Source organism: Heterocephalus glaber, unplaced genomic scaffold (genome assembly GCF_053883595.1).
Source record: "Heterocephalus glaber isolate CG9 unplaced genomic scaffold, H.glaber_assembly_v1.0 deba00000347, whole genome shotgun sequence".
NCBI lineage: Eukaryota > Metazoa > Chordata > Mammalia > Rodentia > Bathyergidae > Heterocephalus > Heterocephalus glaber.
The window spans coordinates 37328647-37472825 of record NW_028258143.1 but is presented as its reverse complement, the minus strand read 5'-3'; the positions used below and the strand labels follow the sequence as shown (position 1 = coordinate 37472825).

General features: G+C 37.2%; 1 protein-coding gene and 2 pseudogenes across 1 annotated transcript; 1 reads left to right on the top strand and 2 right to left on the bottom strand.

Annotated features, from left to right (window-relative positions):
- The first annotated feature begins 33380 nt into the window (after window positions 1-33380).
- On the top strand, window positions 33381-81465 carry Cytip (cytohesin 1 interacting protein). The gene is made up of 8 exons (XM_004835923.3): window positions 33381-35254; window positions 50742-50791; window positions 51678-51732; window positions 54513-54615; window positions 54857-54950; window positions 63335-63404; window positions 74307-74373; window positions 78148-81465. Exons 1-8 carry the CDS (start codon window positions 35081-35083, stop codon window positions 78612-78614), a joined length of 1080 nt encoding a protein of 359 aa, XP_004835980.1. The 5' UTR covers window positions 33381-35080; the 3' UTR covers window positions 78615-81465.
- Window positions 81466-81547: 82 nt separating this feature from the next.
- Window positions 81548-113665, bottom strand: LOC101717351 (splicing factor 45 pseudogene; annotated as a pseudogene).
- Window positions 113666-113689: 24 nt separating this feature from the next.
- On the bottom strand, window positions 113690-118645 carry LOC101713863 (eukaryotic translation initiation factor 4 gamma 1 pseudogene; annotated as a pseudogene).
- Window positions 118646-144179: the final 25534 nt, after the last annotated feature.

Here is a 144179-nt window from a genome sequence, read left to right as displayed (position 1 = left end):
TGGAGTCCCATTTATCAATTTTTTCATCATGTTTTTTGTATCCTAGGTAGTTCTTGCCTACAGTGAATTCATAAATATTTCCTCTTATAATTTCTTCTTAAAGTTTTATACTTTTAGGCTTTCTTATTTAGGTTCATAGATCCCTTCAAGTTATTTTCATGTATGGAAAAAAAGGGTTATGATTAATTTTTTTATATACAGATACCAGGTGTTCTAGTGCCATTTGCTGAAGACACTATCTCTTCCTCGGCTCTTGAATTGAGTTTCTATTCTATAAAATGCTAATGTTAAATAATCTTTCAAAACTCAGTGAACCATATATGTGTGGTTCTATTTCTAGATTCTCTGTTTTATTCCAATGAGCTATATGTCTTTCCTTACACCAACAGTGCCTTGATTACTGTAGCTTTAGAAGAAGTCTTAAAATTGGGTGCTAACGTCTTTCAACACTGTTTTTGTTTTTGTTTTTGGCTTTTCTGGGTCCTTTGTATTCCTACATAACTTTTAAATTTCAATATCCAGTTCTTGATTTATAGCAAGTATACACAGACCTGAATTTTTATATATACCTTGTGTTTTCTAATCCTGCTAAATTCAAATACAACTTCTAGGGGCTCCTAGAGATTTCTTAGTATTTTCTCTGTAGATGATCATTTCATCTACATATAAAGATTTTGCTTCTACCCTGCCAATCCTATCCTAGTTGTGTATTTTATTGCCAGAATATTTTGGTTGGGCCTAGGTTTCAAAGTTTAATGGACAGATAAAGAGTAAGCATATCTGCCCTTGTTCCCCACCCTAAGGAGAAAGCATTGTATCATCTCCTTTCATATAAGGCATTCTTGCTGGAAGTATGGAGTACATGTCTTTGATCTGTTGAGAAGGTTCTGTTCTACTTCTAGTCTCCTGATAGCTTTTACCATGAACAGCTGTAGAGTTTAGTCCAATACTTTTTCTCCAACTAGTGACAGGATCATATGGCTTTTTCCTTTCCTCTGTTAAAATGATGACTTTTGGGGGTGGATCTTCCAGTGCTGAACCAACACTGCAATCCCTATAACAAAACCACTTTCTACATCCTGCCAGATCTGACTTCTAATAGTTTGTTTTGTTAAACAAATTTCTATCTATGTTCATACTTTTTCTTCTATCATCTTTATCCAGTTTTAGGATTAGCACAATGTTGAGTTCCTAAAATGAGGGGAGAAGTGTTCCTTCTTTTTTCTGCTTTAATTGTTTGATATAATTTATCAGTTAAAATGTTTATGAGCCTGCTGTTGTCATATAGGTAGGTTTTCAAGCTAGGAATAGACTTTCTTTAATAGGTGCTTTTCAAATTTTGTATTTCCTCCAGAGTTAGTTTCATTAATTTGTCTTCTAAGTTACTTCTTAGAAGTTGTCAAATTTATTTCAAAAAAGATGTAATATGCTTTCTATATCCTTTGAAATTCTGTAAAATCTGTGGTAATGTCTTCTAGATCTTATTATTGTAATTTAAAAAAATGTATAACTGATATTGTGTAACAGGAAGAAAAGGTCTAAAAGAGCAGGGGAATTGGGAGGGGTAGGGGAAGGGAAAAAAGGGAAAGGAAAAAATATGAGAAGAGGAAAAAAACAGAAACAAGGTCTTTGCAAATAGGGAAGGGAGGGCAAGGGAAGGGGAAAAAATAAGAACCAAGAGACTCATGTAATGGTACAAGATCCCAATGATGAATGTAACTGTATTTTATACCTAAAATGTACCAATAAAGTTAATGGGGGGGGAAGAATAGTCAGTATAAAAATTATAAAGAGATACAGGAATGCAAAACAGAGCTGCTTTCTAAATAGATAACAATTTTCATCCGTTTTTTGTGGCACAGAGTAATGTATTGTTATGTGAATCCACTTCTTGGACAGAAAATGTCTAGCAAATCATTAAGTACAGTTTAGTCTTCCAGCTTCTTTCTTTTGTATCCTCAAAGTTACCGATTCTGAGATAACAGGGTAGTGGCACAGGTAGGTGGGTGAGAGAGGCCATCTCTTCCTGGAAGCTTTATCCTTGACAATCAGTCTGCTGTCTTTGCAGTGCATCACAGCTATTGTTCTAAATGATGCAACTCTACAGTGACTCCTTATTTGCTAGAAAAATTGTAGTCCCAAGAAACCAGGCTTCTGTTTTCTTAGAACAGTCTTTTCTGTGTTCACAACTGAAGCTGATTTTTAAACTAGGTTATGAGACCCAGAAGACAAAATTGAAATTGGCAAGCTAGACACGGTTGTGGTATATTTTACACACTGTCTACAACAAACAGATAATAATAGGGGAAAACTTATTTAAAATAAATAGCAGAAAGAAACACAATGGGGAATACAAAGAAAAAAGGGCAGGAAATGGTGAGAAGCCCAAGGATGTGATTTCAGATTGAAATGTGGAGAATTGGAATGTAGTTTAGAGCAAATAAATATTTTAGAACAATCAATGCTGTTGGTTTTTTCAAAGCAGTGTAGTATATTGAATGACTCCAAGTAGAGATCTGTGCGTGTTTTCCTTTGAATATATTGATGAAAGCCAGTCATTTTCTAAAACAAACCAGTTCATTGGCCAAATTTACTTTTTTTTTTTTTAAAAAATAGATGTCTCATAGCTTTCAAATTTATCTCTGGAATATTCTGATGAAGATATTTTCAAAGGACTGTGTCTTGGAATTCAATCTCTAACATTTTTTCTTCATTTTGTTTGGTGAACTTTCCATGCTATATTACAAATTGGGGAGAGATATGAGCAACAAAATTAGAGGTAATTTGTCTTTTTGCTGTTGCTTTTGTTTTCTATAGTATAAATATTTGGAAGTTTCCAGCTTTTCTCACACTCATTCAGTTGGAATTTTCAGTTGTCTTAAAGGAGTTTGAGGGTAAGGGTTTACTTCCAAACATCTTTCTTTTTTTTTCTTGCCTGTAGGCTCTCCTCCTTAGATAGGAGAATTTATATTCCTCATTGTTGGTTCTCTCCTGGATTTCTTGGTTCTTAGCAAACCCTCCCAGAGTCAGGCCCTTACATACTTGTTCTCATGTAATGGTTCCCTGGTCCACACACTCACATTTATCCTTTCAGTTTCTACCTATCTCTTCAAATTACTCTGGGGCTTCAATCTTATCTTTGTACTAGCTCAAGCACCATCACCTGATCCCATATTCCAACACCAAGTGACCACTTGTGTAGGCCTGGTGGAAAGAAATATTGTTCTCTTTATTTCTTTTTAGGAGATATCACTACATTTTATTTTAAATATGAGCATAATCATTTACGCCCAATACATAGTATTTAAAACAAAGTGTTTAAAATTGAGTCATCACTGAATTATGTTATGAGAAGAGAATTTTCTTTTCACTCAGTGTCTGTAAGAGTATATTCAGTTCTCCATCAGTTTAGGATGGGAGAAGTCAGTTGTTAGATCTCCAAAGCATGATGTCATTGAGTCCCAAGGCATTAATCATCATGGCATATGCATTATTTTGCTGCTTTACTGTACTGAGCCAAGGAGATGATATATATGAATTCACACTTCTCCACTCCCACCTTCTTTCTTTTTCTATCTCTACTTTCTCTCAGAAGGCAACTTTGGCTGACACCAAATACTGTATCTCAAGTGCCAAATTTTCCTGTGCACATGGTGTTATGCTTACTTACAGGAACATTTCATTGCTTGGGATGATCCTCTCCTGGTGGGCACATACCTATTGGTATTATAGCTGTGATTTTGGTTTCAGCTTTGCAATAAGAATTATAAAATGCCAATTTAAACTGGAATGTGGATAGATAGGCTTATCTGCATGTACAGTCACTAGGTCTGTTTAGAAGCGTGGCACTGTATCAGCCTAGTTCTTTTTTTGTTTTGTTTTTGCCATGTGACAAATGTTCCACTATTCCTCTTGGAATCCATGATGCCATTAACCATTGATGTCTATGTTGCCACCATGGCTTCTAGTTCTAGAATCTATCCATTCGTTGAGGAGAGAATGAAAGAGAGGGGGGGGGTATATGAGCCTTCAAAGCACTTAAAGTTTCCCAGAAATAGAGATGACAGTTAATGTTATGTGGTAGGAAAAATCTCCCAAGCTGTAACAGAACAGTGTACAAGAGGGACACTTGATTGGCCTTTGGAAAGTTTCCTAGAGAAGCACTCTAGAACCTGGAGGAGAAAGGTTTAGAGCTGTGGAGTGTGATGCCAAGAGACCCTCTTCCAGGGGATGAACTGGGATTCCAGAAGCACCAGGAAAACAGAGCAGGAAATCAATGAACCAAGTTTGGCCAGGCTCTGGCAAGCAATGGGGAAATGAACTTCAGTCTTATTTGCTCTTGATGATGGCATTGTTGACCTTTTGGGAGTGTCTTCTCAGTGTATTTAATGTATGTTAAAAAGAAAAATATAAGGAAGGTAATTTCTTTTAATGAACAAAAATCTTGCGTGTGCCTCACAGGATCCAAGGACTCTTTTGGGATCTAACTTCTCTGGAGGTTAGGTCCTGGGTGGGAAAGTGATTCAGCTGGGTAACAGCCTCACTAGAGAACTCTATGGGAATGAGGCTGATGTGATGCCGCTATTTCTCCACGACACTTCAGTGGATTCATCTCGGCTTGGAAACAGACTTCACTCACTCAGATGTCTTCAAACTTAGTATTTTAAAGGTTTCCACAGTTGTTCTTTAGTTTGATCAACTTGTAATGTAACATCCCAGGCCTCCACTTATTTCCTTCTTCCCTTTATTGTCCTAGTAGCATTCCAAATATATGTATTAATATTACTGCTGTTCCCGGTACTGCTATTGCTATTCAGGTCTTTTTTGGAATGACTATATGCTAGGCACAATCCTAGGCATCTTTCATATCTTCAGAGCAATCCTGAAAAAAAATATTTCATTTTGTAGTCAAAGTCACTGAGGCCCAGCACATTTAAGACCAGTGGCAGCCAACTGGCTGGAACTGTGAGTTGGATCCAATGGTGCTGGTAGTTATTGCAGCTTTCAAGACAATTAAAGGGTCTCTAGGTCAGGAGGCCCCATTGGAGAGAAAGAGTGTGAGTGGAGGAGAAAGAGACTCAGATTCCCGAGTCATCTATCAGCCAGGAGGCCTGACCATACCATTGTGCAGTAGAAGAGTAACTAGGTACAGACTTTCTGCTGTGTTTTGTTTTTGTTTTTTGTTTGTACTGCTGCTGGCTGTTGTTTACTATGGGCTTGGTAAAAATATAATCTAAAATACCATAGTTGAAACCACCCCTTTTTGGAGACAGGGAGAGAAGTACTTGGATCACTGGATTAAAATTACTAACATCAGCAATCCTTCTGTAACTCTACATGTATATTAACCTTTTCGTCTGGAAGTTTTATTAGGAAAAACACCCCTCTTTTAATGATCCAAATACTTTTTACTTATTGTTTCTCTTTGTTACAAAATTACAATTGCTTATACTAATGCTGCAGTTGTTTAGATCCTGAATAGGTAGAGCTCTCGCATAAGTACATTTCTATTGTGTAGGCACAATTGATTACTGAAAGCGAGTTAGAAACTCTCAATTTTGAGAGAAGCTGAGCCAGTCCCAGAACCCAGAAAGAAGCTCCCCTGCTGCCATCCCAAGCTCCTAGTAGGGCAGAGAAGGTGAGCCAGTCCCAGCACCCGGAAGGAAGCTCCCCCACTGCCATCCCAAGCTCCTAGGGCAGAGAAGCTGAGCCGGTCCCAGCACCCGGAAGGAAGCTACCCCACTGCCATCCCAAGGTCCTAGGGTATAGAAGATGAGCCACTTGGGTGCCAGAAGCACACCCCCCCCGCCCCCGGTGGAAATGACAAGACACATAAACAAGTCTCAAAAACAGACTTTTGGATCACCTACAGCAACCCCAAAGGGAAAAGAGATGGAACAATCTGATAATCAACCACCTGGAGTCTCTGAACTGGCAACAAAAGAGGATCTGGGAAAAATGTAATCAGAAATAATTACTCAGTTAACAGCAAAGATTTTGTTCATGGTGCAAGACATGATTAATAAATCTAGAGAGGACACAGATTAAAAAAATAGAGGATCTGAGGAACATGATGGAATCCCAACATAGGAAACAAATGGAATCCATAAAACAGATGAAAACAGATTTCCAGGAGATTAAAAACTCCATTGAAAGTCTGCGCAACAGAATGAACCAATGTGAGGATAGGATTTAAGATATAGAAGGAAAGATTGCAATTAGTGACCAGGAAAAGAAAAATTTCTTTAAAATTGTAAAGGTACACGAGAAATCAATCCAGCAGCTCCTAGATGGTGCAAAGAAGAATGGCATAAGACTGATTGGAGTCAATGAAGAAACAGGAGAGAGTGCAGATGACATAAAAGAACTGTTCACAGAAGTGATGGTAGAAAACTTCCCAAGCAGGGGAAAAGAACTTGACATACAGATAAGTGAGGCATATAGGACTCCAAATAGCCTTGATCAAAAAAAAATCTACACATAGGCATATAATAGCTAGGATTCCAGAAATCCAACAGAAGAATAAAATTCTACAAGCAGCGAGAGAAAAGAAACAAATCACATACAAATGAAAACCTATCAGAATCACAGCAGACTTCTCAATGCAAACCCTCAAGGCAAGAAGAGCTTGGAGTGATGTATTTCAAGCCCTAAAGGAAAACAGTCTCCAACCCACATTGATGTACCCTGCAAAATTATCTTTCAAAATTGATGGAGAAATAAGATACTTTCATGATAAAGAGCACCTCAGGAAATTCATGAATATCAAACCGGCACTCCAAAAAATTTTAGTCAGTACTCTAGGAAAAGACAATGAGGATCACAACCCCAGGAAACTGAGCAGAATGAATTGATGGGGTGTAACAAATTAAACGCAAAGGGGGAGAATCCAACAAAAAGAAAAAGTCAAGACAAGGCTTTTAAAACTTTTGACTTCATCTCCCTGGTGAGTGTATAATTCAATCTTGTTATTGTACTGATTAGTATTTTTCTGATTCTAGAGTTGCACACATTTCCTTGTGCTGTACTGGCTATTTATCATCTTCTTATGTCTACTTTTTAATAGGGTTGTCTATTAATGAGCTCTAAGAATTCTTTATATATTCTGCTCATAGGTTATATGCATTGTAAATATGGTCTGTTTAAGCACTACTTTTCATTTTAATGATGTCATTTAAAGTTCTAAATTTTGATGGAATCTCATTTATCAATTTTTTTCTTTTATACATCATGTCTTTTGTATCCTAGGTAGTTCTTGCCTAGCTGAATTCATAAACATTTTCCCTTATAATTTCTTCTTAAAGTTTTATACTTTTAGGCTTTCTTATTTAGGTTCATAGATTCCCTTCAAGTTATTTTCATGTATGGAAATAAAGGGTTGAGGTTAATTTTTTATATACAGATACCAGGTGTTCTAGTGCCATTTGTTGAAGACACTATCTCTTCCTCGGCTCTTGAATTGAGTTTCTATTCTATAAAATGCTAATGTTAAATAATCTTTCAAAACTCAGTGGACCATATATGTGTGGTTCTATTTCTAGATTCTCTGTTTTATTCCAATGATCTATATGTCTTTCCTTACACCAACACTGCCTTGATTACTGTAGCTTTAGAAGAAGTCTTAAAATTAGGTACTAAACGTCTTCCAACACTGTTTTTGTTTTGTTTTTTTAACTTTTCTAGGTCCTTTGTACTCCTACATAACTTTTAAATTTCAATATCCAATTCTTCATTTATAGCAAGTATACACAGACCTGAATTTTTATATATACCTTGTGTTTTCTAATCCTGCTAAATTCAAATACAACTTCTAGGGGCTCCTAGAGATTTCTTAGTATTTTCTCTGTAGATGATCATTTCATCTACATATAAAGATTTTGCTTCTACCTTGCCAATCCTATCCTAGTTGTGTCATTTTATTGCCAGACTATTTTGGTTGGGCCTAGGTTTCAAAGTTTAATGGACAGATAAAGAGTAAGCATATCTGCCCTTGTTCCCCACCCTAAGGAGAAAGCATTGTATCATCTCCTTTCATATAAGGCATTCTTGCTGGAAGTATGGAGTACATGTCTTTGATCTGTTGAGAAGGTTCTGTTCTACTTCTAGTCTCCTGATAGCTTTTACCATGAACAGCTGTAGAGTTTAGTCCAATACTTTTTCTCCAACTAGTGACAGGATCATATGGCTTTTTCCTTTCCTCTGTTAAAATGATGACTTTTGGGGGTGGATCTTCCAGTGCTGAACCAACACTGCAATCCCTATAACAAAACTACTTTCTACATCCTGCCAGATCTGACTTCTAATAGTTTGTTTTGTTAAACAAATTTCTATCTATGTTCATACTTTTTCTTCTATCATCTTTATCCAGTTTTAGGATTAGCACAATGTTGAGTTCCTAAAATGAGGGGAGAAGTGTTCCTTCTTTTTTCTGCTTTAATTGTTTGATATAATTTATCAGTTAAAATGTTTATGAGCCTGCTGTTGTCATATAGGTAGGTTTTCAAGCTAGGACTATACTTTCTTTAATAGGTGCTATTCAAATTTTATATTTCCTCCAGAGTTAGTTTCATTAATTTGTCTTCCAAGGTACTTCTTCGAAGTTGTCAAATTTATTTCAAAACAGATTTTTGAAATATGCTTTCTATATCCTTTTAAATTCTGTAAAATCGGGCCAGGGATTTAGCTCAGTGGTTTCGCTGCCTGCTGTGCAAGCGCAAGGACCCGAGTTCGATCCCCGGTACAAAAAAAAAAAAGAAAATTCTGTAAAATCTGTGGCAATGTCTTCTAGATCTTGATATTGTAATTTAAAAAATGTATAATTGATATTGTGTAACAGAAAGTAAAAGTCTAAAGGAACAGGGGAAGTGGGAGGAGTAGGGGAAAGGAAAAATGGGAAAAGAAAAAATATGAGAAAAGGAAAAAAATGGAAATAAAGTTTTTTCAGATAGGAAAGGGTGGAGGGGGGTGAAGTGAGGGCAGGGGAAGGGGAAAGAAAAATAAGAACCAAGATACATCATGCGATGGTACAAGATCCCAATGATGAATGTAACTGTATTTTATACATAAAATGTACCAATAAACTTAATGGGGAAAAAAAAAGAAACTCAATTCCTCCATTTCATCCCAGTTTCTAGATGCCCCCTTGAACTGAGAAGCATATATAGTCCATGCAGACGAGTAATAAAGAATGCAGAGGAAACAAATTTAAATCTTTTTTCTCTACCCTGGGTAAGAGGCTGTTTATACAAATGTGTGCTTTGGCAGATGGGTTAGAAATTGTAGAAATTCTTTGCTTAGAGGGAATGAAATTAGAGTAGGAGTCCTGTTGTTTTTGATCAAAGCATTGAAGAGCCACTTTCAGTGGGGAAGGAGATATGACCTTCCAGGCTGAGAATGGTGTGATCCGCCACAGGCTCTGGGTTTGGTAGGGCTTTATTTCTTGCTGTTTTGAAGTAGTGCCAACCTCAGTGGCCTTCCTGTTGAAGCAGTTCTTATGATGATGACTTATAATTAAAAAGTACTTCAAAGATATCACAAGTCATTGGCTCATTGTTATCTGAGAATGTTTTCCTTTTACAAAAGGAAGGGAAATAGTCTGGAGGCCCTTGGGCTGACTATTTTGTATCAAAAAAATCTTGTGTACAATTCGTTTGCTGGTGATTTGAATAAGATTCTAGAGGTGCTGTCACAAAATACTTGTAGCTGATTTTCCCCCTTCAAGAACTTTATATAGAGCTAATGAAGGGCTCTTTACACCCCTTTACAATGCAATCCAATGTATCATTGAGAATTTTATGCACACAATTTGTACAGCCTATTCTTCATAGTCATTACAGTTCACATACACATCTGTCCATACTACATACAGGTGGAATCAGTGAGATTTTGTTATTTAGTCATTGGTTTGTTTATTTAATCTTGCCCTAGTTTATATCAAGAGGGACTTAAAGGGGATGAATTAACAACATTCATCCAGTTGTTTCTTGAGCACATTGAACATTATTTCTCTATTCTTTAGAAAGATTTTACTTTTTAAAAAATCATTGTGGGGATACAGAGTCCTCCTGTTTGAGTAGCTAGTATTCATCTTTTAAGCCAGATGTTTGTATGAGGTGAAACACTTGCTTCAGAATGAGAAAAAAATCAAATCTAGCCACCCTTGATGAAGTGAAATAATACTTCATCTGTTTCTAAGATACTTGGGTAAGCTAAGCCAAACAGGAAATAACAATAGGAGCCCTGAGTCAGAGAGGAACTACTCATAACTCATTTGAGTTTATAAGCAGAAAGATGATGCCATTGCCCTGAAATCTATAGAAATTAGATAACTCACTGTCGGCTATCAAAAGACTATGGTCATATTCTAGTATAATATGATTGCTTGGGTCATTACACCCTGTCCATTTCCCAGAGACTACTCTAACTCTTTTTACTTTGAGATAGATAAGATCAGGTTTTTGCAAACTTTTTAGAACATGGGACCCTTTGAGGAAGATAAATTACCCTGCTCAGTCTTTTGAGTGACCAATCTCATCCTATAGAATTTGAATGGGAAAACAAAAGGAAAGATCAGTGCTCTTTGACATACTTGAGACAATGTCCAGTTTCTTTAAATTCAGGGAAAGGCTGAACATTAGATAAAAAATTCTTGCATGAATTTCCTTGGCCTATTTGTGGTTGGCCAGTCATATATAACATGCAGACAACTTGTCACACCCAGTGAAAACCATGAAGAAGAGGAAGAAGAATGGGGAAGTGGGATGGAAGGTATAAATTTAGTGGTCTTTTGGTATTTTGGAAAATGTAAGTCAATATGGCATTTGCAGAAGTTATCACAACCCTATCAAAGCCATTTTAGACCATTCTTTGCAATTGCACCTTAAATTCTGATTCCTTTTTATCCTTTGATCTAAAGTGGAGAAAAAAATGTCTTTCTTCCTAAAGCAAGTCTGTTCTTTCACTTCACACCTAGCATCCACAGGCCGTGTCAGTGCTCAGCAGATCAGGGGTTCTTAGATATTTTTGCTAGTATTTATTGAGTGCTTAATATTGTGTTAGCTACTTCTTTAGCACTTTCATTTTTACAAAAACCCTATGAGGTTAGCGCTATTTTAATATAGATGTGAAAACTAAGCCATAAAGAGATAATCGCAGCTATTCGCAATAGCTTGGTTACATACTGTCCTTATGGGGCACAATCAACATGCTAATGTGTACAGCAGCATGATTCATACTAGTTAACCCTGGAAACAGCCTGTATACCCATCAACAGATGATTGGATAAAGAAAATGTGGTATCTATACATAATGGAAAACTACCCAGCTATAAAGAAGGACAAATTTGAGGCATTTATAGGAAAATAGATACACCTGGAAAATATAATGTTGAGTGAAATAAATCAGACATACAAGCTTTAATACCATATAGTGTCTCTCATTTGAGTAAAGCAAAGTATAAACAAAGAGCATAATAAAGGATGGATAGAAGCAGACAAGGGGATGGATCTCTTGCAAGTGTGATGAGGTCCAAGAGAACATGAGAGGAGAGGGAGAGGGGAAGGGGAAATAAGTAGAATAAAGCTATACTATGTACAGGAACTTAATAACCTCAGTGAATGTAAACATATTTCATAATGAGATAAGATTAACAATATCAACAAGAACGAAAAATGAGGAAATGGAACTTAGAGGAGGAGAGAGGGAGACAGGAGGGAAGGGGAAGAGGGTTAAAAACAAAAGAACCAAGCTGTATTATGTACATGTACCCACTCCCCAAGATGATTATAAACTATATGTATTGCAAACATGTACTAACTTAAAAAAGAGAGAGAGAAGTGCAATCTTCCTCTGAATCTTTTCATCTCAGGCACATTCTTCTACTGCTTAGACCTTTATTTCACAGTTTTATATACAGTAAGTAGTAGGTGCTCAACGAATGTCCAGGAAATGAAATTGTTGAAATAGGCTTAAAAGAAGGCAGCTTTCTGCAGGGAGCAGACATAATGAGCAGGGGTGATGGTAGTTCATGCAGAAGTAGGATCCAAGATATAAAACTCCACTGAGGACATTTGCTAGGAGTTACTTGAAAAGGTGTTCATAAAATGATTCTCCTTGGGTAGTTAGTGGCTTCTTTGTCCAGGAGATCTTGAGAAGTGCCTTTTGATTGGGAAAGGAAGCGAGGGGGCAGTGGTGCCAGGCTGAGCTTCATGAACACAGGTACAATGAAACTGTATATCGTAAGGACCATCAGCCAGTGAATAAAGCCACACCCTTTCTAGTGAAGTTCCCCAAAGTGCTCAGCCACCAGGCGTATTTGACAGTCACTAAACTCGTATGAAGGTAGAACTCTGTGTAGAAACTTTGAGCCAAATGTGAGGGCTGGTCTTGTGTTGCTCTTAGATTTGATGCTGATAATTATTATAGGTGCCTATCAGAGCAGGGCATGAACAAGCAATAGCAGCAGCTGTGTTGCCCCTTAATATCCAGACTAGATCTGTAACACCGCTTGAGGTCTGATGTTGAAGAACAGGTTTTTTTTGACCAAACCTTACAAAGTAGTATGTGTGAAAGAAAAATGTGGAGAGAGAAGAGAAAGGAACATTCACAGAATTTATTTCAGAACTCACCCCTGCTTTGTCTTACTCCTCTGTCTTTGTGCTGTCCTTTGTACTTTACCCCATTTGATTTCCCAGTCAGCTGCCAACCTTCTCTGTTGTCTGGACATTACTGGGTTTGTTCTCTTCCAGTATTGTATCACTTGAATTGATACCTTAGAATTGGACCAGCCCAGTCCCTGGGGATCCTGCAGCTCCCCATCACATCCACACCTATGTGAGCACATAAAAATACTCATGATTTTCCCTCACGCGGATCTTAATTCAGGCACTAAGACTCCAAGGGCTCTGTTGTCCTTCTAGTTTGGCCCCCATAGTGATAAAATGAATAATCATTAAGGCTCTTAAAGATGTATTTACAAGTGCTCAGAGTCAGAGATACAATTGAAAAAGAGCCTAATAGGATCATATTTAAGTGTATTTTAAAAACATCTATCAGAAGGACAAGGCCAATGTCTTTTGCTAAAAGTTTTCTGACCATCTATAAAAGCTGTCTGTCATATTACCCACACTAGCTTCTTTACAAAAATAGGTATTGATAGTATTGATTAATTTCATTTTCCTTTTAGTATAGTTTATACCTATTTTAAAAATTTAACTATTCTAACCCATTACTTTTCCATACTTTTTTAAATACTAACTTCTCATTGCCTACCCATCACTGTTCATGCTTTTCTTGCTGATTATGACTTCATAGCAATCATTGAGGGTTGCCTGATACAGGAATAGGCTGCAACTGAAACATGAATTTCATGACATCATGGCAGCTTTTGGATTCTCAAGTCAGATTCCTCCATGGGACATTGATCTGAAAAGGATGGTAAGACCTTCAGTTCTCTAGCTGAGTTCAAGGTGTATATTTAGCACAGCTTTCTGATTATTATTCTTGAAAAGCTGCGGTATCTTGGTACTTGCTGACTTTCTATTCACAATGGCTTCTCTAGTGTGGAATAAAGAACAAAATAGATTTTTCAATGTAGCAAGGGTTTTGTGACTTAATTTTTTGACTTCAAAGACTGAATATTGTTTGTTAGAGGTTGACTATGAAATGAAATGAGACAAAAAACCCAAAATACTTGCGTTCATTGCTGCCATTGTTCATCACAGATCATACTCTTTGTCCCTGGGACGGTAGAGTCCTCCAGTCCCTCTCCTCTTTCCCCTTAAAGCCTAGGAGCCACAACGCCCTATTGCTTATCTGTCTGCAATGCTTTTTGCTTTCATTTTTTCCTTTTCTTCCTCATAGACACTGGTCTAGTTCAAGTTTTTAATCACCTGTTTCTACAACTATGATATAAGTCAAACTATTTTTTAGCTTTCTCAATTATCTCATAAATCTATTGCCAAGACTATTTCCCTACAATTAGTTAGCTTTTAGCCTCTGCTAAAAGAAATTGCTAATTCCCTTTAGACAGTTGAACAGAATTCAAAGTATTTACCATAATAAATAAGGATCCTCATTCCTCAGTTCCATAAGATGACTGGTTGTTATCTCTCAAGCCATCCACATTCTGGGCACACTACCCTTGTTACTGATCTGTTCTCTCTCTCTCTCTCTCTCTCTCTCTCTCTCTCTCTCTCTCTCTTCTCCTCTTCTCTTCTTTTCCTCGAATTCATTTTGGTCACCATTTCTTGAAACTTGCCTTTCACCTTCAAAGGCAGCCCCTTTCTGCACCTGAAGAAGTTAATTTCTCTGTTGCATTCTTTGAGTCAGTTTGCATCATTCTCTGCCTTGTGCTCTACTGAGGAACATTTGAGCTCTTTCACTACCCAGGTGTCTCAGCACCCAGGCTTTGCCCACTGAAGCACCACTTTCCCCACAATTAGAGCTAGGCATACAGCAGGCCTTCCCTAAAGGTAGTTATTTGGTATTGAATTTTCAAAGATTCTCTCTGGGGAAATGTTAAATTTGATTCAGACCATTGACTTAAGTTTTTCTGTGTATAGATTATGTAATAGCAAATGTGATGAAAGTATGTGATTGGTTTGGTATCTGGTTATATTTTCTAAGTCAATCAAAATGTGATTTCATAAAAGATGTATGCAATTGTCACAGGACAATAATTCAGTTTCTTCAAAATTTGAATATAAGGATTTTTTTTGAGATGAGTTCTCACTTTGTTCTCTAGGCTGGCCCCAAACTCCTGAGTTTAAGTAATCCACTGTCTCAGCCTCCAAAGTAGCTGGGACTACAGGTTTGGGACATGGTATCTGGCTTGGAATTTAACTTCTTTTTATGTGAGAGCTTAATTACTCTAATTTTTATAGACACAACCCCCAAATGCCAAAGTTGTTTACTCAGTACTCTGGCATGGAAAAATCTTTAAATATGTTGGTATATACCATACATTTTATACCTCTATTTCCCTCATCTCTTTTTAGAAATGAGCCCTATCATGTGGTACATCTGTACAAAGTGAGACCAATAATGTTTCTTTCTTTTCCAATTATACTAACAAGATCCAACTGACGTGTAATCTGAGAATTAGGGTCACAGAAAATTGTATATTAAAGTCATGAAATTGGTATTTTTAAAGAAAGTTCCTTTTGGTGACTTGTCCCAAATCTTTCTCCCATTCTGTTAAAGGTTATAGTGTTAGGAATTGATTCTTTGTGCACCTTGTAACAACATTTCAGTTATCCTGTTTTCAGTTTTGAGTAGTTTGTCATTTTCCCATCAGTATCTTCAGGTATTATATACTTTTTTGGGGTAATGCTATTCATAATGGCCCTGCTATTTAGTCTTTACTGCACACTTAGCTATTATTTTGGGCACAGGTCTTCCTTTGAAGTCTGTGGGGCTTTGTGCACAGACGAAATGTGTGGCAGGAAGGGGGACGTTTCCCACCTTCCTCTCTGTTAGACTCTTTCATCATTGCCTGACAATGTTTTCCACTCCTCTGTAGATAAGAATCTTTTTGTAAATGTTCTATGTTTAACACCAAGATTTAGTGGTGTAAAGCAACATCAGCCATTTGCACCATATCCATCTAGATTAAAAGTGAGGCAAAGACAATTAAGAAACTGTGACAGGAATTGTGAGCCACAAACTGATGGCTTTTGATAGTGTCTTCTAGCATGTTCTTTTCTGCAAATGCCATGAGACAAGCGAAGGCAATTTCCTTTTGCCTCTTCCTGTTCCCATTTTTAAAGAGAATAGGTTATATTTTTCATTTTCCTACATTTTTATCCTTTCCTTCTTGGGACCTGTTATCTAAGTATTCAATGGTACTGCTCAATTCTTACATGAGTGACTACTGGATTTCCCCCAGACACGTTGTCTAACTTTGTAAAACTTTGTAAAACATAAATTCCCTTGTCCGTCCCTGCCACTGTTGAGTGGGCTTCCCTTTCAGGAGAGTGCCAACCTCAGTAGTCACATGGAGTCATAGCCGCTTTGCTCTTGTATGGATATCTGAGGAGTGCCAGGTTAGTTCCATTCTGTTCTTCGGTATGGGACAGCCTTCAAGTCCTCACACCAATGTGACCAGTCCAGAGCTGACCAGACTCTGAAGCTGAAGTCACACTGTCTTTATCATTTCCATGTCTGACTTGCCTTCCATATCTCTACAACTTACAGAAGACTAAAATTCGTGCTTTCAATAGTCTACAATTATTTTCCATACTTAAATTTCTATTACACAAAATAAACCCAGTGGAGGAAATTTACTTTACACCAACCAGCTCAGCAAAAATTCTTCCTGTTAAGAAATTTAAGGATATAGAAGTGATCCTCCTGTGACAGCTTTTAGTGAAAGAAATTCTGTCTCCTAACATGCACGTTTTCCTCTACATGGTATCAAACACTTGGAAACACAATGAATGCTTCCTAAATATTCAGTTACAAATTCCAATCACTACTAAATGAGACTAAAGGATTCTTCCCTACCAAGAATAATTTTGTTTTGCAATAAATTTATGTTTTCTATTTTATTTAGGATTCTTTTCTATGTGTTTTTGGGCAACTTTTTCTTGATGGAAAAGCATAATTTTTCTAGGCAATAAGCAATGAATAGCCCCAACTCCTCTTTTTCTTACAGACTACTGTTGAACAATAAAATAAGGTTTTGTCAGTGTCCATCTTAAATTTTACTATTTTATATTAAATTAACCTTATATTTCCCCAATTTTCTACCTCTCATATCAACAGCTCAGGCGGAAGAATAAATTTTAAGATTGTAAGATCCTTTCCATATGCATATAATTATTACTTGTCATGAAAAAGAACACGATAATTCATGGGTACATATTGAATATAATAGAGATTTTTACTGCACTGATATATTGATTTTATTTTCCAATGAAAGTCTAGTCACCATGATTAAGTCTAATATTTTGTATCTTTTCCTACCTCACCTCAAATAACAGAGCTCAAAAGTGTATTTTAGATTATTTAATTTCAAAGAATAATAATAAGAAAATCAGTATTTCAATTACTGCTGTTTTATCTTGGACATTTTCCATGCACCTGAAGAATGAAACCTGTTTTTTTTCTTGCTTTCCAATAATTACACTTTAGTCTTGATTTTTTTTTGTCGTATTAGATCTCTAGCAATTCAGTGAATGTTGTAAAATCAATCAGAGTCTTTTAAAAATTTGTTCTGCCAAGACTGTGAAATACATTCCTGCATAATTCATTTTTGAATTGATGGATGGATGACAGGCAGTAGGCAGCAGGATTGGGTACGAAACGATTCTGTGTCAGGCTGCAGAATCTTAGCAATCCGATCTTTAGCACATAAAAAAGAGTAGGAAAAGAGCAAAACCAGAAATATGTATGAGAATTTGCTCTTAAATCAGAAAATAGAAGCAAAGAATTATTTTTACTAGGAGAATAGAAAAATAGTGGAGTTCAAAGGCTGGAAATTTTGATGCCATTATGAATAAATGAACTGATTGTTCTGTTTTCTCGAAAATTCTGTTATCTTGTGCCATGTTGAAATTTTGGAGATTAGTTGAAAGACAATGAAAATGATTGAAAGGTCACAATTATGGATTTCTGAGGAGAGATGAAAAAAGGCAAATTTCTAACCTTCCAGTAGAGGATGGTGGGATCTGATGGGAAGAGCCGAAGGCTGGTACCTTGTCCTATGGCTACTTCCACTGGTAGATTGTGTTCCCCAGCAAGTTGCTGCACCTCTGTGTCAAACTGTCCATTTCAGTAAAATGAAGATATTTTGTCATTTCAGCATGATTTTTAAGATCCCCCTAGCTCAAATTTTATGATGGCTTTTCATCTTACAGGAATATAAAATGAGAAGATATGTTCAGAGGGTATACAGTTAGTTTTGTTAAAGGAAAAAATATACTAATTTTAAACCTAAGGATGGACCACTCATAGAATTTGTGGAATTTTATTCAATCTATAATGTTGGCATTTGGGTTCAATGCTTTACCTTCTTTTTCTTCCCTTTGCAAAATCTTTTGTGTCATGCTTATTCTTAGCCATGTTCAAATACCAACTTTACAAAAGGAAGAAAGAAGAAGGAAAATAGAAAAATTAATGCAAGTAAAATTTCTTCTGGGACGTCCATCAGTTTCCTCTCAGCTTGCCCTACTTTTCCTCAAACCCAGCCTGCATGCCAATTTGGCATGTTTCTTTACAAATCTTCTTATATTTTTTTGTAAAAAAAGTTAAAAAGGAGAAAGAGGAAAGAAAATGAATGACAATTATGAAAGTAAATAGAACTTTTAGACTACCAGTATTTAAAATTAAAGTAACAGAAGTATACTCCTCTCTGCACTGAGGGGCCCCTGGACACAAATAATTAACTATTGCTCACTTTGAAAATGCTAAATAGGGCCCCAGGGTTTGTTGAGCAAGAACTAGATGATTTTCACCTTCCTATGCAATTCTAAAGTTCTATAATACAATTCCTGCCCTTGGAGAAATCACATTGCAAGAGTTGGGAAAAGGAAAATTTAGACTAAATCAAGTTGATTTGTTGGAAAAGTGATGAGAACTTACTACTTTCTGTATCCCTCAATGCACCCTCTGTTCCATACAAAAGTACTGTTCCTCTCACTGGGTATGCAAGTAGAATTCATTGGTTTTAGTTTTCCAGTATCATGGGAAAGCAAACTATGTTCTGAAAGCTAAACCATAAAGTCAAGAATAGCAAATAGCAAGTAAGGGACACAGAGGATGAAAAATTTATAATGGTACTATGGAAAAATTCAAAGTATAATAAAGCCATCAGTTAATAGTAGTTGGAAAACATCAAAGTTAATTGGAGTATATACTATACTATAGTTATCCCTACATTTTAGAAAACATTGAAAATCACCTATTTAAAAAAATCTCCTTAAAAAGCTATCTAATAAACTGACTTTCCAGAGAAGAAAGGAAGTCCATAGGTTGGCAGTAAAATCACCTTGTAATCCTCATCTCCGGGGGTAAATCCTTGAGCCTGTTACTCAGAGCAAAGAGGGAAGGAAACATTCCCTATGTGGTTATTCATTTGTGTGTTATATATACACAATTTTTTTTGCCAGGTGTTATGGATGCAACAAAATATGGCACATAAATACACTTTGCTCTTGAGATAGCTATTATTTAGGTAGAGGAAATACATCAGCATGCGAAAGACTAGGGAATATTAACAATCTGCTTACCAGTGAGTGAGTGTTGTCCTAACCATTGATTATGTAGTTAAATATGGTATCATAGACAGGAGCGACAGATCGATACAATCTGGCGGCTCCTTCATTCAGCGTCAGTTTATGGCGAGAAGCCAGTGATATATTTTGATGTCTTTGTTCCACACTGCACACATGCACTGGGAAGCAGCTGCTGTGTCTTTCTTTTGGTCCTTGGCCGTGATCAGTGTGCTTCTGGAGGTCCTGGGAGAGTTTTCATCAGTCCTGGCCAGCAGCCCCTGAGTCTGTCCGTGCACATTTCTTATGCATCCTGCATTTGCAGTCTTCTCCAGTGTGGGGAAGGGTGGGGCTGAAATTCTCCCTGTCACAGAGCTTATCAGCTGAAGTTGTACCACCATCAGGAAATATATAAAATGCTTCCTTCTGTCTTCCTGTGAAATGGATGAGGGCATTTTTTTCTGATGCTGTTAATTTAAAACACAGGCATTTAAGTGATATTTTGAGCCCAAGAATAGTTAACATCATATCGTTTCGCTTTGTACTTGTTCTATTTGATCTAAACAAAATAAATTGATCAAGGACAATGGTTGTTTTATCTCCTGGTGCATCCCTCAGCATGCCCTGAATTTCTCTTCCAAGATTCAGTATCTTACCAAATGAACAAGTAAAACAGCTTGAAATAAAATTTGCAATTTTAATCATTTTTATCAGTTCCACCTGCCTCCATGTCACCTCATGATCCTCCATGTGACATTTCATCAAGCAAAGTATCTATTCCAAATATTTCATTAATTAATTTGTCATATGTTTCTCTAATTTTCACTAAACTATGCCATTGTTTAAGCCTGGGGGTCACAGATATAACATGAAGTTCCCGTCATGATGGATGAATGGCCATGCAAGTGACTGGGCTCAATGGCAACAGCCCAAGGCCGCATGCATGAGGCAGACCCTGAACCCTCCAGGGCTCTGGGAGTGGTGATCAGACTTCCTGGCTGCTGTCACAGGGAGTACTTCACAGAGGAGGGGGCATTCAAAGCGAGCCCTGAACAGTGGATGGAACTTCACTGACTAGGAACGGGAGGGTTATAGGAAGCTAGAACGGTTTAAGCAGAGATATTGCAAGATGATAGCCCCAGGTGAATTGTCAGAAGGAAGATTATTTCATCTTGAAGCAGTGACCCAACTTTTTGAGACTGAAAGTAAACCCAAATCACATGGTAGATGAGGTTGAATACAAGACAAAGAAGTTTAAACTTAATTCAACAGCTATAAAATCAATTCAATTAGTTGACTGGGGAGATGGCATATAGGGAGGCCGGTTTTATTCTGTTGTGTTTTGTTGTGGCCTGAACCTCGTGCCTGACCTAGGAAGATGTTGATAAACTTGGTAAGAAGGAGACAGATGTAGATGTTCCAGAGGATGAAGTGACAAAATATGAGGTTCTGTAACAGAGAAAGAGAAGTGTGAGATAGGTAGAATGGGAGGCTTTCTTGTTTTCACAGTTTAATGTGTTTGCATCCTGACATGCAGGGACTGCAGTGGAGACAAGCGTGCAAAATGTGGTTCTCATGCACATCTTCTCCAATTATCATTCCTAAAGTCAGGCTCATTCTTACTAACTTACCAACCGTGGGCTCATTTGATATGAAAACTTACCTTGAAAAGCAGTTAGTAAATCATAGGTGCGTATTTTAGGGGATGGCATCTTTCATCAAATAAATAATGTGAAATATATATTTTTACTATATTTGGGTTTTGCTTGAAAACAAAATCATTTCCTCTTCATTGCAATTAAGCCAAACGACTCAGAAAATATAACTTGGATTTAAATATTAAAAAAAGCATAAATATTACATGCCAACACCTACATTGCTCAAAGTAAAGAATCACTGGGAAAGTAAATCAATGCTCAGAGCTTTGGACAGGTTATGAAAGTATTCATCACATACTGACTGAGCAGCTTTGATAAAAAAAGTCACTCTTTTAAGTACTAGAGGGATACAAAATGAATGAGAAAGACCTGTGTTTTGGAATGGGGCAGGGGTGGAGCTCACAAGAAGAAAAGTCAGATATACATAATTTTAACAAGGCAAAATGTGATTAATCATAAGAGAAATCCCAGAGATGTGCTTTGAATTTCCTGGGGAGGAAACATTCTTAGCTTCTTGGGAACATCAGGCCATGTTTTGTGAAAGGTGTAGCATTTAAATTGGGCTCAAGTGACTGAGTACAGATAGAAGTGTGTAGATCCGGGTGAACACTGTGTTGTGATCAATGGTGAAAACCTAGAAAGAACCATGTGTGTACAGGAAGCATGGCAGTCCAAAGTAGCTGGAATGCAGGTTATAGCATTACCAATAAGGATTATAGGAAGCATTTGTTCAGCAATTTCTATGGGCTGAATACTATTGTGTCTTGGTGAATTAAAGCATTATTGGCCCCATTTTATAGCTAAGGGCACTGAAATGCAGATCATTTAAATAATTGGCTCCAGGGCCTAAGACCCCATGCTTAACCAGTTACTCCTTTCATAAACTGGACCTTGTAAAAGTATGCACATAAGGGCTGGGGATTTAGCTCAGTGGTGCCCCTGCCTGCCTTGCAAGCTCAAGGTCCCGAGTTCGATCCCAGGTACCAAAAAAAAGAAAGTTAAGAAAGGTCTAATAGATAATGTGAAACAGGAAGAAAAGGGGCAAAGGGGAAGTGGAAGTAGGAGGGGTAGGGGAAAGGAAAGAAGGGAATGGAATTAATATGAGAAAATGAAAAAAATGGAAACAGATTTTTTAAATAGCGAGGGGTGGAGGGGTTGAAGGGAGGGCAGGGGAATGGAGAAAAAAATAAGAACCAAGATAGATTACATAAAGGTACAAATTTCAAATGATGAATGTCACTATATTGTATAACTAAAATGTACCAATAAAATAAAAAAAAGTATGCACATAGGGATATGCAGCTGTGAAAGGATGCTGGACATAGGTTGGAGGAGGTGTTGTAGACAATGTGAAGAAATTTTAACTTTTTTCTTTAGCTGATGTGATGGCAGTCTCTGGATTTGGAACACTATATTAGTACCATTATGGGTTATATAATGGAAATAGACTACAATGGTCTTTAGTAATGTAGTAATGTAGAAAAGTTGCCTTTTGTGTGTCAAACTCTAGCATCATCTAGGAAACTTTCAAACTTCTAAATTTTTATAAGACTTTGCATTCTCCAAGATCTTTTCCATTTCCTACTTTACTTATTTCAATCATCATAATGACACAGCATATCCCACTTTATTGAGACTATGGGAAGACACACACATCTGGTGGACGGTAGAGGTAAGGGAGGGAACAAGATGTTTTGGAGCCCAGATAATTGGTACTTTTGCTCAGTCTTGGTTCTCCCTTCTTTTCCCTGGCTTTATCTCATCAATATCCTTTTTATGATCAAAGGTACGAAGAGGCATGAATGTGTGTTTTCTTGACACTGAAAAATCAATCTCTGATACAAAAGAGAGGAAGGATCCTTTTGATAGCAGAAATGGGCCACTCTCTGGCTGACACAGGCAGGACCAGGCCATCAGGTGTTTTCCTAGACAGGCAGTAGCTGCTGTGTTTTTCCATTGTGAGGAGGAAGCAGTCTTTTCTGTCTACCCCTACAAATTCACTGTCCAGACTACATGTCAAATTCCCCAGGCTTCTGTTGTTCAATCTAGGCTGTTTTAGATTAAAACATTCATCACAACCTCTCCCCTCCAGATTATTAATAGAATAGCATGTTTCCAATGCTTGGCCAAAGAGAATGTGAATTTACTACCTTTCTTTGCCACTTGTTTGTTTGTAAAATGTCAATACTTGTTATCTCAAAAACCTTCTGGTATGTTTTGAGGCAATATCTAGGTTCAAGAGGTGTGGGATAGTCATATATTCTTGGAGTGAATAGCATATTTCTCTCAATGGGCTTACATTCTCAGAATGGCTGATATATCCTAGGGCTGCCAAGAGAAATGATTACAAATTTAGCAGCTCAAAATAACTGAAATTTAATCTCTGAGTTCTAGAGGCTAGAAGTCTGAAATCAAGGTGGCAAAGGGCCATAGTCCTCTGACACCGTGTAAAATCTTTTTTTGCCTCTTCCTAGGTTATGGTGGTGACAGAGCTTACTATTACTTGGCTTTCAAATACAAAAAGTACAAGCCCAAAATATCCCTTTGTGGTCACATGGGGGTTCTTTTTTATAGTGACTTGTGTCCTACTGGGTTTAGGTCCACCTAAATGACCTCATCTTGACTTAATTACATCTGGAAAGACCTTGTTTCTTTGTTTCTTTCTTTTTTTGGTACCGGGGATCGAACTCTGGACCTTGTGCTTGCAAGGCAGGTGGCAGAACCACTGAGCTAAATCCTCAGCCCCAAGACCCTGTTTCTAAATAAGGCCAGTCTTTCAGGTACCAAGGGTTAGGATTTCAACTTATCTTTTTATGGGACATAGCAACTAATGAAACCAATTCATAGCACATATAACCAGTGATCAACATCCTTCTTTTCACTATGATTACTTACATACTTATCACTTTATCAAGATTATAAATATCTTAGAGGTATAAGTTGAGATGTTTCGGTACTTGCTACTTGGTTACAAGTTAATGCTTTGATCCTCTGGTAAATCTATACTATTTCGTAGAATAATTCTTTTAATTATAATCATACTGAAACTTTTTTTTCATTCTGTATCTTCTCTATTGAATTTTTATCTCCATCAGGGCAGAGGTCCTATCTGGCTCATTTTTATAGCCCCGCATAGTTGCACAATTGTGGAATGGCAGTACTTCAGAGTGGTTAACTTTGTCATCAGTGGATTCTAATTCTTGCTGTCTTAGGTATTGGCTGTGTACCATTAGGCAAGCATGTTAGCTTCAGTATCCTCATCTGGGAAAAATATACATAATATGTATTCTCATGGTTTGTACTAGATTTAGTACATTTAGCACATTGGCTAGCTGTTATAATTACTTTTAGAAAACACTTGTGGAATTAAGTCGGAGGAAACCACATGGCATAGTTCTGCCTTTCAACTCTCTATCCCTTTGGGCAAAACTGCTACATTTCCTGGACTGAGGTTTTTTTACCTGTAAATAAAGGAAGTTAGGTGCGATGACTGAATTCAAGTAGTAAAGTCTTCTTATGACTCTAAGAATTTCAAGAGGAGAAGAGAGAGAGAGGAAAAGAGAGAGAGAGTGAAAGAGAGAAAGATCAAGACAGTATAGTTTATTTTATTTTATTCTGTTTTCATTGTGGAATTCTAATAAAGAGTATAGATTTATGAAAGAGGAACATATTGTTATGGATTTCACTCCTGCGCTTAATACTTTAAAATATTTGACTTATTATTGTTGTATTAAGTATTTGACTTATTATTTTAATTAAATAACACTTGAGAACTATTTCTTGCTCCCTTTTGTAGGTCAGAATGTGTGCTTGGTTATGGACACTCAGGAGTCATTAATAGACTAGTCTTCTCTGTATTATATTTGAATTTCAAAGCAATTGAGGTTTTTGTATCTATTTAAAAATTGTCAGTATTCAGGAAGAAAATTAAATAGAGGATTCTGGTTTTCTAAGAAGTCATCTTATTGCTTCTCTGCAGTTTCTTGTGCCTCACACACAAACACACATACTTTTCTAGACTGTGAAAACAAAGATGGAAAAGGGAAGCACATCCCATCAGTTGCTTCCTGCCGGCCCTTCTCCACTGATTTACTCACTGTGTTCAAAGACAAATCTCTTACGGGTGGCAGGGTTAGTTCAGGCAGCAGATGGTGAGCAGATTGGAGGCAGGACTATTTGGGGAACCCTGAGGTGAAAGCTCTCCCTGGAGCTGGTCCATTTGGATGTGGCTTCACATCTTTATCCATTCAATTGGGTTGAATATGGAGCCTGTCTAGTTCACATTGAGCTGGGTTTTGAAGAGGGAGAGAGGGAAGAAGGGAGAGGGAGAGGGAGAGAGAGAGGGAGAGGGAGAGAGAGAGGGAGAGAGAGAGAATGAAAGAAATAGGTTTGGGGGAACAGTGCTATGGACAGAAGAAGTAGTGAGTGCAAGAGTGCTCAGAGGGAGCTGCTTTCTGCTGCAGGAACAGAAGGGAGAAGGCCAGAATGGCAGGATCTAACAGAACATGCAGGAGCTCCAAGGACAGACGACCGTTTGGATTTTATTCAGAGGTCAGGGAAAATTACCTAGACATCATGGGACCGTTTTGTTTTTCCAAGTATTGCACAAAATTCCAATCCTCAAACAGGTTTCTTGCTTTCTAAGAAGTTACTTTCTAAAAGCCCTGTTGTCTTTCCCAATGCTGCAGGGCTGACTACCCACAGCTATTGGGTAGAGCTGAGCCTGAGGGTGACGCAGTGTGTTACCGTAAGAGGAAGAAACAGTGTCACTTGTTTACTTTGAATTCTGATGAAAGATTTGGTTTTGAAATATAATAATTGTGTGTGTGTTGTCGAGGAGGATGGGGTAATAAATGAATTCATAAAGAACAGCCATTTAGAGGCAGTGGTTTCAACAGCACAAACTAATGTACTTTGCCCCCATTAAAATTAATTGTTCATGATTATGTTCCTCTCTTTTACTGTGTTGTTTTGTGGAGACTTCAGGAGACATTTCTGAGGAAGAATTTTACTTGGATGGAAAAAATCGATAGAGAAATATGAAAGGATTGTTCAAAAGGATAAAGAAGAAATACCATTAAATAAAATATAATCTTAGCCTGTCAACATTCAGTGGGTAAAAAGTAATTCTCAGTAGTAAGCATAAGAGAAGTATGAGGACTATAAGACCCTAAGATAGCATTAGCAACAAAATGTGATTGACTTTTAAAAATTCTCTGAGTTACTGATATTTTTAAGGTTGATAAATAAGACAGTAGATGAATGGAAACTTAGATAAAAGGCCCAAGCTATAATAGCATACACTTCAAAAGTCCTCTTCTCTCTCTCTCACTTTCCCTAATTCCGTCAGCAGAAGTAATCACTATTAACAGTTAGCATGTATCTAGCCCTTCTTATGTCTGTACATGTTCATGTACATATATGCATTAGTTAGCTGTCACATTGCTGGGACAAAATACCCCAAATCACAACTTAAAGGAGGAGGAGACTAATTTGAGTAATAGTTTCAGAAGTCTTGACCCATGGTTGGCTGGGTCCAAGACAGGCACATCATGGCAGAAGGGCATGGAGGAGCCAAGCTGCACAGGGAAGAGTGCCAGTGAGAGATACACACTCAAAAGGCTCTGCTGCAGTGATCTTCCATCTCCAACTGGGCCCCTCCTAACAGCACATGCAGCTGTTAAGATCAGTGGATTAATCACTGAGTAGTGTAGCACCTACATTATCGATTCATCGCTCAGGAGTCTCTTAATGTAGTCCAGTTGAACACTGTACATATGTGATACTTCCTCAAGAAAAAAATAAGTGGATTTAGACCATGCATACTTTTCCACCTGTTCCCCTATATTTTTGTCTTAAAGATCTCCATCTGAGTATGCATATTTCTTTTATTTTTGATTGGTATAAGGTATTCCACTAAATTAATTACCTTAAATTGGGCTGGAAGTATAGCTCAGAGGTGGAGAATTTGCCTGGCATACTGAAGGCCCTAGCATGAGTCTGATCCCCAGCAAGTCAAAAAAGTACCATAAGTTATCTTACCACATTCCAACTGACACATATTTCAGGCTTCATTTTCTTTTGAAATTACAACCAATTCCAGAAAGAATCATTCTTGTATTGCTTTTGTTACACATAGGAATACTTGTGAAGCTTCACTTCCTAAAAGTACAATTACTTAAAAGTAATTAGGTTACATGTTTTAAAGTTTGATACTTTGAAATTACCACACTAATAAGGCTGTATTGAATTATATTTTTTCCAAAAGTGTTCCAGTTCCATTTACTTTTCAATGCTGGTGATCACTAACTTTTTATTTTGTATTGTTTATTGGATGGGCAAAAATTAGTTTTTGACCATATAACAAAATATATTGATGATTCATAGTTCTTCAGCAAATTATTTTTCATAGCCTTTGCTCCTTTAAAAATATTTTTCTAAAAATGTAATTTTAAGCACTCATATATTACAGCCATTAAAAATTATTTCACAAATAATTTCTTGCTGTCACTCATCTTTCATCTCTTTGCATTATAGCCTTCACTGAAGAGAAATATTTAATTTTCCTGTAGTTAACGTGCTATGGGCTTTTATATATTTTTATAAAACCACTCCCAACACCATCTTATTGAAATATTCTATGTCTTCTGTTTTTTTACATATATTAAATTTTCACATTTATTTACTTAGGATATCTGGGATTTACTATGACATTGTGATAAAAGGCTGAGGTTTAATTTTAATTTTGATACTTCTTAAATGAGTCCCAACCTTATTTATTACAGTATCAACAACTTTCTCTAATGAGTGATAATAACTTGACAATATAAATTTTTACATATGCATGAGTATGTTTTGGGATTCTCTATTTATTTACAACATTAAATTTGGCCATATTCCATTTACTGACCCCTTTTCTTTGACATACAATTCTAAGTCAAAATATTTTTTGATATCCAAGTAAAACTGGTTTTCTTAAGACCCATCATCAACTTTATACTGTCATTATTATTTTCAAGTATTGCTCAGCTAGTTTTGTGTACTTTCTCTTTCAGATGAAAGAATGTATGTCAAATCTTGTAAGTGTAAAAATGAAATCTATAGGGATTTTGATTTGTAGTACAGTGAATCTTTTTGAACATTTGGAGAACTTTGTAAGATGGAGTATACTCATAAAAGAACATATCATGCTATACTAGTCAATTTTCTCATTGCTGAGATAGAATAACTGACATTCACAAGTTAAAGCAGGAGACACTTTATTTGGCTCATTGTTTCTGGGGATTCAGTTCATGGTTAGCTGGCTCCAAAACAGAAACATCATGGCCCAAAGGCATTGTGGAGCAAAGATATTTAGTCACTGCAGGTGGGAAACACATAGGCTAACAATGCCACAGAGGAAGAGATCCGAAGACCAGGCACAAACCCCAAGGTCACAATCTTCATAACCCACTGAGACATACCCAGAAGTGTGGAGCTCACATGCCCTGGATAGAGCCCAAAGCAATCAATTTGACACTATACTTAACCTCCACACCTGCCTTTCCCTTAGTATGGACTTTGACATTTTCTTCATAAAATCTTAAAAATGCTTTCTAGGTTCATTCTGGTTTTGTGTCTTTAGGACTATCTTGATAATATTTTTACACTCACTATTGTAAATCTATACCAATATATTATTGTGATAGTTAACTGTGTCAGCTTGATTAAGAAACACCCAACTAAATTGGATCAGCATAATTATGGGTGTTAGAAGATCCACCCTAGGGAGGATTGTCTCCAGAATGGTATACAAAGAAAATGAAGAAGGAAGTCTCCTTTCTGTTTCTTTGGGGGAGCTCCAGTCTTCACCTTCACCTTCACCTTCCAGCGCAGGCCCTTTGAACTCCAGCACAGACCCTTCAGCCTTCCATCATGGAACCCTCAGCCCCCTGCTGTGGACTCCCATGGGACACTACTCTGAGCTCTAGGCCTTAAGGGATCCTTCAGATCTCCAGTGTTCAGTCAGCCCTTTTGCACTCTTCCACACCTGACTCTGTGGGCAGCCATTGCAAACCAATCTTGTAAATTCTTATATATCCTTATGTCTTATATATCTGTACATCTTGTATATCTGAAATCTGCTTTCTAGTGTACACTGACTGATACAATTATTATCATTATTTATTAGTATATTGATGAATATAATGAGAATTATATCATGTATAGCATAAGAACTATTGCTGTGTAAGAAATGTATGTATGCATGTATGTTGCCTTTGACTCCTATAATTCAGAAAACCTAGTCTGTAGGTTGTTCTGAATAGTCTAGTAATGAAACCATACAATGAACAGATTTTTAGTTTTATGTTTTTAACGTACATATCCTCTACCTTTTTTTTGTAATATAGAGTACAACAGTGAAAAGAGATGATGATCAAGGTCATTATAGCCTTCTTTCTTATAGAAACAATTAAAATATTAAGGGTGATATTTGGATATCTCATAAGTACTCTTAATTATGCTATAAAATTTTCCCTTTATCCCAAGCTTATTTGGGATTTTTAAAGAGCAAAACTGAATCATCATAGCCTTGACATCTATTGTTTTGATTTCTCCCTTTATTCCAGAAATTGAGTGATTTCCACTAATATTTTACATCTTTGTTCCTATCCTTTTATTTATGGAATACAGTCTATTTGGTTAAGAGGTATTATTTTTTAACACATCGATGGACTCAATTTGATATTTTATGTAGGATATATCAGCATTAATATGTGAGACTGTGTCAATTCCTCTCTCCCTCTCTGTTTCTCTTTTTTTCACATTCTTTGTCTAACTTAGAGTCAAGTTAGTCTTATAAATCACTAGTTTTATGTCCTGGGACAATTTATAACTTGAAAATCTGGTGTAATATTGGTAAAAGAATTTGTATCTCAAAGGATGGGTCTTTACCTTCATAATATCTTCTACAATTACTAATATATTCACAATTTCTACCTCACAATATGCACACACACAACACACATTAACACACATTCTACTTATATTTTATTTTCTTGCCAAAATAGTTAAGGTCCTACTTTATGACTCAAATGGATTTGAATGGATTCATGTCAACAAACTGTCCACATATCTGGAACAGCCAACCTTGTTAATGTCTTTCTGTAAGGTGAGACTGAGAGAATTTATTTGTTTCAAGTTCTATGGCCATAAATATAAATTTATAAATATAAATATATATTAATCTTTATGTTTATACTTGATTGGACATATTCCTAAATATTTTAATAATCAAGTAACTAAAAAATAGCTGAAAATAGACAATAGCCTGCAAGCAAAAAGAGCACCCAGGATTATAAGTATCCAGTGAGATTTCTGTTACACCATGCCCTTGTTCAGAAAGGTGGCTCCATATCATATGAGACACAAATGCAGTTCAGCCCAAGTCAGTCAAAACTTATGTACCTTATCTTGATAAATTCTTGAAAACAGAATGTTATAAAGTTTTAGATAAATCCAGACTTTAATCAGTGGTTTACATATTGCTTCATGTTTATGCTTAAAGGAGGCTTTTACTATTAGAGTTTTATTTCTCAAAAAGAGAACCATGTATATGGAAATTGGGGGAACAATTGGTGTTCTAACCTCTTGTTGAGGGATTCAGTAGGTTATTGTTCTTCACACAGTATGTATAGACTTTCTTTCTCTCCTATGTAGTTTATTTCTATTACCTGACTAAATCATGTGATTTGGGAAAAGAAGACAATATAAAATAACTAAAAGTAGAGCTACTGTGATTGATGTCAGCCCCAGTCATTTTAGAATCCTCCTTTCTTGCCTTCTTTTTACCTCATCTTCTCCTTGTTCCCCAGGTAATTCAAAACCTTTCTTTCATTTTAAAAAGCACAGTTTCAAAATTATTTCGCAGACTGCCTCTTAAAGACTCAACCCAATCTGATACAATCACAGAGTATCATTTTATATATACCATGAGCATCATTATGTATATCCAGATATTGTCTGTGTAACACTATCTCCTACATTAGCTTAGGGAATCAAATAAAGGTAAAGTCTTCTCATCCAAACAAAGGCAAAATGCCAAGATAATACAAACAAGCGAACCAACCAAACACAATACTATGATATCCTGTGAAACCAAATAATATCTTCTACAAACAAGGACAAACAGGCAAGATAAAATAAACAAAAAAATCCCAATGATTGTCTTAATCTCATAAGGGCACAGAAAAAAATCTCATTTTGAAACCAATCTTAAACTTCTCCTGTTTCCACCCTAATGCATAGATGAGCTGGGATGACAGTAATTCAGAAGGCTCAGACATTGTCTCTGACAAAACTTTGCAAACACACCCTGATATACTATTGAAAGAGATTTCACATGTTTTCCACTCTTTATAGACTTCTAGAGGCATTCTTGCTGGATATATGGACATTTGATAATGAATAAGGCAGTTCATACAGAATTACAGTCATTTTCTTTGATGCTTCTTCTTCGGATTTCTTAGTACTTAAAACAAAGTTCAATAGCATTAACTTATTTTATACCATGTTATATACATGGTCTCTTCCTCCCTAAAAGCTTTTGGTTGGATATGAGAAAACTGAGGTTCTGAGAGAGTGTTAACCAGCTTGGGCTGCCATCACAAACTGCACAGCACAATACATACCATAGCATAAGAAATACCATGCATTAGGCTCCTTTAAACAACAGGAAGTAATTTTCTAACAGTTCTGGAAGCTGGCAAGTCCCAAATCCAGGGACTGAACAATTCAGCTTGTGATGAGAGCTCTTTTCATGCCTTGTTGATGGCCACTTTCTTGCTATGTTCTCACATAGTGGAGTGGGAGCTCTCTGGTCTATCTTACAGGAACACTAGCCCTATCAGATCACAGCTTTACCCATACAACTTCATCTCACCTTACTTACCTCCTTCTAGGCTTCATTTCCAACTAAAGTCATTTGGGGGTTGGAAATTTAACACATTGATTTTGGGGAACAAAATTCAGCCCACATCCTTTAAGGCAGCAGAGTCAGGATTGAATCAAAGTAGTAGTTTTACACCAGAATCTTCTTGTTATACCTTTATAGCTATGTAAGATTCTTTCAGATCATTAGACAGGTGGCTAAGTTTTCATGAAATCCTTCTTACCTTTCTTTCTTGCCTTTTCTAAATCTTCCCCACATTCTAACCCCACAGGGTTTATGTCATTTGTGCCAAAGAGTAACCCCTTCCACGGAGTAGCACTCCTACCTGTGCAAGAACAAAATGCCCCAAATAAGAGGAATGTTCAGTTCTTTTCTTTTAATTTTTTTTGGTACCGGGGATCAAACTCGAGTCTTTGTGCTTGCGCAGCAGGCGATGAAACCACTGAGCTAAATCCCCAACCCTGGAATGTTCACTTCTTTAGGAATGAAATATTAATTTTGAACCATGTGGAAGACATATTTTTAAAGAGATTTTGTCCTCATTTCTCAGATGACCCTTAGGGAAGATTATAGTATTTAAGATTATGAACTCATAGTTCATACATTTCCTATCAATATAGTCTTTCTTCTTTGATATTTCAGAATAATATTTAAAAATTCATTTCATTCAATATCTGCTCATTATACTTACAAACACTTAACTGAAATTTAAAGATAAAAGATGACTCTTTCTCTCAAGAAAATTAGAGGAAATCAGGCATTACTGGAGAACTAGACTTGTACACAATTAACTATAATCCATGTATAATATATTAGGTCTCAAAAATAATTGAAAATTATGATCTAACATTTCAAAAAATGAAGTCAGATAAGAGCTTTAGATTCTTTTTATTTTATTTTATTCTATGGAAAGTGAGGCACTCTTGAAATGTTTTAAATTGATAGAGTTTGATCTGATTCATTTTTAGAATTACCTCTAAAATAAAGAGAGGCTAAAAAGCAAGAGAGCCCTTGCTATTATAATTGTCCTAAGGTAAATTCTAAAGAAAAAGAGAAGTTGTTAATAGTAGAACCTTTGTAAGTTAAGGGTTTGATGTTTGGAAACCTCCTTCCAACTTAAATATTAATTAGTGTTTTATCATATTTTATCCCTTTTATCAGGATGCTACTTAAAATAGTTAATAAATATAGGCCCTGACAATCAGAACAGAAAACTGACCAATAAAAATTGACCAGTTCACAAATACTTTTTTTTTTTGGGGGGGGGTACTGGGGATCGAACTCGGGTCTTTGCACTTGCGCAGCAGGTGGTGAAACCACTGAGCTAAATCCCTGGCTATCATAAATACATATTTAACAGTTGTGATCATACTGATATGTATTGGATAAATGTCGGATCTGCCTTTGACTCTTATATTATACTCATGGACCCTATGATTTGAAAGATTCTGCTTACTAAGCAAATTTCAAAACTTAAATAATAAACAACACTTCAATTTCTTAATGATTGGTTTCTATGATACACAGCTTAAGATCAGTGTGACACATTGAGCTGATACAACTTTAGTACTAATTCATAAGACTTCATGTCAGGTGGCCTATGTGACCTCATATTGGCCTAACTTTACAAAGTTTCTAGAGGAGAGTGGACTGATATGGATTCTATTGGTTTAAACTGCACTCCTCATAGCCTTTTGATGTTTTCAAACAGTCCCCCTTCCCCTCTCTATTTTATATACACACATGTATGTACATGCATATTTAGCTTACATGAATATCTTTATAATTTATGTATCAAGTATTGCTGAAGTCTCTACCACTCCTGTTTGTCTTACACATTTGAGTTATCTTCTTGGCCCCTAAGGCATATGAGGTTGTCATCCATGATTTAGATCTTTCTATGTTTTTGTTTCTTTTCTTTTTTTTTTCGGCACTGTGGATCGAACGTGGGACCTTTCACTTGTGAGGCAGGCGGCTGAACCACTGAGCTAAATCCCGGTCTGTTTCTATGTTTTTGGAAGCATCATTTTGTCCATGTCATAACCCAATATCCAGTAGTATGAATACTGCTGTGAAAGGATTCTAAAAATTTCTGAATTGTTTCCATCGTTTGAAGCACTGTTAAAAAGGGAAGATTTTACTGTACGCATTTGATGAATTCTGAGTGAGGTGAAGTCAACTTGACTTCACATTGCATTTCAGCTTTATTACGTTTTTTAGATTCTAGTACTGACCTTTGAAATAATTTTGAAAAGAAAAATGGACTTATCACGCTATATACAACTTCTCCTTTAGACTTTTGCTTTGGTTCTTCCTTTTCCTTGCTTCCCCTGCTCCTCCCCTAAACCACTGCTCTCAAAAATACCTGCCCCTGACCTACGCTTAAAAAAAAAAAAGAAAAGAAAAGAAAAGAAGAAAAAAGCACCTGTGCTTTTGAGTACCCTGCAGTGGCATCCTGGCCCCAGCTGCATTTCAGGGACCCGTTGTCACATCCTTGAGCCACCTGGATGAGCCCTTGCTGCTACTGTCCTCCCAAGGAACCACTTCCCAAGGCTGGAGCAGAGTCCAGTCCCAGATATGGCCAACATTGTGTTGTAAGTGTTGTTTCTCCATTCCTGTTAATCCTTGCTGAGAGGAAGGATAATTTTAGTAGGAACAAAGAATAGAAGGGCCTCCAGAAGACTGGTATTGAATGACTGTAACCCAAGTGAGAGATAGATTGTCTTTTTGATCAACATTAATGAGCGAGGGTGTATGTACTTCAGGGAGAGCACACTACAAACACTTTACAAGAGGAGATCATGACCAGCACCTGTAATTCTTGCTTATAGTCACAAAATCTGAATGTCGGTACACCCTGGTGTTTGCCTTGCACTGTTAATGTTAAGTAAGAACATGGATGGGAAATGAATGGCAGTACTGGGGAAGTTGTTTTTTTTTTTTTTCTCCTTAAAAAAATGGCAGATGGTATTTTGAACATAAATAGCCATGAAGTATAAAAGTATATGAGTTCTGGCTGTTTGAGGGAAAAAAAATAAATTGATTTTTTTTGTTGTAAAAAATTAGTTTGAGGAGCTCTCAGAAATTTAAAGAAAAAAGCAGTGAGTGAAGAGAATGAACTGCAAGATAGTGTTTGTGTAACAAGTACGTCAAACCACAAAAGTCACATGGGCTCTTTCTGCTTTGCTACTTTTGATTGCTCGCCAGAGGGTGTACCTTTAGCTTCCCCCATCCTGCAAGGCCACTCAACCATGTGCCAGCTGGAGTAATCTTTATTCACAATGTCTTTACAAAGGCTTCTGCAACAGAGCAGCAATCGCAACTTGGTGGACTACTGCACCAGTCCTGCGTCTAGCTCGTACGCCTCACTCACAGGCAGTCTTGAGATGGATGACAACAGAAGGATTCGAATGCTGGCAGACACCGTGGCTACTTTGCCTCGGGGACGAAAGCAGGTATGTTGCTAGTTTGTTCTCTTGAGACCAGGGTAATATTTGCCTGACTTCATTCTGAAGATGTTGTTTTAGAGACTTTGGAATTAGTCACTGAGTATGAGGCGGGGGCTGAGACTAGTGGACCAGTCTAGAGATTTGAGACCAGAGTCAAGCAAACTTTTTTCTTTTTACCAAGGCAAAACTTAAAAGATTGTTTTTCTCATTTAAAGGGGTGCTCTGGTAAAATGAAAATGGTTGCACATAACATAGATGCAGATAGTTTATATAAGAATTACTGATCTTTTGTTCATTTTTCTCATGGATTCTTTTCCTCCCACCCACACTCTCTGCCTTTGATGGTCATTTTAGTTCATAGTCAAAAGAAAATACTTTTCTTTGAGGGAAAATTTTGTTGACACTGGCAAATATCTCTTGCTCCTGGGAATAAGACTTTTTTCTATGCCAGGTGGAACACTGACTAGCTGTGGGATCTTGAGCAAGTCGTTTGTCTTTCTAAGATTCAGTTTCCTTTTTTTGAAATGAAGATAATAATAGAAGTACCCTAATTGGGCTTGAATGTAGCTTAAGTATGGAAATGTACAGTGCCTAACACAGTGGCTGACACACAGTATGTGATCAGTAAAGGCTACATTATGCTATTTTTAAATTTTATTGCAGAGTATTTCTCTGGGGATGAGAAACAATTGAAAAGAGATCCATATCTTAACTGCAGTTGTTCTGATTTTATTTATTCTTCAATTTCTAATATGCAAAAAGTAGCCATACTACTTGTTTAGGTCTTGCTTACATACTTGTTGTATAACTTTAAGTGCAGATTTATCTTTAGATGCAGAATTCATTCAAAAAATATTTAGAATTACCTTAGAGCATGGCTTTTTGCCCTTAAATTTCAGATGTATATCAGGTGCTCCTCTGAATCCTTCTAATATTTTTTTTTGCTTAAATTCTTTTATTGGTACATTTTAGGTATACAATATGTTAACATTTCTCATTGGGTACTTGTACCTGTAATCTTGTTTCCTTTTTTAGAATAATTATCAATATTTTTGATATTTCTGACAGGTTTTTTTCCCCATTTAGTTTATTAGTACATTTTAGGTATACAATACAGTTACATTCATCATTGGGATCTTGTACCTTTACATGATGTATTTTGGTTCTTATTTTTTCCCCATTCCCTGTGCTCCCTTCCCTATCTACAAAGACTTTGTTTCCATTTTTTCCTTTTCTTATAATTTTTCCTTTCCCTTCTTTCCTTTCCCCTTCCCCTCCCACTTCCCCTACCCCTTTGGACCTTTTCTATTTCAAATTATCAATTATTCATCTTAATCATTTTAATCCTTATTTGCACTTTTAGTTTCTCACACCAGAGAAACTATTTGGTATTTACACGTGTGTCCTATTTATTTCACTTAAGAGTACAGCCTCAATATGCATCAATGTAGCTATAAATGTCTCTAGTTTCTCGTTCTTTATGGCTGAGTAGTACTCCATTTTATAAAAAAAAAACAAAAAACCTTCTTTATCCAGTTTCCGGTTGATGGGTAATTGGGCTGTTTCCAAGCTTTAGCTATTACTAACTGTGCCGCTATAAACACTGTTGCACATATGTCTCTGTGGTATGATTCTTTTAATTCTTTTGGGAAGATATCCAGCAGGAGAATAGCTGGGTCAAATGGGACCTCTAGTCCTAGTTCTTTGAGGTATCCCCATACTGATTTCCACAGGGGTTGCACCAGTCTGCACTCATACCAACAATGTAGAAGGGTTCCTTTCTCACCATACCCCCGCCAGCATGTTATTGGTTGATTTCTTGATAGCAGCCATTCTTTCAGGGGTGAGGTGGAATCTGTGTTATTTTCATCTGCATTTCCCAAATGGTCAGCGATGTTAAACATTTTTTCATATGTTTATTTGCTATTTCTACTTCTTTGAGAAATGTCTGTTCATTTCAGATGCCCATTTTTGAATTGGGTCTTTAAATTTGGCAAGTCTGATTTTTTTCAATTCTTTATATATTCTAGATAGTAGTCTTTTTTCTGAGGTACAGCTACTAAAATTTTTTTCCCACATTGTAGGTTTTCTCTTAGCTCTGTTGGTGGTTCTCTTGCAGTGCAGAAGCTTTTTAATAAGATGAGATCCCAGTTGTTGATTCTTTGTGCTAGTTCCCCTGCTACTGATGTTTTGTTCATAAAGTCTTTTCCTATGCCATTGTCTTCAAGAGTTCTACCTAACTTATCTCCCAACAAGTTTAGTGTTTCTGTTTTAATATTTAGATCTTTATTCCACCTTGATCTTAGTTTAGTGCATGGTGATAGATATGGGTCTAGTTTTAATCTTTGGCAGGTTGAAATCCAGTTTTTCCAACACCATTTATTAAATAGGCTATCTTTGCTCCACTGAGGGTGGTTGGCTCCTTTGTCAAAGATGAAGTGGCTGAGTATGTCTGGAGTTGTTTCTGCATCTTCTAATCTTGAATCCTTCTAATTTTAAGAATAGAGAGTTAAACTAATTTTTCAGTGATGGATAGGGCTGATTCTTTAGTATTTTTTCACAGTTAAAATAGGGCATAATCTGCTGCATTTTAGATTATTGATATTTCTGAATCCGAAGTACATTTATGATAGAAAGTTTAATATAATGACAAGCATTCCTAGCAATTTACAACCTGTCTGAAAACAAAGTAACATGGGAAATCTCAACATCTTTATTGTTTTCAGATATAGAACAGTCCATTTTACTTTCTATTCTTCATAAAGCTATTGGACTAAATATGGTTCATTTGGAAAGGCTGAGCTTTCATTGTTTTGGTAAATAGCTACTGGTCAAGAAATGTTTTAATTTTTGAATCAGGGTAGGAACTTTTCATCCTGTCCTCCACTCCTGAAACTTTACTCATTTTTTCTACTTCTCAGCTCAGGCATTTCAGTGTAACAGACAGTTTCAGAGCACCCGAAAGGGGATAGACACCATGCTTCTTTTAGAAGTTAAAATATTAGAAGAGCACGTTTCCCATGTAGAGAGAATTTATAATTCAGGAGGCACATTATACCACATAAAATGGCATAAATACTCTCCAAGTAACCTGGTCTTTGAATATAACTTTGAGGCTCTTCAGAATTCTAGAGTAAGGGAATAATTAATGCTGGCACTCAGTACCTGTTGCTCTGGGGGTATAACAACACAATAGTGTGTCAGGAAGACCCAATGCATTTGCAGGAGGAGAGAGGAGACCTCAGAGCTGGGTTGCTTTGCAGAACACTTGAACAACTTTCCGGAGCGAGAAGACAGTTGTTCTTTGGTATCTACAAGGGATCACTGCCAGGACCCTCCATGGAGAGCAAAAATCCATGGATGCCCAAGTCTATCATAAAATAGCATAGTGTTTCCATATAAACTGCACACATCCTCCTCTGTACTTTAAATCACCTCTAGCCTACATATAATAACTAATAGATGTGAATGCTATATAAATAGTAGTCCAATTTTATTGTTGGAATAATGACAAGAAAAAATCCTCTGCATGTTAGTATAGATTTCTTATTTTTTGCTTTTGATTATTTTCAATATGTGCTTGTTTGAAACTATGGATACAGAGAGCCGACTGTAATTTGACCAGCAAGCACAAAGAGCCATGGAATGTATATGAGCAGTAGAGAATTTCAGGAACCTTACTTGAGAAAAGTGGTAGATTGGTGAGGTAAGACTAGTGTTGAGGGAGAAATTTTGCAGTAGTTGGAGAAAGAGGAAATGAAACAATGAGGAAGAAACAGAAATCTTTGAAAGTCAATGGAAGATGGAGGAAGCATATCTGATTTTAAGCCTAAGTGAAGATGGCAGGAGTTAAAAAGTCAGTTACTAGGAGAGACTGATTATTGAAGAAAGACAATAAGAAGGGTTCAGACATATGAAATATGTGTTTGTGTGTACACACGCATGCACGCACATGTAACATATACATATATGCATGCATGTACACACATCTCTTACCAATGAATTTATGCATAGTTCTTATCTTTTTTAGTTCTTCTTTTCTCCTCTTCCTTCTCTCATATTAATTCAAATAATAGATTTTCCTTTTCTTTTTGGGAGGGTGTTTTCAAGTGATTTATTAAAACTTTTCAGACATTGATCAAGATGCCGTATGTATAGGTACCAATTCTCCAGAATGAATATATTTATTATGTGTAGCAAACACATACAAATATGAATATTATAATAAAAATGATATAATCAGCTGGACATGGTCTCAAATGTTTGTATTCAAAAAAAGGGTAAGAATCTCTGCAGCTTATGTCACCAGGTTAATGCAATCTTTACCTAAATCCAGACAACATGTTTACATGAAAAGGAAAATATAGGTCCATTATACATATGCATGCTGATTTTCAAATCCAGGATAAAACATTACCTAGCAAAATACAAGTGTGCTAGAAAAGTTTTTCATCTTTTCATGTAGCTGAGAAGTAGCATAGGTCCCTAGCCTGCATGATGCCCTAGGTTTATTTATTTATTTTTTGCTTTTTATAAAAGCAAAACTAAACACTTTGAACATGACACTTTTGATTCAATACAATCATCATCAATGAAACTTGATTGAAGTTTATCACTACATTTCAGAATGTTCCAAATGGACATTCACTTCCTATAACTGATTTTTAGAGAACATTCACTCTTTTGGCATAGATTGAATGGCAGGCAACAAGATCCCAGTGAGGCAATCCCTTGAGCAGGTGTGTCTCTGCCTACTGTTATTTTTAACACTTTGAGGATTGACGTCAACAATTCATACTTCTCGTTATTGCTGGCTTGGGTCTCTGCAAAGATATATTTGGTTAGTCTCTAGTTTCAGATTAATCTTCAGAATCAATGGGGTGTTTACCTTCAGAATTGTTTAAAAATAGATTTCAGGTGTGAATATTACTTCAATATCTGAATTTGTAGGAAGTGCTGGACATCCCAGAAGAACTTCTAGTTTTAAATATAGTTTTAGGGGAGAAAATTTCTACAATGCAAAACTGTAGGAAAGAGATAGAAGGAAATAAGGACAGTCTTTTTAAATGTGTTGAAGCCAAAGTGGTTCAAAGTAGTGGTTGTGTCTGACTGCCTACTCTCATAAGAGTGGTGGGTTGCTTTTGGAAAGTAGTTTTCACTGAATGCTGTAGTGAGAAGCAGAAACCCGACCCACAGGCATGAGCTCGACTGTGTACTACCTGTGCTACTAATCCGCTCTCTTTTCCTAATTTTCTTTCTGCTATGAAGTTATTACTGAATAGGCAGCTCCTGGAAGGCTGATTTCACATACAAGTTCAAATAAAAATTTGCGCTAAACTCTGTACCAGGTATAATTTTGAGTTCCATTTTGGCCTTCAGGGACTTTCATGGCACATTAGCACATCCATCAGGTTCCATAACTACCAAAGGTGTCATACTTGGGTCAAAGGATTTGATTGTGTCATGGTGCTTTTGGATAGAAAACTATTCACTACAAAGCAACTTGAAAAATATATGTGCTGCTGAAGCAAGCACAACTTGAAAAATATTCTTTAAACCATATAATGGCATGCTTAGGTCAATATCCAACAAGTTTTCTTGAAAAAGAGGTCCACAAACCTACGATTAGTGCTTCCCAGAAAGGGGCAACATTCTATGTAGGTTCTGCAAGTGCTTTTACAACTTACGCAATTGAGTTTGGCTTCATTATTCTGTTATGTTTTTGAACAATCTGGGGAGCCTTATTACCCGAGTGCTCCTGACTTAAAGTGAGGCAGGAGCTTCATGCATGGATCAGTTGGGGAGTGAAGGTGAGGCATGGGACTGGAAGGGCAGAGCACCTAATCTTGAGACGTTTGAAGCAAACCATAAAAAACAACCTCCCACCCTGTGAATCAGTATCTTCCCCTTACCCCACCTCTAGCTCTTTCTAGAAATGAGTACACAGAGTGGGGACAAGGACATAACAGTCTGTAACTGAGCAGCAGAAGAGGCTACAGTGTTGTCCTAGGAGTTTCTCTGAGGCTGGCTAGCTATCTGGTTGTGCTAAAAGCTTTGCTAACTTCTGCAAACTGACAGCTGAAATGTTTGGTTTTAGCTTCTCGCCAAGAGAGACTTGTGAATCACTGTATAGCAGGGGAAATTACATTTTGAATATTAATGCCCATTCTTTTAAGTAATCTGAGTAAAAACAGAAGAGCAGTCATAAGTTCAACCTCAGCTATCATTATATTTAGTGGCTAGTGAGGAGTTAAGGAGCTTTGTCTATTCAGCAGTTGTAACTGAATGTGTAGTTTGCAAGTCTGCCAAATTACTAAACCTAGATTTCTCATATTAGATAATGTGTAATAAAAGACAGCTGTTGCCAGCATATGCTGTGAACTGCACACCAGTTCCTCATTCATGATTTTTGGTGCCAGCACCAGAGCTCTGAGAAAAGGCTCTGGCTGGGAGGGTTGTCTGGGGAACACTCATTCTTTTGGTCTCACCTTCAAATAGGCGTACTCACCTTAGGGAAAACTTTTTCTAAAGTATAAGATCTTTGAGAAGCCCTCACATATACTTCTTGTCATTAGGCACCGTTGTCTTGTGGGTGAGCTAAGCTGAATCCTGAGAAGATTTCTGTCCCCTCAGTCTGACAGCCAGATTGAAAACAAGGAGTCTGTGCATCAGATATGGCCCATGTCAAATAACTTGATGGTGCCTAATTTATTTAAATTGCTTTTTTAGTTATATATTAGGTGGCTAAAATAACTTTTTGGCTAGTGCAGAATAGAAACTAATTTATAATTTGACCTAGTCTGATGTTTTTGTGTCACTGATAAACCAGTTGAGCCATGCCAAAGAACTGAACATCTACACTGTTTATCATGTTGTTAGCAAAGTATTTTCATCTTTAGTCAATTATCCAGGTAGAAAGGTTAGAAGGAGGAAGGTTGGAAAATTTTCTTTTCCATAGAGTAATCTGATCTGTTTTATGGACCTAAATACTTTAGATTTCAGGCTATTGGAAATGATTTATTCAGAGGATAGAGTGGAAGAAATCTTGAATCTCCTATCAATGTTGATTGTAGCTTTAGGAAAATGTCATTTAAATTGGAAAGGCTGGAAATTTTAATAATAACTCATTAAATTACACCAACATTCATTCATTTAGTAGTTACGTACTTATTATCTTACTTTTCTTAGTCTTTCTTTCTATATTTCTTGCTATTTTTGGATGTTTCCCGATTCTGTTTGTTTTCTTTCATTTTTATATGCTACTATATGTCTGAGATTTAAACATTTTTTCTTACATTTTTTGTGACTAATTTGAATTTTTCCTCTGAGTATTTAACTTATTGAAGAACAAAGTTAACCAATGTCTTAGCATTTTATTTTCCTCCAAACTTGAATGCTTGAACTTCAGTCTCCCATCACCATTCACTTGCTTCTGTTGTTTCCTAGCAGTTTATTTCTGGCTGTCTGCTTTGTAGTTTTTATGCCCCCACACTATTCTAGGCCTCGTGGTTGGCCCCGGGGTAGAACATAAAACAGACATTCCTCAAAAAGCCCAAAGCATACAGGTGACTATTTACAAAAGTAAAGTATTTGATCAAAGATGGCCTTAATATTAATATGCACATATATGTATACATATAGAACTCCATATTTATGAATATGTGAATAACATGATAAATGCTCATTATAAGAATAATACAGTGGACCCTTGACTTACAAGCTCAATTTGTTTGCAAGGGCTGGTTGTAACTCAAGTTGGTCAGTTGAAGGATTAGGCTCCTCTATACTGCCTTCACTGCCTCCTGTATACAGGCAGATCTCAGTGTCCTTAGAGAGACATTGGCCCAGGATTTCTCAACACCACACAGGAAAGAATGTTGTAATGTTCCTTCCAGAACTCTTTAAGGATTAAATTTGTATCTGAGACCATCGGAAAGCACAAATGGTCGCATTCGGGTCATACCTCAAGACTTTGGTCTTGAATTAAAACTAAAATTCTGGTTGTAACCCAAGTTGTTCATATGTCAGGCTGGTTGTACCTTAAAAATATAAACCCTACTCATCATTATGCATGATATAATTCAATATGGCTGAACTAAGTATCTTACAATTTGAATTAAGGGTGAAAGAAAAGTCAGATGAAGATGATGAAGAGGGACAAAAGCAAATGCGAGCACAATATAATGCTGACATTGAATATGCCTGAGAATACCAATTTTATTGCTCTCATTCACAAGAAGACAGCCTACTGACATAACTGAATGACCCTATTCCTTTTTTATACATATCAGGTGCAAAGGCAAATTGGAACAAATCCTAAAATAGCTGTAGACATTCCACAGTTAGTCCTTAAAAGCAAAAGTAGATGTTTTTAACAAGTCCATAGAATCTTTTTGGGTCTGTTCAGTCTTCAGGGTGCTATTAACGAAGTTAGACCAGCAATTGACAAAAGGGGGAAATATAATTACTTTACATCACACCTGTGAGAGGAGCTCTCCTCTCCAGTTACATTAACTTTAGTGAAGGTTGGCTGAATTCTTAACAATGGGACATCCCAGAAAATTTGTTAGAGTGCTGGCATTAGATACCTGGTAATTCAAATTCTGTGTAGGTTTCGGTGTAACTTCTCACATTTGCATTGATCTCTTTTGTGCATTTTTCTACTTACAGTTCTTATCCTCTAATTTTATTTTTATTTATCTGGACTATGTATTGCTCTCCTGTTATTATATATTTTGGTTACCTATGCAAACCATGGTAAAGTGGCAGATGAAAACCATAGGTTAGCTAGCAGCATAAGCTTATGTTTAGGACCCTTGGAACATTTGAGGAAGGGCTAATTAACATTTCTTAAACAAACAAAACAAAAAACAAACATCTACAATCCCCTAAATAATAAGGTGCTACCTTTGATGACTTCCTTTCTATTTACATTGTTAGATGGCATGCTGAATGTTTATGTTTATATGATTGTATCCAAAATGTGCATAGAGGTGAAGGTGGCTATTGTTTATACTATGTATACCATTCTGAGTGCCTTTCCTTTCTTTATTTAAAAATAATTGTATTGGTGCCTTTAAGGTATACAATATAGTGACATTCATCATTGGAAATTGGCACTTTTACATAATCCATCTTGGTTCTTATTTTTTCTGCTTTGCCTGTCCTCCCTTCAATCTCTTCATCCCTCCCTATCTACAGTTTGCTTCCATTTTTTCTTTTTCTCATATTAATTGCATTCCCTTCTTATTTTCCCCCACCCCTCCCATTTCCTCTTCCCCTTTTCTTTTCCCCTTTGTACCTTTTCTTCCAATTTCACATAATCTATTATACATTTTAGTCTGTATTTACACTTTCAATTTTTCACACTAGAGAAACCATTTGGCATTTACACATGTGTGCCATATTTATTTCACTTAAGAAGATGGCCTCAATGTGCAACCAAATGGTATAAATGTCTCTAGCTATAAATGTCTCTAGTTTCTCATTCTTTATGGCTGAGTAATACTCCATTTTACTAAAAAAACACATTTTCTTTATCCAATCACCAGTTGATGGGCAATTGGGTTGTTTCCAAGTTTTAGCTATCATGAATTGTACTGCTATGAACATGGGTGCGCATGTGTCACTGTGGTATGATTGTTTTGATTCTTTGGAGAAGATACCCAGCAGGGGAATAGCTGGGTAAAGTGGGACTTCCAGTCCTAGTTCTTTGAGGTATCTCCATACTGATTTCCATAGTGGTTGCACCAGTCTACATTCCCACCAGCAGTGGAGTAGGGTTCCTCTTTCTCCACAGCCCGGCCAGAATTTGTTATTGGTTGATTTCTCGATAGCAGCCATTCTTTCTGGAGTGAGGTGGAATCCCAGCGTTGTTTTCATTTGCATCTCTCAAACGACCAGTGATGTTGAACAGTTTTTCATGTTTCTTTGCTATTTCTACTTCTTTGTCTGAGAAATGTCTGTTCACTTCAGATGTCCATTTTTGGATTGGGTCTTAAAATTTGGGAGGTCTGATTTTTTTAAAGTTCTTTATATAGTCTAGACAGTAGAACTTTGTCTGAGGGACTGCTGGTGAAAATTTTTTCCCACATTGTGGGTTGTCTCTTCCCACTTTGGTGGTTTATCTTGCTGTGCAAAAGCCTTTTAATAAGAAGAGAACACACCTGTTGATTGTTTGTGCTAGTTCATCAGCAACTGAGGTTTTGTTCATGAATCTTTTCCTACACGAATGTCTTCAAGAGTTCTTCCTAACCTCTCTTCCAGCTGGTTCAGCGTTTCTGTTTTAATATTTAGATCTTTAATCCATTTTGATTTTAGTTTGGTGCATGGTGAAAGATATAGGTCTAGTTTTAATCTTTGGCAAATTGAATCCCAATTTTTCCAGCACTATTTATTAAAGAGGCTATCTTTCCTCCAGTGAGGGATTTGGGCTCCTTTGTCGAAGATGAGGTGGCTGAATGTGTCTGGAGTTGTTTCTGCATCTTATAAACTGTTCCACTGGTCCTCAGGTTTGTTTATTTGCCAGTACTATGTTGTTTTTATCACAGTAGCTTTGTAGTATAGTTTCAAATTGGGGATTGTGATACTCCCTACCTTGTCTTCTTTGCCTAGTATTGCTTTTGCTCTTCTAGGTCTCTTCTGTTCCAAATGAATTTTTGGATTGTTTTCTCCAGGTCTGTGAAGTATGCTACTGGGATTTCAATTGGGATTGCATTGAATCTATATAGCAGGTTTTGGAAGTATGGCCATATTCACTATGTTGATTCTTCCTACCCAGGAGCAAGGGATGTCTTTCCATTTTCTGATATTGTCTTCAATCTTTCTTTTCAAAGTGCTATAGTTTTCAGAGTAGAGGTCTTTGATTTCTTTTGTTAGGTTGATTCGAGGTGTTTCAATTTTTTTGATACTATTGTTAATGGAATTGATTGCCCCATTTCTCTCTCAGTGAGTCTGTTTTTTTTGTGTACAGAAAAGCTATTGATTTTTGCGTGTTGACTTTGTATCCAGCTGCTTTACTGAATTTGGTTACTAAGTCTAGAAGACTTTTGGTGGAGTTCTTGGGGTCTTCTATTTAGAGTATCATGTCATCTGCAAATAAAGACAATTTGGCTTCTTTGTTTCCTATCTTTATTCCTTTTATTTCTTTCTCTTTTCTAATTGCTGTGGCTAATGTTTCCAAAACTATATTGAACAAGAGTGGTAATAGTGGACTTCCTTGTCTTGTTTCTGCTTTTAGTGTGAAGGATTTCAGTTTTTGATCATTTGGTTTGATGTTGGCTGTTGGTTTTTCATAGATGACTTTTATCAGGTTGAGGTAGAGTCCATCTATTCCAATTTTTTGTAGGGTTTTTATCATAAATGCATGTTGGATTCTGTCAAATGCTATTTCTGCATCTGTTCGGATGATCATGTGGTTTTTGTCCTTGGCTTGATTAATTTGTGTATGTTGAACCATCCCCACATCCTTGGGATGAATCCTACTAGGTCATGGTGTATAATCTTCTTGATGATCTTCTGCATTCTATTCGCCAATATCTTATTAAAGATTTTTCCATCTAGGTTCATTAGTGAGATTGGCCTATAGTTCTCTTTTTTGATTAGGTCTTTCTGTGCTTTGGGGATCAAGGTAATGCTTGCTTCCAGGAATGAATTTGGGAGCTTTGCTTCCCTTTCAATTTCATTGAAGAGTTTAAACAGTAGTGGCAGCAGTTCCTCTCTAAATGTCTTGTAGAATTCAGCAGTGAAGCCATCAGGACCCAGGCTTTTCTTAATTGGTAAGTTTTAAATTACATTTTCAATTTCACTGATTGATATTGTGTTGTTTAGAATTTTTAGGTCATCTTCGTTCAACTTTGGTAATTTACACTTATCTAGGAATCTGTCCATTTCTTCTGTGTTTTCCATCTTATTGGTGTATAGGTTCTCAAAGTAGGCATTGATGATTCTCTGGATTTCTGCTGTGTCTGTTGTAATTTCACCCTTTTCATTCCTAATTGCATGGTTTTGGGCCTTTTCTTTCCTTTTCTGATAAGGTTGCCTAAGGGTTTGTCAATTTTGTTTATTCTTTTGAAGAACCAAATATTGGATTCATTGATGTTTTGTATCATTCTCTTAGTCTCTATTGCATTGATTTCTGGCCTGATCTTCATAATTTCCTCCCTTCTATGGTATTTGGGTTTCTGCTGCTCTTCTTTTTCTAGAAGCTTGAGGTTCAGCATCAGGTTCTGCAATTGAGCTGTTTTTTTTTTTCCTTATGTGAGTATTCACTGCTATGACTTTCCCTGGTAAGACTGCTTTCATTGTGTCCCATAGATTCCAATATGTTGTATTGGCATTGTCATTTAATTGTAGGAACTGTCTGATTTCTTCTTTAATTTCCTCTGAGACCCATTGATATTCAGAAGTGTGTTGTGCAGTTTCCATGTATTTATGAAATTCTTGCAGTTTCTTTTGCTATTGATCTCCAATTTCATTGCACTATGGACTGACAATATACAAGGGATATATTCAATTCCTTTGCACTTAGTTAAACATGTTTTTTGAGGGAGGATGTGGTCTATTTTGGACCCATGTGCAGGTGAAAGGAATATGTATTCTGATTTTGTGGGGTGGAAGACTCTGTAAACACCTGTTAAGTTCATTTGTTCAGGAGTTTGATTGAGTTCTAGTATTTTGTTGTTTATTTTTCGTCTAGTTGATGTATCTGTTTGTGACAGTAGGGTATTGACTGTCCCCCCCCACTATTGTATTAGTGCTTATACTATTTTTCATGTCCATTAGTATTCCTTTTACATAGTTGGGCGCACTAGTGTTGGGTGTATATATATTTATGATTGCTATCTTTTCCTGTTGGATTGTTACCTTTATAAGGATATAGTGTCCTTCTTTGACTCTCTTAATCAGTGTTGGTTTGAAATCCACTTGGTCTGCAAAGTGGATAGCTATTCCTGCTTTTTTTTGGGTTCCTGTCACAAGGACTATTGTTTACCACCCTTTAACTTTCAGTTTATGAGTTTCTTTTTGAATTAAATGTGTTTCTTGTATGCAGCATATTGTTGGATCTTGCTTCTTGACCCATTCTTCCAGACTATTTCTGTTGATTGGTGAATTGAGACCATTAACATTGATGGTTATAACTGATACGTATTGACTTATCCTTGTCATGACTTTTTCTTTTTGTTGGATTCTTTATGTTTAATTCCTTGTCATGCCTGATGTATTCATTCTGCTGGGCTTCCTGGGGTTGTGATCCTCATTGTCTGTTCCAAGGATGTTTTCTAAAATTTTTTGGAGTGCTGGTTTGATATTCGTGAAGTTCCTAAGGTGCTCTTTGTCATGAAAGTATCTTATTTCTCCATAAATTTTGAAAGACAATTTTGCAGGGTACCTAAATCTTTGTTGGAGGGTGTTTTCCTTCAGGGCTTGAAATACATTGCTCCGTGCTCTTCTTGCCTTGTGGGTTTGTGTTGAGAAATGTGCTGTGATTCTGATGGGCTTTCCTTCGTGTGTGATTTGTTTCTTTTCTCTAACAGCTTGTAGAATTTTGTTCTTCTGTTGGGTTTCTGGAATCTTCCCTATTATATGCCTATGTGTAGTTTTTTTTGATCAAGGCTATTTGGAGTCCTATATGCCTCACTTATCTCTCTTTCAAGTTCTTTCCCCCTATTTGGGAAGTTTTCTGCCGTTACCTCTGTGAACATTTTTTTTATGTCATCTATACTGTCTCCTGTTTCTTCCTTGACTCCAATCACTCTGATGTTATTCTTCTTTGCCTCATCTAGCAGCTGCTAGATTAATTTCTTGTGGTCCCTTACTATTTTAATGAAATTTTTCTTTTCCTCATCACTAATTGCAATTCTATCTTCTATATCTGAAATTCTATCCTCATATTGGCTCATTCTGCTGTGTAAACTTTCAATGGAGTTTTTAATCTCCTGGAAATCTGTTTTATGGATTCCATTTGTTTCCTATGTGGGGATTCCCTCATGTTCCTCAGCTCCTCTCTTTTTTTTATCTGGGTCTACTCTAGATTTATTAATCATGTCTTGTACTATGGGCACAATCTCTGCTGTTATCTGAGTAATTATTTCTGATTTCTTTTTTTCCAGGTCCCCTTTCTTTGCCAGTTCAGGGAGTCCAGGTGATTGAGTATCAGATTGTTCCATCTTGTTGCCCTTTGGGGTTCCCTTAGGTGACCTGGAAGTCTGGTTTTGGGACTTATTTATGTGTCTTCTCATTTCAACAGATGCACCCTGCTGTTTCTTTGTTGAGGTGACTTTTTGCTCACCCAGTGGTCTTGATTTCTCAGCTAGCCATTGAGCAGCCTTTACTCTGCTGCTCACCAGTACACCAATTCCTGGGTTCTGAGTGGTGGCCTTCTAGATCTCTGAGCTGACCTGTTGTCAGGGTGGGCTTCTGGCTGGAGCCTGAGCACACTTGCGATGGTATCTACGTGTGCCTTTTGTTGGGGCCACTGTGCAGCTATTGTCTGGGAGGGCCTTTGGTTGGGGGTTGTGCACCCCAGTTTCTGTTGTCTGCACAGGCTTTGGCTAGGGTCTCCTTCCACTTATCAATGGTATTGCTTGTGTGCCTGTACAGCTCTTCTCCAGGATGGTGCATGGCTGTGGTCAGTGGTATGGCGAGCCTCTGGCTGAAGCCCGTGTGCCCGTGCAGCCCCTTTCTGGGCAGGCCTTTGGCTTGGGTGGGTGTGCCTGAACTTTTGAGGTCAGAGCGGAGTCCCATCTGGGATCCTCCAGCAGCCCTGCTGGTCTGGGCCACACAGCTGCTCCCCAGGATCTGCAAGCACTCACCGATGGAATGGCGGGCCTCAGGCGGGAGCCTGAGTGCCCATGCAGCTCCTCTCTCGCCTTTCCTTTCTTGACTGAAAATCTCATTACATTCTTCTAAAACTATTGCAAAAGTAAATCATAAACAAAATTGAAGTTTCGAGTTCCTAGTTTCACTTGAATTATTCTTATATATATAAGTTGGTTCTTTAGAGATTATTTTATTGAGCTAAAAACAGTAACACCGAACTATTATAATAAATAAAGTCATTTTATTGGCATCTTCAAAAGCTATCAAGTATATGAATACCTGGATTTCATGCCATTCTATGAGTGTCATTTTCTCTGTAATTCAGTGTGATGATAAATTGTTGCTCATCTTTTAGAAGCTGTTTTAAAAACTGATTAGAAATGAAGTAGTCTTTGAAAGCTTTGGAGTTCTGCCACATTACATGAACTCTTTTGCCACAGTGCCTCACTATCCAAGCTCTTTTAATCTTTTAAACAGAATGCCAGAAATTTCCCATTGCCAACTCTGCTTCTTTGCTATCATCAGAAAATGGAAATTACTGCCTTTATGTAACAATTTTCCAGGAGCTGTGCCAAGGAAGGTGATAAAGAAGAAAATCTTTGGTGACTTACAAACAGTTTACAGATGTATCTTAAGGACCTTGAGATAACTGTACACTATTATTATTTTTCAGCCTGCTTTGACCAGATCAAGTTCTTTGGGTGACTTTTCCTGGTCTCAGAGGTAAAGAGATTCACTTATTCTTTTGCTTTTTCAACAAGATACACGGAAACATAGCTTTCCAGACTGTTGATAATATTGACACATACATACGACAATTTATGAGGTGTGATTGAAAAACAAGGTAAATATTTAAAATTTAAAAGTGTATAACAGTAAAAGATAGATTACCATTAATCTTTATCAAAATACCCCATTTTCAACACACTTATCCCACTGTTCTTGCCACTTTCTGGAACAGTTCTGGAAGTCCTCTTTTTTGAGTGTCTTAGTTGTGCTGGCGTGGCTGCCTCAGTGTGCTGAATCTATTCAAAACTTTTACCTTTCAATCATAGTTTTACTTTGAGAAGAGTTGGAATTAGCATGGTGCCAGATCTGGTGAATAAGGTGGATGAGGATACAATGTAATACTTCTTTTTATTTTTAAAATTTTTTAATTTTTTTGGTACCAGGGAGTGAACTTGGGTCCTTGTGCTTGCACAGCAGGTGGCAAAACCACTGAGCTAAATCCCCAGCTCCAGTGTAATATTTTTTAAGCCTACTTTGCCATTGGATATCACTTGGCAGCAGCATTTACTGTATTTTTAAAAATCACGTATCATAAAGACTCTCATGAAAAAGGACTTCTGCAACTGCTTCAGAAAGTGGCAAGAATGATAGGATAAGTGTATTGGGAGCAAAGGAGAGTATCTTGAGGGAGATTTATGGCAATATGTCATTTACTGTAATAAATTTAAAAAATTTAAACTTTCACTGTATATTCTTATTACTCTTTATACATAAAAGCCAGTTATTTTTAGTTGTGATCATTATTTTTAATGATAGATATGTGCCAAATGTGATACTTTGTTCTTCATGCAGTTTAAAAAATTTTTTCCTTTCATTACAGAAAGCTTGTAACTGTGGAAAAGCAGGACAATGGAACATTTGGATTTGAAATTCAGGTTGGCAGTTTTCAAATCTCCCAGACTTCCAAGGAAAATAGTTGAAACACTTAACAAAGAATGATGATATTAGGATTAGTGAATGATGGAGAATGTGAACTTCATTCAGAGTATGTGTTTTGGGATAGTTTTCCACTGGGTTGAATACTGTCAAGGAAAGAAAATAGTGACACTGACAAAATATTACCACCGAGATAGTCTCAGCTCCTTGTGATGACTTGCCTCAGTCTTCCTTAAGTACAGACTGATTAGAAATCCTTGATTTCAACCAGGTCTTAATTAAGAGAGTGAAATAGTTTTTACAGATGTGCATTTTACACATTTGCATTTTGGATGTGCTTTGTATAATTATATTATGCTATATATCAGATTCTAAATTTTTAGTATTTTAGAAATATTTAAAACTGTGTATATGGAATGAATATATTTATGTATTACTTTTGATACAGAAGAGTTATTATTGATATGAGAAATTTGTACTTTTATTTGTAATGACAGTATTTAATAATTATAATTTGAAACCTTTGAAACTTTGACTCTACTTGAAGATTGCTTAATGATGGATGAAATTTTTAACAGCCCTTAAGGGCTTCAGTGTAAATACCTAAAAAATTCATTTTCTATTAAATGTTTGCTGTTTCATGACCATATTTGCAAAGATTGTGAATTAGGTCAAATGTAATCTAATCTAATTAGTAATCTTTTTAGTATTACTTTTTCCTATAACATTTATGTATTCCTTTTAGATGTGTTTTGCATAATCATATTCTTATACTACACTTCAGATTTTAGATCTTAGTTTTTGTGCTGCTTGCAGAAAACTTTGGTGTGATATCAGCCCCACAATTGGAAACTCAGTGTGTATTTTAAGATCAGGAACAGGAAGCTGCTAAGTAAAACATATTTTACGAGTAAAGAAAATAATGATATTCACCAGAAGAAGCTTATAGAAGTAAAGAAGATAACTTATACTTTTAAAAACTCTACTACTTTTAAATTTGATGAAATTTATAATTTCCCCCCAAATTGGTAAAATCTATCAGATTGTAGAAGTTCAGTACTATTCCCTGTTCACATAAGACACTATGTTGTTACAGAGGCATTATGTATTTTGTGACTGCTCCTTTTAAAATGAGCATAATTCTCAGAGATGTGCAGCAGTTGCTATTGAAAACAGGGTAAATACAACAGGCCACAGAGCATTGAACATTTGAAGATTAACATGAACTAGTAGCTTCATAGCAAGCACATGTCATCTCAGTGAAACAGGAAGTCAACAAATAGGGTGAATGTTTTGGGGGATTTTTTTACAGACCAGATAGGACTTCATGTACTCAGATTGTGCATCACGTGTGACTCCATTTTTATGTCCATGTCTACCAGGTGAGTGACATGTTGGAAGAGACCAGATCTACCCTCCTCTCTGGTTTTCCATTGCTGCTAGTTTTATACTGCTTATTAGAAGCCATACTAAATATTTCTTTCTGTAACTTTGGGGCTTCTGTCTTTCTCTCCCTATCTCTAATCTCAAACTTATAACTCTTGTGAACCTGTGCAGGTGCCTGGTGTATAAATCAGTGTCCTTCCTTTGCACTATCCTCTCTTTGATGACAGGTCATGGAGGGTAGACCCTCAACCCTAATGAGAACTGTTAGAGCAGTGGTTTCCAGAGAGGGTCAATTATATTTTTGGTTTATGGATTCCATGAACTCGGTCAGCCTTCATCTCTAGAATGTTCTGGGCTTCAGTGAGACTTCTGGCAAGCTGTCAAAAGGCTTCTGTATACATCACAATGTATTACACGATCTCTGCCTACCTTGTAGATTGAGGAGAAATCCTTTAGGTTGATAGACCCAAGTTTCTAAAAGTTACTTCCAAGTGACTGACTCAGAGTTGATAGAATGAAAAGGAATGGCCATCAGACACTAATTTCTGCACCAGAAAACAGTAATGTGACTTAATTGTAGGAATCAGATGTTTTAAAAACTCAACTCAGAACTCTGGTCTTCATTTTCAATAAAACTAGGTCTCATTACAAATGTATTAGAAAGAAAAATATGTCTGGAGTCATTGGGACCCTTCATCTAGTGGACATTTATTAGCGTTTTGATACAATTTGAAAAACAAAAACCTGCAACCACCAAAGTACTTGTGCTAAATTGAGGCAGGAGGTGAAGCATAACTTTTTTAATGTAGTTGGTGACTGATGAACCAGTGAGAATTTGGGGGCAGGCACAATGGAGAGCTCAGAAATGAAAGTGATTGAGTCAATTATGGTACTTTGGAATAAATGTAGAACAGATTAGCGCTGCTTGCAGAACTGATTTAAAATAATCATTGTTGGCATATCTCCCTTGCTGGGTGTGTATCATTTCATCATCTCCTATAATGAGTTAGTTTGCGAGAACCACATACAGCTTTTTTCCTTGCTTTTGGCCAGCATTGTTTTATCCTTTTGGAAAATAAGAAATTTAATTTTTTTTTACTATGTAAAAACAATAAGACCAGGTGGTCTCTTAGGCTTGAAAATAGAAAATCTTGAGCCACTCTCATCCCACTTTCTCATGCCAGATGATATTTTATGAATGGAGTTGGCTGCAGACTGGTCAAATTGCAAAACTTGCATCTTTGATGGAATTTATAGTTGGGAAAGACTTTCCAAATGATCCTTTGAACTCACCTACTAAACCACTTGATGATAATTGACAGGATTTTCTGTTGTGACAAATATATTTTGAGTGTTTTTGAATAGTATCTCTGTATTCCCTTAAATGTTACAGACGTACAGGCTCCAGAGCCAGAACTTCTGCTCCTGGGAAGTGTGCACTCTGATCTGCAAAACACAGGAGGACAGTCCTGCTCACTGTGCGGGCCTGCAAGCTGGTAACCTAACTGCTCATGTTAAGGACCGTTTACATAGCAAGGAAGGAAACCTGGGTGGCAATGAAGGTTGGGACATGATTGTTACCTTGGATTTTCTTGAAATTTCTGGAGTTTGGAGCTTGCTTGTTTCATTTGTGAGTCAGGAGGGATTATTTAATCAACCAATATAAATACTTATTGTAAACCAACATAACACTCATTTTCAACCAATGTAACACTTACTTTTCTTGGCGTTTCCCAGGTGATGTCCTTGCAAATATCAACGGAGTGAGCACAGAAGGCTTTTCCCACAAACAAGTGGTTGACCTGATCAGATCGTCAGGAAACTTGCTAAGGTAACTAACTACCCATTTAGTCTTGTGGGGATGCAGAAGTGCTGCCGCCTCTGCCTTCAGAGTGGATGAAAGGGCTTGTTTTTTTTCAGGGATAACAAGAAGGGCAGTCATACTCAAGCTTTGAGGTTAGGCACAGACATTTCTATCACTTCCTTTTGTTTCTCAAGGATTCCTCAGACTTGAACATACTGTCAGTATTTAAAGTCAGTGGGATCAATAGCCCCAAGACCTTTGTGGGAGGGGCAGCATTTATAAAAGTATTTTTAATATCAAATTCGGTCAAACTGCCACACATTCTTTTTGGACTGGGAGAAACAGTTTCCAGGGTTAATATAATTTTGCAGCTAAAACAAGTAAAAGGTCACAGAACTGAGGTTTTTTGCCTTTGATGCCACAAGCCACTCATTTTTCTTTTCTATTGTTCCATTTAAGAAAAAAAAGTTATTTGTTATAGTTTGCTCACCCCTCCCTACTCTGAAACACACATACTCATATGCATCAATATTCCAAACTTAATAAGATACTGGTCTCACCTGGAGATTTGAGGGACTTTTCCCCAAGGGCTTTTTTCAATTTTTATTTCTTATTAATACATATTTGTGACACATAATAACTACATTTCTTGTACATGTACATAACATGTCTTAATTTTTTTTTCACCTCTTCTTTCCCTCCTCCCCCTTCCCTCCAATTCTCGGTCCCATTCTCTTTTGCAAAAGATTGAGTCTCAGTGAAACAGATTGACAGGGAAACCTGTTATCCAGAGTCAAGACTGCCACAACAATACAGCAGACAGCTTTTGGCCTGCTACCAGAACATTCCTACAACCCAATAAAAGATTAATAAGTAGTGAAAAATGGAATTCAATCATTCATTAAAATACTATTTATTAACCAAATACTGTTTCTAGTTCTGTGGTAGGTTCAGGAAAGGTAAAGGTAAAGACTCTTAGCGTTTCAATAACTGGAAAGAGATGGCTAAGGAAAGCCTGAAAAGTAGGAAGTTTTAATATTTCAGCTTTTGGAGGCTGGGGATTTAGCTCAGTGGTTCCAGTGCCTGCCTTGCAAGCCCAAGGTCCCGAGTTCGATCCCTGGTACCAAAAAAAATATATTTCAGCTCTTGATAATTACTGGGATGAAAGTATACTAGGGGAATGGGAAAGAGCATTGAGTAAGAGGGTTGCTGGTTTACTTCAGATGCTTAAAGTGTTCTCTGAGAAAGTGAAATTGGAACTGAGATTAGATGGAGGGAAAGGATGATCATCAGAACTCCTGTAAGGGCATTAAAGGTTAAGAGAGAGATCTCAGAGCTCTCCAAATGGGCTTAGCACATTCAAGATTTAGAGAGGAATGCGCTGTAATTGGTAGCTGGTGGGTTAGGGAGAATATAAGAATGAGGATAGAGAGTTGGCCTGCGAGAAGATCATGGATTCATCAGTTATGCCAAGGAGTTTGGGTGTTACTCTGATTAAGGTGCATCTTACATTATTTCATTCATTCCTCACAGATACTTTGTGGGGTTAGTTTCATTTCTATTTATAGATAAAGTGCCTGAGGCTTAAAGAAGGCTTAGTTAAGGTCACTCCAACAGTGAATGAGCGGGCTAGATTTGATCACTTGTTCTCCATGTCAGAATCTGTTCTTCTCAGTTATGGTTGCTCATGGTAAGCTTCCAAGAGCCCCAAGTTCTTCAGTGATATTTTATTTTACTTTTTAACTGTATTTTCTTTTATCGGTACACTTTAGGTATACAATATTATGACATTCATCATTGGAAATTTGGACCTTTACATAGTCTCTCTTGGTTCTTATTTTTTCCCCCTTCCCCTGACTTCCCTTCAACCCCTCCATCCCTCCCTATTTACAGAGACTTTGTTTCCTTTTTTCATTTTCTCATATTAATTCCATTCCCTTCTTTCCTTTCTCCTACCCCTTCCCCTTTGCCCCTTTTCTTCCTATTTCACATTATCTATTATACCTATTAGTCCTTATTTACATTTTCAGTTTCTCACATTAGAGAAACTATTAGGTATTTACACATGTGTGTCCTATTTATTTCACTTAAGAGTATCGCCACAATGTGCATCCAGGTAGCTATAAATGTCTCTAATTTCTCATTTTTTATGGCTGAGTAGTACTCCATTTTATAAAAAAACCACATTTTCTTTGTCCAGTTTCCAGTTGATGGGCATTTGGGCTGTTTCCAAGTTTTAGCTATTACAAACAGTGCTGCTACGAACATGGGTGCACATATATCACTGTGGTATGATTCTTTAAATTCTTTTGGGAAGATACCCAGCCTGGGAATAGCTGGGTCAAATGAGACTTCCAGTCCTAGTTCTTTGAGGTATCTCCGTACTGATTTCCACAGTGCTTGCACCAGTCTACACTTCCACCAGCAGTGGAGCAGGGTTCCTCTTTCCCCACAGCCCAGCCAGCATTTGTTATTGGTTGATTTCATGATAACAACCATTATTTCAGCCATTCCACCAGTGAGGTGGAATCTCAGCATTGTTTTCATTTGCATCTCTCGAATGACCAGTGATGTTGAACATTTTTTCATATGTTTATTTGCCACTTCTACTTCTTTGTCTGAGAAATGTCTGTTAATTTCAGGTCCCCATTTTTGGATTGGGTCTTTAAATTTGGGAGGTCTGATTTTTTAAAGTTCTTTATAGATTCGGATAGTAGATCTTTGTCTGAGGGACCGAAGGTGAAAATATTTTCCCACATTGTGGATAGTCTCTTTCCACTGTTGGTGACTTCTTTTGTTGTGCAAAGCTTTTAGTAAGAAGAGATCCTGCTTGTTGATTGTTTGTGGTAGTTCATGGGCAAGTGAGGTTTTGTTCATAAATTTTTTCCTATACCAGTGTCTTGAAGAGTTCTACCTAACCTCTGTTCCAGGTGATTCAGTGCTTCTATTTTAATATTTAGATCCTTAATCCATTTCAATTTTAGTTTAGTGCATGGTGAGAGATATAGGTCTAATTTTAGTCTTTGGTGAATTGAAACCCAATTTCTCCAGCACCATTTATTAAAGAGGCTATCTTTCCTCCAGTGAGGGTATTTGGCTCCTTTATCAAAGATGAGGTGGCTGAGTGTGTCTGATGTTGTTTCTGAATCTTCTAATCTGTTCCACTGGTCCCCAGGTCTGTTTCTTTGCCAGTACCATGGTGTTTTTATCACAATAGCTTTGTAGTATAGTTGCAGGTTGAGGATTGTGATACCCCCTGCCATATCTCTCTTACCTAGAATTTCTTTTGCTATTCTGGGTCTCTTCTTGTTCCAAATGAATTTTTGGATTGTTTTCTCAAAGTCCATAGAGTATGCTGCTGTGATTTCAATTAGGGTTGCATTGAATCTATATATCAGTTATGGAAGTATGACCATTTTCACTACGTTGATTCCTCCTACCCAGGAAGAAGGGATTTCTTTCCATTTTCTTATATCCTCTTCAATCTCTCTTTTCAGAGTGCTATAGTTTTCAGGGAAGAGGTCTTTGACTTCTTTTGTTAGGTTGATTCCTAGGTATTTCAGTTTTTTGGATGCTATTGTGAAAGGAATTGTTAGCTCTATTTCTGTCTCAGAGAGTCTGTTGTTCATGTAGAGGAAAGCTACTGATTTTTGTGTGTTGACCTTGTATCCAGATACTTTACTGAATTTTTCTATTAAGCCTAGAAGTCTTTTGGTGGAATTCATGGGGTCTTCTAAGAGTATCTCTGTCATCTGCAAATAATGACAATTTGACTTCTTCATTTCCTATTTTTATAACTTCTATTTCTTTCTCTCTTCTAATTGCCATGTCTAATGTTTCCAAAACTATATTGAACAGCAGTGATGATAGTGAACAACCCTGTCTTGTTCCTGCTTTTAGTGTGAAGGATTTCAGTTTTGACCATTTGTTATGATATTGGCTGTTGGTTTTTCATATATGGCTTTTATCAGATTGAAGTAGAGATTGTCTATTCCAATTTTATGTAGGGTTTTTATCATAAATGTGTGTTAGATTTTGTTGAATGTTTTTTCTGCATCTATTGTGATGATCATCTGGTTTTGTCCTTAGCTCTATTAATATAGTGTATTACACTGACTGATTTGCATATGTTGAACCATCCCTGCATCCCTGGGATGAATCTCACTTGGTTAGGTTGTATTATCTTCTTAATGATCTTCTGCATTCTATTTGCCAGTATCTTATTAAGGATTTTTGCATCTATGTTCATTAGTGAGATTGGCCTATAGTTCTCTTTTTTTGGTTGGGTCTTTCTCTGCTTTAGAGTTCAAGGTGATGCTTGCTTCCAGGAATGAATTTGGGAGTATTGCTTCCCTTTCAATTCCATTGAAGGGTTTAAACAGTAGTGGCAGCAGTTCCTCTCTAAATGTCTTGTAGAATTCAGCAGTGAAGCCATCAGGACCTGGGCTTTTCTTGGTAAGTTTTTAATTACATTTTCAATTTCATTGATTGATATTGGATTGTTTAGAATTTTTAGGTCATCTTTGTTCAACTTTGGTAATTCATACGTATCTAGGAATCTATACATTTCTTCTGTGTTTTCCACCTTACTGGCATATAATTTCTCAGTAGGTGTTGATAATCCTCTGGATTTTTGCTGGGTCCATCATAATTTCACCCTTTTCTTCCTAATTGCATGGTTTTGGGCCTTTTCTTTTCTTTTTCTGATAAGGTTGGCTAAGGGTTTGTCAATTTTGTTATTCTTTTGAAGAACCATCTCTTGGCTTCACTGATTTTTTTGTATTGTTCTCTTAGTGTTCATTGCTTTGATTTCTGCTCTGCTCTTCATAATTTCCTCCTTTCTGTGGGCTTTGGGTTTGTCCTGCTCTTCTTTTTCTAGAAGCTTGAGGTTTAGCATCAGGTTGTTTAATTTGGCTCACTCTTTTTTCCTAATATGAGTATTCACTGCTATGAATTTTCCTGGTAAGACTGGTTTCATTGTGTCCCATAGATTATGATATGTTGTATTGTCATTGTTGTTTAATTGAAGGAACTGTCTGATTTCTTCTTTAAATTCCTCTGTGATCCTTTGGTTATTCAGAAGTGTGTTGTTCAATTTCCATGTGCTTTTGAAATTCTTATGGTTTCTTTTGCTATTGATCTCCAATTTCATTGCACTATGATCAGACAATATACAGCGGAAAACTTCAATTCCTTTGCACTTACCTAAATATGTTCTATGAGTGAGTATGTGGTCTATTTTGGAGAATGACTGGTGTGCAGATGAAAAGAATGTGTATTCTGATTTTGGGGGGTGGAACCCTCTGTAAACATCCGTTAAGTTCATTTGTTCAAGAGTTTAATTGTTGTTTCTAGTATTTTGTTGTTTATTTTTTGTCTAGTTGATATGTCTATCTGTGACAATGGGCTATTTAGGTCCCCTACTACTATTGTATTAGTGCTTATATTATTTTTCATGTCTGTTAGTATTTGTTTTATATAGTTGGGCACACTAGTATTTGGTGCATAGATATTTATGATTGTCATCTCTTCCTCTTGGATTGTTCCCTGTACAAGGATTTAGTGTCTTTCTTTGTGTCTTTAATCAGTGTGGGTTTGAAATCCGCTTGGTCTGGAAAGATGATAGCTACTCCTGTTTTTTTTTGGGTTATTGTGGCATGGAGAATTATTTTCCACCCTTTAACTTTCAGTCTATGAGCTTCTTTTTTAATTAAGTGTGTTTCTTGTATGCAGCATATTGTTGGGTCTTGCTTTTTAACCCTCTCTGCCATTCTATTTCTTTTGATTGTTGAATTGAGACCATTAACATTGATGGTTATACCTGATATGTATTGGCCTATCCTTGTCATGTATTTTTCTTTTTTTTGGATTCTCCCCCTTTACATTTAATTTCTTGTCATGCCTGATGGATTCATTCTTCAGGGGTTCCTGGGGTTGTGATCCTCATTGTCCTTTCCTAGGATATTGTTTAAAAATTATTGGAGTGCTGGTTTGGTATTCATGAAGTTCCTAAGATCCTCTTTGTATTGAAAGTATCTTATGTCTCCACCAATTTTGAAAGGTAGTTTTGCAGGGTACATCAATCTGGGTTGGAGGCTGTTTTCCTTTAGGGGTTCAAATACATCACTCCAACCTCTCCTTGCCTTGAAGGTTTGCATTGTGAAGTCTGCTGTGATTTTGATAGGCTTTCCATTGTATGTGGTTTGTTTCTTTTGTATAAGTGCTTGTAGAACATTTTTTTCTGTTGGGTTTCTGGAATCTTAACAATTATATGCCTATGTGTAGATTTTTTTTTTTTTATCAAGGCTAGTTAGAATCCTATGTGCCTCACTTATCTGTAGGTCAAGTTCTTTTCCCCTGCTTGGGAAGTTTTCTGCCATCACTTCAGTGAACAGGTTTTTTTTATGTCATCTGCACTCCCTCCTATTTCTTCATTGACTCCAGTCCATCTTATGGTATTCTTCTTTGCATCATCTATCAGCTGCTGGATTGATTTCTCATGGTCCCTTACAATTTTAAAGAAATTTTTCTTTTCCTGTTCGCTAATTACAATCTTATCTTCTGTATCTCAAATTCTGTCTTCACATTGGGTCATTCTGCGGCATAGACTTTCGATGGAGTTTTTAATCTCCTGGAAATCTGTTTGCATCTGTTTTATGGATTCCATTTGTTTTGTATGTTGGGATTCCATCATGTTCCTCAGCTCCTCTATTTTTTTTTTAATCTGTGTCCTCTCTAGATTTATTAATCATGTCTTGCACTATGTTCACAATCTCTGCTGTTATGTGAGAAACCATTTCTGATTTCATTTTTTCCAGATCCTCTTTCATTGCTAGATCAGGGAGTCCAGGTGGTTGAGTATCATAGTGTTCCATCTCATTTTCCTTTGGGGTCACTGTAGGTGATTTGGAAGCCTGGTTCTGAGACTTGTTTATGTGTCTTCTCATTTCAAGAAGGGGGTGTGTGTGCTGCTTGTGCCCACGTGGCTCACCTCTTCTGTGCTGGGAGTGGTGGTAGGTTGGCTTGGAAGCCTCCTACTCTGCACTGGTTGCTGTGGCACATTGGCCCGGAAGCCTCCTCTGTGCTGGGAACTGTCTTCAGTTTTATTTTCAAGTGTATTTTGGGTGTATATGTGAATTGTTTTGAAAGATAACTGGTGGTAGTGATGGTGGTAGAAAACAGTTCAGCATCCTATGGGTTCAGGGAACAGGAGCAGTCTTGTTCAAAAACAAACCAGTAAAACCTAGATCTAGAAAGTAAGAGCAATATAGAGTCCAACAGGAATTTCTAATGTGGGTAGAGTCAGAAAGGCATGTTCCTACTGGGTGAAGATTTTATTTATTGCTGGACAGGCCAGATGCATGTGACTCAGATTCAAAGGGATCTGTTCTATTGCTCAGAAGATTATGCTTGCCTTAATGAGAAAGCAGACCAAATTTTGGCTTCCTTTCATCTCATTGTTTCAGATATGATGTTATTAGAAATAGATGGAAAATTGTTCTCCACATTTAGTGCTTTTACCATGCCTTGAAATGTTTTTTGGATCTTCATAAACAGAGTTACAGCTTAGTTACCAGAAGGAATTTGAACCAATATTTTGAAAAATCCCTAACTGTGATTCACAACTGAAATATGCTATCATATTCATATTGATACTCTAGTGGTCAGAATAAAAGTCTTTAATTTGAGCTCACAAAATAAATCACTCAGAATACAATGAGGCTTATATTTTTAGAAAAGCATTTTGTGTCATAATAAAAGAACACTATTCAGTTGCCAATTCTAGGATTAAAGTTTGTAATCTAAAGGTTTTGAGAAGAGTCATGTGAAAGTTATTACTTTATAGTTGTTTTAGTTCTATTTGTTCTTTTTCCAAAATTATAGGACAGTTTACAGAGGTAAAGCCTCCCAGAAGCCTAGGAAGAAAAGGATTTTTTTCTCTGTTTCAAGAATAGCATATTGACTCCACTGCTTTGAAAGTTCTTCATGCCCATTGCTTTTCTTGTTGAATGCTTTGTCAGTACCGTGGAGTCTAGAGTCTGGCAGATAGTAGATACCCAATAAATATTCACCAAATAAATGAGGAGATCCAGCCTGTATCCACAAGAATAGAGCCTAGTACACACCAACCATTGTTATCACATATAGTGTTTCTATAAACTGATCTATGGTTTAAAAATTAAACAGGATCATTTCATTCACACTTTCAGGGAAGTTTTCTCCATTTTTTTTTTCTGAACATTGTCACATTTGGCTTCAACCCAGATATTTGAAGTCCTATGAAGAGTGCAACAATTATGTTACATTTTTAGGATACTCTGTCCTCCAAGTGTAGTACTTTATAGGGTGGTACTTGTTTAAATGAATCACTGATATTATTTACCCCTCACCTTTTTTCCCCCTTTAAACAGGATAGAGACTCTTAATGGAACAATGATTCTCAGGAAAGCAGAGCTTGAAGCAAAGATGCAGGATTTAAAGGTAATTTAATTTATTAAATGAGGCCCACTTTTCATCTTTGAATGAGTAGTAGAATAAAGATCTATGTTAAGAATTGACACAGCCCTTGAAGATGAAATATAATGAATTTAAAGTGCTCCGTGATCAAGAGCCACACAATTACCTTTGTAGAAATATCAAATTCTGCAAACAGGTCTAAATCACTTTCTTCCTTCCTCCTTCAGTGTGTCTAGGAGGCTCAAAGAGGCAATAGGAAGGCGTAACACTTGAAGAACTTTTCATGAATGCACTTGTGATCTCTCTTGATTTACACTTTTTCTGGGAAAAAAGCATAAAAGAGGAGGAGCTGGTGTGTTATCATCTTCCAAAATGTTACATCTGTGTGCAGGCACAGCTGGGACTTTGCTTTTTCACTGTCTTTTGTGTCTTATACTTTTGCCTTATTGTTAAATGAGACCAACTCTCTCCATTCCTGTGACTGTCCTTGAATCTATATTTTTGGCAAGCACATTATCAGCTCTGAAGAGGAAATTTTCAAGAGACAGTTCACATCACAAAATATTCAATGAAAATTCCTGAGAATGGCTCTTGGAAGATCTTTAAAACATCTCAACTTTCTAGGCTGGTGAGGGTCCCCCAAGCCATGAAGTTGAGACCCTCACTTGTGCCTCTGAGTCATAGAAGATCTCTTCCCTGGCTCCAGGTGACCTCTGAATCTTACTGCTCCCCCTACATAGCAATAAGGTGGTTACTCAGCAGAGATTACATGGCTTACTGCAAGCAGGTTACTTACTTAGACTTTTTTTAGAAATAGCTACCATTTATTAGTATTCCTCATGAAATATGCAGTTAATTATTGAGCCCAAGAGGGTCAATTCATTATATGTTTTTTCTTGTGTCTTTCTCTTCCTCCATATTCAATTCATTAACAAATCCTAATTTCTTCTTCATTAACATAGGTTTTGAAACTCTTGCTGTTTTGTTTATGCCCCTGATATTTTGAATCTATTTTTTAAAATTCCTTGAAAAAGAACTTCTGTCCAGATTTTGATAGGAATTGAATTGCGGTTGGTATTGAATTGATAGGAATAGAAGTTGAAACGTTCATTTTTTTTCCTACTTTGAAAACAAAATTTTAGCCGCATTATTCAGGTCATTTATATACTTTAAAGCATTTTGTAGTGCATATTTCACATCTTGTTAAATTTATCCATACGTACTCTAATTTTTCTTGTTGTAATAGGATACTTTTAATTTTTTTTGGCTATTTATAGCCACTGATTTTTGTATAAATTTTTTAAACCAGTAGTCAGGCTCTGCTTCTTTTATTATAATAATGATTTTATACATTTCCTTAGGTTTTCTAGGCAGAAAAATTATCATCACAGATAATAAAAGTTTTGACCCTTTAGTTCAACTATTCTGGTAATTTATTTTTCTTCACTTATGCAATTGGCTAGGATTGTTGGAAAATTGTAGATACTAGTAGTCTTATTTTTGACTCTAAAGGGAATGCTTCCATATTTTGTCATTACTTTTTATAAGGAGCAAAAAGTGCTCCATATTATATTTAGATTTTAAAAACTGTCAATTACTTTTTTTGAAAAATGATAATTTTGATGAACATCTAAAAAATGTTAAACTATCTTTTCAGCCTTTCATTTAGAAAGAAAGGAATATAGAAAATAAACTTGTGAATTTATGTAAAATAGATTATATCTCATGAAATAAAGTAAGAACTTACTTGGAGTAAATGAAACTGAAAGTGTAAACAAGGACTAAATGTATAATAGGTAATGTGAAATAGGAAGAAAAGGGGCCAAGGGGAAGGAAGTGGGAGGGCTAGGGGAAAGGAAAGAAGGGAATGGGATTAATATGAGAAAATGGAAAAATAGGAACAAAATCTTTGTAAATAGGGAGGACTGGAGGGGTTGAAGGGAGGGCTGGACAAGGGTGAAAAATAAGAACCAAGAGAGACTATGTAAAGGTGCAAATTTCCAATGATGAATGTCATTATATTGTATACCTAAAATGTACCAATGATTAGAATGAATAATCAATAATGTAAAATAGGAAGAAAAGGTCCAAAGGGGTAGGGGTAGTGGGAGGCACAGGGGAAAGGAAAGAAGGGAAAGGAAAACATGATGAGAAATGGAAAAAATGGAAATAAAGTCTTTGTAAATAGGGAAGGGTGGAGGGCATGAAGGGAGGACTAGGAATGGGGAAAAAAATAAGAACCAAGATGCATTATGTAAAGGTACAATTCCCAATGAGAAATGTAATTGTGTTGTATACCTACAATGTACCAATAAAAGAATTTAATACAAAAAAAAGAACCTATCCTACTGTCACATAAAAATTCCAATAAAGTTTAACTATTGTATAAGATAGTTATGAAAAAATTTAACAAAAATATAAGCAATGTACATGTCAATATTGTGCATGACTATAAGGAAGAAAGTCAGTTTTCATTTATTTCAATCTCTTTTAAATATAACTGGTATAAGAAATTTTACAAGTTGAAAACATTTTCTTCCATAATCAGTATATCATTTCTTGTACTTGCTAAGAAAGGTAAAATGTATTTTTAATTTAATTGAACCTAATAAAAATATTTCTTGCATATAAAAAAAGAGAAAACATTATTTCATAGTTCAAAGAAATTTGTATGTTTTGGACATTGTCCAAGGTCTTAATATGCACACCTAATTTTTTTCTAATAATTTAAAAAAATTTTCAATATCTTCATCCTCTTCTAGAATATTGAAGACTGTAACATGCTTTAAGTATCCATTTAAAAGCCCAATTCCTTATTATTGCTGACTTTAGAGAATGTCATCAATTTCTAAAAATTACAAAATATAGATTTATATTTAGAAAAAAAAGCTGATAATGAACGCATCTGTGAATCTGCTCCAATAACGTGGTTGTTTCTTGCATTCTACTTCTTATCTCTGAGTTTACCTCCATTCCTGTGTAGTACTTCCTTGAGTGATGGTAACTAGGTCTTGGTCAAAAAGTCTTTATTTCTCTGCTCTTCATGAAAGTTTTGCTAGGTAATTGAATTATTCTAAATTGGTGTTTTGGCTTTTCAACATTTTGAATACATTACTCCTCAGGTATTTTTGTTTATGCTCCTAATCATTCTTTTAAAGCTAATAATCTACATTTTATTTTCTTTTAAATGTCATAACGTTTTTCCTTTTCAAATTTAAGTGCTTAATTCATCCAGATTTAATTTTTGTATGTACTATGAGTTATGGGAAAATTTTCAATTTTATTTATTTTTTTATATGTAAACCAAATTCTTCCAGTACCATTTATTTTGTAGTGCCTTTTTTCTCACAAGTGACCTATAATGAAATCTCTATTTTTAAGTAAGTTTCATAGATATATGGATTTGTCTACAGGCTCCTGTTATAATCAACTGGTTAATTGGTTTACCCCAATTCTTGTTATTTATTTGGGTAAGTTTGTTCTTAGTTCTTTCTGATTTTTTGATAATCTATAAAAATTTTGGGATCAAACTATCAAATTTCATAAATAAATCTTAGAGATGTTGTTTTCTACCTATAAAATTTATTTCCCGAGATACCAAACTGATATATTTTTTGCCTATTAAGTTTATTGGTTCATTTTAGGTATAAAATACAGTTACATTCATCATTGGGATCCTGTACCTTTACATGAGTATCTTGGTTCTTCTTTTTTTCCCCTTCCTCTGCCCTCTCTTTACCCCCTCCACCCTTCCCTATTTGCAAAAACTTTGTTTCCATTTTTTTCCTTTTCTCATATTTTTTCTTTTCCCTTTTTTTCCTTTCCCCCACCCCCCCACTTCCCCTGCACCTTTAGACCTTTTCTTCCTGTTACACAATATAAATTATACATAAAATTACAATATCAAGATCTAGGAGACATTACCACAGATTTTACAGAATTTAAAAGGATATAGAAAGCATATTTCAAAAATCTGTTTTGAAATAAATTTGACAACTTCGAAGAAGTACCTTGGAAGACAAATTAATGAAACTAACTCTGGAGGAAATAAAAAATTTGAATAGCGCCTATTAAAGAAAGTCTATTCCTAGCTTGAAAACCTACCTATATGACAACAGCAGGCTCATAAACATTTTAACTGATAAATTCTATCAAACATTTAAGGCAGAAAAAAGAAGGAACACTTCTCCCCTCATTTTAGGAAATCAACATTGTGCTAATCCTAAACCTGGATAAAGATAATAGAAGAAAAAAGTATGAACATAGACAGAAATTTGTTTAACAAAACAATCTATTAGAAGTCAGATCTGGCAGTATGTAGAAAGTGGTTTTGTTATAGGGATGGCAGCGTTGTTTCAGCATTGGAAGATCCACCCGCAAAAGTCATCCTTTTAACAGAGGAAAGGAAAAAGCCATATGATCCTGTCACTAGTTGGAGAAAAAGTGTTGGACTATAAATTCTACAGCTGTTCATGGTAAAAGCTATCAGGAGACTAAAAGTAGAACGAACTTTCTGAACAGATTAAAGACATGTACTCCCTACTTCCAGTGAGAATGCCTTATATAAATGGAGAAGATACAATGCTTTCTCCTTATGGTGGGCAACAAGGGCAGATATGCTTACTCTTTATCTGTCCATTAAACTTTGAAATGTAGGCCCAACCAAAATAGTCTGACAATAAAATGACACAATTAGGATAGGATTGGCAAGGTAGAAGCAAAATCTTTATATGTAGATGAAATGATCATCTACAGAGAAAATACTAAGAAATCTCTAAGAGCCCCTAGAAGCTGTATTTGAATTTAGCAGGATCAGAAAACACAAGGTATATATAAAAATTCAGGTCTGTGTATACTTGGTATAAATGAAGAATTGGATATTGAAATTGAAAAGTTATGTAGGAGTACAAAGGACCTAGAAAAGTTTAAAAAAACCAACAAAAACAAAAACAGTGTTGGAAGACATTTAGTACCGAATTTTAAGACTTCTTCTAAAGCTACAGTAATCAAGGAAGTGTTGGTGTAAGGAAAGACACATAGATCATTGGAATAAAACAGAGAATCTAGAAATAGAACCACACATATATGGTTCACTGAGTTTTGAAAGATTATTTAACATTAGCATTTTATAGAATAGAAACTCAATTCAAGAGCCGAGGAAGAGATAGTGTTTTCACCAAACAGTACTAGAACACCTGGTATCTGTATATAAAAAATTAACCTCAACCCTTTATTTCCATACATGAAAATAACTTGAAGGGATCTATGAACCTAAATAAGAAAGCCTAAAGGTATAAAACTTTAAGAAGAAATTATAAGGGAAAATGTTTATGAATTCAGGGTAGGCAAGAACTACCTAGGATACAAACGACACGATGTATAAAAGAAAAAAATTGATAAATGAGATTCCATCAAAATTTAGAACTTTAAATGACATCATTAAAATGAAAAGTAGTCCTTAAACAGACCATATTTACAATGCATATAACCTATGACCAGAATATATAAAGAATTCTTAGAGTTCATTTATAGACAACCTAATTAAAAAGTAGACACAAGAAGATGATAAATAGCCAGACTAGCACAAGGAAAGGTGTGCAACTCTAGAATCTGAAAAATACTAATCAGTACAATAACAAGATTGAATTATACACTCATTAGGGAGATGAAGTTAAAAGTTTTAAAAGCCTTGTCTTGACTTTTTCTTTTTGTTGGATTCTGCCCCTTTGTGTTTAATTTGTCACACCCAGTGGATTCATTCTGCTGGGTTTCCTGAGGTTGTGATCCTCATTGTCTTTTCTTAGGGTATTGACTAAAATTTTTTGGAGTGCCGGTTTGATATTCATGAAGTTCCTGAGGTGCTCTTTATCATGAAAATATCTTATTTCTCCATCAATTTTGAAAGATAGTTTTGCAGGGTACATCAATGTGGATTGGAGGCTGTTTTCCTTTGGAGCTTGAAATACATCACTCCAAGCTCTTCTTGCCTTGAGGGTTTGCATTGAGAAGTCTGCTGTGATTCTGATGGGCTTTCCTTTGTATGTGATTTGTTTCTTTTCTCTCACTGCTTGTAGAATTTTGTTCTTCTGTTGGGTTTCTGGAATTCTAACTATTATATGCCTATGTGTAGATTTTTTTTTTTGATCAAGGCTAGCTGGAGTCCTATATGCCTCACTTATCTGTATGTCAAGTTCTTTTTCCCTCCTTGGGAAGTTTTCTGCCATTACTTCTGTGAAGAGTTTTTTTATGTCATCTGCACTCTCTCCTCTTTCTTCATTGACTCCAATCAGACTTATGTTATTCTTCTTTGCATCATCTAGCAGCTGCTGGATTGGTTTCTCATGTTCCATCACAATTTTAAAGTAATTTTCTTTTCCTGGTCACTAATTGCAATCTTATCTTCTATATCTGAAATCCTATCCTCACATTGGTTCATTCTGCTGCACAGACTTTCGATGGAGTTTTTCATCTCCTGGAAATCTGTTTGCATCTGTTTTATGGATTCGATTTGTTTCCTATATTCAGATTCAATCATGTTCCTCAGATCCTCTATTTTTTAATCTGTGTCCTCTCTAGATTTATTAATCATGTCTTGCACCATGAGCAAAATCTTTGCTGTTATCTGAGTAATGATTTCTGATTTCATTTTTCCCAGATCCTCTTTTGTTGCCAGTTCAGAGAGTCCAGGTGGTTGAGTATCAGATTCTTTCATCTTGTTTCCCTTTGTGGTTGCTGTAGGTGATCCAGAAGTCTGTTTTTGAAGCTTGTTTTTGTGTCTTCTCATTTCCATGGGGGGAGGGGGGTGTGCTTCTGGCACCCGTGCAGCTCACCTTCTCTGCCCTAGGAGCTTGGGGTGGCGGTCGGGGAGCTTCCTTCCAGGTGCTGGGACCAGGCTCTAAAGCTTAGAGATTTTATTGACATCATATCTGTCAATATGGTGAATGACATTAAAAACTTGCTAATATTAAACCACACTTTCTATGATAAACCAAACTGATTTGTAATCATTTTTATATACTCACAGTTTTGATATGCTATTTTAATGATTTTTGAAAATAACATCATTTTACAGTTAGATTAGTGTATAATTTTATTTTTTCAAGTTTCTTTTTATGTATCAAGTTTACTGGAGTTTTACAAAAATGAACTCTGGACTCTTCCTCTTATTGTCTGGTAAAATTCTTAGAATACTGTTTGAATCATGCAGAGCTGAGGTTCTTACTGGTGGTAATACTTTTAAGCCACAATTTCAATTTCTTTATTGATTTATAAGACTAATAAGAGTTTTTGTCTCTGTTATGAACAGCTTTAGTCAGCTATATTTTCTGTTAAAGTTTAAAAAATTTCAAATATGTTGCATGAGATTAATAATAAAATTATACTCTCATCTTTTTAATCTGTCATGACTATGATCATGTCCTAATTTTTACTTAAAGTACTTCTTACACCTCTATTTTTTCCTTTGGTAATCTCCTCTAGAGAATTTTCTATTTTAAAATCTTTTAAAAACTGGTGTTTGCATTTATGGCAATATTGTATTTTTTTTTTCTGGAAAGTTTCATAAGATTTCAGTTTTCTTCATTGCTCTACAGTTTCACTGCAATGCAATTAGGTCCAGATTAACTTACACCACTTAGAATACGTAGAGCCTTGTGACTTTCTTCAGTTTTGGAAGAATGCCAGTCCAATTTCTTTGAATAAGCCTTTTTCAGCACTCTCTAAGTCATCTCTGGAATTCCTGTTAGGCATATTCTTGATTTATATTGCTTAGGAATATCTTCATTAACAATTTTCTTATCTGTATTCTGTATAGAATGTGTTCTTTCTATTCAGTTTTATTAATCAATTTATATTTTATTGTCAAGAAGTACTTTTTCATGTCTATCTGTTCTTGTTTTATTTTTTGCTTTAAACTTTTTGTTCTCATGAATATTGATTTTATTCTTTCTGAAAAGATTATAACCATTATTATTTTAATACTTTCTATGAATATTTTGCTGTTTTCTGACTTTGCTCAGAGAGAATTCATATATTGTTTATGAGTTTTATTTTTTTGCTCTCCCTCAACATCTATGGGTGTTTAGAGTGTAGACTGCCTTTGTCTCTTGAGTGGCTCTCTCACCTCCAGCTTATTGTGAGAGCTGAGCAATTCCATCTATACAGAATTTCAATCTTTCCTAGCCAGAGCCAGGCTTGGCAGCTTGTATATTTTCCCTGGAGAATCAGTGTATGGTTTACCTCAGGTAATGAGGATGCACTTAGGTGCTTCTGTCTCTCTGAATGCCAGCAAATGTAGCTTTTCCAGCTTTCTATTTTTAGTGCATCAGCTTCAGCCAAGATTGACTTCTCAAGCAGGAAACTTGGCTCTCTCAATCCCCTGCCTCAAATAAGTGCATTTAAACCTATACTGTCGTGGGATTCAAATTCCTGAGTATCTCTTTCTGCTTTTTTATGTCTAATAGACCTTGAGGTTCATTTCTGCTTTCTTCTTGCATTTCTGTGTCACTTCTAATTTTGAAATTATGGTGAGTCCCAGTTCATCTCCTCAACTGCAGTATCTGGGCCTGACCTATAATCATTGTCAGACTACCTTCCCCTCTGTGTAATGGCATTTACTTTTTACTTGCTATGTGAACATTTTATTACCCCAGAGACTTTTTGTGGGACCAAAAGCTCTTCTTTAGAAGCAGTGTCTTCTGAGCCACAGTTACAGAGATTCCCTTTTTCCTAATCTATGGTTCAAATGTTTAAATTGAAAACTGCTCCTTAAATGAGCCAGCTGAGAAAGCAAGTTTTTAATCTAGCTCTGCTACTTACTATGTGTGTAGTCCTTGGAAAATATTTGTTACATTGAAACTATATTTTCTATTCCGTAACTTTTAAGGGAAATTATAAAAATTAAATAGCATATTATCTGTGAAAGTGCAATGAAAATACTAAAGTGCCATGGGAAAGTTTAGTTGGGTTTCTTATGTCAAATGAAAACACTGCAAATGTATATTGAACCAATCCATAGTGCGATAGGTGAATACTGTTTCAGAAAGTCATCTTTTATGTATTCTTTCAAACAATATTCAATCATTATTTCAACTGCTGTGGAGCAGGTACTGAGCTAGGCCCGGGGAGGTGATGTGGCCCAGCATGATTAAATCTCACATATGCTTTGATTTGCATGTTTTGATGAAATTTTAGAATTGTTCATATATACAGTTATGCTATCAATAGCACGGAAAGAAACATGCTGAAGAAAATAAGGAAACTAACTATATGACAAACTAAAAACTCTTAGTCATTTTGACATATCTACTCTTTTCTCCAGCATTTTCTTGGTGTAAGTGATGACATACTTAGATGACTGGACCAGATCAACAAATTAGCTATTTAAAACCTTTATGCTCACGAAACTATTTGGCAATCTTTGTCTTTGTGGTTTTGAACATTAAGTGCAGAAGTCTTATGTCCTTTTCTATGTTTAGTTTCTATTGTCAAATTATCCTTAGGCTCTTCTACTGTACTCTATGTCCTGAAAGGAGATAAATCTCTTTCAGAGAGCAGAAAGGGGTAGGTATATATGCCAGCCCTTGCTAGTCCTATACTCTGTGGGTTTCTGGTTCTGACTTTTGGATAACCATGGATTTACAAAGGTAACAAAAGCTGTGTCTAAAACTGTGTTATGGTTCAAGAAGATTAAGAAATTACTTGAGCCAAGCCTTTTAATGTTTTAATTTATTGCTTGCATATTTCATTGGCAGCCACAAGGATTGCTCTTAAATATTACTATGAAGGACTGGAAAATTTTTGCTCAGCTATTATTCAGTCTTTGACCACTGAGGAATGATTCATTTTTCCCTTATGCTTTCATTGATGCTCTTATAATTTTATTAATTTCTTTCCCTCTGGCCTTTCCTTCTCAAATGTACCTTTTTTCTTTTTCCTTTTTAGCCCCTATCTCCTCCTTCTGTGTTGCTTCTCCGAAGGATTGCAAATTTTCATCTAGCTTTCTTTAGTTTACCATATGTGTGCATGACAAATCTGACCTATACCTACTTGCTGGGCTTGCTGTGGGCCCCTGGAATAGCAGAGGAAGGAGTGGAGGAGAGGACAGGGACAGGGAGGAAGAGGTAGCCTGTGACACTGTCCTGTCAGACATCTTCTGCTTCTTGCTGCTTTCCTGTTTTGCTTTCAATTTTCATTGCTGCACTGTGGACGGGCCTGGCCTTGCGTGCTGTCTTGGCCTTTGCAAAGTCACTTCAGTCTCACCACAGGACACCATTCTCCTGTGCCACAGCAACCAAGAAAGGAAGCAGTGAAGAAGTCAGGGTTCTTAGTGGTGTCCTAACGTTTAGTAGTGTTCTAAGTTGTTGAGAAGAGGCTTTCTCTCTCTCTCTCTCTCTCTCTCTCTCTCTCTGGAGAATAAATGAAAGTGTAGAAAAAAAGGTTTTAGCGTCCCAGGACTATAGGTGATATTTTTGAGCATTTAGTAAGGTATAGTCACCATTCTAAATGTTTTACACATTTTTATTCACAGACATCATGAAACTATTAGGGTTTAGGTTCTGTTATCAACTCTGTTCTACATTTGGGAGAATACTACTAGCATGTAGGTCCTTGTGCAGACAGCTAATACGTTCTCACAAACCTAAACAATCAGGTCCTGTAATTTTTAGACAAAAATATATCCATTTTACAGTTTCTCTTGTGTTTTAAAAGAATACATGTTTGGTGCTACTAGATTATTCCTTTAGAAAATAGTATTACCAATGATCTCCTAATACAGCAAAAATCTTTTAAATTAACAAGAGGAACTGGTAGTACTAAAAAGAAAGAAAAAACCTTTAATGATAAATCTCAACATTTAGAATTCAGCTGCTATCTTCTTAAGGGTTTCCTAATAATTAGAACTTTTGTTTTTCTTCTCTCTCACAGCAAACCTTGAAGAAAAAATTGGTGGAGTTCAAGTCACTGCAGTTACAGGAACAGCGCCTGCTTCATGGTAATATAACTTCCTGCTCAGAAACCACATGTACATTTCATCTTTTTGGTATTTCTGTCTCTAGGTTGTTTTAAAATTATTTTTATTGCAAGAAAAGCTTGTCTAGCACCAGTCAAAGACACTGTGTTTCTTTGGCATCAACTCTCAAGTGGCCTATGCATTTGGAGGAGTAAGTGAAGTCATGGAACATACATATACATGAAAGCACGAGTACATGCATGCATGCACTTGCAAGATGTGTCTGGAGATTTCAGAAGAAGAGTCAGAAAGACTGTTTAAATTTCCTTCCACTTCAGCAACTGAATTAAATTCCTGAAAGTGACCACAGATGGGGGTTGTTAGCTTTCCAAAGCTGTTAGATGTGGGAAAAGTTACATACTTCTTAAGTGAAACTCTCACCCATTACATTTATGCAGAGAAATCTTTTTGCGTGGGTCCCGAGACTAAGTCAGACACGTGTAAGCTGTAACAATAAATGCAGAGCTTTTGCCACTGTATGCATTCTGAGGGAAAGGGCTGAGTTTCAAGTTTGTTGATTTGCTGTTTGCTGTGTGACTGATACAACCTGAGGAATGAACTTTTGTGTAGAAAGAATTGACTGAAATCACTAGCTATGTGAGTGTGAAATGTAGGTTATGTCTTCTTTGGATAACGTTTAGTTGAAATCTCTATAACCTAGAGTGTCTGTTAAAAGTGATAATCACTTCATTTACAGAAAAGAAATAATTTTTTTATTTTAACAGGCACATCAAAGCAATATAATTGTACATAAAACATATGCATTGATTTATTTTATTTTTATACCAGGGATTGAATTTAGGACCTTGAGCTTGACAGGCAGGCACAGTGCCACTGAGCTAATCCCCAGGCCTGCATTGATGTTTTGATACATGTTTACATTTAAATGTTTAAATCATGCTAAATAGCTATCTTCTCAAACATTTATCTTTTTGGGGGGGTTAAAACATTCCTTTCTAAAGAAAAAAAAAGGATTCCTTTCTTCTAGCTTGTGGAAATACACACTACACTATTGTCACTTGTAATTACCCTACCGGCCTATAAAGTACACCAGAACTTGTTGCTGTTCTCTGACTGTAACTTGCTATCTACGGAGCAACCTTTTCTGTCCATCCTTCCTCCTACTGTCCCCAGCCTCTAGTATCCACCATTCTCCTCTCAACTTGTGTGAGCTTGAGATTTTTAGATTCCACATATGCATGAGATGGTGCAGTAGTTGTCTTTCTGTACCTGACTTATTTCACTCTGCATAATGATCTCTGGTTCTATCCACATTGTTGCAATGTGGATTTTTTTTTTAATGGCTGAATAGTATTCTGTAGCATATTTATACCACATTTTCTTTATCCATTCGTCAGTTGACAGACACTTAGACTATTTCCCTTTTTTGGCTAATATGAACAGTGCTGCAATAAACATGCAATAAAAAGACTGATTCTATTTCCTTTGGATATACACCCTTTAGTGGGATAAGTGAATCATATGGTAGTTTCGTTTTTAATTTTTTGAGAAACCTTTATACGTTCTTCATAGTGTCTGTACTAATTTACATTTCTACCAACAATATGCCAGGGTTCACTTCTTTTTCTCATCCTCACCAGGTCTTATTAACTTTTTCTTTTTGATAATAGCCATTCTTATTGGAGTGAGGTGATATCTCATCATGGTTTTGATTTGCAATTCCCTGATGAAAAATGCTGAGCATTTTTATGTACCTGTTATCCATTCATATGTCTTCTTTTGAGAGGTGTCTGCTTAGGTCTGTTATCCATTTTTAATTGGGTTGTATGTAGGGGATTTTTTGCTATAGAATTTTTGGAGTATCTTATATATATATTCTAAAAAGATACAATTTACTATTTACACATTAATTTATAGCTTAAGTATTTGCATTAAAATCTTTTTAAAAGATGAGTTTGAAGCAAGTGTTTTATATTTTCAATTAATATTTAAAAAATTCATGATTGATTTTCTGGAGGTCTGGGGTTTCTTATAGACATACATATGAAATCTTCCTTGCAGCTTGCTAATTCAGCCACTTCCTGGCTTCCACAGACATGAGTGTTTAAGAAACCTTTGCCTCCATTTCTGGACTGTCCTGACTGGTACAGGGAATGCAGGCAGTTCTCAGTTTCTTGTGGAATGGCCTCATAGGGACACAATTATAAGGTCAGGATTCTCATAAGGTCATTGTTTCACATTCTTTTGAGGAAGGTTATTACTTTTCATTTTCTGGAACTAGATTAATCATCTGGGGCTTGAGATTCTACAAGGCAGTGTTCTCCAAACAAAGCAAACTTATCAGCTCGTTGTAACATGAAATGAAGTAGGTTGTATTATCCGAAAATAAAACATTTCTAGTGTTTGAAGGACTACCCAAGTTCAACCTTGCAGATCAAATGGAAAAATGAACATTTTTTTTTGTATTGTCAACCAAGGACAAAGGAGAAAAAAGTAAAGATAATTATTACAAAATAAAAATATTTTTGAGTACTTCATGTTCTATTACTTTTCTTGAAGCAGATTCACATTTTCTAAGGCCAGTATTGCAAATACACTTCTTTGTTTTAGCAGCACACCAGTCAATTCAGATAGTGTTTAAGCAAGTGGTTATTATGGGCAGGAAGTTGATGACTGATTAAGAGTTGGGTGTGGAAGGCCCAGATGTAGGTCATGAAGATTTGAGAAAAAGTTCAGCCAAGTAGGCAAAATTAAATTTCTTCAAATAAATTATTATGTATTTTAGGGTAGAGATGTTCTCTAAGCACAATACCATTATAAAGTATTCCAAGAATTTAAGTCTTCCAAGATAAAACTTGGAATATTGAACCTGGAGGGTATATCTGATTTCATAAATCCCTTCTGTTCTAAATACCTTTCGATTCTCTGATTTATAAATGTGTTTGCCACACATTTCAAATGACTTTATATAATTTTACAATTAAAAATTGTTCATAACTAAAAATGAGAGTGATTGAATGGAGACAATCATTGAGACAACATTTCCCCAAGGGTTTGTTCTAAAATTTCTATGAAAAATTTACTAAAATGTTCTAGAATCACTTAAATTTAAGACATGATCATTTGGACATGCACATATCACATTAGCATCTGGTGAGCTGGGTTGAACTGTTCTAGTATGAAGTACGTTAGCTTTCTGTCACCATAACCTGAGATAAATCATCTTATTAAAAGAAAAGTGTTATATTGGCCCACAGTTTTGAAAGTTCAGCCCATGATGGGTTTGTCCCATTACTTTGGGCTGGTGGTGGCACATCATGGCAGGAAGGTGTAGCAGAACAAAATTGCTCTCTTTATGACTGGGAGGCAAAAGCGAAAGAAGAGACCAGGATTCCACAATCCTATTCGAAGGCATCCCCTCCTTATGACCTAAAACCTCCTAGTAGGTTCTACCTCTTAAAACTTCTACTGTCTCCCAATAGTGCCCATTTGGACCTTTGAGGTACATTTCAGATCCTTCTAACATGAAACATCTTACTTATTCTAACATACAATTTTCATAACCACAGAACCCTTCCCTTGGCACCTATTCCATGAACAATAGTTTAGAAAACCCTAATGCACAGTTTTTCAAATGAACCCAAAAAGTCACATATTCATACAAGTGAAAACTCAGGGGAAAATATTATTCACCCCTACTTTTCTTCTGTTTTTTTAAAGATAAATTCTGGTGTGTGTTTTTGTAGGGACTGATACTCAGATCCATCCCCAAATAGACTTTGTTCTCTATTCTAGGGGACGCTGGTAACAGCCCAGGTTTGGAAAACATGGAGTTGGATGAGTTGGCTGTTTTGGGATCCCTGCCTGGGCCAGGCCCAGCCGTTCTGGAACAGAATCGGTTGTCCAGTGAGAGCAGCTGCAAGAGCTGGCTGAGCTCCATGACGGTGGACAGCGAGGACGGCTACCAGACCTGTGTGTCTGAGGACTCGAGCAGGGGAGCCTTCAGCCGGCAGACCAGTACTGATGATGAGTGCTTTGTCCTCAAGGAGGGGGATGATTTTATGAGGAGCTCCTATTCAAGGAGAAACCGAAGCATCAGCACGACCAGCAGTGGATCCATGTCTCCATTATGGGAGAATAATTACTCAAGCATGTTTGGGACTCTGCCTCGGAAGAGCAGAAGGGGAAGTGTTCGGAAACAACTCTTGAAATTCATCCCTGGCCTTCACCGTGCTGTGGAAGAAGAAGAGAGTCGCTTTTGATGGTGTATGGTACCTTTTAAAGTTAGCTTATTTCACAAATATAATAGACTCTCCTAGAGCAACTCCACCCAATTTGGTGGGAAAATGAAGATAAATTGTGAAACTGACAGCCCATTTCACAAGTAACAATGACCTTTATTTAAAATTTTACATCCTTTTTGTTTCTTAAATCATTTTTCGACCACAGCACCTCAGGTTCTAAGGAGACATTAGGGAAGTTAAATAATAGGTTAAATAATATAACCAATACAAGTTCTGGCTCATTCTAATGCTGCCTGTGAAATCAGGAATGTTTATTATCTAGATTATCTATATGAAAAATTGACAAACTTTCAGAGTCCGGTGTGAATAGGGAGTGACAGAATATAATTATCTGTTCTATGTTCCACAGGATAATTTGATAAGTTTCAAAACTTTGTTTGCTTTAGCTCAGTGCCTTCTCAGGAGCCATAATAGTATGTAATTTTGAGTGTTTCTGTTCAAGTCTTTAAGGAGTTATAAATAAAGATAAACATTAGCCTTTTCTCACATCTATAATGACAATAAATCAAGAAGTATAAAATTTAATATAAGGAATTAAGTTTCATGAGAACTATGAAAAGATGGGATCTGAGAAGAGTGCTGAGGAAGATTGATAATGTGATCTTCTTTATAGACACTTAAAATGGGTGGGATCTCATTCTTTTTAGCTCAGCTCAATTTTCGTTTTGGCTGAACATTGATGACAAGGATAGGACACTCAGGATCCTACGGCTTTGTCATCACAAATATCTAAAACCCTCAAAAATTAGGATTAGGAAAAGGATTTTTCTCCTATAGATTTTTGTACATGATTCCTCACTGTATATTCCAAAGAATTATCACCTTAGCACTCTTTTACCTATTAATTATATTTGCATCATAGTGCTTCTGGCTTTTCAATCATGCTATATTTTATTCACTATCCATTAAGGTCCATGTTTTCTTTGTTCTGGTGATACAGCTGCTTTCTTCCTATACTCTAAAGTAGACAATCTCAACTGTATGATAAATGGTCCTCAATTATTTTAACTTCGTGTGTGTGTGTGTGTGTGTGTGTGTGTGTGCATGTGCAACTGTGTGTGTTATTAGGAAAAATAGAAACAAGTGATTTTGAGTAGAACTAGTACACTTAAGTAAAGTTCTGATTAATCTATAGAACAAATCATTTTGAGGAGAAAAGGGTGTGGTAAGGAAGCTTTGAGGGTAAGAAATAAATAACAAATTATAAAAATATTTCTAAGTGGGACCTGCTTTCTGTTAATTCTCTGAACTGACAAACATTCAGTGGACTTTGCATGAAAGTCACATGGAAGGCAGTGTGTAGCACCTTTTTCAAGCATAAGAACAATCCTGCCTACCATTTATTGAATGTGATTCCAGAATAGTTGTTGTTAGGCATTTAAATAAGGTAGAAACTTAGAGATTCCTGGGCTCACATGACTCTCAGTGACACAGTTGGCATTGAAAACTAATTCTTCCTGGATCTAGCCTATCTTCTTAGTCTTTCTGTCTATCCTTTATGGTTTTGCTGGCTTTGTGCAGTTATCATCAGAGTAATTTTTATTTCCCAAACAAGAAAACTTAAAATACAAATTATAAAACTGTGTAGATAAGTATATTGTATTTTATAAGTAAGAAGCCAAACAAACATTTAGAGTGACTGTTTCTTGTGTTTTACATAAGCAAATTTTCAGACACAGGCACATTAATACTTACATAGACTGCAGTGCATTTATTTCAGCATACTGTGGAAGAGGAAGGGCTTGAAAACCCGTTATGATTCAGCTGATACTGCTTATTTCTCATCACACTCTAGAATTATCATGTTAAAGATCAGTTTGTGCAAATGCAGTATTTCCTGTTAATTCTGTTTTGAAAGTCCAAGGGAAAGAAATACATTTATTTGGTGAAAGATGGCTCTAAAGTTTTCTGCACTGGGAAAAATTGCTTTGGAAACTACCACGGTCATTTGCAAAAGTAGGCTACAGGCCATTTCCTTTTCGTGTGGTTTTAATACAGAAGTGTAGCAGTGCTACATAACAGTAAATGTCAAATGCAGAATGGGAGCATGGAAAGGACACAGCAAGCCTCACTCAGTCTCTAATAAGTATTAGAGTCAAGAGTTAAATCTGTGTTCTGGGAAAAAAGAAAAGTTGGTTAACCAAGGTACAGGAAGGAAAGTATGTCACATTTTGTGTTTTCACAAGCTGCTTAGTGGAAATGTGGGTAAATTTCTCACAGGTTTTCAATCTGAGTCTGACCTAAGTGGAGCTTTAGAAAAATCTTCTGGTACACACTGACTCACTTTAAGTAATTTATGAGGAAAAGAATTTTAATTTTTTTGGTGGCGAAGTTGTCAAATATGTATTACTAATGAATTACATTGATTGACAAATTATCACAGAAGCACATTTTTCCAGAATGGCATTGATAAACCAAATTTGAGTAAAGCATACTGGAAAATTATTTTATCATATGGCTGAAGAAGCAACACCATATCAAACTGTTAGGAAATACATTTTTTGAAATAAATTTTTGTTCATCATGTACTTTGGAAGACTTTTATATCTTAGGTATATGACAAAAATTTTGTCTAGTTTGAACCAAAGAAATCAAAGTTGGACACAGTTTGTATGTTCTGGTCATAAAGTGTGGGTATTTAAGAATATATACAAACTAAGTATAGAAAATAATGCCAAACTATATTAAGAAACCTTTAAGATCACAAGAATGTTCTTACTTTATGTCTGCCTTCCTACAGAACAATGGACTACAAAATCAAAATCTGATGCCTTTCTGAATTAAACAGTGTTATTCTTTGGTGTCAGAATTTTCTCTCTAACTCCATTTTTTTGTCTCTTTACTTCACTAAAGGAAGAGGTTGGCCTTTTTTATTTTTTCAAAATGTGCATGTTAAAAAGCATAAAATTTTACAGGGATCAATCACTATATATCTCAGAAGTCCCTCCAGCAGTCTCAGTGTACAACAGCTTTTCTTGTCTTTGCTCAGTCACTGCCCATTTAAGAATCATTGGAGATGATTGTAGTTCTTAAAATCAAACTTGTTCTGTCAAATCCAAGACCTTGAATATATTCAGATTGTAGAAACATACATTTACCACCCAAACCCCAAAATGCCTCATGTTCAGATCAACAACAGCTTTAATTGCTGATTCAACTCTCTCAAACTCTAAAAATATGTGTACTACTTCATCAGCATGGGTACCAGGATTTCAAATATCACACATTTTCCAACTTGGCCATATTTTTCACCTTGGTTTCAACTTCCATATCTTTCTTCTCCTGCACAAACTATGTTCCTCAGTAGGGCCACTTTAGTAGGATGCTTAAGTATTTCAGTTAATGCAGAATTCATTGAATCTGACTTCTTGGATATATCCTGAGACTCATCAGGATCCAAGTGGCATCACCCATATTGATCCTGCTGCCCTGTTTTCTGATTTTCTTTACTGACAATGTGGGGCTCAACCCCTGCTCCCGTTTCCCCCAACGTTGGCCTTCCAAAATGCCACATTTCTGTGTGATCTTATGTGCCACCGTGTGATCCACATTAGCTGAAGAGTCACAGTCTCTGATGAAGATCAGTCTACTCTGTTCCTCTTCCACTGGGGAAGGAATAGGAGTTTTGGAAGACTATGATCAAGGATTTGAGTCCTCCTGGTGTGGAAAATCTCAGTAACTCCTCTGTCTCTCTTTTTGAGGGAGGTGAGTGGGGGTGATAGTAGCTCCTCCCATATTCTTTTTCTCCTACTTCCCTTCATTGGAATCTGGATCTGGTCACCTTGAAAACCCACCAGTCTGTCTGTAGGCCTCTTTCCCCTTCTCTTCTACTTCCTTCTGTCTCTCCAACTCCTGCTGTCTCCATTGTTCCTCTCTTTTATGGTTCGCTATTTTCTCATAATCATAGGAAACATAGGATTTTCTTGCTCAGCTAAAGAAATCTGAACCTCAACCCCCTGGGAATGCGTCCTCCAACCTGCTTTGACCTGAGGTGGCGTGTCATCCACCATCTGCTGGTCATCCAAGGAATCATCCTACTTTAGTCAATGACTGGGGCAAGGACAGTGCTTTGCTTTGCTCTTTGGCTTTCTGCACGAGTGAGAGCTGCCTCTGTACCTGAAGCTGAGGCCACAGAAGTTTGAAGTATTAGGACCAGCCTTGTTTTTGAGGCACTAGTTTCTACTCTCAAGTCATCATATAAAGATATCTTTTCCACTGAATGCTGGCGTATCCAGCCTCTGCCCACTGGCTTGGGAATGGCAGAACACTGCAGGAGCCTTGAGACAGGAGCCAGTTCATGCACACCTCTGCCAGGTTGGCCTCACACTTCAAAGCACTGGGTGAGGGAGCACCAGCACGGGTAATGGTGGTTGTTTTGAAAGCAGTTTTTAAAACCCGGGAGACCCCTTGGCATAACTTATTTGAGGCCATTAAGAGGAACAGCCATGCTGGAGACATGATTCAGTGATACAGCACTTGCCTGGCATACAATGAGGCCCCAGGTTTGATCCTCAGCACTGCACATCACATAAAATATTACCTACTTAATAGATGCTTTATATATACATTCATTTTCTATTGGTGTTTGATAAGTTAATGCATGTTTAAAAGCCTAACTTATATATTCCCTCAACATTTCTGTGGGTCACGAGTCTGGGACATGGGCTACATGGGGCTGTAATCACAGAGTTTTCCAGGCTTGACTGGGGAAAGACCTAATTCTAAGTTCCTTCAGATTGTCATCACTGGGCAAGTGATTTGTGACAGTTTCTTTAAACCCATCAAAGGAGATAATAAAGAGCAACAAACAAGACAGAGCCTTAAGTAATGTGATCTAATCACAGGTGTGATGTCCTATAATCTTTGCAATACAACATAACTGCTAGAATGCCTTCCCATCATCTTTGCCATAGGTAGCATAGGTAACATGGTCATGACATCCCAACAGCTTTGCCACATAGCAGAACACAATCATAAAAGTCATATCCTATGGAGTGAGTCATCTACTGATTGACAGAAGCAAGTCATAGGCTGTAGCCTCAAGAAGCAGGAATTAGACAAAGGCATGAGCAACAAGAGATGGGGTCGGGGATGAGGAGCACCTTAATCTGTCTGCAAGGTGGTTCAAGGAGCCCCACCACTGACCCACGTCTCCAGCTTGGTAATATCTCTTAATTTTCTTTTAGTAAAAATAAATGGTAAATGTTACAATCTTATTTATTTATTTATTTTTGATACCTGGGATTGAACTTGGGACCTTGTGCTTGCAAGGTATAATCTTATTTTTTATATAAAGTACTTTGGAATTAAAAAGCCAAGACTCTAGGTAAAATAGCTAAAAAACTGGGTAGCAAATCCAGGTCTATTCTTGACCTTGCAATTTTGCCTCCCAGGTGTCTTGAATGACAGATTTTAAGAGACTATTAAAGAGTGAACAGGTTATTTCTTTCCTTTCAAATTCTATTCAGGTAATGTAAATAAGTGAATTCAGTGATAGGTTCTCCTTTAAGAGCTGAGGACAGTAGAGCTTTCACAGAAACACAAATAAAACACTCACCATTAAAACTACAAAACACAAAAGGAAATGATCAACCATAAGCAAAAGTCAGGAGAGATCAGGAATGAAATCACCAGAATTTAAAGGGAAAATGCAATTTGAAATATCTATATATCTATATATATATATATATACACACACACACATACACACACACACACACATACACACACACACACACACACACACATATATATATATCTTAAGAATAGAGGATAAGTCCTTCAACTTGATAAAAAGTCTACAAAAACCTGCAGCTAATATCATAATAGTGGAAAGTGTATGATTTCTCCCTAACATCAGGAATAAAGCAAAGATGTTGTCTTTCACTTTTTTCCTATCCAGCATAGTACTGAAAATCTTAGCTAGTGTAATAAGACAATGGAAGGAAATAAAAGTTATACAAATAAGGAAGGAAGGAAAGAACTGTCTTTGTGGATGACATGTGGTTTATGTAGAAAATTTCAAAGAATCACCAATACAACAAAAAATTCTGGAACCAATAAGTGAGTATTGCAAGGCCACAGGATACAAGGTCAATATACAAAAATCAATGCTTTTTTATATACCAGCAGTGAAGAGTTGGAATTCCAAATTTAAAAAAATATTTAAAATACTTCCCTCAAAAAGAAATGCTGAGCTCTAAAGCCAACAGAGTACATGATCTCTATGTGGGAAACAATAACTCTCTGATGAACATAATCAAGAAAAACCTAACATTTTGTGTTCTTGGATTGGAAGATTCAATAATTTTAAGATGTCACTTATTTTCAACTTAATATACAATTTCAGCCAATCCCAATAAACTATGAGCAAGGTAACTTTAGATATCAATAAAGTGATTCCTAAAATTTATATTGGAAAATAATATACCTGAAATAGCTAACAGAATACTGGAGATAAAGAACAAAGCTTGAAAATTTGCAATGCCATTTTCCAAGAATTAGTATAAGGCTATAATAATCAAGACAACATGGCAATGGCAAAAGAGCATACATATAAATAAGTGGAAGAGAACAATGTGACAGAAGGGGAATCACAGAGATATAGTCACTCTTTGACAAATAGTGACAATCCAAGGGGGAAAGGGAGGCTTTCTCAACAAATAACCCAAAATATGCATCTTTACATGCTTCAAAAAACTAACTCAATGTAGACATTAACTAGACTTATATGTAAAGCACAAAACTACAGATAAAACTTCTATAAGATAGCAGAAGAGAGAGGCTAGATTTCCCAAGGTTTGGTGATGAACTTTAAGATACGTAAAGGGATGATTCACGAAAGAAAAAGTTGGTGTGTTGGACTTTATTAAAATAAAAAGATTCCAATTTGTGGAAGGTACTGTTAAGAGAATCTAAACACAATCCACGGACTGTGAGAAAATATCAATAAATTTGGTATATCCATAAAATAGAATATTATTTAGTTATTCATATGATCACAAAAAAGACATAATGAATTTTCAATGCACGGTGCTAACTGAAAGACAATAGAGTGAAAAGGGGTGAGGACATTCATATGTGTACAGAAGAGGCAGTTTCACAGGAGTTAGGAAGACATCAAAGTCTTTCCAGGGTAAAGAAGGTGGGAGCAAGGAGAGGGTTGAAGCAGTGGAGCACTGACTGGAGAAGTCTGTAGTATGGTTAAAGTGTCGTGCATGACATTTTAACTGTGGATACTTCATGTGTTTATCAAAATCCATTGGATTTTACAGCACCAATTAGTCTTAGATTATGCAAATTAACAGAAGCCAGGTTAAATTGGGGAATCCTAGGATACATGTAGCAAAACAATCTAACTGTGGCACAAAAGTGAAATAATCTGCTCAGTGGGTGGAAGGAAAAGATGCTGACCTAAGTCCTTTTGGAAATGTAATCTGTAAAAATAAATACAAATAAAGCCCCATGTGGTGACACATGCCTGCAATCCCAGCACTCAGGAGGCTGAGGCAGGAGGATTGCTGTGAGTTTGAGGCCAGCTTGGGGTACTTAGTGAGTTCAAGACTGGCCTGAACTACATAGTGAGACCTTATCTTAAAAACAAGGCCAAAAAAATATATTTACAGTTCTTCTCTAGTTGAAAACCTTGTTACCCATGAGAGAACTGGTTAACAATTCTGCTGCTGCTATGCATCTATACTGGAGTTGTAGAATTAGTAAGTGAATAGCTGATGATGGGAGTAGGAGCTCTCCTTGTTGGATTAGGAATTTACAGACAAGCAAGGGAGGAGGCTAGCACAACCCATGTGGTAATGGATTAGAGTTGGAGATGTCAGTGTGTACTCAATATTAGCTTCTTTAAGTACAGATGATTACAGACAGAACTATTAATAGATATGTATGTATACATGCATTAAAACAGATACCTATATATTTCCTTACTCTGTCAAAAGAAAGGGCCAATAAGAAATAATCTTTTAAAAGCTATAAGCACATTTGCCATTGAGCTCTTCATTTAAAATATTGTTCTCCATTAAAAGAAACCAGGGTTCATTGCAGAAATGGTTTATTCTAGGCCTGGAGCAGGAACTGTATAAGTACTATGTCTTAGTTACTTTTCTTATTGCTGAGACAAAATACCCAACACCCAAAGTTAAAGGAGGAAAGGTTTATTGTTGCTCAGAGTTAGTAGAGGTTTCAGTTCATGGTTGGCTGGCTCTAAGGCAGGGTGGGATGGCAGAATGGCATCGCAGAACAGGCAGGCAGAAGGCAGCAAGCAGGAAGCAACAAGTGACTCCAGCAGCCCTCTTTCTGTCCCTTATATTCTGTCTAGAGTACAGGCCCTTAGGGTGGGTAGTGCTCACACCCAGGGAGGCCTTCTCATTATCCACTCCCAGAACTATAGCAAACCAATCAATAGACTAATTTAGTAATCACACTTTGGTCCTAGCATCACACACTTACTCCCAGGGTCACATACTTTATTTAGATCCATCTATGTCTGAAAAGCCCCACCTATGACCACATAGGGGACATCGAGACACAAGTTATAACATACCAGCCTTATCTTAGTGTTAGAATATAAAGAAGTTTTCAAAAAAATCAAACAAAGAAACAAAGAAACAGATATGTCAAAGGGACGCAGAAGTCAAATGAAATGTCCCCAATGAAAGAAGAAATAATTTGAGTAACAAATAAAATCATATTATATTCTAACTTAAAATATAAAATAAATATCCTTTCATGAGTCCATAATGATACAAATAAGTGACTGAATAAATAGTAAACAAAGGTTGAGACAAGTCTGTGCAGAAAAATTCCAAGTTACTCATATAAATAAGCATATATTATTATAGAGATTGAGAATAACTCTTCATTCTGTAAGTATAGGCTTAGCATGATGATGTCTTTCCAAATATTATAGTATGGAAAAGGTGAACAGATAATAATTCTATAGTAGAGTTACTTGCAAGCACTACTTCAGCTCGGTGGTGAAGAACAACAGCAACAGAGAAAAGTCATTGTAATAATGTGTATCCTTGCCCTCTCCTCACCAACCCATAACCTAAGTCTAATCATGAAAGAAGCATCAGACAAATCCCAATTATGAGACATTCTATAAAATACCAACCACTACTTCTCAAACCATCAAAGTCACCAAAAGCAAGTAAAGTCTGAGCACCTGTCAAGAGCAAAGGAAGACTAACAAATGATGACTAGATGCTGTATGGTGTTCTAGATGGCATCCTAGAAAAGAGAAGGACATTAGGTAAAAAGGAAATCTGCAGAAAGTCTGAACTTCAGTTAATGTGTGTACATTGGTTCACAATTTGTGACAAATGTGCTGTAATGTAAGATCTTAATGATAGGGGAACTGGGTGAAAGTGTATGACAACACAATTTTTCTATAAATATAAAACTTTTAAAAATGAAGTGTAATAAATACTTAAGATACAATAAAAGAAAGGATAGAGACTGTAGTAGAATAATAAAATAATAAAATAAATGGGGAAAAGTTTTTAGAAAAATGTAAACAAATTTTTATTTTGAAAACATTGGCAGACTTTTAGTTTCTGGTCTGTTATATAAGGAACTTGAAAGTCATCATTCTATCCTAACGAGTGAAAAGCTGAGCAAATTTTGAAAAATCAACAATTCTTCTAAATCCATCAGAGCAGTAAGGTCTAGAGCAAACTACTCCCAGCCTGGCTTCCCAGATTGGAGAGCAAGGAAGAGACAGAGTAAGCACAAGGACCAGAGTCATACATCACAGAGATGTTGTAATCATCAGATTGAGAACTTGCTTTTTAAAAATTTTAGTTTTTATGAGAACCTGTTTGCTGTACATAATGATTACATTCATCATGGGAAGTTGCTACATGTACATAACACATCTTAATTCTTTTTTCATCTCCTATGCCCCATCTACTCCCCCCCTCCAGGTTGGGAACTTGCAGAAACTATTATTAATGTGCTAAGGGCTATAATAGATAAAGTAGACAGCATGCAAGGACAGATGGGCAATGCAATTACAGAGATGGAGATTCTAAGAAAGAATAAAAAAGAAATGTTAAGGATAAAAATGCAGTGACAGGAGAAGGAATTAAATGACATATTAAAAGGATCATAAACTATAAGCAAGTGAAATTTACCCTTGGAATGAAAAGATGATTCAAAATTTGTACATCACATTAGCTGAATAAGGGATAATAAATCATGTGATCATTTCAAAAGATGCAGAAAAGAAGCATTTGACAGAACTCAACATCTTTTTATGAAAAAAATGTTCTTGACAAAGAATAGGAAGAACTTTTGTCAATATAATAAAGACTATAAATGAACAATCCACAGCTAACATCACACTTAATGATGAAAAAAGCTTTTTCTCTAAACTCAGAAATAAGGCAAGGATTCCCACCCTCATTACTTCTTTTCAACATAATACTAGAAATTCTAGCTGGAGTGAGTAGGCATGAAAAAGAAATAAGAGGCATCCAAAATGGAAAGGAATCTGTAAAATTGTCCTCATTTGCAGATGACTTGAGATATTCTCCCAAAGCAAAGTAAAAATGATTAAAATGTAATATGTACATGTGTCAAGTCCTCAAGATGTATATATCACAAACACATACAAATAAAAAACAGAAAAAAAAGAAACTATTCTTAGTTGGCTATGTAATGCAAGAACTAGCCCCACTGAAACAGATCATCCGAGCCACCTCCCTGGCAAATGCTTTCCTAACCTGTGCCTTAATTTCAAGTGCAAATTTCAGTAGTTTTGTGGGTCTGGTGTTTCATTGGAATCAGATGACATGTGAATGCATGCTACATGAAATTACGCCTGGTATACCAGCTTAGAAGCTGTTGTAGACACGGAATAAATGTTTGATGAATGAGTGAATGAAAATATTCATTTTAATTAATAAAACATTTGATAAGGTTGCAGAATACAAAATTAACATACAAAACCAGTTGTGTCTGTATATACTAGCAATTCAGTAAACAATTCAGATAACAATTCCTATTTATAAAAACCCCCAAAGGAATAAAATATCCATAAATAAATTTAACTATGGAGGTGGAAAATATATATACTGAAAACTACAAGACAATAGCACAAGAAATTAAACAAGGTACAAACAAGTACAAAGATATGCCATATTCAAGGGTAGGAAGACTGAATATTTAAAATATATCCATACTACCCAAAGAAGTTTATAGATTTAAAGCAATTCTTTATCAAAACTTCAAAGGCCTTTTTAAAGAAATAAAAACAATTATGAAATTCATATGGAACCACAAAAGATTATGAACAGATAAGTCAAACTTGAGAAAAATAAACAAAGCTGAAGTCATCACACATCTTGCTTTTAGAATATAGTGAGAGAATAATCCAAACAATGTGATGCTGGCATAATGACAGGTATACAGGCCAATGGCACAAAACAGAGAGACCCGAAACAAATTCATAAATATATGGCCAACTGATCTTCAGTAAAGGTGCCAAGAACACACAACAGGGAAAGAAAAATTTCTTCAGCAAGTAGGAAAACTGGATAACCATACATAAAAAAAGGAAATTGTACATTTCACTTATACCATATACAAAAATCAAATCAAAATAGATTAAAGACTTAAACATAAGACTGGAAACTGTAAAACTCCTAAAGAAGATAAGGGAAAGTGTCACATTATTTATTTTGGCAACTGGGTATGATAAAATCAAAAATACAGATAACAGAAACAAAAATGAAGAAACAAGACTACACCAAACTATAGTTTCTTCATAGTAAAGGAAAAAATCAGCAAAGTGAAAAGACAATGAATAGAAAGAGAGAGCATATTTGTAAAACATATATTTGATAAGTTAATCATCTATATGATATATATGGAATTCCTACAACTTACTAGTAAAGAAAGCTAATAACTAATTCTTAAAAATGGGCTATAAACTTGTATAGGGATCTATCCAAAGACAACACAAAAATTGTCAACAGATGTATGAAAAGATGCTCAATTTCCTAATCATCAGAGAAATGCAGATCCAACCCATAATAAGAAAACATCTTATCCCAGTCATTATCCAAAAGAAAATAATAAAATGTGTTAGCAAGAATGTGGAGACATTGAAACTCTTATACATCTTTGGTGAGGGATATAAATTGAGGTCATTATGGAAAACAGTATGGAGAATCCTCAAAAGAATTAAAAATAGAACCATGATATGAGCCAGCAATTTTATTTCTGGATATTTATTCAAAGAGCTGAAATCAGGATCTTGAAGTAATTTTAGCACTTCTTTGTTCATTACAGCACTATTCTCAGTAGCCAAGATGGAGAAACAACCTAAATTTCACCTGAAAGATTAACGAATAAAGAAAATGTGGTAAATACACAATGGAGTACTATGCAACCTTTCAAAAGAAGGAAAACCTGCAATATGTAATGACATGGATAAATCATGAAAATATTTTGCTAAGTGAAGTAAGCCATTCACTGAAAGACAAATATTCACGATTACATTTGCATGAGCTATCTAAAATATTTAAATCAATAGATTCAAGAGTAGTATAGTGGTTGCCATGTTCTGGAAAATGGGGAAACGAAGAGTTACTAATCAATATGTATAAGGTTTCAGCCAGGTAAGGTGAATAAAAAGCTCTAGAGATCTGCCCTACAACATTGTATCTATATCTTGACAATAAGGTATACTTAAAAATTTGTTAATAGGGTACAGCTCATGCTAAGTGTTCTTATCACGATGAAGAAAACCAAAAACACTATAACAGAAATGAAGAATGACTTTAGTGGGCCCATTAGAAGAATGAATACATGTAGGAAAGAATCTCTAAGCTTTAGTATTTGATATTAGAAACTCCAGAAGAAAAAAACAAGAAAAAAATAGAACAGAACTGTGAAACAAAACCAGAGTTATAATCTATAAAAAGAATACAAGAAGGAAAAGAAACAGAAGCAATTTTAGAGACAATAATGATGGAAAACGTCCCCAAACTAATATTAGACAACAAACCACAGTTCAAGAAAACCCAGTGAACACAAAATAGGATAAATAACTAGAAAACACTGCATCTAGGTATATCATACTAAAATTCCAGAAAATCAGAGGTGTAGAAAAATTTTTGAAAGCATCTAGAAGGATAATACAACACCTTAGTATATTTGAGCAAAGGTAAGAATTACATTGGAATTCTTCTCAGAAGCCACATGAGAGTGGAAAGTAAAATATTTAGAGTTGAAAGAAAAAACTCCACTAACCTAGAATTCTGTACTGTGTGAAATTATCCTTCAAACAAAAGGAGAAATGAAGACTTTCACAAAGAATATTTGAGTAGATTTCCTACCAGTAGACCAGCCTTGTAAGAAGTATTAAAAGAAATTCTTTAAGAAGGAAAATGATACACATCAGTGATTTGAATCTATATAAACAAAAGAAGAGTACTAGAGAATGAAAGTAAAACATTTTTTCTTGTCTTGATTTAATAGATAATAGTTCATTTGAAATAATAGAAGTCCAATATATTTGATTATGTGTAGTATATATGTATATACTTATATATGTGAAGAGAATGAAAGCAATGATACAAGAAATTGGAAAGGATAAAGAAAGTGTGGTACATGTACAAAATAAAATTCTATTCAGCCATAAAAAACCCTAACTTCAATTCAGGCTGGAATCAGAAATTTATTCTTTATTGTACATATACCTTTCAAGCAAGGAGTAGAAATAACTTCACTTATGTTAAAACATTAGATCAGATACATTGTAAAGGAAATTGGAAAATAATTAATCTAAGCAAACCACTTGGGTTTGAAGTAAGCATTTCTACTCTTTATTTATTTTTTGTGTGTGTGTTAAATTCTTTTTCTACTCTTTACAACAGCGGTAATTTGGTGATTGTAGTCTGAGAGGATTTTGGTCACTTCACAAATTTACTACTATTAAGCGTGCATGGGTGGATGAAGGAACAGAGAAGACTGAGTTGTACCCATTTTCCTGTCCAACAGCTCTTCATATATTATTCTAACCTTATCACTGCATCAGGTACAGAAAATGAGAAAGAAACTAATTGACAGGACAGAGAAGTCTTCTTTTATAAAAATTGCTTAATTATAGCGATTGAACCACTTTTTGTTACCTATGGATGATGAAAACGTATTTTTAAAAATTTAAAAATACAAATAGGAAGAACATAAAAGATGATAATGGATAAGATTCTGATCCTAATGAGCTGTATTTGAAGATCTGTTCATCATTTCCTCGCCACAGGCAGTGGCAATTTTACACTTGGTTTTAAAGCTACGGACAGAGGTACTGATTGAAACAGGACGTGAGTGAATAGTCGTGTGTCAGACTTGCTGGACTAGACATGAGAAAAGTCAGTGGTTCTGAAGCAGAAGTCTTCAGACAAGTTCTGGCTTGCTGCTTTGTTAAAATGTAGGTTTCTATGTATTGGGCTCCAGAGATTCTGTCAAATAGGCTTAGATGGTGTTAAGGAATCTTCATTTTAAATAGGTTCCTCAGAGGATTCTCACATTGTATCTCCAAGGAATCATGCTTTGGAAAAAAGTGCTAGAAGTTTTTAATTTCTCTATTTACTCTGGTACTGGTAAATGATTGGAACTATGAGTAACAAGGAAATATGAATAAAAAATGCTCAAAAAATATCAAAAATGTTACGTGTGTCATTAGAAAAAGGCTACTTCCTAACAACTTTGATAAGATTTCCTATTGTGACCATGTGTCCCACTTCCTCCAGTCCCTCTAACTTTCTGCAATTGACAGCTCCTGGTCTATTGAATTGTCCTCCAATTAACTCCTTTATCCCCAAAACTTTCTTTCTCTCTTTACCTTTGGACAATTTCTGAGAAAAAGAATTGACTGAAATGAGTATGTTTTCCTCACCACTATCATCTTCTTTCCTTACCCACAGACTTCTTCCTTTAGGTTTAGAAATGTTTTCCTTTTTTTTTTCTATTCTGAATTTAACCACTAAGACCTGGTTAACAGCTTAGAGCAAACAGATAATATATCTTCAATATTTAAATTAGTCTTCTGAGTTTCTGAGTTTTCAGCTTAGCAGTTGTAGACTAGCATTCATTGATCCTGTTTCCATCTTCCTTCTTAAATTTCCTGAGAACCTTGAGAAATGGAGAACTTGCCCAAGTTCAACTCCATTACTTCCAGTTCGGCTCCATTACTTCAGTTGCTGTCAAAAAGTATCATTACCAAAATTCCATCCTGCAGTGTTAAAGAGGCTTCAAAATCACATATTTCTTGGAAATAAGATAGTGTACGTTTTCTGCAATTTAAATCAGTTGAGAAAATGTGGGCACCCAAGATGGCAGTTCATTCTGTTTCTATTCACATGCTCAGTCTTCAGTCTTCAAGTCCTCTTCCAGAATGGCATGACTACTTTGGATGGGGCTGAAGTCTGATTTTCACAATGAATGAAGGAATAACTCTTTTCATGCCCTGGTATTGATCCCTGGTAAGTAAAGCCCTGGTATTGAGCCAAGACTACCTCTTCAGTTTCCCTTCCCATGTGGTGAAATTCCGTCACTGACATTTGTCCTTCCTATTAGTGGATCTCCTTCAGGGAAATCTCAATTCATTGGAGGTTCTAAATAGTTAATTTTAAAGTCCGAAGTAAAGGATAAGTGTTTCTTTCCTGGCTGTTAATGTTTCTCCAGGGCACTCTTACACCTTTACACCTAGGACAATAGGTTGTAAACTGGACGACATTTACTGTATTTCCCCAAGAATAAGATCAGGTCTTATCATTTTTACTCCAAAAGTTGCAGTAGGGCTTATTTTCAGATGTCTTATTTTTTCATGTTCAACAATGTACATTCATTCATTTATTTATGTATAAAAGTCTACATTTACTTATGTACAAATATCTACATATATTCAAATACAGCCATGTCATCTTTTGGAACATCATCATTTCTCTCCAAACCCTGAATTCTGGCCTGAATTTCTTGTCCATTTCCTGCAGAATCATTGACCCAGCAATAGAGCTCTCCTTAAATGAGTGCTTCTTGTCCAGGTAGCCTGTGTAGTGCATCATTGCAACACATGATGTATTGAATTATGAAGATTCATATTAGACACAACCACATCGTTATCAAGTGCCATGTTATCTGTCTGTTGTGTCTGTACTCTGATTGGTCATTTGGCACTAAATCTCTCCAGTTGATCTGTTCACATAGGCATTTAACTCTTATCCAAAGGCACCTTCTTGAATATTCACAAATACTTAATTATAATTTATATTATTACTTAAGTATTAATGCCAATAATTTTATTTATTTACATTTAATTATATGCTAATATCATCATTTTATAATTTAATACGTCTGTCACATTTTGCAATGGACACACTAAATACATTTGTCTCACTGGTGATCTTAACTGGGGCTTATTTTGGGGGTAGGGCTGATATTACAAATCACTCAAAAATCATGGTAGGGTTTATTTTCCAGTCAGGTCTAATTTTGAGGAAATATGGTAGCTAATTGAGGAGCCATTCTAGCAGTTCTTCCCTTAATAACTAAATCATACTCCAGGAGAACTTGTTGGCTCCACTTCTATACTTAGATAAATTTGTCATGGTTTATATATGAGCATGACACACACACACACACACACACACACACACACACACACACACAGTCAGCCCTTGGTATCTGTGTTTCATTTTCATGGATTCAACCAACTACACATGAAAAACAGATGAAAAATATTTTACCTTCTTGCTTACCTATACTCTGTAGTTAGGCCTATAATGGTTGTGTCCATACTGAATATGCACAAAGCTTTGGGGTTTTTTGGCCATTATTCCCTAAATGACAGAGCATTACAACTATTTACCCAGCACTTTCATTGTAATAGATGTTATAAGTAATCTGGAGAAGATGTAATGTATATGGAATAATGTAAATAAGCCATATGCAAATACAAGGCCATTTCACATGAAGGACTGGAGTATCTGTGGACTTTGGTTTCAGTCAGGCATCCTGGAAGCAATCCCCTGAGGATGCTGAGGAGTAACTGCATATAAGTAGTGTATGTATGTATATGTGTATATATATATATATGTATATGTGTGTATATATATATATATATATACACACACACCCATGCAGAGATGCATCTTCTCTTGACTGTTTCCCCCTTTACTCTATTGCCGTATCTTTTTCCTTCCCTTAGTAATCTTGAGAAAGTAGTCTACCCATTTTCCATGCCCATTTTCCTACTTGGTATGCTGGTTGGAGTGGAGATTAAACTTGATCTGCTTTGGGGTTCACTCCTGGGATTGGTGGGATTGGTGTGTCTGGGTGAGTTTGAGGCGTGGCCTTAGAGTCTAGGTCTGGACAGAGACTTAGAATCAGTATCAGAACTTGAAAGCTGATTATAATAAATGAGTTCCTTCCCTCTGTCTGTCACTGGAGATGGCACATAACCCAGTCTTTGATAAGTAAATACACTGAAATGGGAAGTGGTATATTGTGAGACTACTGCTGAGTTGATATTTATTTTTTAGGAAAGTATTTGGATATAATATGCGATCATTTTTGCAGTATCTATGCAGATTTTTAACATTCTAGAGATTATTGGGCTTTATCTGTGTGTAATTGGAGGTTTTTTATTATCAATATTTTACAGAAAAGAATATTACAGTTAAAACAGTTCCAAAGGAAATTTATTGATGTTCTGGCTCTAAAATTTAAAATATTATATATGCATCATTAAGCATGAAACAGATAAAATATGGCAGTCATTTTATAAGGTAGATATACAGATGTTCTTTAGTTTTATTTTGGAAACAAAGAGAGTTTGAAAATGTCAGGTTTATAAACAAAATCCCCTTGAGAGGTGCCAGACAGGAAACATGCTTAAAAAGTGTCAAGCATGGATTACCTCATGCCCTCAGATGACAGTGTTCATGAGCATAGTTGTCTGGCAGTGAGAAAATAACTTTCAGGGCTCTGAATCACTTGTGGTCCCAGGAGGCTCTACCTTTGTTATTCCTTACTGATCTTTTTCAGGTTCAATTTTTATGTTCACTTTTTATTTGCACATTTTCCTTCTTCTAAGGCCAGCTATACTACAAAAGGCATTGCAGTTATGATTTATTCAGAATCTGCTAGGATTGTACTGAGAAAAAAACTTCATAGACTCTGGTTTGCCACTCCGCTAGAAGCCCATGTTTCTTACTATTTTTGCCTGTACTATTTTTGGTGTTTTTCTTTGTTTATAACATGGCATTTTTTCCTTCAGTTGTTTATTTTCACATGATTATATGAGTTGTGCCTGTTTATTTTTCATTTACTTGTATAAAAATGTTTCTTGGACACCTATAGGTCTTCATAGAATCTTTCTGAGGAGCTCATCATACATTTAATTTCATAATAGTTTTATCTTATACTATTTCATAGTGCACACCTTTATTTGATTTTTGCTTGTTCTTGTTCCTTTTTTGTTGATTTAAAAGTTTTTGTAGCTTCTAGTTAAGGGTCTCATGTTGAAATATTTATATAATTACTCTTTTTTCATGCTTAAATTCTTTTATTGGTACATTTTAGCATACAATACATTTACATTTATGTTTGGGTGCTTGTACCTGTACATGATGTATCTTGGTTCTTATTTTTTCCTCATTACCTGTGGGCCCTTTACCCACTCCACCCTTCCCTATTTACATAGACTTTGTTTCCATTTTTTTCTTTTCTCATACTTTTTCCTTTCCCTTCTTTCCTTTCCTCTTCCCTTCCCACTTCCCCTACCTCTTTGGACTTTTTCTTCCTATTTCAAATTATCAATTATTCGTTTTAATCATTTTAATCCTATACTTCCTGAATGGGTGAAATTAAAGTGCACCTATATCTTGCTAAGATTATTGTGGAGAAGCACCATTGTCCCGAACTAGGGCCACAAGCAGCTTCAAATCAGGAATGCTACCTTACAACTCCTTCTCTCTGATTCACTGTTATTTTCTGACCTTGTGGTGTATTTTCTTTCTGTGTGAGCAGGTGAACCAGTGAGAGGTCATCTTTGGTTTCAGTAGATCCTGTTGGAACCAGGGCTTTAGAAATGATCATTCTGGATTTATTTCTGCTTAGCTGAATTCATTTTTAACTGCAAATCTGGCCTTTGTTTTCCCTTTATTCTTTTCCTTATCACATTACCTCCAGATGGTTTTTGAGGTCAAGTATCCCAGCCTCAGTGGCAGTTTCTCATATGGTAGTTGCAGTGATGACTTTGATTTTCTTAAAGCAGTCCCCTGAGTAGTTTTGGACTGTCCATACCCTTATTCCTCCTTATTTCATAAAAATGTCATTGGAAGAGTATTTAGAGATCCTATATCTTGCTTTAGTTTTATTGGTGTATTGTTTCCTCCCTCATATTTGTCCATATTTTATTGAAATTGATTGTGTGCTTGTGTGTGTGTGTGACCATGATTTTTGGTGGTTTTATAGCACTTTTCTGAACTTGTAATGCTCTTCCCTATTTTATAATGATTTTGGTAGTTTTAGAAGTTTCCAAAGAAGGGTATAGAATACATATGCCTTTAATCTCATTTATTTTCTCTGGAATCCCAAATTAAACACTTCTATAACGGTAAAGTTAAAGGTAAGGCTCACCCTGCTTCTTTTTTAATAGAAATTTTTAGTCCTCTTAAGTGATATGAAGTAAGAAGCCAATTGAAAGCTGGAAAACTCATATAGTAGAAAAAGAGAAAGAGCACACATGTGATTTGCCTCTTCCTAGAGAAACACTTTTAGAAAAATTCATTTACCCTGCATTACTTAAAAAAAAGTAGCACCGTGAAATCTCATTTCTATCCACCAGAGTCTTACTGATATTTTTCAGTACAAAAACCCTACAAGAGCTTTTACTTATTGCTTCCCCTTTCTATAGACCTTAAACATGAGTTCATATTCAGACATAGTACAACCACAAGGAAAATAACCAACTACAACAGTTACATTTTAAGTATGTGATCAGATTGAAGTCTTTTCAGAAAGCTTCTCTGTCCTGTCATTATTGCAAGTTGATATTCTCTGGAACCCAGGTTGTACACAGATATGTTTCTACTCAAGTACACTGTGAGGTAGAATTGAATGATAGGTCATCATCTATTTAGTGCTTACTGTGCATGCTCTAGCATGAGATACAGATATGATATTTCATTTCTGTTTAATACTCTGAGCACCACTTATATTATTATTCCACTTTTTTCATATGAGGGAACTGTGGCTCACTGAGGTCATATGTTTTGCCCAAGGTACACATAACCCATAAAATGTAACAGTGATCAAATTTTATAATTCTAGGGTTGATAGTCACATGGCTCTAGAATGAAGCCCTGTTCCTATTTTTGCTATCTTTGTGATGTTGGCAAGATACTTTTCTGGGCCTCAGTTTCATCAGCTATGAGGTGGGGATAATAATAGCACCTTCTTGTAAAGATCTGTGAGGGTAAAATGGCATAAGTAATGTGTAGAAATGAGTCCAATGCCCAGCACATCGTAAACGACCAGTAAATGTTAGCCATAAATGCCATAAGTAGTTCATTTCTTCATTAAAAGCAGGTTATATTAGAGGAGGAAATTCCTGTTAATTAGTCTGACAAGCAGGGTTCACTGAAAATGGTAGCCAGGGATACATCCAAGAAGAAAAGAGAACGGAATAGTTTTATTTACAAATTCATTACAAAAGGAAAAAGCCCACTAGGAGACTTTCATGAGATAAGAAAATGGCAATAAGTTGTCAGATTGCATCCTGCATCATGATGTTTTCTTGAAGAATTCTGTCCCATGAAATATGGCTAACATCCAGGCTGTGCATGGCAAGTGGAATGTTCAAGCAGAAGCTGGTGAGATTAACCAGAACTGTCAAAGTGGCAGTAAAAGAGTTGAGACCTTAGACTTTGGAATCAGAAGTCAGAGTTCTTAATAGTTGTGAGACCTTAGCCTATTCCCTTACCTTTAAAACAATGATAAAACGTTACTTAAGGCACAGAGTTGTTGAATGATTAAATGAGATCATGACTGTAAGCTCTTAGTACAGTGTTAGTCTGTAATAAAGGTTCAGTAAATGTTATTTGTGTTTAAAAATTGCCACCGTTTGGCATCTGTCTTCTCAACATTTTTAAGGAGATTAAAGTTTAGAAAAATCTTTCTCTGGTTCTAGAGTTTCTCTTTATTTACAGATAATCTTACTTGAGTTCCCGCAATTCAGGCCATTACTTTGAAGTAATAACATTCACTATAGATAAATCTATATCTCATGCTCTTGTCTCAAAACATGGATACCTTCTCCAAAACAGCCTGACAGAGAAAGAAAATTGCCTTTGTCAGGCCTCTTACTTGAACTTACTTTTTTCTCCCTAAATCTGTAAAAAGAGAGGTGAGATCCCATTATCTTTTGCCCTGCACTTGCAAGGTAAGAGGAGGAGTATACTTGTTTAGAGAATGGATAGTAGATGCACTGTCACTAAGAAAAATGCTCCAGGTACAACTACAGAGAAGAATGCACCATTTTAAAGAAAGATGGAAACATGGAAGTTTTGTAGTTTTACATTTTTTTTGAGTATGTGCTGATTTTCTTTAAATGCAAGTTGATACACTTTGGGCGTCTATACTAGTGAAGATCCTGTATAGCGGATATGAGGATGTTCCAGGTATTACCTTCCATGAGTTAGGTATTTCTATGGTGGAATCTCATTTCTTCTAACAGGTGCATGAGGTTAACTTTTGAACCTTCCTGTTGTAGGTAAGGCCTCAGATAACCTGGCAAGTGAGTGAAGGATATAGAGGCAAATATGTCTTTCTTACTAGATACTCTGCATTCTTTTTGTAACACCATATGGCATTACAAGCAAGCAGCTTGAATACATAGATTAAGCTACAATGCATGGTCTTGCTTTTGATATGATATATTTTTTAGATTCTCCCTATCCACTAGATCTTTTTCTTTCATTTCTGGAAAATGCTGCTTCCAGAGTGGCATACTGGTGTTTGCTGACAACCAATGATCTCTTTCTCCCTCCTTGCTCTTTCTCACCAGCACATTTAATGTTCCCCTTCTCCCTAGTTCCCTTATCCAATTTACTTTTGTTGTTTTACTATGAAAAGTTCCATGTGATTACCTGTTTAGTAAAGTAATACCTGCAGTTTTAACTTGAGATCCACTGTCATTTATTCATGCTGACAAAATATCTTCTGTAATTGTTAAAAATAAATCTGAAGAGTTCAGAGCTTGGGACCTTTAAATTTCTTGCACTCTTTATGTTGTGAATACCTGAATATTTTCTAACTGAGTTGGTAAAGTGAATGTTTACAATTACATGGAGACTTATAGAAGTAAAGATTTATAGAATTTTCTCTAATCCAAGTTCACTTATATAACATCTTTATTGAAATTCTCTTACATCAATTGTAAAGCTATAAAACTAGATTTACAAAAATTCCAAGGGTTATGTATTACAAGGCAAAAGCTTTGCATGGGAAACATTCAGACAATCATGTTTCTACTTCAAGGGCTTAGCTTGAGATCTCATTGCATTTTTCCACTAAGTATGAAGATTCCTCAGCATTATTCCTGTGATAGAAACACAAGTTGCAGAATTTTTTGTTTGTTACTCTTCACCTCCACAAGTACAAAGCTTTCACAGACATAGTGTGATTATTTCAAATTCTCTTCACAGTGAGTTCAGACCTTTACATTGCCTCGCCGGTCGGTCGATAAAGGTTCTTGTTTAGCAAACAAAGAGAATGGGGGGGAAAAAAAACAGAGCGGAAAGGCCTAAAATTCAATGGTTCAGAACCCCAATTCTCTGTAAGTTTTTTTTTTTTTAGCATTTAATAAAAGTTGACTTAATAGATTCCTCTTCCACCAAGATTTACGCAGCCAAAGATTAGGTTCAAAATTTTTTTCCCATTGAAAAGTTCATTAGAAGACTTCTAAATATGCCTCCCTGTAGAGATTCAGTTTAAATTTTTCTAGGAACAAAGACACTTCATCAGTCTTGGCCACCTTTTGAACTCACTCACTTCAACACTTCCTCAGTTCAAAAGTACAGAGAAACTGGTGATTAAAAGTGAACTTTCTTTGCATTTTCCTGCCATGTTCCAAACTTTTGCACTTTATTTCATCCTTCTTGCCTTCATACATTTTCATATTTATTCTGTTTTGCTTTTGAATTGCCCACATCTGGGGTGGACCAGATTTTATTGAGTTTAGGTAATACGATGGTGGGGCTTAATGAAACACTGTAATGTTTATAGTCTTGTGTAAAATCTAAGGACAAAAGTAGAATGTACTATTACAATATAGGAACAAGATAGAAATTTTCATAATAATCACAAAAACTAGTCATTGCTCTATAATTTTGTAATATTTAGTCAACTTTTCCTGACCCTCACACCTTTGATTATGTGGATATACTTTTAATATCAACGTTGAACTACCATGCAATGCAGATAGAAGTATAAAATAGACCAAAGAATAACACAGAGTAACTGTTGTGTCAGTTCCGCTTTTTTTACATATAACGTTAATTAAAAAACACATTGACTTTACTTCCAAAATATATCCTGACAGCTCCTTAAATTCACCATTTCTGCTCCGCACCTGCCTACAGTGGTGCCTACAGTGGTGTAAGCTGTCACCAGCTTATTTTGTCTATTATTACTCACTGTTCAAATGCCCAAATTTTTCACTTCTTCAATTCCTGTACGTCGGCAAATTAAACTTTAAAAAATATAAGTTAGATGATATTAGTTTATTGTTTAGGACTGTCTAATTGCTTCCCATTGAATTTGGATTAGATAGAAACCTGTGCTCACGGTGCACATATGCAAAAAGGATCTGGCTTTTGCCTACCACATTTTACTGTCTGTCTCAGCCATACTTCTCTATACTTCTCCACAACTGACTGGCTTCCCACTGTGGTAACCTCGGCTTTAACAATTCTTCCTTCCAGTGTTTGATTGGTGGGCTTCTCATCAAGTTCTTCTCATCTCAGAGAACCCATATATTAATCACACAATCCATATATGTAAGCTCTTCCTGGGCCCCCTGTTTCTTTATGAAAATTTATCTAGAATGATTTGTTAACTTCTTCCTTGTTTACTGTTTGCCTGCCTAAAAGATGAATTGTGAGTTTATGAAAGCAGGGTACTTGTTGACTGCAGTACCCTCAGCCCTGGGACCAATACTTGACAACTTGTAGAAGATCAGGAAATGTGGAATGAATGAATGTCTAAAGAGAATTATTAATTGAAAAAGAGATGAATGGCATCTCCAACTTAGATCATGAGTTGTTTATGAGTTAGCTACAGCAGAATGATTTTCTCAAACAAACCTATTGCTACAAGCATACAAATACTTAAATAACCCATTTATATGTCAGGTTAGTGACCAAAAATTTACTGCAGCCTCTCAGTGAAATGATTCCCAGAGGCTAAATGTGTAGCACATTAAAATAAACATTAAAGAAAAAAATACCTTCTTTGATGCACCTATGACAAAAACCACAAAGGAAATCTATTTTTAGAGTGATGTATCATGTGATTCTTAATTATTATCTCTGCATATGCCAGAGAACAAAAAATGTGTCATGACAGTCTCGTGGGTATCTCTCTTAGGATTTATTGTCTAAGTTGTAACTCAATTTGGCTCACAGAGTTTAATATGAAATATAAAATAATTAGTGGTTCCATACTTACAAATCATTAAGGGAAATCAAATGATAGAAACATGGGGGAGAGAAAGATGAGAAGAAAGGCAGCCTGGTGCCTGATGGTAAATTAATCACCTAGTAGGATGCCTGAGATTTTTGTTCCTTTGAAAATTCCAAATTTCTAATTTTCTTCTATGCACTAATCAAGCAATCTATTTGCTTGACAGACACTACCTTGCTAACTGTGAATACTGAGTGTAATAGTTTAGATCTAAAATGTTCCCCCAAAGACTCCTGCTTTCAGATGTGGAGTTTGGAAGGTAATGTGATCATGGGGGTGCTGTACTCATCAGTGGATTAATCTACTGATAAGCTCACCATTGAATGTGCTGTTAGGAGGTAAGGGCCTCGTCAGAAGAGTGGGGTCACTGGAAGTGTGACCTGGAAGGGTGTAGTCTTGTCCTTGATGCCTCTGTTCTCTTTCTGTTTCCTGACTGGCATGGGTTGAGCAGCTTTCCACTGCCAGGCCCTTTGCCATGTTGTTTCTGCCTTGGAGCCAGCCAATAGCCGACTGAAACTTCTGAAACTGTGAGCCAAATAAATCTCTCTTCCTTTAATTTGTAGGTGTCAGGTATTTTGTCCCAGTGATGGGAAAGTGACTGATATATTGATGGAAACAAAATTCTGTGATTTTAATCTCTTTTAGGTTATTGATAGAAACTTTTTAATTCGTAAGAAATTTTCATACATATAAAACTTAATTTCCACAATCTGAAATCAGGTGATGGTCTCTTGATTGTTCAAATGGTAAAACTTAGACTTAGAGAGATAAAGAGACTTGCTTACACTGAACTAGAACCAAGGTAAAATATGTAAAATCCATTTTTGCGTCTGTGTATAATATTTACATCTTATGCCCATTTGTATCTTGTCTTGCTTGTTGGTAAATAGTCCAGATTAGACTATTCTACTGAAAGAAATAATACTAGTTCAATTATACTTGGCATTAAATATGGTGCCAATAAACTTATTGTCTCCATAAGACCTAAGATTTAGTTTATTAATTGTTATGATTTGGATGTGCTATATCCCCCCAAGTATCATTGTATCGAAGACTTGGTTGTTGAGTTTTGGAGAAGTGATTCAGGGTTTAATTTCATCAGTGGATTAATCCACAGATGGAATCATAATTTTTACGGCATTATTGGGATGTGATGGGACGAGGGCATAGTGAAAGAGTGCATCATTGAGTTCCGACCTTGGGGACTATATGTGGTCCCTACCCCTTTCTTTCAGGCTCCTTTTTTCTTTCATTCAGGTTGCCATGAGCAGCTTTCTTCTGCCACACTTTCCTGACATAACTTTTTTCTAGGCCACAGACCTACAGCAATGAAGTCAGCTGACTATGGACTAAAGCCTGGGTGGTGGTGGTGAGGTACAAAATAAATTTTTTTCTCCTCTAAAATTATTTTCTCAGGTATTTTGTCACAGGGATGGAAATCAGTCTAACATAGTTAATGTAGAGAAAAAATAATAGTTTCAAGTTGTGGACTAACATACATGATGTGATTGTAAAATCTGGCAAATGTTGAAACAATTTTAAATTTATTACAGTAAAAAACACATTGGCTTTAATTCCTCTGAAAATATTTCTCCTTGCTTTGAACACATTTATCACATTGGTCTTGCCACTTTTTGAAGCAGTTCTAGAGATCCTCTTTCACAATTGTGTTTAGTTGTGTGACAGCTACCTCGATGTCCTAGCCATTCTGGCCATTTTGACATTGGGGAAGTGCCAGAAGTTGCACAGAGCAAGACCTGGTGAGTTAAGGTGGATAAGGACACATGGGAATGTTTTCACAAGCCTGCCTTTCTGATGGATGATACTTAACAAGAGCATTCCTTGTATTTTTTATTATACCTCATCAAGAAATTCACAAAAGACGATGTCCTGAACTACTTCACAAAGTGTTATGGTTTGTGTTTAGATATCCCCTCAATGACTCATGCATATATGGTAGGACTTTCTTTTTCAGAGGTAGTTGAATCTGGAATGTGTGATTGTGAGGTTAAGGGAGTGCAATTACTAAACCACTACATGTGAGTGATTAGTTTGGGATTGCCCTAATCCTGGTAGTCTGAATAAGATAAAAGGGGCAGGGACACTGTGTTAAGGTCCTCTTGTTGCTTTGCTACTTTGTGCATGCCATGTTGTTTCTCCTTTGCCATGCCTGCTTGTTATCTCTGCCTTGGATTCAACTGATTATGCACTGAAACCTCTGTGAACTGTAAGCCAAATAAATCCCTTCCCCTCCAACTCTGGGTGTCAGGTATTTTGTCTCAGTAATGAGAAAAGTAATGAACACACAAAGTGACAAGAACAATGAGATACATGTATTCCAAATGGAGGTATTTTGAGGGGGAATAACAGTAATGTATCATTTACTATAATTATTTTAAATTTAAACATTCATTATACATTTTGATCACTTTTGTAATAGACTATTAAGCTTGGGAAGAATTATAGAGGATCTTATTTAACCTTTAATAAATACAGAAGTATCTTCTAACATATCCCTACTATAGGGATATATGAAACTGGGGAGGTCATGTAAAGTGTCTGCCACTTGTGTCTCCTCTAAAGAACTCCATGCAGGTTGCAGTGCTAGTTGATAAATGAGCCCATCATCCTGGTCACAGCTGAGGGTGTTATGATTGGGTAGCTCTTCCAAACTCAGCTATTTGGAGAAACCAATCTGTAAAATGTCCTGTTGAGAGAAATCTAATTGTGATGAAATATTCTAGACTTTGACAGGACAATCCAATAAGATTATTGATTAAGAAGTTTTTAAAGTAAGTCATGGAGAAAAACATAGGACAACAGAAATATCTGAAGGGAAATAACTGAGAAAGAAACTAATAAGGAGACATCATGGGGCAGGAGAAGCCTGGAAGCCCAAGAACCATGAATGGGAGAAGTCATGTGAAGAAAGAAAGGAGGTGAACAAGGGGCAGGAAACTCAGGGGAGACAAAAACAGTGGGGGTCACAAGCATAGCTGATGCTACTAGGTTGACAAAGCACTTCTTTATTATCAAAAATGCTATTGAGTTATAGACATCATTAAATAAAATTTTGAAGACTCGGTTTTCATTAATAATTTTCAGAGTGAACTAGTACTGAGGTAACCAGAAATCGACTTTGTTCTTTGGCGGTTCCTAAGAAACTGTCTCATGTGCTGTTCATTGGCCTTTCACTCATTTTTCACCAGCCTATTTTCTTGTGAATCAGTTTATTAAAATGTTTTCTTTATGGTAAACCTAAACTTAATTCCTTATAACTTGTTAGCCCTGGTCCAGTACGCCAGGAAAACATCACTTAAATCTGAATCATTATCCTTATAACAATAACTATGGGAAGATAATTGCTATATCTTAGAAACCTTCAACCTGTAGCCATATATTTAAACTAATTAAAATGCTTCTCAATCCAGAATTTTCAACTCCATTGTTAATGTCTGGTCCTTCTTTAGTTTGTCAAAGTTGTAGTTAAAGGTTTCATGCAAATGTGCTCCTGAACTTCCAGTGATATAGCCAGTTCATTTCTATTAGGTGCCCTGAGATTGTACTAACTTTGAGCTTTGTCTCTACCTTTTGGTTCATGATAATTCTCCTCTAGAGCATTTTAAAATGAACAGTTGGCCTGAATTTCATTCTTACATAGTAAGACTTTTAGGAGGTTAATGCCGGATTCAAATTTATAACTATTATGTTCAGTCTTAGTGACTTAGACCAGTTTTAGTCTTTTGCTGTCTTTTTGGATCTGTGTTCTGTGGGACATTCACATACTCACAAACGTAGATAAAACACACATGCACACAATACACACACAAACATATTTTTCATCATGTTACATATTTGAAGAGTGATGAGTTAAAGAAAGATGAAAGGGTAAAAGATTTCTCTCTGTGATCCTCAGAGCCCAATCTTTAGAAGAGAGAAATAGTCTAAGATGTTTTCATCAATTATTTACTATAAAACATGCTTTTACATGGTATACATACTTATACATGTTTATACATCATTGGGAATGTAAATTATTACAGTCATTATGGAAATCAGTATGGAGGTTTCTCAAAAACATTAAAAATAGACTACCATGTGACTCAAATATATTACTCTTTGGTATATGCCCAAAGGAAGTAAAGTACTGTAGATATCCCTGCACTTTCATGTTCATTTTGGTACAGTTTACAATAGCCAATATATGGAATCAGTCTCAGTGTCCATTGATAGATGAATGGATGAAGAAAACTTGGAATATATATATATAATATATAATATATATTATAATATATATTTATGAGCATTATTCACCCATAGAAAGGAACAAAATTATGTCATTTGCAAGAAAATGGCTGCAACTGAAAATTTTCATGTTAAGTGAAATAAGCTAGACTCAGAAAGACAAGTATTGCATGTTTCCCCTAATATGTGGGATCTGAAACAAACATGACACGAAAGTAGGAGTCTATTTGACAAGATGAAAGGAATTAGCAGTCCCTTATGTTTATAAATACATGCATATATGAATATATATTACTAATATTTTAAGGAGCACCAGAGTCTTTGTGACTTAGGCATGTCATGAATCTTCGTGAATTGTGGCCTTCTGATCATAATGAGGGATAATACTAATATCAGAAGATTATTGCATAGGTTAAGGAAGATGTTGTATTTGAAGTACCTGGCTTTGTGTTTGACCCATGGAAAGGGCTTAAACAATATATCTTTTCCTCATTATTCTTAAGATTTTCTGTTCACTCTATTTTTTGATATTTTGCTATATTTAGTCATGTTAAGGATAACAAAACATCCATGTTTGTTTTTTTAAAAATAAGCATGAGACATTTTTCTTCTTTGATTTCTTTTTTATCTTTCACAGTATGCACTTTTATTTAGAACTAGTCTTCTATTCAAATTTGAATTGAAGTTCTGCTTTGTCAGCTAGTTTTGCTGAAGTTCATTTTAGCAGCTGTGTCTTGAGAATTCTTGCCAGGCACATTGACCTTGGCTGCCTTTGCCATACCCCGTGAACAGCTCCCCTCTCTGTCCCTTTTCCCACTTCTCTGAGTGTCCTCATGCTGGCCTTAAGAGCTTTTTGGTCTTTCTTTGACTCTGGCAACCCAGTTTCTAACTCAAGGTGATTTTTGTCTGATATTTGCAAAAGATTTTGAGGGTTTTCTTCTTCTCTTCCTATTTTGCCTGTGGTAGAAATTGAAAGAAAAAAAATTTAAATCTGTGAAAGTGAGACGGGCTTAGGAACACACTTGACACTTCTCCATTTTGGTGGTCCTCTATTCATACAGAAGTAGACCACCCCAGGTGTCTGGGGTGGTCTTACTGCCTGATCCAGCTGCCTCTTTCAGCTGTGATGTGCAGAGGCCCAGTAATGAGCAAGGCAGAGGAGGAAGTGAGCTGCTGGGGGGAGAGGATGTGGCCAAGATAGCACACAGCACATTTATTTTAAAATAACAATTCAGCACTTGAAGTACTAGATCCATTTTACTTTATTTTCTTATTATCTTTTCCCTGATAATAATTTGTCTCAGAAAACACTAGGAAGGAAACTCATGTGTTTCAACAGATTTTTTGAAATAATTCTGACCCCACTTTTCCTCTCTTTTGAGAATTGTAGATCCCAGCCTGGGTGTCACTGCCTGGAGAATTTTACACATTCATGTTATCTTCAGCATTTCACCTGCCAGGTGGTGGATGCACATGGATGGAAAATCAGTATCCTTACTCTTTTTTGCCTTGATGTATTCTTTATAACATGAATCTTAAAGAAGGAATATGGGTTGGAATCATAATTTCATTACCATAAATGACATTGCTGTGGTCTCTCTTCCTCCCTTCCCTTTTGGCTTAGGCTTTCAGCAACTTACTTCTTTTTTCGTGATTGGAATATAGAGACATTATTTTCCTTTTGGTCATATAGGGTTTAATAGGATTTAAATCTTTCAGACATTAAATATGCCAGAAACCCACAAGCCGAGAATATACATATGGATGAGATCCCTGAAGAGAAACCTCAAAAAGTTTTACTTTATGATTCTGTTGGTAAAGTCTCTCTTTGTAAGATGTTTTTCATCATGATGACAGGGATAGTACAGTTTTGTAAAAGGGCATAGTGTATAAAAGCTGTAAGAAAAGTAACTTTACTTGTTGAAGCTTTGGGAGTCAGGCATAAGAATCTGTACCAATCACTGATTTTTTTTTCAATTTTTTTCCTAATAATAACTAATGAAAAGATAACTTCATTGATAATATCAGTATAACACATTTAAGAATGTGTACATTGTGTTATAGAGTGTTTTCTTATCTGTCATATACTAACTTCATGCCGAATAGAGACCTGCAACCCACTCTCCTTTTAGTTAAAAGGGCTAGAAAGAGGTGAAATAATTTTATTACTATGTGTTTTAATATGTTATCTAATGCATGCCCTGTAGTCATCTAAAATCATGTTTTTCACCTAGAAATTCAGTCTCAAGGTTTTCAAGGTCAAGTTCATGGCTTACAAGTCTAACAACATATGTATTTATTAACACCATCTTACAGATGAGGAAATGAAGATACAAAGAGTTTAAAAAGAACCTCCTGAGATTAGTCAGTGTTAGGTATAGTCATAAACCTAGATTTTTGAGAAACACAAACCCTTTTTTTACTACACACTCATATTATATTATGTATTATTATATTATATGTGTTATATAACTATTATTTCAAGTTCTTTTATTATTAAATATCTCAAGTAAGTGAGTAATAATAGATAATATCAAGTACTTTTAATCTAGACATAGGAAGCTGATATTTTCTTATATCAGTATCTTGATCAAAGGCATTTTATTAGTTAGAGAAATATTTAGCCTCTGCTATGATTTGTTTCAGGAGGGATCCAGCTTGGTTAATAAATTTTACTCCTCTGTTCGCATGTATAGTATAATAGATATTTGGAGAAGAGATTTGGTTACAGTTGGCAATATAGAAAATGCACTGGACTCTCCATAGATCTCAGGTTTAGAGAAATGGAAATGAGCTCTCTTAAACAGATAAGGGGAAAACGGAGGAAAAAGTAAAAATTTGAAGACCAGGTTTAGAAATACTACTGTCTGACATGGGTTGTAACTTTTGATGAAGTCAAGGACAATCAAAAGGTCTTAGTAACATTGAGAACAAGGATAAGGTCATGAAAGCAATATGCTCAGTGTTTGTGGCTTATGGTGTGATGTTTATGGTTCACACAGGACAGTAGAAGTCTTTAATACCTGTTTTACATTGACTTTTCCACAAGAGAGTTTCACTTTTATACTAAACTGTGTGGAATAATATTGATAAAGAGAAATGGAATTTGAAGGTGGGATAAAATATTAGAAAATATAATTGTGTCACTAAAAATGAGTTTAAGTTTCCTACTGTGGACAACATAAACTCCCGTGTACAGTACCCTAGGGTGCAAATGAAGACAGTGATATGTGAAGAAATTAGAAGGATAGAGGGAAAACATAAGATTAAAAAAGTGAATATAGATTCACATTTCAGTATATGTGCTGTGGAAGCGAGCATAGATTCACATTTTAAAAGGAAGTAAAGAGTTCTATTTTTCCTTTCCAGACTGGTGAGCTTTAAATTAGTTCTGCAGAAGTTTCCAAAATAATTTTTATAGAGCTAATTCATAAAAACCTAGAAGAGGATCCAGTGAGAGTTCATTAAGATTAATTCATAGTAGAGAAACATCTCTTTGTGCTTTAGTGGAAAATACTCCCTGCTGAATGAGCATATTTGATATTCCATGATCAGACTAAATATTGTTTCAGGAAAATTCTGAGGAAATGATGGAGAAGAATGAGTTTAATGTAATGATACATGCCCAGTTAGAAGGCCATCACAGAGGAGGTTCTTAATTCTGCTTCCCAGAATTCTTCCATGTTTATCATTTGTTGTAGGCCAGGTCTACCTGTAGTAAATTCTCCCAGTTTTTTATTATCTGAGAAAGCCTATTTCTCTTTCACCTTTGAAGGATAATTTGACTGGATATAGAATTTCAGGTTGGTAGTTTTTTTCTTTGAACATGTTAAACATTTCACTCTAATTTCTTCTTTGTTGCATGGTTTTTGATACTTATTCTTGTTTTTTTACAGGTAAGTGACCCCCACCCCCAGTTTCCTTCAGGGTTTTCTTTTCATGATGGTTTTTCTACAGTTTGACTATGATACAACTAGTTCACATTAGTTGATTTAGCATACTAGTATGCACTAGTATACTAGTTAATATTTTAATATATCTAAAGTAGTACATATTTGCCCACTTTTAGCCTTGTACAAAAGGAAACATGTTTAGAGAAGAATGTTCACAGGGTAAAGGCATTCAATACAATAGTATATGAGAAACAGCTAAAAGAATGAAAGATGTTTATTCCAAAAATGGGTAGACTTTGGGAAAGGGCATGGAGATGAAATCTGTCTTCAAATGTCTGTCAGGTGGAAGACAGACTAGATTTAGGCCGTGTGTCTCCAAAAGTTCAATCAAGAGCAATGAGTGTGTGAAGGCAGCTTTAGGGCATGAAAGTTGAGCTGTACACAGAACAGAACTCAGAGCAGTTTACAGTGACTGCCCCTGAAGCACCAAACTCACCATTATTCAAAGTTGTTCAAAATGAATAGAAATTTCTGGAGTAGATATTGTAGAGGAGATACAATTATTGGAGTCAGTTTCATAAATTTAACTCAAAGAATCTCTCAACCCTAAGCATATTTGGCTGAATGACGGAGAGTCAGGAATTTTCAGTGGTACTTCTGGAATTTCCATGAAATAACTGTATACTTTATGCCAAATTTTATTTCTGTCTTCATCCCAGGGTGGGGAGGGAGAGAGAGAGAGAGAGAGAGAGAGAGAGAGAGAGGGAGAGAGAGAGGGAGGGAGAGAAAGGAAGAAGAGAAAGGAAGAGAAGAGAAGAGTGAAGCATGTAATTTAACTAGCAATACTAGCTCAGCTGCTGGTAGATTAGTACATGAGTTGAGATCCTCTCACCCTGAAGGGCTATGAACCCCAAGAGAGACAAAAGCAGTTCACCATCCCAGAGAAGTATTAAGCAACTCAAAAGCAAGGTCAGGTTATTTCTTATGATAAATTAAAAAAATTGGTTTTTTTCGCAATTCAACACACAAACATATCTTAGTTATGTATTAATGCCAGGTATAGTGAAGAAAGAACAAAAGGAGGATAAGAAAAATCCAGTAGGTTAAGAAAAATCCAGTAGGACACACAAAAGGTGTTGTTTTTTGTTTACCTAGTCCCCTGAACTATCTCATGCCTTCACTTGCCTCATAGAATTCCACCTCTATGAGGTTTGGGTTTTTTATCTATAAAAGGAGAGTGAGATACTTTTATTCATTCAACCAACATGTATGAAGTGCACACTTGGCAGCACACTGTGCTAGTTTTCTGTGTGTCATGCAAAGTCTCAGTTTCTTACACTCAAGTTTTGAAAGCCCACATCTGATCAGTGACCAGAAGTCCATGATCCTGGGCTTCTAAGAGTTGCACTTGGCTTGAAATATTTTTGGTCAAGTATATCAAGTGAATGAGAGGTGTAGAAGGGCGGGGTACACTGGAGCACACTGTCCGTGCATACTATCGTTATCCAAAAGTCTATGCATGGTGAACATGAAAGGTTAGAGATGAGAAAGGAAGCAAATCGGTGTTGAATTGCTAGCAGTTTCCCCTTAGGGGTGACTGGGGATTCTGATATCTTTCATTCTCTTACTCATTTTCGTTTTCTCTTGGGATTTTGGATGGAAGAAGAGCCAAGTTACTTCTTTTTTTTTTTTTTTTTAAATTGAATTCATGTTTAATAATTACAGGCACTGTGCCCCCACTTCCCCCTGCCCAGGCAGCAGCAGGGGTGGTGCAGGGGCTGGGGCATATGCCCCCAGCAGCGAGGACGGCAGTCCCAAGAGTGATTTTCAGAAAATAAAAAAGGACCTCAGGGGCAGGGCTTAGTGGCCCCCCTCAAGACACACCAAATTTCAAGACTTTATATATAATATATCTCTGTGCCCCCGGGGAAGGAGAGGGAAACCTGGCAGCATCCTGGAGGGGGCCCCAGGCAGCCCCAAGCCATCCTACCTCTTCAGCCACTTTATTAGCTCAGATTCATCGGGCTACAGGCACCTGCTGCCACCGCCGCCTCCGCTGCCGCCGCCCCCTGCAGTCCAGGCGGCTGGCCGGGCCATTGGGGTCCACGGGGCTCATGTCCCCAGCCCCACCCTCCCTCAGTTGTGGTCAGACTCCTCCACCTCAGCCTCCCGAAGCCAGTTGAAGAAGGCTGTGACAGATTTAAGGCCCACGCCCTTGCCCAGCTGCACAGCGGGGTCCTTGCTGCTCTCCCAGCTGTAGAATGCTTCCTCCTTCACCATGTCCTCATCATACAGCTCATCGAAGAACATCCGAAGCAGGTTGGGGGGCTGCTCTAAGGTCACCACAAGGGCCTGGAGGGCATAGAGCGCTGGTAGCTCCTTCTGTTCATCACACAGATACTTCTGTAACAGTGGTGCTCACGCTTTCAGCACGGCAACATCCACTCGGAGAAGAGTCTCAAAGATAACTGCAGAATAGCAGACAGGTGTCATGAGGGCTCGAACTAATGTGTTGGATGCTATCTGCTGCTCACTCAGATTGGCTTCTCTCCAGTCGAACACCCACTGATTACTGTTGCCCTCCTGCAGCAGCTTCTCCTTCTGCTTGCTCAGCTCCTCTAAGGGGACTGCCCTCTGCCCAGGGGCACCCGACTCCTCTCCCAGAGTATACTACACCTTCTGCTCAGCAACGAATGCATTAACATCTTGGCCTTCAGGTCGAAACTCCTTCCAGCTGAGTTCAGCCTCTCGCCATAGCATTCCTACCTTTTTGGGACCCATGCTTTTGCACAGGAGCCCCAGGATCTCCAATAAGAGGGAAGTAGCTTTGCCCAAAGGTCTCAGAGGCTTTGTAATCTCCCTGAACAGTTCTTCCATGGGCACCCCACCTTCCTGAGGTACGGGTGTTACCAGTTCTGCCAGATAAAGCCACACATGGGGGATGTCAATCTCCATGTCCTCCACCAATTCCAGGATTTCGTACAGCCCTCGGTAGTACTGGGCGGTGGAGAGGTGCCCGGCACACAGCAGCCTGTGGAGCAGCTTCCCCATGCGCTCTCGAGCGATGGTGCTGTGCTCCAGCGTGGACTCGACGCCGTGCCGCACAAAGATGAAGAGCAGGGAGGGCGAGGCCAGCTCCTGTACACACTGCACTGCTTCCTTCATGTCGTTGAGATGGAGATACTCCTCAATGATGGCCTTGGACTTCTTCTCCAGCTCCTCCTCAGAGAGTGCAGCCTTCAGGGGGCTCACTGGGGGGAGGGTGGCTTCCTGCTTCACAGTGTCCTGGCCCCTGTCGCTATCTTCCGTGAGGCTCGAGGCCTTGTGCAATCCCTCAGGCTGGGAAGGCCGCTCTCTACTCCGCTCTTCCACTTCTTTGCTGAAGCTTCGCTTGGTGGCAGGTGTCCGTGCACGATCTGATCGGTCCCCACGGTTGCCACCCCGTTCGCTCTGCTCTACTCAGTCTCCCCGGTCCCCAGCTTTCTCACTCCTGTCTGTTATCTGTGCTCTCCATAGGTACTGCCTGTTGAAGAGCTGCGAAGTGATTCAAGGTACTAGTAGCTGGACGAGCAGGTTCTGATGCTGCATCGGAGAGCTTGGCTCCTGAGCCCTCACTGCTACCTTTGCCCCAGATCAGTCGCCCTCCTGGTGCAAAGAGCTGATTGTTGGAATCAGTGGAGCCAGGCTTTGTGATCTTGGTGAGTGGTGAGGTGTCAATGGGGTGGCTGTCTTTGCTGATGGGGACTGTGTTCCAGCCACCGTCGTCCACAAGTGGGAGGCCACGACTAATGGGTGTCCCTGGAGGGCCTCCCCGACTCTTGTCGGTGCCCTTGGCCATGAGCTGCTGCACTTTGATATGTTCACGATGCTCCTCCATCTGGGCCTCCTTGTGGATCTGATCAATGGTCTTGGGACCCTGATCTCCGTGGCGTGGTACCCAATTGCTCTGTCGCAGATCCAGCACATCCTGCAGCATAAAGTGGATGCGGGATGACATCTTCTTTTCTTTAATGATTTTTTCCATCTGGTTGAAATACTGATCCATTCGTGGCTTGGCTTTTGCAAAGTCCAGATCTTTGCCAATGGAGGTGAGCAGGCGGCAGGGGCATTCCAGGGACTCCTCGTCATGGTTCTTTAGTAGTTTGACCACAGAGTCATGCATAATCGCCTCGGTTAACATCTTGAGCTTGAACAACTCGCCAATAAACTTGATGTTCCCTAAAGAGCGCCATCAGGCCGTGTCCCGAGCCTCTTCTAACTCTTCCTTCAGGTGGCCCCGCTCCTCCGCCATAGCAGCTTCATCCATTTCTTTTTGCTCTTTCTCAAAAACTTCATCATCATCTTTGTCTTTCTCAAATTCCTTCTGACATCAATTCAACAACAGTTTTTACAAGTTAACAGTCACCGTTGGCTTTTCTGTAGTGGGCACTTTCAGCACCATGAGGCAGTGGCACATGTTGGCGTAGGCCACAGAGAAGTTGGGCTCTGAAATGGCCTTCTCGAAGATGAGGTCAATGACTCCTTTCAGGCATTCCTCAGTGTCAATGGCCAGCTGTGTCACTTGCTTCATCAGCTGCTGGAACACGTGGGGTGTGAGCTTATTCAGGATGGAGCGCACCCTGTGGAGTAGGTCCTGGGTCTTGGTGCCATCAGCATCCTCTTCTCCTCGTTCCTTATCAGCCGCTGTCCGCTTGCTGCTGGGTTTCCAGGCCTTCTTTGCTTTATTCAGTTTTATATCTTCAGTCATTAACATTGTCTCAATGATCTTGCGTGGTTCTTTTCGGGGGCCCTGCTGAGAGTGCCTGGGTCCCAAGCCAGCCAGCCCTCGGGGCAGCTCCCCACCTGGTCCACCCCTTGGGGGCCCATGAATTCTAGGGGCTAGTCGGCCAAGGTTGGCAAAGGATGCAGTGAAGTCTGGACCACAGTTTATGCTGGGTAGTCTTGAGGGATCCAGCAGCCGCAGCGGTGTCTTATTGGCCTCGTCCAGCACCATGTCAGTGATATGGGGCAACCTTTCGACTTCTGCAAACTGGCAAAGATGAACTGAAAGCCAAGCAGGAACTCTTGGTCGTAATGCTTTTTCTCCTCCAGGTTTAGTGTCTTCCACTGATCTGACTTATAGTCGTACTTCTGTTCCCCAGGCTGAATGTTCTCAGAATTCTGGATTTTGTCCTCTTTGGAGTCCCAGGTCTCCTCTGCTTCCTCAGGCCATGGGGCCACGCTGGTGCCCTCAGACTCTGGGCCTGGGTTGTTGCCTATGGGAGGGTGATTCTCTGCCTCTGGTACTGCTGGGTTTGCCTCTTTGAAGGCATCTAGGAGGTCTCCCACAGCCTCCTTCTTATGTAGCTCCTTAATTTTCCATCTCCTCTTTGGCACAGATACTGCCACTTGGGTGGTTGCTGCCGCCTCCAAGGGGGGGAGGGACAAGTGGGCTGGGACAGGTGTGCTCTCTGAAGAGAGATCTTCTCTACCCTTCTCATTCTCAGCTTCAGCTTCTCTTCCTTTTTCCTCTTCCTCCTCCTCTTCCTCCTCTTCTTCCATTTCCTCCTCCTGAGGAGAAGCAGCTGGAGGAGTCACAGGTGGAGTGGCAGAGAGGATGGCAGAGGAAGCCACTGACACAGTAACCTCTTTAGCCTGCTCCTCTGGCTCACTGACTGGGCTCAAGTCCACAGCTGGTGGCAAGGGGGCTCCACTGAGCAGTTCCTCTGGTTGGGCAACTGGAGCAACGGGCTTGGGGGATTCTAAAGGGCAAGCCACAGGCAGAACAGGGGCAACCTCTGGGCTTGACTCCACCTCTGGCTCCAGCTCCTCAGATGGCACTATGCCATTAGCCTCAGGAACTTCTACCTTGTGAGATTCCAGGGGGGCAGGAATCTGGAGCGCACTGGAAGAGAACTCAGATTCTGGAATTGGTTTGCTAGGTGTCACTTCTACTTCCAGTATGGGTTTGGCAAGAGGAGTGGGTTCTGGAGAGAGGCAGTATGGCTCCTCAGTTTCATGAGAGATGGGAGTTGATTCTTCTACAGACATTTGTATCATCCCCATTGGCATAGTGTCCCCAGGAAGAGAGAGGCCTCCAAGATTAGGCTCAGACCCTGGTTCCAAGATTGGGGGTGGTGATGGGGTTGGAGATAGTGATGAAGGCTGGGCCTCTGAAGGGCTGTGCTCTGGGCCAGGCAATCCTGGCCAGCTCCCAACGAGTGCTCCTGAGCCTGGTCATCTGGCCAGACAATGACAGCAACCTGGGGCATCTCCCCATTAGCTTGAGGCTCCAGACCGCCTCCCGTCTGGGGAGGGGTGGGTGTGGAGGCAGTTCAGGGCCCAGACATGATCTTCTCCTTGATATCTTTCCCTCCTTGGTTGGGATCTCGAATTTGGATAGTTTTACGTTTCCTCTTAGGAGCAATCTGGAGTGGCTAGTTCATCAAAACCGGGACGGGGGCCATGCCAGCAGGAAACTGCTGCACACCTTGGGCTGGTTAGTAGGTGCCAGTGTAGGTCCCAAACTCAGTAGGGCTTGCACCAGGATAGAAGCTTGGGGTTCCTGACTGCACAGGGTACTGCTGTGTCAGGACAACATATGTGGAACACCCCTGTCCAGGGATGTAGTAGGCCCCCTGGGAGGCTGAGTAGGAGATCTGGGAAGGGATCGTCATTACTTGGCATCCAGCAGGGTAGACATGGGCAGCTGGGCCAGGGTGGGCAGGGGCTGCACTCTGCACTCGGGAGGCTGCACTGCTGGGAGGCTGGGCCAGGCTAGGGTAGAAGTGCTGGCGGGGCTGGGAAGGCGTGTTCATTTGTGTCGCTTGTGGTGTACTGAACACCACCGGTGCAGTCTGCCCCGGGGGAAATGCTGGCTGCGGGAGTCCAGGGGATGGGGTGGGCAGGGGGGCCTGTGGGCTGTGGAGTTTTGTTCATTTCATTTGGTACCACATCAGGGTCCCCCCAGCACCCTCTCTGTTAAGAGTAAGTCCACGGTGCAGCCTACAGGTTCTGGGCATCCGAGGGCCTTCAGTCTCCTTCAGTCTGCGCGGCCAAGCCCCACGCAGCCGCACAGACGTAGTCCACAACCATTTCCGGCCGAGTTACTTCTTAAAACTGGTTACAGAAGCCTGCCCTAGACATGAGTTTTATTCTCAGCGGTAAAACTTCATGAGAACACAGCCTGGAAGATTCTAGCCATTAAACTACATCTCTTACTGTGGATGGCAAAAACTAGGTGCAATCTTTAGCCTTTCTGGTGCACAGTAGTTATTTCTCTCAAAGTTGAAATTTTATAGAGGTTGCACTAGACATCTCCACCCTGTGTGTCTTCCTAAACCTGGCACTTAGAAAGATGGGTGGTTTCATCAGGCAGCTCATATTTTGTAAAGAAATAGAAGAAATATCTTTACATGCATGTATCCATGAACACCAGACTAAAGAGCTGTTAACAGTGGGAAATCAGAATTTGATTTTTATAAAAGAAGGAGCAGAGACACACATAAACACACACACACAGACACACACACACACACACACATCTATGTGGATACATGATGACAGAATGCATTCGAAAGATGTTCAGTGACTGTCATAGAAGTTACCTTTCTCCCTGCCAGGGCCATTATTAAATAGATGAGTACTACAGGAAACTTGGTCCCTAATTTTGAAGTATTCCATATGATTTGGTTATACAGTGAAGTTTGCTATAATTTTTTTTATAAAGTACAGATTTATGTTTAGGGCTAGTGGCTCTGGTTCAAATTCTGGCTCCATCCCTTACCATCTAATTAACCTTGGCAATGTGTTTCCTGTGCCTTAATCTTCTCATCTATAACATAATGAGAAGCACAGTACCTGCCTCAAAAGTTTGTTGTAAAGAATAAAGGGCTGAGTTCAGTCCCCAGTACCAAAAAAACTAAAAAACAATAAAAGGAATAAAGGGCTGTTATATGAAAACTTTTTAGCCAATGATTGGCACAGAGTAAATGCTGACTATGTGATTATTATTATTATTAATACTGCTATCACAGACATTTAATTTTCCCAAGGCTTTAAGTTCTTTATTACTGTTACTGTTATTATCAGTATTATTATTATTATTTGTTCATCTAGGAGAATTGGTACATATATACCCTATATCTTAATCCTTTTTACTTCCCCATTGCTCCCTCCTGTCTCCTTCATATGCCCAATCCCCTTCCCATTTTAAGTGAAATTAATAATTACTTAATTTCTTTCTTTCAAGAAGGTTGCTGCCTCTTAATTTTTTTAAAAAAGTTTTTATTAATTTTATTGGTACATTTAAGGTATACAATATAATGACATTCATCATTGGAAATTTGCATGTTTACATAATCCATCTTGGTTCTTATTTTTTCCCCATTCCCCTGCCCTCCCTTAAACCCCTCTACTCTTCCCTATCTACAAACAATTTTTTTCCATTTTTTTCTTTTTCTCATATTAATTCCATTCCCTTCTTTCTTTTCCCCTACCCCTCCCACTTCCCTTTCCCCTTTGCACCTTTTCTTTCTGTTTCACTTTATCGATTACACCTTTTAGACCTTATTTACACTTTCAGTTTCTCACACTAGAGAAACTATTTGGTATTTATATGTGTGTCCTATTTATTTCACTTGAGTATCACCTCAATGTGCATCCATTTAGCTATAAATGTCTCTAGTTTCTCATTCTTTATGGCCAAGTAACACTCCATTTTATTAAAAAACCCCACATTTTTAGCTGGGGATTTACCTCAGTGGTTCTTCTGCCTGGCTCACAAGCCCAAGGTCCTGAGTTTGATCACCGGTACCAAAAAAAAAAAAAAAACCCATCACATTTTTTTTATCCAGTTTCCAGTTGATGGGCAATTGGGTTGTTTCCAAGTTTTGTCTATCATGAATTGTGCTGCTATGAACATGGGTGCACATATATCACTGTGGTATGATTCTTTTAATTCTTTGGGGAAGATCCCCAGCAGTGGAATAGCGGGGTCAAATGGGACTTCCAGTCCTAGTTCTTTGAGGTATCTCCATACTGATTTCCACAGTGATTGCACCAGTCAAAACTCTGACCAGCAGTGGAGTAGGGTTTCTCTTTCCCCACAGCCCTGCCAGCATTTATTATTGGTTGATTTCATGTTATTGATTGTTATTGGTTGATAGCAGCCATTCTTTCTGAGGTGAGGTAGAATCTCAATATTGTTTTCATTTGCATCTTTCAAGTGAACAGTGCTGTTGAATATTTTTTCATATGTTTCTTTGCTATTTATACTTCTTTGTCTGAGAAATGTCTGTTCATTCCAGATGTCCATTTTTGGATTGGGTCTTTAAATTTGGGAGGTCTGATTTTTTTAAGTTCTTTATAGATTCTAGATAGTAGACCTTTGTCTGAGGGACAGCTGGTGAAAATTTTCCCCCATATTGTGGGTTATCTCTTCACACTGCTGAACCCCAAATTTTCCAGCACCATTTATTAAAGAGGCTATCTTTCCTCCAGTGAGGGTGTTTGGCTCCTTTGTCGAAGATGAGATGGCTGAGTGTGTCTGGCATTGTTTCTGCATCTTCTGATCTGTTCCACTGGTCCTCAGGTCTGTTTCTTTGCCAGTACCATGCTATTTTTATCATAGTAGCTTTGTACCATAGTTGCAGGTTGGGCATTGTGATACCCCCTGCCATGTCTCTGTTGCCTAGAATTGCTTTTGCAATTCTAGGTCTCTTCTTGTTCCAAATGAATTTTTGGATTGTTTTCTCCAGGTCTGGAAAGTATGCTGCTGGGATTTCAATTGGGATTGCACTGAATCTATATAGCAGTTTTGGAAGTATGGCTATTTTCACTATATTAATCCTTCCTACCCAGGAGCAGGGGATGTCTGTCCATTTTCTGATATCATCTTCAATCTCTCTTTTCAGAGAAGAGGTCTTTGATTTCTTTCATTAGGTTGATTTTTAGGTATTTCAGATTTTTGGATGCTATTGTGAAAGGAATTACTTGCCCTATTTCTCTCTCAGTGAGTCTGTCATTGGTGTAGAGGAAAGCTATTGATTTTTGTGCGTTGACCTTGTAACCAGCTACTTGACTGAATTTGGTTATTAAGTCTAGAAGACTTTTGGTGGAGTTCTTGGGGTCTTCTATATACAGTATCATGTCATCTGCAAATAATGACAATTGGACTTCTTCATTTCCTATTTTTAATCCTTTTATTTCTTTCTCTTGTCTAATTGCCATGGCTAATGTTTCCAGAACTATATTGAGTAAGAGTGGTGATAGTGGACATCCTTGTCTTGTTCCTGATTTGAGTGTGAAGGATTTCAGTTTTTGACGATTTAGTATGATATTGGCTGTTGGTTTTTCATAGATGGCTTTTATCAGTTTGAGGTAGAGACCATCTATTCCAATGTTTTGTAGGGTTTTTATCATAAATGCATGTTGGATTTTGTCAAATGCTTTTTCTGCATCTATGGAGATAATCATATGGTTTTTGTCCTCGGCTCTGTTAATATAGTGTATTACATTGATTGATTTTCATATATTGAACCATCCCTGCATCCCTGGGGTGAATCCCACTTGATCAGGGTGTATGATCTTCTGCATTCTATTTGTCATTATCTTATTAAGGATTTTTGCATCTATGTTCATTAGTGAGATTGGCCTATAGTTCTTCTTTTCAGTTGGGTCTTTCTCTGCTTTGGGAATCAAGGTGATGCTTGCTTCCAGGAATGAATTTGGGAGTATTGCTTCCCTTTCAATTTCACTGAAGAGTTTAAACAGTAGTGGCAGCAGTTCCTCTCTAAATGTCTTGTAGAATTCAGCAGTGAAGCCATCAGGGCCCAGGCATTTCTCAGTTGATAAGTTTTTAATTACATTTTCAATTTCATTGGTTGATATTGGGTTGTTCAGAATTTTTAGGTCTTCTTCATTCAACTTTGCTAATTCATATGTATCTAGGAATCTGTCCATTTCTTCTGTGTTGTCCATCTTATTGACGTATAGGTTCTGGAAGTAGGTATTGATGATCCTCTGGATTTCTGCTGGGTCTGTTGTCATTTCACCCTTTTCATTCCTAATTGCATGGATTTGGGCCTTTTCTTTCCTTTTTATGATAAGGTTGGCTAAGGGTTTGTCAATTTTGTTGATTCTTTCAAAGAACCAACTCTTGGCTTCATTGATTTTTTGTATTGTTCTCTTAGTCTCCATTGCATTGATTTCTCCTCTGATCTTTATAATTTCCTCCATTGTATGAGATTTGGGGTTGTCCTGCTCTTCTTTTTCTAGAACCTTGAGGTGCAGCATCAGGTTGTTTAATTGGGATCGTTCTGTTTTCCTAATATGCATATACATTGCTATGAATTTCCCTCATAAGACTGCTTTCATTGTGTCCCATAGATTCCGATATGTTGTATTTCCATTGTCATTTAATTGAAGGAACTGTCTGATTTCTTCTTTAATTTCCTCTGTGACCCATTGGTTATTCAGAAGTGTGTTGTTCAATTTCCACTTGTTTATGAAATTTTTTGAGTTTCTGTTGCTATGGATCTCCAATTTCATCGCACTCTGGTCTGATAATATACAGGGGATAACTTCAATTCCTTTGCACTTACTTAAACATGTTCTATGTGTGAGTATGTGGTCTATTTTGGAAAATGACCCATGTGCAGCTGAGAAGAATGTGTATTCTGATTTTGTGGGGTGGAAGACTCTGTAAACCTCTGTTAAGTTCATTTGTTCAAGAGTTTGATTGAGTTCTAGTATTTCATTACTTATTTTTAGTCTAGTTGATCTATCTATTTGTGACAGTGGGATTTTGAGGTCCCCCACTACAGTTTTATTAGTGTGTATGTGACTTTTCATGTCCATTATTATTTGTTTTATATAGTTGGGCACACTAGCATTAGGGGCATAGATATTTATGATTGTCATCTCTTCCTCTTGGATTGTTCCCTTTACAATTATGTAGCGACCTTCTTCGTCTCTCTTCATCAGTGTTGGTTTGAAATCTACTTGATCTGCAAAGAGGATAGCTATTCCTGGTTTTTTTCAGGTTCATGTCACATGCAGTATTGTTTTCCACCCTTTAACTTTCAGTCTATGTGTTTCCTTTTGAATGAAGTGTGTTTCTTGTATGCAGCATATTGTTGGATTTTGCTTCTTGACCCATTCTGCCAGTCTATTTCTTTTGATTGGTGAATTGAGACCATTAACATTGATGGTTATAACTGAAACATATTGACTTGTCATTGCCATGATTTTTTCTTTTTGTTGGGTTCTCCCCCATTACATTTAATTTCTTGTCATGCCAAATGGGTTCATTCTGTTTTGCTTCTTGGGGTTGTGATCCTCAATGTCTGTTCCTAGGATATTGTGTAAAATTCTTTGGAGTGCTGGTTTGGTATTCACAAAGTTCCTAAGGTGCTCTTTGTTATGAAAGTATCTTATTTCTCCATCCATTTTGAAAGGTAGTTTTTCAGGGTACATCAATCTGGGTTGGAGGCTGTTTTCTTTTAGGGCTTGGAATATGTCACTCCAAGCTCTTCTTGCCTTGATGATTTGTGTTGAGAAGTCTGCTGTGATTCTGATGGGCTTACCTTTGTATGTGGTTTGTTTCTTTTCTCTGACTGCTTGGAGAACTTTGTTCTTCTGTTGTGTTTCTGGAATCTTAACAATTATATGCCTATGTGTAGATTTTTTTTGATCAAGGCTATTTGGTGTCCTATATTCCTCACTTATCTGTAGGTCAAGCTCTTTTCCCCTGCTTGGAAAGTTTTCTGCCATTATTTCTGTGAAGAGATTTTTTATGTCATCTCCACTCTCTCCTGTTTCTTCATTGACTCCAATCAGTCTTATGTTATTCTTCTTTGCATCATCTAGCAGCTGCTGGATTGATCTCTCATGTTCCCTTATAATTTTGAAGCAATTTTTCTTTTCCTGGTCACTAATTGCGATCTTATCTTCTATATCTGAAATTCTTTCCTCACATTAGCTCATTCTGCTGTGTAGACTTTCAATGGAGTTTTTCATGTCCTGGAAATCTATTTGCATCTGTTTTATGGATTCCATTTGTTTCCTATATTGGCATTCCATCATGTTCCTGAGCTCCTCTCTAGATTTATTAATCATGTCTTGTATTAGGGGCACAATTTCTCCTGTTACCTGAGAAATTATTTCTGATTTCATTTTTTCCAGATCCCCTTTTGTTGGCAGTTCAGTGGGTCCAGGTGGTTGAGTATCAGAGTGTTCCATCTCATTTCCCTTTGGGGTGTCTGTAGGTGATCTGGAAGTCTGGTTTTGAGACTTATTTGTGTGTTTTCTCATTTCAAATGGGGGGAAGGCTGTTGGCCCCTGCACAGATTACCTCCTCTGAGCTGGGAGAGGTGGGACAGGGACCAGGAGCAGCAGTATGGATCGTGGCCCAAAAGCCCTTTCCTCTGGGCTGGGAGCAGTGGGAAGGATGGTGGCCGGGAAGCCCCTTCCTCTGGACCAGTAGCAGTGGGACGGCAGCTCAGAAGCCCCTACCTTTGGGCCGGGAGCAGCAGGACTCAGTACCATGGTCTGGTGGTCCAGTGTCCTCTGCGTCTTTGTAGTGTGGAACCAGGTGGTTGTACAGAGAAGCGGGGGGTGTACAGTGGATTGTTGCTGGGGGACGGGCTGATTCAGCATGTTCCATGTTACTCGGGACCTCAGTAGGGCATGTGCAGACCTACCTGTCTGCAGCAGGCTGATTTGGCATGTTCTGAAGGACTTGGGACCTCGGTAGGGTGTGCACAGACCTGCCTGTCTGCAGTGGGCTGATTGCAATGTCTGATAATTTGGAAGTTCTGAGTTGCCTTACAAGATTACAAAAATCCTGGCACCAACACAAGAGTTCATGATATCTCCCAGGAGGCCCAGCCTTGGTAATGTTTAGTGGGAAAATCTAAACCAGACTGCTGCCACTGCATTTGGGTTTGGCCTTTTTTGGTGTTCTGTCACCTTGCCATGCACCTAGATGTAGCAAGTTAAAATAGCTGACTCTTCTGGTTTATATAGTTATGACTGAGAGATTCTCCCTCTTCTTTGCTAGCTTTGAAGAAGCAGGCTGCCATGTTGAGATGCAAAAGGTCACATGATGACATTTTTCACTTCTTCATTCCTTTTATTTCTTTCTCTGGTCTAATTGCCATGGCTAATGTTTCCAAAACTATATTGAACAGAAGTGGTGATATTAGAGCTCCTTGTCTTGTTCCTGATTTTAGTGTGAAGGATTCCAGTTTTTGACGATTTAGTATGATATTGGCTGTTGGTTTTTCATAGATGGCTTTTATCAGATTGAGGTAGAGACCATCTATTCCAATTTTTCGTAGGGTTTTTTATCATAAATGCATGTTACCTTTTGTCAAATGCTTTTTCTGTATCTATTGAGATGATCATATGGTTTTTGTCCTTGGCTCTATTGATAATGTATTATATTGACTGATTTGCATATGATGAATCCCACTTGTTCAGGGTGTATGTTCTTCTTGATGATCTTCTGCATTCTGTTTGCCAGTATCTTATTAAGGATTTTTGCATCTATGTTCATTAGTGAGATTGGCCTATAGTTCTCTTTTTCAGTTGGGTCTTTCTCTGTTTTGGGGAGCAAGGTGATGCTTGCTTCCAGGAATGAATTTGGGAGTATTGCTTCCCTTTCAACTTCCTTGAGGAATTTAAACAGTAGTGGCATTAGTTTCTCTCTAAATGTCTTGTAGAATTCAGCAGTGAAGCCATCAGGGCCAAGGCTTTTCTTAGCTGCTAAGTTTTTAATGACATTTTAAATTTCATTTGTTGATATTGGGTCATTTAGAATTTTTAGGTCATCTTCATTCAAGTTTGTTAATTCACTTGTACCTTGGAATCTGTCCATTTCTTCTGTATTTTCTATCTTATTGGCATATAGATTCTCAATGTAGGTATTGATGATCCTCTGGATTTCTGCTTGGTCAGCTGTAATTTCATCCTTTTTATTCCTAATTGCATGGATTTGGGCCTTTTCTTTCCTTTTCCTGACAAGGTTGCCTAAGGGTTTGTCAATTTTGTTTATTCTTTTGAAGAACTGACTCTTGGCTTCAGTGATTTTTTTTTTATCATTCTCTTAGTCTCCATTGCTCTGATTTTGACCCTGATCTTTATAATTTCCATCCTTGTATGAGCTTTGGGTTTTTCCTGCTCTTCTTTTTCTAGAAGCTTGATGTTTAACATCAGGTTGTTTAATTGGGCTCGCTCTGTTTTCATAATATGAGTATTCACTGCTATGACTTTCCCTGGTAAGACTGCTTTCATTTTTTCCCATAGGTTCTGATATGTTGTATTTGCATTGACATTTAGTTGTAGGACCTGTCTGATTTCTTCTTTAATTTCTTTTGTGACCTATTGGTATTCAGAAGTGTGTTGTGCAGTTTCCATGTGTTTATGAAATTCTTGCAGTTTCTGTTGCTATTGCTCTGCAATTTCATCACACTATGGACTGATAATATACAGGGGATAACTTCAATTCCTTTTCACTTACTTAAACATGTTCTATGAGCGAGTATGTGGTCTATTTTGGAGAAAAACCTGTGTACAGATGAAAAGAATGTGTATTCTGATTTTGTGGGGTGGAACACTGTATAAACATCTGCTAAGTTCATTTGTTCAAGAGTTTGATTGAGTTCTAGTATTTTGTGGTTTATACTTTGTCTAGTGGATGTGTGTGACAGTGGGGTATTGAGGTTCCCCACTACTATTGTGTTAGTTCTTATATAATTTTTCATGACTTTTAGTATTTGTTTTATATGGTTGGGCACACTAGTGTTTGGGGCATGTATATTGATGATTGGCATCCCTTTCTCTTGGATTCTTCCTTTTACAAGGATGTAGTATCCTTTTATGTCTCTCTTAATCAGTGTTGGTTTGAAATCTACTTGATCTGCAAAGAGGATAGCTGCTCCTGCTTTTATTTTTGGTTCCTGTCACATGGATTATTGTTTTCCACCCTTTAACTTTCAGTCTGTGAGTTTCTTTTTGAATTAAGTATGTTTCTTGTATGCAGCATATTGTTGGATCTTGCTTCTTGATCCATTCTGCCAGTCTATTTCTTTTGCTTGGTGAATTGAGACCATTAACAATGATTGTTATAACTGATATATATTGACTTACCCTTGTCATGAATTTTTCTTTTTGTTGGATTCTCCACTTTTACATTTAATTTCTGGTCATGCCCAATGGATGCATTCTTCAGGGCCTCCTGGGGTTGTGATTCTTGTTGTCTTTTCCTAGGATATTGTTTAAAATTTTTTGGAGTGCTGGTTTGGTATTCATGAAGTTCCTAAGATCCTCTTTGTCTTGGAAGTCTCTTATTTCTCCAATGTTGAAAGATAATTTTGCAGGGTACATCCATCTGAGTTGGAGGTTGTTTTTCTTTAGGGCTTGAAATATGTCACTCCAAGCTCTTCTTGCCTTGATAGTTTGTGTTGAGAAGTCTGCTGTGATTCTGATGGGGTTTCCTTTGTATGTGATTTGTTTCTTTTCTCTAACTGCCTGTAGAATCTTGTTCTTCTGTTGAGTTTTGGAATCTTAACTATTATATGCCTATGTGTGGATTTTTTTTTTTTTTGATCACGGCTACTTGGAGGCCTATATAATTCACTTATCTCTATGTCTGTCAAGTTCTTTTCCCTTATTTGGCAAATTTTCTGCCATTAATTCTGTGAACAGTTTTTTTCTGTTGCCTGTACTCTCCTGTTTCTTCATTGACTCCAATCACTCTGATGTTATTCTTCTTTGCATCATCTAGTGGTTGCTGTATTGATTTCTCAGGGTCCTTTACTATTTTTAAGAAATTTTTCTTTTTCTAGTCACTAATTGCAGTCCTATGTCTATATCTGAAATTCTATCCTTGCATTGGCACATCCTGCTGTGTAAACTTTCAATGGAGTTTTTAATCTCCTGGAAATCTGTTTCCATCTGTTTTGTGGATTCCATTTTTTTCCTACATTTGGATTCCATCATGTTCCTCAGCTCCTCTGTTTTTTTATCTGTGTCCACTCTAGATTTAGTAATCATGTCTTGTACTATGGACAAAATCTCTGCTGTTATCTGAGAAATTATTTCTGATTTCATTTTTTCCAGGTTCCCTTTCATTGTCAGTTCTGGTTGTCTAGGTTTTTGAGTATCAGATTGTTCTATCTTGTTGCCCTTTGGGGTTGCCTTAGGTGATCTGGAAGTCTGGTTTTGAGACTTATTTACATGTCTTCTCATTTCAACAGATGCAGCCTGCTGTGTCTTTGTTGAGGTGACTTTTTGCTCACCCAGTGGTCTTCAATTCTCAACTAGCCACTGAGCAGCCTTTACTCTGCTGCTAACCAGTATATCAATTCCCAGGTTCAGAGTGGTGGCCTTCTGGATCCCTGAGCTGACTTATTGTCTGGGCAGGTTTCTGGCTGGGGCTTGTGCACACTTGCGATGGTATCTAAGTGTGCCTTTTGTTGAGGCCTCTATGTAGCTATTGTCTGGGAGAGACTTTGGTTGGGGGCTATGCACCCTAGCTCTGTTTTTCTGCACAGGCTTTGGCCAGGGTCACCACACACTTATCAATGGTATCGGAGTGAGCCTCTAGGTATTGCTTGTGTGCCTGTACAACTCTTTTCCAGCTGTGTCCTTGGCTGTGGCTGATGGTATGGTGGGCTTCTGGTGAAGCCCAAGAGCCCGTGCAGCTCCTCTCTTGGGGGGGGGGGTCACAGCCTGGGCAGGTGCTCAGAAGCCTCTTGGTTTGGGGTAGACCCCCAAATGGGATCTGCCTGCAGCTCTGCCTATCTGGGCCACACAGCTGCTCCCAGGGATCTGCACACACTCACTGATGGAATGGCAGGCCTCTGGCAGAAGCCTGCATGCCCATAGAGCTCCTCTCTGGGCGAGGGCCTCCTACTTCTCCTTGTTTAGGTGTGTGTTGGAAATTCTGAAGCATAGCATTAATAGGGTAGATACCAGAATTGAGGCTCTTGTTTACATTGAGATTCACCAAAGTCAGAATATCTGGGAATGTGACCTGGAAATGTGTTATAAATGAGAGACCCAGAGGTTTCTGAGGCAAGCTAGTATTTGAAGACAATTGAGTAAAACAGCATGGTCTGTTTCTACTTTATCATAGCAGAAGGTCCATTTCTGGATCATATGTTATACACCAGCCACTAAGTTCACTGCATTTGATGTTTTACATCCTTGTTCACAAGAGGTCTCAGAGGGCAGCTTCTATTATGAACTCAAGTTTTCAGATCACGGACTGTGGTGTCATCATTTTCTAGGCTAAATGTTTTCTCCATGGTCTGTTGGTGAGGGACCCATTAGGGATGGAGTTGAGGCATACAATCAGGTCTACCTTGTGTGCCCAAACATTTCTAATATTTTGCATCCTGTCTGAAAACAAACTCCTCTCTGTTGAGACTTTTTCTTCCTTGGGAAATCTGTTCGATAATATTCATCTATGCCTCAGTCAATGGTGACACAGAATCCCCTCCACATGAAACCTGCATTTGCTTATTATAATTTGTATATGCAATTGCATATTCCAATTGCATGTCCACTAAACAGCCAGGAGGGTGGGTAAAGTTCAGCAGGCTTTAAGAAATGTCTTTGAGGGGACAGAGTTCCTAATTTAAACTATGCCTATCTGCCTGTAGGTGGCATCTTCTAAAGTCTCACTATAATTTAAAAACAGTAGAAAATCCAATATTTTGAGTCTGAATTCTAATATTTAATTTGAACAGGTATAAATAGATTTATAAAAGAAAAGAGACAGGGCTGAGGGATATGTCAAATGAATTTACTGTCATATTGTACTGAGGGAATCCTCTAGATACTGGCAATTCAAAGCATAGTTACATAACATAAATAATGAACCAGTGTAGTGCTTATCTATGTAGAGATGCAAAAATCAATCACACAAGGTCTGTGATATGGTAACAAATAGCATTGTTCTATTATTTAGCTCCAACTATGTATCAGGCACTGTGCCAGGTAATTCCCATTTATTTTATCATGTAATTTAATATTTTCAAAGACTCTTATGTAATAGGCATTATTTAGATGACTTGAGGCTCTGAAAATTTACGGAATCTGCCTGAGTTTGTACAGCTTTTCTTCTGCAGAGCTAGGATTTCACTTGAGGTCTTTTTACTGCAATATATGCTTTCCAATAGCAAAGTAAAATGATTGTGTAAATAATAATGCAAGAAAGAATAATGAGGGGTTGTTGAAACAACATAAAAATACATTGCTAAGGGGCTTAAAGAAAAGTACAAGCAGAACCTTTGTGAGGGAAGTGTCCTAAGTGTCCTAGGTGTTATATGTTGTAGAGGATTTAATGTTGGAGATGTGTCTAGACATTTGCCACTGGCTTGAGTAGATAGTGAGGAGGATGCTGGGTGGTGTGAAAAGCTGGCATTTTGGCTGCGAGGAGAGAATGAGCCAAGATACAGAAATGGGAAGCCATGTTTGCTAATAGTGAATAGTTCACTCTGGCTAGTGTAGTTCTTTTTTAAGAACTGGAAAATTTAGGGTGATAAACTTGAAAAGTATTTTGGTCATGTTAAAAGGAGTTTGTATTTAACACAGTAAATAATGCATGAGATATAAAAGCTGATTATTTGAGCATGAGATTGTACCTAGGCTTTCAGCAACTAGAGTCTTTTAGAAGCTCATTTTTTATTGAACACTTACTGTGAACCAGGCAGTGTGCTATGAGATTTGTACTATTGTCTCCAATGTTCATTTGTGACTGTTTTTCAAAGAATGAAGAATGGAGGTGGGAGACAGAAGAGGAGGGATGGCAGGTAGGAGATCAGCTAGATGACTATTACATTGGTCCAGAGAAACAATTCTGACAATCTAAATTTAAATTGCTGTGCAGACTCTACTGAGCACAGAGCTCCTCTCTACAGGTTTATCTTCTCCAGTAGCCCAGCTCCTGAAGTTCATTAAATGTATTTCCTGTCTGGCTTTAACTTCCTGGTGGTGACAAAGCTCATCCTTGGACAGGAGTTAAAAATTGTTGCTCTCCTCATCCAAAAGTGAGTGGAAACTGAACAGCTGTCTAATGCTCCTTTCTTGATTCCTCACAAAGGCTTTGTAAGGGAACCTAACACATCTACATTTATTTTACTCATGGAAGGTATGTAAATTTTTCCTGCTTACCCAGTGACAAGAGTTTACTAAATTATCAGAGGTATCCTAGTGGAGAACTTGTATTTGTTCATAGTCGCATCACCATTTCTTTCTTACAAAAGCAGACACACAGCAGATACTTTCGTTTTTTCCTCCTGAAGGCAAAATGTTTTAAATTATTTTCTTGCCTTCCTCATATGCAAACCATCATGTTGTCTTAACTTCTAGTGACATTCAAAATAATTTGGGAGGACTGATGCAGACAGTGATATTACCTTCAAACAGCTCTGCTTCTCCAGGAGGAATACAAAATGCTTTCAAACTACCAAAGAGTGTGTATGCATATATAGCTCAGAATTATTTCAGTGGTTTTATAAATACCCAAACAAATTCCATTTCTATCTATTTAACACTTACAGAGTCTCTGTGAATAGGGAAATCATTTTCTCCATCAAAATGTACCCAGAAAAATCCCATTGTAAGTAAAATGGAATTACAATCGCTTAGCTGAGTATGCCAGAGAGTTCACTGGGAACACTCCTCACACATTTAGGATGACATATATAAACTTATAGTCAAGAGAGTACAGTAAGTAACTGTATTTTATTGAGATTTCCCCTACTCCGATGTGCACCATCGCTCTGCAACAGTTTAAAACGTAATTCACACTCTGTTAGTATGGCCTTCTGCGAGAGAGAGATCAGAGATCTGGGGGCCAGGATCTACATCACTCCCTGTTAGGGTCACAGGATCAGTGTCCACCAAGTCGATGCACTGTGCTGTTTTTAGCAGCCATACACACTAATGTTAGTCAAGGACAGGAAGGCGAAGTCATGTCACCAACATAGGTGTGCATTATTAAGCAGGTGTCACCATTGTTGGCCATGACTCTAAAATAAGCCATTCAAAATAGTGCCAATGACTGAAGTTTCCAAAGAATGGGACTGAAGCCACATTCTATCTGGACTCTATCTCTGGACTATCCTTGGGAGCAGGTGCATCTCAGCACCCACCTTGTCTCCTATTGAGTAAAAAGAGGTCCTCAGGAATCTAACTCCTGCCCATTTCATAAGTCAAATTTTAGAGTTTGATTTGTAAAAGTACTCAAGCACATATATTTATGTGTGTATGATATTTATTTCTTCAGTGGACTTTCCTTCTGAAAAAACAATAAAATAATACCTAGTATTCATGGGTCTCTTCCACGTGCCAGCCTCGTGGTAGGTACCTTACCCATGTTGAACAGGAAGTGTGATGCTCCAAAGCATGTGTCACCAACACTATTAGCAGATGAATTGTGGGGCTTATATAGGTTAAGTGACTTTCCCAAAACTACATGGCCAGTGGTAAAAATAAGAGTAAAATAATAGAAATATATATTGAATGAATACCTACTGTGTTAAACACTTTCCCTGAATTATATCATTTAATTTTTACAACAGTTTTGGGAGGTGTATCCATTAGATACTAGATATAGCTTTAATGAATGAGGAATTTGAGTCTCTTAGTGTGGTAGGTGTCTGCTACTTGTCTGTTTGTTCTGCAATCTTCATCATTTTCTATGCTTATTTTCTTGCTGGGAGGTGGATGCTTGTCCCAGAACTTGGCAACTGGAGTTTCTATTCCCTCTTGTCACAGTAATTTGTTCAGGAACTAACTAGTATTCTAAATTAGGGTAATGAGGGCCATCCAAGGGGCTTTGGCTTCATCAAATGGGAAAGAAATGCTTCCTTCTTTCACAGCACTGATTATCCTTTTAATGTAAGCTTAGAGTTGACAGAGGGATGTTGAGCATGACCTAGAGAGAATTTGCTTGAGAAAAATCCAATGTAGATGGAAATGGAATGAAGAGAGGGATAGGAAGGAGTGAAGAGAGAGTGAAAAGGGAGAGAGAGGAAGAAGAAGAGGGAGGGAGTGAGGGAGGGAGGGAGGGTGGGAAGCAGTCGGGGAGGAAGAGAGAGAGTTTTTAGAGGACAGATTAAGTCCTATTTTGGTTGACTCTATTTTGGATTAAATCTATTTCATTTTCAACTGTCGATTCAGTGTATATAAAACATAAAGGAGAAGGATGAGGAGGCAGAGTGGGCTACAGACTACAGACCTTAAATAGTGGGACTGATCAGTAGAGGAGCATTGAGAAGCAGAGAGAACTTGCCTAGTCCTAACTGAAGCTGACTGTCACTGTTATAAATGATCTGCCCAAATCCTGATTCCATACCATTCCCTTCTAAAGACTAGATTTTAGAAGATGTGTCACAAAAATATCAGAATGATAGAGAACTTATAATTTTTTATAGGTGTTTAGTAAACTGCTCTAAGTTTCAGACAAACCTGGTTTGCTGGAAAGCTGAGAGAGAAGAAAATACAGTCTTATTAAGAAGATCTTTTGGGATACAAGAAGCGATCCAGGATAGTTGTGGTTTGAAGACATATATCCTGAAGTTGGTTGGAAAAGCTGAATTTTCTGCCTGTAGTCAGTAAAATGAAGACAAAGAAGCAGAAGACTCAGCCTTATTAGTATCGTATTGTTGCTGTAACAAATTACCACACATCCAACAGCTTTAAAACAGGACAAATTTATTCTTATTGAGTTCTGCAGCTTAGAAGTCTAAAATCAATGTGTTGGTGGAGCTATCTCTCTGCTTAGCTGGGCTGCAGTCAGTGATGAGGCATTGTCTTGCTCTGGATATACAATATGCACTGCAGTTAATATATAAAGCAGCAAATATTTCCTTTTAAAATATTTTAACCTATTAAATTATTTTACAAAACAATGCAAACCTAAGTTTAATAATTAAATGAGAAAACTTACATGTCTTCTTAATAACAATAAACACATGTCTGTGCAGGCACACACACACACACATACAGGCAGGTTGAAATACTATGATAATCTTTGTGTTTTATTCATAAAGTCTCACCAGTGCACGTAATGTCTCACATGCAGGTTTTGATGGGACAGGCTGTGGGGATGTGCAGTGTTTTTTTGTTGCTTAGTATCTTGTGTTCCAGTATCAACCAAATTGAGTTTTGAAAAATAATGCTAAAAGCTGTATAATAATGTTACACTTTTATGATCTTGTGAGGTTGCACTAGCAGCTGTCTAGGGCAGCATGCAGCCTGTGGTGATGGATTGGACACACCTGACTTAGAAGCTGTAAGGGAGGATCCATGTCCTAGTCTTCCAGCTTCTTGAGGCTGCCCACAATGGTCAGATAGTGATTCCCTTCCTCATGTCCCTCTGAAGCCTTGCTTCTGGGTGACATCTCCTACTTCCTTTGATTTTCTTACCTCCCTCTTTTCAGAACCCTTATGACTGGACTGAATCCAAAAACGCAGGATAATCTCCCCACTTTAAGATTCTTAATTGAATCACTTCTGCAAAGACCCCTTTATCAGGTAAGGTTGCAATTCACAGGTTCTGGGATTAGGATGTGGGTGTCATTGGGAGTGGTCGTTATTTAGCCTACCACATTAAGTAGAGCTATTACAGGACTCAGGAAAAGACTGGACCCTCCTAATATTCCTTTTTCTTATAATTAAGAGGAATGAGTTACCTGTAAACTTTTAAAAATCATTGGATCCAAACAAATACAAATTCAACTCCAGATTTACCAGTTTCATGAACTACTAATTTCACAGAATTTTAAGATTCAGGGGGGTCTTTGGATGTGGCTCAGTGGTAGATCACAGGCTAGCATGCTCAAGGCCCTGGGTTTGATCCCCAGCCCTGCCTCTCTCCAAATCAAAAAAGGATTCTTTGAATTTAGTTTCTATAATCTGCACCCCAAACAGCCCTGATTTGCACATTGTCTAGGTCACAAAGGAGTCAGCTGAGTCCCTCCTCTTTATTGCTCTGGGGGTCACTGATGAGAATGCTCATTTGTCCTCTGTGTGAAAGGGACATTTAATTCTTGGTTAGTGCTCTCCCTCCACATTTCCCACTTCTACTCATCTTTGCCACAGAAACCCACATGTGGTCCTTTGTTTAGGGCCAAATGTTCCTATGATCCTCACCCATACCCAACCTATTTATTTTACTACTTTAAATATATATATATATATATATATATATTGTTCAGTGGCTCACTGTAAGGCCAGGATGCAGATTCTAAGACCATAAGACATATATCTTTCCTGGAGCATAGGAAAGCGTTCACTTTTAAAGAGACAATGAACACCACCACCCCCAACATACACACACCTCAGAGTTTGGAAAGCATTCTCATACTTCTTTTAAGATGTAGTTGAAGTTTCATATTGTGTTCATTAAATTCTTAAAAGTCATGGGCTACTCATGGGCATCACTGGTGTAAATAAATCATTCTTTACTTCATGGATCTTTTATTCTCAGAATGGCAGCTGTTATTCTACTATAGAAATAAAATTAAATGAAAGGCCCTTATAGGGCACAGGATAAATCTCATTTACACTAAGTAGCATTAAAAACCTGGATATTGCTTAATTTTATTGTTACAGTTTCCCATATTTCTATAACAGTTCACGTTAGCTGATTGTCCCTCCAATTTGGAGTAGTAATTCCTTAAGTGAACTAACTTGGATTATCCTATCTTCTCTGGGTCATTAAGGGTTGTACATTACCTTGAGGTCTTACTCTATTCCTTCTAGAAAATTTGGTGGGTTATTAGTAGCATTGGTGACTGTTAGGTGTCAACTTGACTGTGCTAAACTACACTTCCTAGAATTCACTTTTCTGTGTTTCTAGCAAAAAGGGACAAAGGAGACATTCTTATGTGAGCTTTGAATGCAAGTGACATTGCGGCATTTTGCAGCTCACACACACTGCTGCTGATCTGTTGGCTCACCATGGTAGATGGGCAGCAGCTGTGCCTACAACTACATCTGCAACTACTTCCTCTGGATCTTCTTTCAGCATCTGTGACTACTGGGCCATGACTGAAGGGCCTAGCTTCTCCTGGAAGACGTTCATATGGGAAAGGTCAGAAGCAGTGAGAGCTGACACAAATTTCAGATTGTTATTGTGTTTCCAGCTTGTTCTTGCTCTCCCTCTTTATGTCCATCTGCCCTTCTCTACTTTCTGTAGACTTTAAGCTCCAGCATCAGATGTGACAATAGATTTACAGAGGCAACTGCACCAGCATCCACAGTTGTATAAAGTCAAACTTCTTCAGAGAAGTAGGTAGGTAAATGAGTAGGTGGATGAATTGATCTCTTAGTGGTTCTACCTTTTGGCTTCAACCCTGATGGAAACAATACCTCTGTTCCAACTATATAAACTTGTTGGTGTAAGAATCGGCTCCGAGCTGCCAACATCAAAAGCTTATCTTTTAAACTTATTTCTTGTTTTTATTCAGTGCTCATTTGCAATCTCTTAGCTATAACATTAATTTCTTACTTTGCTTTTTATATAGCATTAAGGATTAGGATTTTATGACTTTCCTCCAAATGCAATACTGTTTCTGGATCTAAAATAGCTTTAATATTAAGCATTTGGCACTGACAAATAGAATGTGAATATTTACATAATTTTATATTGAAACTTTACAATCACATGTGAATGGTCCTTTATTATATTTTTCTATAGATTTGATAATGATTCCATTTATATGACACTCTGTCTTTAAGAATAATAACCAGAAGAAGTCAAATAGTCCAGAAAATTATATATATATTTTATTTTAAATATACCTTAGGAACATTTATTTTAACAATTCTAAAAGACATTTCTCCATGCCTGATCATTTGATATAAAAATCAAACCCAAATTATATTTTTAAAAGTCAAGTTTCATAGAGTGGATATTATTTAATAATACTTGCATTAAAGATTATTAGTGCATATTTCAACATACTTTCTAAGCCATAGATTGTTAGAAAGAGTGGATGATCACTTACTTCTTTACAGACAAATTAATTTGTGTTTTATGTGGTGGTTAGACTAATCTTGGTGTTAAATGGATCTTACATTGCCACCTACCTGTAGGAAAAATAACAAATGATAAACTATCTGACATCCATTATTTTGTAGGGCAGCATAAAAACACTTTTTATAGAGGTGAATACTCTGGTTTATCTATGCTAGGAGAATTCTGGATCTTTTTTCTATCTTTCCAAATTTAAAATAATTCTAATTCTATATAAAAGTCAAAACATGACATTAGAAAGGAGACAATCTATAAATAAATTAATTCACATAAAACTAGGTTATATGTTGCAATTGCTATAGGGAAAGAGAAATCTAGGAGTAGGAGAGACAATGGGCCTGAATTCTGTAATCCTTGCTGTATGACTTGCTAGTCACAGCTGAGATTGTTTGGCAACAGGTCCTTTAAAGCTGCCATGGCCTTTTCTGTATTTCTGTCTTTATTGTTGGATATTTGGTTGAATTAGTTCCCTTGCTTGCCCTTAAGAATCTCACAATCTCAAAGGGCTTGGAGGTCCTGCCACTCCCGGCCCAGAGGAAGGGGGTTTGGGGACACCATCCATCCTGCCGCTCCTGGCCCAGAGGAAGGGGCTCCTGGGCTGCCATCCCTCTCGCTGCTCCCGGTCCACAGGTAGGGTTTCTGAGCCACTGTCCCACTGCTCCTGGTCCAGAGGAAGGGGCTTCCTGGCCACCATCCCTCCTGCTGCTCCCAGCCCAGAGGAAAGGGCTTTTGGGAGCCCTTCTATCCTGCTACTCCTGGCCCAGAGGAAGGAGATTCCAGGCCACCATCCCTACCACCTCTCCCAGACCCTGTCCCACCTCTCCCAGCTCAGAGGAGGTGATCTGCACAGGTGCCAACAGCAGCGCCCTGCCACCGCAGTTGAAATGAGAGAACACAAAAATAAGTCTCAAAACCAGACTTCCAGATCACCTACAGCAACCCCAAAGGGAAATGAGATGGAACACTCTGATACTGAACCACCTGGACTCACTGAACAGGCAACAAAAGGGGATCTGGAAAAAATGAAATCAGAAATAATTTCTCAGGTAACAGGAGAAATTGTGCTCCTAGTGCAAGACATGATTAATAAATCTAGAGAGGAGCTGAGGAACATGATGGAATCCCAACATAGGAAACAAATGGAATCCATAAAACAGATGCAAATAGATTTACAGGACATGAAAACCTCCACTGAAAGTCTACACAGCAGAATGAGCCAATGTGAGGACAGAATTTCAGGTATACAAGATAAGATTACAATTAATGATCAGGAAAAGAAAATTGCTTCAAAATTATAAGGGAACATGAGAGATCAATCCAGCAGCTCCTAGATGATGCAAAGAAGAATAATGTAAGACTGATTGGAGTCAATGAAGAAACAGGAGAGAGTGGAAATGACATAAAAAATCTCCTCACAGAACTAATGGCAGAAAACTTCCCAAGCAGGGGAAAAGAACTTGACATGCAGATAAGTGAGGCATATAGGACACCAAATAGCCTTGATCAAAAAAAATCTACACATAGGCATATAATTGTTAAGATTCCAGAAACTAAACAGAAGAACAAAGTTCTACAAGCAGTTAGAGAAAAGAAACAAACCACATACAAAGGTAAGCCCATCAGAATCACAGCAGACTTCTCAACACAAAGCATCAAGGCAAGAAGAGCTTGGAGTGACATATTCCAAACCCTAAAATAAGACAGCCTCCAACCCAGATTGATGTACCCTGAAAAACTACCTTTCAAAATGGATGGAGAAATAAGATACTTTCATAACAAAGAGCACCATAGGAACTTTGTGAATACCAAACCAGCACTCCAAAGAATTTTACACAATATCCTAGGAACAGACATTGAGGATCACAACCCCAGGAAGCAAAGCAGAATGAACCCATCTGGCATGACAAGAAATTAAACACAAAGGGGGAGAATCCAACAAAAAGAAAAAGTCATGGCAATGACAAGTCAATATGTTTCAGTTATAACCATCAATGTTAATGGTCTCAATTCACCAATCAGAAGAAATAGACTGGCAGAATGGGTCAAAAATCAAAATCCAACAATATGCTGCATACAAGAAACACACTTAATTCAAAAGGAAACTCATAGACTGAAAGTTAAAGGGTGGAAAACAATACTCCATGCGACAGGAACCCAAAAAAAGGCAGGAGTAGCTATCCTCCTTACAGATCAAGTAGATTTCAAACCAACACTGATTAAGAGAGATGAAGAAGGACACTACATCCTTGTAAAGGGAAGAATCCAAGAGGAAGAGATGACAATCATAAATATCTATGCACCAAATGCTAGTGCACCCAACTATATAAAACAAATATTAACGGACATGAAAAGTCATATATGCACTAATACAATTGTAGTGGGGGACCTCAACACCCCACTGTCACAAATAGATAGATCAACTAGACAAAAAATAAGTAATGAAATACTAGAACTCAATTGAACTCTTGAACAAATGAACTTAACAGATGTTTACAGAGTCTTCCACCCCACAAAATCAGAATACACATTCTTCTCAGCTGCACATGGGTCATTCTCCAAAATAGACCACATACTCACACATAGAACATGTTTAAGTAAGTGCAAAGGAATTGAAGTTATCCCCTGTATATTATCAGACCAGAGTGTGATGAAATTGGAGATCCATAGCAAAAGAAACTCAAAAAATTTCATAAACAAGTGGAAATTGAACAACATACTTCTGAATAACCAATGGGTCACAGAGGAAATTAAAGAAGAAATCAGACAGTTCCTTCAATTAAATGACAATGGAAATACAACATATCAGAATCTATGGGACACAATGAAAGCAGCCTTATGGGGGAAATTCATAGCAGTGAATACGCATATTAGGAAAACAGAATGAGCCCAATAAAATAACCTGATACTGAACCTCAAGCTTCTAGAAAAAGAAGAGCAGGACAACCCCAAAGCTCATACAAGGGAGGAAATTATAAAGATCAGAGGAGAAATCAATGCAATAGAGACTAAGAGAACGATACAAAAAATCAATGAAGCCAAGAGTAGGTTCTTCGAAAGAATCAACAAAGTTGACAAACCTTTAGCCAACCTTGTCAGAAAAAGGAAAGAAAAGGCCCAAATCCATGCAATTAGGAATGAAAAGGGTGAAATGACAACAGACCCAGTAGAAATCCAGAGGATCATCAATACCTACTTCCAGAACCTATACGTCAATAAGATGTGAAAACACAGAAGAAATGGACAGATTCCTAGATGCATATGAATTACCAAAGTTGAACAAAGAAGACCTAAAAACCCTAAACAACTCAATATCAATCAATGAAATTGAAAATGTAATTAAAAACTTACCAACTAAGAAAAGTCCGAGCCCTGATAGCTTCACTGCTGAATTCTACAAGACATTTAGAGTGGAACTACTGCCACTACTGTTTAAACTCTTCAATGAAATTGAAAGGGAAGCAATACTCCCAAATTCATTCCTGGAAGCAAGCATCACCTTGATCCCCAAAGCAGAGAAAGACTCAACTGAAAAAGAGAACTATAGGCCAATCTCACTCATGAACATAGATACAAAAAATCCTTAATAAGATAATGGCAAATAGAATGCAGAAGATCATCAAGAAGATCATACACCCTGATCAAGTGGGATTCATCCCAGGGATGCAGGGATGGTTCAACACCCGTAAATCAATCAGTATAATACACTATATCAATAGAGCCAAGGACAAAAACCATATGATTATCTCCATAGATGCAGAAAAAGCATTTGACAAAATCCAACATGCATTTATGATAAAAACCCTACAAAAATTGGAATAGATGGTCTCTACCTCAAACTGATAAAAGCCATCTATGAAAAACCAACAGCCAATATCATACTAAATGATAAAAAGCTGAAATCCTTCACACTAAAATCAGGAACAAGACAAGAATGTCCACTATCACCACTCTTACTCAATATAGTTCTGGAAACATTAGCCATGGCAATTAGACAAGAGAAAGAAATAAAAGGATTAAAAATAGGAAATGAAGAAGTCAAATTGTCATTACTTGCAGATGACATGATACTGTATATAGAAGACCCCAAGAACTCCACCAAAAGTCTTCTAGACTTAATAACCAAATTCAGTCAAGTAGCTGGTTACAAGGTCAACACACAAAAATCAATAGCTTTCCTCTACACCAATGACAGACTCACTGAGAGAGAAATAAGGCAAATAATTCCTTTCACAATAGCATCCAAAAAACTGAAATACCTAGGAATCAACCTAATGAAAAAAAATCAAAGACCTCTTCCCTGAAAACTATAGCAATCTGAAAAGAGAAATTGAAAATGATATCAGAAAATGGACAGACATCCCCTGCTCCTGGGTAGGAAGGATTAATATAGTGAAAATGGCCATACTTCCAAAACTGCTATATAGAGTCAATGCAATTCCAATTGAGATCCCAATAGCATATTTCATGAACCTTGAGAAAACAATCCAAAAATTCATTTGGAACAAGAATAGACTCAGAATAGTAAAAGCAATTCTAGGTAACAGAGACGAGGCAGGGGTTATCACAATCCCCAACCTACAACTAAACTACAAAGCTACTGTGATAAAAACAGCATGGTTCTGGCAAAGAAACAGACCTGAGGACCAGTGGAACACATTAGAAGATGCAGAAACAATGCCAGACACACTCAGCCATCTCATCTTTGATAAAGATAGCCTCTTTTCTTTTTCATTTTATCTTTGACTTTTATTGGTATATTTTAGGTATACAGGACAATTACATTTCTCATTGGGTCCTTGTACCTTTACATGATGCATCTTGGTTCTTATTTATTCCCCATTCCTTGCCCTCCCTTCACCCCCTCCACCCTTCCCTTTTTTTCCATTTCTCATCATTTTTCCTTTCCTTTCTTTCCTTTCCCCTGCCTCTCCCACTACCCCTACCCCTTTGGACCTTTTCTTCTTATTTTGCATTATCAATTATTCGTTCTAATCATTGGTACATTTTGGGTATACAATATAATGACATTCCACATTGGAAACTTACACCTTTACATAATCTCTGTTCATTCTTATTTTTCACCCTTGCCTAGCCCTCCCTTCAACCCCTCCAGTCCTCCCTATTTAAAAAGATTTTGTTCCTATTTTTCTATTTTCTCCTATTAATCCCATTCCCTTCTATCCTTTCCTCTAGCCCTCCCACTTCCTTCCCCTTTGCCCCTTTTCTTCCTATTTCACATTACCTATTATACATTTAGTCCTTATTTACACGTTCAGTTTCTCATACCAGAGAAACTATTCAGTATTTATGCATGTGTATCCTATTTGTTTCACCTAAGAGTATTGCCTCAATGTGCATCCACTTAGCAATAAATGTCTCCAATTTCTCATTTTTTATGGCTGAGTAGTACTTCATTTTATTAAAAAAAACATTTTCTTTATCCAGTCTCCAGCTGATGGGCATTTGGGCTGTTTTCAAATTTTAGCTATCACAAAATGTGTTGCTATGAACATGGGTGCACATATATCACTGTGGTATGATTCTTTTAATTGTTTGGGGAAGATCCCCAGCAGTGAAATAGTGGGGTCAAAAGGGACTTCCAGTCCTAGTTCTTTGAGGTATCTCCATACTGATTTCCACAGTGCTTGCACCAGTCTGCACTCCCACCAGCAGTGAAGCAGGGCTCCTCTTTCCCCACAGCCCCACCAGCATTTGTTATTGGTTGATTTCATGATAGCAGCCATTCTTTCTGGGGTGAGGTGGAATGTCAGCGTGGCTTTCATTCGCATCTCTCAAATGACCAGTGATGTTGAACATGTTTTCATGTATTTATTTGCTATTTCTACTTCTTTGTCTGTGAAATGTCTGTTCATTTCAGATGCCCATTTTTGGATTGGGTCTTTAAATTTGGGAGATCTGATCTTTTTAAGTTCTTTATAGATTCTAGATAGTAGACCTTTGTCTGAGGAAAAGCAAGTGGAGATTTTTTTCCCACATTGTGGGTTGTCTCTTCCCACTGCTGGTGGTTTCTCTGGCTGTGCAGAAGCTTTTTAATAAGAAGAGATCCCACTTGGTGATTGTTTATTCTAGTTCACGGGCAACTGAGGCTTTGTTCATAAAATATTTTCCTACACTGATGTCTTCAAGAGTTCTACCTAACCTCTGTTCCAACTGATTCAGAGTTTCTATTTTAATATTTAGATCTTTCATCCATTTCAATTTTAGTTTAATGCATGGTGAGAGATATAGGTCTAGTTTTAATGAAAGGTAGCCTCCTTAATAAATGGTGATGGAAAAATTGGGTTTCACCTTGCCAAAGACTGAAACTAGACCTATATCTCACACCATGCACTAATCTAAAATTGAAATGGATTAAAGATCTAAATATTAAAATAGAAATGCTGAACCAGTTGGAACAGAGGTTAGGTAGAACTCTTGAAGACATCAGTGTAGGAAAATATTTTATGAACAAAGCCTCAGTTGCCTGTGAACTAGCACAAACAATCACCAAGTGGGATTTCTTCTTATTAAAAAGCTTCTGCACAGCAAGAGAAACCACCAGCAGTGTGAAGA

Coding starts and splice junctions, on each gene's coding strand:
- Cytip (XM_004835923.3), top strand. CDS start 35,081: ATGTCTTTACAAAGGCTTCTGCAACAGAGCAGCAATCGCAACTTGGTG. Junction 35,255..50,741: donor TGCCTCGGGGACGAAAGCAG/GTATGTTGCTAG, acceptor ATTATTTTTCAG/CCTGCTTTGACCAGATCAAG. Junction 63,405..74,306: donor CAAAGATGCAGGATTTAAAG/GTAATTTAATTT, acceptor TCTCTCTCACAG/CAAACCTTGAAGAAAAAATT.